This window comes from Oncorhynchus keta, chromosome 18 (assembly GCF_023373465.1).
Source record: "Oncorhynchus keta strain PuntledgeMale-10-30-2019 chromosome 18, Oket_V2, whole genome shotgun sequence".
Lineage (NCBI taxonomy): Eukaryota > Metazoa > Chordata > Actinopteri > Salmoniformes > Salmonidae > Oncorhynchus > Oncorhynchus keta.
Window position 1 is genome coordinate 2,353,405 of NC_068438.1, and position 144,179 is coordinate 2,497,583.

At 43.3% G+C, this 144,179-nt stretch overlaps 3 protein-coding genes and 1 long non-coding RNA gene across 54 annotated transcripts; 3 read left to right on the forward strand and 1 right to left on the reverse strand.

Annotated features, from left to right (window-relative positions):
* Positions 1 to 2,310: 2,310 nt before the first annotated feature.
* On the forward strand, positions 2,311 to 13,894 carry LOC118397041 (60S ribosomal protein L35a-like). Its single transcript, XM_035791447.2, has 5 exons — positions 2,311 to 2,418; positions 2,886 to 2,925; positions 9,857 to 10,009; positions 10,949 to 11,093; positions 13,827 to 13,894. The coding sequence occupies exons 2-5, from the start codon at positions 2,915 to 2,917 to the stop codon at positions 13,848 to 13,850; spliced, it is 333 nt and encodes a 110-aa protein (XP_035647340.1). The 5' UTR covers positions 2,311 to 2,418; positions 2,886 to 2,914; the 3' UTR covers positions 13,851 to 13,894.
* A 2,251-nt stretch (positions 13,895 to 16,145) lies between these two features.
* On the forward strand, positions 16,146 to 77,102 carry abcc5 (ATP-binding cassette, sub-family C (CFTR/MRP), member 5). Of its 50 annotated transcripts, none has more exons than XM_052467163.1 (33): positions 16,191 to 16,307; positions 17,116 to 17,187; positions 17,323 to 17,507; positions 30,501 to 30,646; positions 30,951 to 31,106; positions 31,443 to 31,587; positions 36,327 to 36,560; positions 36,935 to 37,108; positions 37,391 to 37,538; positions 39,783 to 39,931; positions 40,383 to 40,490; positions 43,317 to 43,619; positions 44,295 to 44,366; positions 45,079 to 45,203; positions 45,528 to 45,600; positions 53,372 to 53,575; positions 55,188 to 55,331; positions 57,134 to 57,230; positions 57,838 to 58,022; positions 60,058 to 60,204; positions 61,657 to 61,786; positions 64,391 to 64,673; positions 68,874 to 69,060; positions 71,124 to 71,213; positions 71,485 to 71,674; positions 71,906 to 72,065; positions 72,261 to 72,339; positions 72,565 to 72,678; positions 72,809 to 72,973; positions 73,343 to 75,327; positions 75,482 to 75,611; positions 76,120 to 76,167; positions 76,372 to 77,102. In XM_052467163.1, exons 3-30 carry the CDS (start codon positions 17,379 to 17,381, stop codon positions 73,442 to 73,444), a joined length of 4,239 nt encoding a protein of 1,412 aa, XP_052323123.1. In that variant the 5' UTR covers positions 16,191 to 16,307; positions 17,116 to 17,187; positions 17,323 to 17,378; the 3' UTR covers positions 73,445 to 75,327; positions 75,482 to 75,611; positions 76,120 to 76,167; positions 76,372 to 77,102. The 50 variants fall into 50 exon arrangements, with proteins under 50 accessions (XP_035647341.1, XP_052323123.1, XP_052323095.1 ...); XM_052467135.1 differs by having other exon boundaries at positions 73,343 to 74,415; positions 74,556 to 74,625; positions 74,674 to 75,327; positions 75,482 to 77,102; XM_052467137.1 differs by having other exon boundaries at positions 73,343 to 74,205; positions 74,346 to 74,437; positions 74,534 to 75,327; positions 75,482 to 77,102.
* A 6,226-nt stretch (positions 77,103 to 83,328) lies between these two features.
* LOC127908593 (uncharacterized) lies at positions 83,329 to 89,246 on the reverse strand. The gene is made up of 2 exons (XR_008067623.1): positions 87,592 to 89,246; positions 83,329 to 85,561 (listed from the first exon to the last, which is right to left on the reverse strand). It is a non-coding gene; the product is annotated as an uncharacterized LOC127908593 (long non-coding RNA).
* A 195-nt stretch (positions 89,247 to 89,441) lies between these two features.
* Positions 89,442 to 129,865, forward strand: rnpepl1 (arginyl aminopeptidase like 1). 2 transcript variants are annotated; one of them, XR_004828333.2, is made up of 12 exons: positions 89,442 to 90,339; positions 103,361 to 103,501; positions 107,462 to 107,613; positions 114,369 to 114,485; positions 115,257 to 115,492; positions 115,877 to 115,990; positions 117,480 to 117,592; positions 117,672 to 117,780; positions 117,941 to 118,165; positions 118,245 to 118,387; positions 118,524 to 119,014; positions 126,205 to 126,354. XR_004828333.2 is itself a non-coding variant. In XM_035791450.2 (11 exons), exons 1-11 carry the CDS (start codon positions 89,878 to 89,880, stop codon positions 126,496 to 126,498), a joined length of 2,106 nt encoding a protein of 701 aa, XP_035647343.1. In that variant the 5' UTR covers positions 89,445 to 89,877; the 3' UTR covers positions 126,499 to 129,865. The 2 variants fall into 2 exon arrangements, 1 of the variants encoding a protein (XP_035647343.1); XM_035791450.2 differs by lacking the exon at positions 118,524 to 119,014 and having other exon boundaries at positions 89,445 to 90,339; positions 126,205 to 129,865.
* The last annotated feature ends 14,314 nt before the right edge of the window (positions 129,866 to 144,179 follow it).

The window sequence follows — 144,179 nt, forward strand, 5'->3', positions numbered from 1 at the left end:
GTTTCCGTTATCCTGCAAACACCAGCTTCCGAGGGCATTATCTGTTTTATACAATATACATTAAAAGCTTTATTTTTATTAATTAATTCATACTATTTCATACTTTGACGTGACTGTAAGTTAGTCGTAGTTGGCTACCTAGCAAACAAAATATAGTCCCGACACAAATTTAGGGTTGCTACCCAAACTGGCTGGTCATTCCTGCTATCGGTTCGGTTGCTGGAGACGCGACCCTGTCGCTCAGTATCTATGAACGCGACCCAGTCGTTCGTTCTAAATGTTCCATACTGGCTGGCAACATTCTTATTGCTTGCTAGCTTGCCAACTATGGCTAACTTAGTCACGTAAAACAGTACAGCCAGAATGTTTAAGCTGTTTTCAAGTGACATTTATTTGGATGGTCTCGTCCTTCAGGGGAGCTACATTTGTGGAATAGATACCTGGAATGTGCTTTTAACCAATCAGCATTCAGGATTAGACCCACCTGCTGTATAATTAGTGTATAGAGCATAATTCAATTTCCCCCCCATTTTATCTTCAATGTTCAGCAATGTTCAGCAATGTTGCAAACTAGCTAGCATATGGAACAATTTTCTACAAAATGTTTCCTACCCGGTCGGTGACAGTGACGAACATGTACCACCAGACAGAAGACTTAATGGCTCTTCATGGTTAATCTGATGTCTGCATTGGCTGTGCAGCATTTACAGTGATATGGCCTCTGCGTTGTGCCAGTAACCGAAAGGTAGCTGGATCAAATCCCTGAGCTGACAATGTAAAAATCTGTCATTCTGCCCACGAATAAGGCAGTTAACCCACTGTTCCCCGGGCTCCGAAGACATGTATGTTGATCACAGAGTATCTCTGTGATTTAGAGGGGCTGGGTTACACATTTCAGTTGAAGGCATTCAGTTGTATAATTGACTTGGTATCCCCCTTTCCTTTCACCCAGAGGCGGCGCTCCTAGTGGCCGGGGACTTTAATGCAGAGAAACTTAAATCCGTTTTACCTAATTTATACCAGCATGTGCAAGCAGAGGGAAAATAACTCTGGACCACCTATACTCCACACACAGAGATTCGTACAAGATCTTCCTCACCCTCCATTTGGCAAATCTGACCATAATTATATCCTCCGGATTCCTGCTTACAAGCAAAAACTAAAGCAGGAAGCACAAGTGACTCGGCCAATAAGGAAGTGTTAAGATGACGCAGATGCTAAGCTACAGGATTGTTTTGCTAGCACAGACTGGAATATGTTCCAGGATTCTTCTGATGGCATTGAGGAGTACACCACATCAGTCACTGGGTTCATCAATCAGTGCATCGATGATGTCGTCCCGACAGTGACCATACACTCGTACCCCAACCAGAAGCCATGGATTACAGGAAACATCCGCACTGACCTAAAGGGCTGCTGCTTTCAAGGATTGGGACTCTAACCCGGACGCTTATAAGAAGTCCCGCTATGCCCTCAGACGAACCATCAAACAGGCAAAGCATCAATTCAGGACTAAGATTGAATCGTACTACACCGGCTCCGACGCAACATTCACAAGGCCGCAGGGTCAAACGGATTACCAGGACGTGTACTCGGAGCATGTGCTGACCAACTGGCAAGTGTCTTCACTGGCATTTTCAACATGTCCCTGACTGAGTCTGTATTACCAATATGTTTCAAGCAAACAACCATAGTCCCTGTGCCCAAAAACACTAAGGTAACCTGCCTAAAGGACCACCGACCCATAGCACTCACATCTGTAGCCATGAAGTGCTTTGAAAGGCTGGTCATAGCTCACATCAACACCATTATCCCAGAAACCCTAGACCCACTCATATTGAATTGTTACATTTATATGCACTTTGTTCATATACATATTTTTTTTATTACCTTAAATGCACATGTGTAATAGCATCCTTCTTTTTTTACATTTCTTTCAATTTGTGGGATGCTGCAATTTTGCAAATTGTTATGTATTTTTCTTTGATATGGTGCAATATTCTATTATGTTGTATTCATTTAGAATGGTTAGATTTATACGCACTTTGTTTATATACATGAAAAAGTTATACTTTAATGTTTAATAGCATTCTTTTTCATAACAAACCAATGCATTTTTAAATACATTGTGGTTAAGGTAGAGTATGTTTTAATTTAATTAGAATTGTTTAACTCCAATCATAGTCAAACTATCCCAAACTGTTTGACTTAAAAAAAAAACAATGTTTTGTATTTTTTCAAAGAGCCGTTTGAGAGCCAAGAGAGACGGCTCATTTTGGTGAGCTGAGCCGAACAAGCCGGCTCACTGAAAAGAGCCGGAATACCCATCACAATCATGCGCCTCTGTCGTCACCGACTACGTACATTTCCCAGCATTCCGTTCCGACTTCCTTTTCCTCCATTTTTCTTACGGTGCAGGTGAGAAATATAAAAAGTCAATTTTCTAAAATCGAAATGTCAACGTTATTAAGTATACTTTGGGCATAAATGTACGTCATTTTAACGATAAATATACTTACGCTTGTCATGTAGTCTGGTTTTTGAGTCCGAGAGGGTGTGATGACGAAGATATAACTTAGATAGTTTTACGAAACTAATGGGCAAGCGCCGGACTGCAGGGATGAGGTTAACGAAATGCATCTCTAGTTAGCCTAAGTATTTCAATGTTAATTAGGATACAAAAGTATTCCCTTATTTTGTGTGTTGGTGATTTAACGGACAAACACTACCACTGTGGCTAGTTAGCGACAGCCATTAGGACCCAATGAGATCTCGTCAATGTCCTAGTCTTTAACGTTTTTGTAGCTAGCTAACGTAAGCTATGTAGTGTTCTAAGTTATCACGTTCAGGTCGAGACCATACTACATTACATTTTTTCTCATTAGGTTTTTCCGTGCCTGGGAATAGACTCAAGATGCCAGGAAGGTGAGTAGCCAATGTTAGCCTACCACTAATGATACTGAGTTGTTTAGGTCTGACCCTATTTGGTTGATAGGCTGTTGGTCGACCGAGATTTCTTTAGTCGAGCATATTTTTCTATGGTGAGCAAGACCCCTGTCTGATTCTCGCCTGTCTCAGTGGACTAATGCATTGTGGGTGGCACAGGCCATCACCAAGATATGTGGTACTGAAATAGTATAGATTATGTAAAGAAGAATGGTGTAACACTAAATATTATTTTCTAACAAATAAGCTTACCCAAACCGGACGCTTGTGCCAAATTTGATTTTGTCCCCCCACACCAAATGCGATCACAATGCAAGTTGAAATATCAAAACGATCTCTGAACCAATTATATTAATTTGGGGACAGGTCGCGAAAACCATTCAATTTACGTCAGCTAATTTGTCTTGGGATATAAACGTTATTTTAAAATGAAATGCACAAAATCCTATACACTGACTATTAATCCACACATTAAACAGTCAACCGAATTATTTCTAGTCAAATCTCCTTCCAGGCATTTTCTTTTGGACATTATATGGCGATTGGCAACTAACTTTCATACGGTGTATTACCACCACTGACCTCCGTTCATCTTTCAGTCACCCACGTGGGTATAACCAATGAGGAGATGGCATGTGCGCAAATGCTTCTAAAAGCCAATGAGGAGATAAGAGGCAGGACTTGCAAGCGTGTTCTGCGCCACAAATAGAAGCAAGCTCTATTTTTGCGCCTGGTAGGGCAGACGCTCGCGAGCAGTGTGGGTGCAATGATTGAAAAAATGTTATTTTAATTTATTTTGCAACACTTGCACACGTAATTGTCTAAGACAATTGAGGACAGTGGAAACCCTAATTTATTTATGTCTATGATCAATAGCCTAATGCTTAACTAGGCAAGTCAGTTAACCTCTCTGGATATGTGGAGCGTCCCACCTGGCCAAAAGCCAGGGAAAATGCAGAGTGCCAAATTCAAATAAATGACTATAAAAATCTAACTTTCATTAAATCACACATGCAAGATAGCAAATTAAAGCTACACCTGTTGTGAAGCTAATAGCAGTGATGCCCAAACCAAGTAGCTCATGGATGTGCGTTTCAACAGTACTGTGTAATGCCGGTAGGGCAACATCTGAAAAATAGCGCCTACTTGCTAGTGTGTACCAGTGCTCGACCATTCGGCGAAAGCCAACCTCATCCTAGGCAGAGAACGGTTGATTGTCAAAGGCAATGATTTCCATTATCTTGGCATTAAAGGATTTCGCCTTTTGCGTTGTCTCGCTGAAATGTTCTTACTTTTTCAAATGACTGCTGCACTTGTTGACTGCTCGATCCACACAGCAGACATTTTTGGCTAGGTTAGGAATGCGGTGTTGCGCGTGTCGCGCTATATTTGTTGTGGCGTTATTAGGTCTACGTTATAGGTATGCACATCAGCTTTGACATTGGTTTTGCCCATCATCGTTAAACTGGACATCGGACCGATGTTGGCATTTTTAGCTAATATCGTCCGACTCTGATATGTTTACCGATATATCGTGCATCCCTTAAACAAATCTAAATATATTTGAGATTCTTTAAAGTAGCCACCCTTTACCTTTGACAGCTTTCCACACTCTTGGCATTCACTCTACCAGCTTCACCTGGAATGCAATTCCAACAGTCTTTAAGGAGTTCCCACATATGCTGAGCACTTGTTGGTTGCTTTTCCTAACCTCTGCAGTTCAACTCATCCCAAACCATCTCAGTTGGGCTGAGGTCGGGTGATTGTGGTGGCTAGATCATCTGATGCAGCACTCATCACCCCTTGGTCAAATAGTCCTTAAACAGCCTGGAGGTGTGTCTTGGGTCATTGTCCTGTTGAAAAAGAAATGATAGTGCCACTCAGCGTAAGCCAGGTGGGATGGCGTATCGCTACAGAATGATGTGGTAGCCATGCTGGTTAATTATACCTCTAATTCTAAATAATTCCATGACAGTTTCACCAGCAAAGCACCCCTATACTGTCATACCACCTCCATGCTTCACGGTGGGAACCACTCATGTGGAGAGAATCCGTTCACCTACTGTCTCAAAAGACATGCCGGTTAGAACCAAAAATCTCAAAATTGGACTCATCAGACAAAAGGACAGATTTCCACCAGTCTAATCAATCACATGTATTTATAAAGTTCTCTTTACATCAGCAGATGTCACAAAGTGCTATACAGAAACCCTGTCTAAAACCCCTAACAGCAAGCAATGCAGATGTAGAAAACTGGCTAGGGAAGTTCTTCCATAAGAGTACATGGCCACATAAGGCCAGATTGTTCTTCGTCATGTTCATAGCGGGCCAGCAGCATCATATAATAGTGGTAGACAGTCACTGTAAATAAGAATTTGTTCTTAACGGACTTGCCTAGTTAAATAAGAGAGGGTCTACCTCAGGAGTAAATGTCCATTGCTCATGTTTCTTGGCCCAAGCAAGTCTCTTCTTATTGGTGTCCTTTAGTAGTGGTTTCTTTGCAGCAATTTGACCATGAAGGCCTGATTCACGCAGTCTCGTCTGAACAGTTGATGTTGAGATGTGTCTTACTTGAACTCAGTGAAGCATTTGTTTGGGCTGCAATTTCTGAGGCTGGTAACTAATGAACTTAACCTCTGCAGCAGAGGTAACGCTGGGTCTTCCTTTCCTGTGGCGGTCCTCATGAGAGCCAGTTTCATCTTAGCGCTTGATGGTTTATGCGACTGCACTTGAAGAAACGTTCAGAGTTCTTGACATTTTCCGGATTGACTGACCTTCATGTCTTAAAGTAATGATGGACTGTCGTTTGTCTTTGCTTATTTGAGCTATGCTTACCATAATATGGACTTGGTCTTTCACCAGATAGGGTCATCTTCTGTATACCACCCCTACCTTGTCACAACACAACTGATTGGATCAAATGCATTACGAAGGAAAGTCTTAAAGTAATGATGGACTGTCGTTTGTCTTTGCTTATTTGAGCTATGCTTACCATAATATGGACTTGGTCTTTCACCAGATAGGGTCATCTTCTGTATACCACCCCTACCTTGTCACAACACAACTGATTGGATCAAATGCATTACGAAGGAAAGAAATTCCACAAATGAACTTTTAACTCGGCAGACCTGTTAATTGAAATGCATTCCAGGTGATTACCTCATGAAGCTGGTTGAGAGAATGCCGAGTGTGCAAAGCTGTCATCATGCCAAAGAGGTTATTTTGAAGAATCTCAAATATATAATATATTTTCATTTAACACTTTTTTTTGGTTACTACATGATTCTATATGTGTTATTATAGTGTTGATGTGTTCACTATTATTCTACCATGTAAAAAAAAATTGTGGAAATAAGAACCTTTGCATTAGTACGTGTCCAAACTATCTACAGAAATAAGATGGATCTTGCTTCTGTTGCCTGTTTGAGTGTTTAGTAGCCTACTGGTTCCGTGGCAAAAAGCCTAGGATAAAGTAATTTCACAGATTTGGCTGTTTAATCTTTGCTATGTTGTAATAAAGGCTTTGCGAAATTTCTTGTTACCCACATTACAACAGACTGGTATCCTAGTGGTTAGAGCATTGGGTCAGTAACCGAAAGGTTGCTGGACCAAATTCCTGAGCTGACAAGGTAAAACTCTGCCGTTCTGCCCACCCCTGTAGGCCGTCATTGTAAATAAGAATTTGTTCTTAACCGACATGACTAGTTTAACCTTCTTTTTTTTTTAATGTATTTCCACAACTAAGTCAAAAGTTTTTTTTTTTTTTTTTACTTTTTATTTAACTAGGCAAGTCAGTGGCACGCAGGTGTCCCATCTAGAGCTCTGGAAATGCAAATGCGCTACGCTAAATGCTAATAGTATTAGTTAAAACTCAAACGTTCATTAAAATACACATGCAGGGTATTGAATTAAAGCTACACTCGTTGTGAATCCAGGCAACAAGTCAGATTTTTAAAATGCTTTTCGGCGAAAGCATGAGAAGCTATTATCTGATAGCATGTAACACCACAAAAGACCCGCAGGGGACGTAAACAAAATAATTAGCATAGTCGTTGCTACACAAACCGCACAAATAAAATATGAAACATTTATTACCTTTGACAATCTTCTTTGTTGGCACTCCTAGATGTCCCATAATCACTATTGGGTCTTTTTTTCGATTAAATCGGTCCATATATAGCCTAGATATCGATCTATGAAGACTGATAAACGGGGAAAAAATAGCGTTTCATAACGTAACGTCATTTTTTTTAAATTCAAAAAGTCGACGATAAACTTTCACAAGACACTTCGAAATACTTTTGTAATGCAACTTTAGGTATTAGTACACGTTAATAAGCGATAAAATTAATCAGGAGGCGATGTCAATTCTATAGGTGTCTGTTTCGAAAAAATGTCTTGGAGAGAGCTCGACCAAAACATCTGGTCGGAGACCGGAGGGAATCGATTCCCTTGATTCGGTTAGACCCAAGAATCAATTGTGAATCAAATGACAAGACTCTAGAAAACGTGTGAAAGCTGTAGGCACTGCAACCTCGGCCTCATTTAATTCGATTCACTTTGAACAATTCCTTGAAGTCGCGGATGGATATTTTTTTCCATTTTCAGTGATGAGATATTCCTGCACATTTCGATGAAACACACGTTCTGTTATAGTCACAGCCGTGATTTAACCAGTTTTATAAACGTCTGAGTGTTTTCTATCCACACATACTAATCATATGCATATACTATATTCCTGGCCTGAGTAGCAGGGCGCTGAAATGTTGCGCGATTTTTAACAGAATGTTCGAAAAAGTAGAGGGTCGACTTAACAGGTTAACTGCCTGTTCAGGGGCAGAACGACAGATTTGTACTTTGTCAGCTCGGGGGTTTGAACTTGCAACCTTCCGTTACTAGTCCAACGCTCTAACCACTAGGCTACCCTGCCACCCCAAATGTCTAACACAGATCTGACTTCCCCTTTACCACCTGAGCAACCAGTAAACATTAGCTTGTTTGTTTCTCGTCCTCCGCATCCATTTTGCTGTCGACATTACTGTGTTATAACTAATTTAGTGATATCCCATAATTACAAAGTGAAAACAGGTTTTTAGAAATGTTTGCAAATTTATTAATAAAAAAATGTGCCTTGAGACTCTGTAGTGAGCTCACAGCAAAAAACAGCCATTAAGTCGAAGCAATTGTCCATAGAGTTCCGGACAGTTCCGGATTGTGTCGAGGCACAGATCTGGGGAAGAGTACCAAAAAATATTTGCAGCATATAAGGTCCCCAAGAACACAATGGCCTCCATTATTCTTAATTGGAAGAAGTTTAGAACCACCAAGACTCTTCCTAGAGCTGGCCGCCCAGCTAAACTGAGCAATCAGGGGAGAAGGGCCTTGGTCACGGAGGTGACCAAGAACCCGATTAGGCACTCTGACTGAGCTCCAGAGTTCGTCTGTGGAGATGGGAGAACCTTCCAGAAGGACAACCATTGTTGCAGCTCTCCACCAATTAGGCCTTTTATGGTAGAGTGGCCAGAAGGAAGCCACTCATCAGTAAAAGGCACATGACTGCCCGCTTGACGTTTGCCAAACGGCACCTAAAGGACTCTCAGATCATGAGAAACAAGATTCTCTGGTCTGATGAACCCAATATTGAACTCCTTGGCCTGAATGCCAAAAGTTACTTCTGGCGGCACCATCCTTACGGTAAAGCGTGGTGGCAGCAGCTGTGGGGCATGTTTTTCAGGGACTGGGAGACTTGTCGGGATCGAGAGAAAGATGAACAGAGCAAAGTACAGAGATCCTTGATGAAAACCTGCTCAGCCCTAGTCAGGGGTCCTAAGGTTCATCTTCCAACAGGACAATGCCCTTAACAACACAGCCAAGACAACGCTGGAGTGGCTTCAGGATGTCCTTGAGTGGCAAAGCTCGAGCCCGGACAGAACATGAACCTGATCGAACATCTCTGGAGAGACCTGAAAATAGCTGTGCAACGTCACTCCCCATCCAACCTGACAGCTTGAGAGGATCTGCAGAGAAGAATGGGAGAAACTCTCCAAATACAGTTGTGCCAAGCTTGTAGCGTCATACCCAAGAAGACTCAAGGCTGTAATCGCTGCCCAAGGTGCTTTACCAAAGTACTGAGTAAAAGGGTCGGAATACTTATGTAAATGTTATATTTCACATTTCTAAAAACCTGTTTTTGCTTTGTCGTTATGGGGAACAAAAGTGGAAAAGGGCAAGGGATCTGAATACTTTCCAAATGCACTGTAGGTCAAGCCCTATTGGTCACGTAAAGAGAGCAAGGATTGAGGCAATAAATAATATTTTTTGTAAACCAATTTAAGGATTTTGATAACCAAAGAAACAAACTAAATGGCTTATTGTTTTAGCTAAAGCATAGCCAGTGCAATATACACTTGCTGTGGTGTCTTTTTTTAGCTGCAGTAGGGAGGAGAATGAGACAACCTGCGCCAGTCACACAGGCACTCACCTTTTCTTTCTTTTTTAAGTGTGACCATTGGGCTTTTAAGTAATTTGTGTCCATTATCATTAATCAGTGTGCTTACACTAAGCTTGTCTGATGCTTTGTTTTTATTTTATTGAAACAGTGTCTGTGTATATATGTTGAAACATTTAGACCAATCGATTAGTCAAGAGCACAGGACAACGACTGTCGACCAAGATTTTTTTGTTGCTACTAGACATATTTGCGAGTCAGTACTTAGCTTAGTAAGGTAAATGTTTCAAGCTAGTTTATACTGAATTTTAAATGTTTGTTTAATTGTGAGTTGTTTGATTCTGCTGTGTGTTTAGGGCATATGGTTGACTGACTGCTGACTGGATTACTATGACTCCAGGATGTGGGACTGATGATACACCGGTTGAGTGCTCTGGTTTATGTATTCTTTTAATATTTCAGACTGTGGAGCAAGGCCATCTTTGCCGGGTACAAGCGCGGCCTAAGGAATCAGCGGGAGCACACCGCCCTGCTGAAGGTGGAGGGAGTGTACACGCGGGAGGAGGTTGACTTCTACCTAGGCAAGCGCTGTGCTTACGTCTACAAGGCCAAGAAGTAAGTTTTACATCTGTTTCATTGCGAATTTCAACTAAGGACACGGTAGTTTTTTAACAAAAAGACGGGCTTTTGCGTTTCCACCTCCATGGCCTGCCTCCAGTGCGTCACATGGCCTCAGTGGACCTGCTTTGACTTGGGGCTGCTGGTACTTTCAACTGGCATTTAAATCACTATGTACACAGTTTCCCAAAAATAACAGGACCCCAATAGAATTATAGAATACTGCTGTAGATTACTGAGAACAAGAGAAATCTCATTTTCTCAAATTGCAAATACAAGTTAACTTAGTTTTAAAGGGCACAACCTGTTCTTTAATAACAATTTGAGTAAATGTCACTAAATTGCTCACTTAAAATGTACCAAATATATTGTACTTGTAATATTTAAATGTAAATAATAATTATGTGACCAGAGGACGATATTCAGAAACTATTTAAAAACCCACACAAAGTAGGCTATTTGACTGCTATTCTTACTTCTGTAAAAATGCAAACAACTATTCAGAGACTATTTCAAAATGTAGATAACCTCAAATATATTTAGTATAGACAAGGCCTGGCACAATGTTGAAATAGTAGCCTACTTTGACAACTCAGTGAATATAACAAGTATTAGAGACCGATTTAAAGAGAAGATACAAAACACAACTGTTCAGAGACCAAAGACTTGTAGGACAAATACATATTTCACACTGTCACTTTGCATTCAGCGTACATGTCATGGAAGTTCTGGGAGCATGGCCCCACCCTGCAAATTGGCACTTAAGACTAGCCAAAGGAGGTTTCAACATATCTCACTCACTCTTTGACATGCGTCCACTCAGGATGCACATCACATACCCTCTAGCAAGCTCATTTTTAGTTAATTTGTTCTTGTTTTAATTTAGTTCCATGACACAAGACTGATTCTGCTCACTGTCTCCTTCAATCTCATCAGGAACACAGTGACTCCTGGTGGCAAGCCCAACAAGACGCGGGTAATCTGGGGCAAAGTCATGCGTGCTCATGGCAACAGTGGAATGGTGCGGGCCAAGTTCAGCAGTAACCTCCCAGCAAAGGCCATGGGACACAGAGTCAGAGTGGTGAGTGGTATCTTCCTCTGCTCTCCGCTGATGATTAGCGCAAGGTTTCTTCCAGACCCAGCAGACAGTCCAGTTTGTTCTAGCCCTGCACAGCCCTTTTTTTGCACTGTGCTGGGTTCGAGCAAAAACTAATACAGCTCAAAGGAAGTGCTGCGAGCCAACAGTGTAGAATAAACTACACAGCTAATCCGTAGACTTTTGATTACTTAATTCAGGTGTGCTTTTTGTAGGGCTTGAACAACAATGTCTAATATCAGAGGTACTTTAGGAATGAATTTAGATACTTTAACTTTTGTTAGTTCAAGGAACTACCATGTAATTCCAGATCCCCTCTTAAAAAATATTTTGTCAGGGGAAAAGGCCTTCTGTTCATTGGTTTAAACTTTGGATGAAAAGTATGTGACTTTGTATGCAACATCCATTACAAATAACTTGTCGAATGGCAACGTGCTTCATTTCCCAAATTTGGTTGGTTTGGCACGTTTGTTTTTTAACCACCTTTGAGCAGGCAAATCACTTTACTACACTTTACCTGCCCATAGTTGTTTAAAATCACATGATGCACTCTAGATGTCTTCGGTATCTCTCGATAATGTCATTGTAACTTGTTTTCTATCTTTTTGACTGAAAGATAGAATCCCACTGTTTCCTGCAGCTTATTAACCTGCCCAGTCTCGCTGCAGTCCGGTTCTGGGCTGCAGACAGTGGCCATGTCCGAATACCCATACCAGCGCAGGGCTCGACATGTTGAAAGAATATAGATTGAAGGCTAAATGCCAGTCATGTTTGAAAAATGTAAGGAGGGTTAATTATCATTAATGTCGAAAAGCTTGATTCATTCGACATACTCGAGGCATGGTTCATTTAGATCAAATGCTCATGACCAGAGACTGAAGTGTTTTCCTGCTAATTGCATTTTGGAACATTCTCGCACAGCCAATGTGTGCATTGTTAGGCTTAAAATATGAAGAAATTTAAACTTGATCAATAAAAGCCTCATTGCTTTTAACATTTTACATAGTTCTATGAATTTTGTATCTGTCGTTCCAGTCTATTTCCAAATGTTGTTTTTGTCCCAGGGACGACGGAACGCCGCTAATTTTGAGCTTGGAGGGAATTATTTTACGGAATTGTTTTAAGATGGTCATACTGTGGATCGTTTAGCTATTTGATTTTCAATTTTGGCACCCCTTTCGGTAGCCCAAAATGATTTGATAAAATATTGAATTTGGCTTTTACTACTGTAGTCTATAGAAATGCATTGAATAAAACATTCATAAATGGTTGAAGACAGTCAAAAAATAATCTTAGGAACAAGTTTGTTTCTGTCCTATATCTAGGAGATATAAGAAAGCTCAGGATTTTTTAAATGTCATTTATTTTCTTTACACTATTTAACAACCCTTTTTTGGTTGGGCACAAAACTACCTCAATACTTCCATTTATTATTATTTGAACTGTAACCTTAAAATGAGTCCCGTGACACTTGTGGGGGTCATAGAGCAAAACTGAGGACACCATTGTGTTTGTGAGTCTCCCATTTTCCATATAGTAGTCATAATAGTTTTGTAGGCCAAACTGTTCATACAGTATATGTTTTCGTGAAAATGCTTATTTTTTTAGGACTCCTCAGTCTGACAAACACTGCTTTTGCTCGGCTGCCTTCCACTGCAGATGTGGAAGGCTGCCATTGGCGGATGCGAATTGAGACACAGCCCGTTCAAAGAAACTTATCTCTAACAAATTTGTTAGTGTTTTTTTGATTGATGCACTGGTCCATCAATCGACTCTAGGGGTTTTAAAGGGGCAGTTGTTGTATTTTGAGCCAGGCTTGAATATGCAAATCCAATAAGCAGAGTGTAGCCTTCATTTTTGCCTGATTTCCTATGTGAAATAGTAGGAAATGGTACAAGTTAATTGTCAAGCCCTGTAGGGTACTAAATTGTGTGAGTATATATTTTTATTTTATTTAACTAGGCAGATTTTTAACTTGTCAGCTTGAGGATTTGATCTTGCAAACATTCGGTTACTAGTCCAATGCTCTAACCACTAGGCTATCTGCCGCCCCATATGCGCTGCTTATCGGCTGTTGTCAAAGCATGGGAGTTGGTAAAGACTAGTTAATTCTACTACATCAAACGCCAAAACGAGTATGCAGTTGAAGTGTATATAGTACGCTTGAATGGGTATTCGGACATGTCCAGTGACTGGTTGTGTATGAGTCCAGCTGGGAGATGCTGAGATAAAAATAAAGTTTTCAGATGTTGTGTTGGTGCTGTAGATCATACATTTTATGTTGAGAAAGGGTAGGATTTCCCTGAAAGGCACGTTGGTTTCCTTGAAATGTTTCATGGGCAGCGTTACACCGTGGGGCACTACTTATTATTGTTGTCGGGAGAAACAACGTACTACTGAAGCTACAAACGCTGTGGGAAACCCACTGCTGAAAAATAAAGGATCTGTTTTCCTTACAAAAGTTCAAGCAAAGATATCACTAACCTTTTCATTAGGTTTATTTAAATGCTACTTAATGGATTGTTTTTAGTGATAAGAATGATGTAGGCCCCATTTTAATACTTACCCTCTCCACCTTTCCTACATGACCACTACATATTGGGCAAGTGCTTGGAAAAACATCTGGAAGAGCCAATTTCCCACTCACTGTATTGCTGTGGTTTGTATTGATTTGGTGCCTATGAACTCCACTCACTGCTCTCTCTGCTTTTCTTTCAGATGCTGTACCCATCTCGTGTGTAATGTGCTGTTTTTGTGTACATACAATAAACAAGTCAGGTCCACAATTGGTGTTCTGTGTTCTCTTGGCAGTTGGGAGGGTGGGAATCCATCACTGGCCTCTACGGTAGCATGGCATGGGAGAGGGGTGAACACATGTTCGAATAATGTTATTTTCAGGGCTTTACAATATTTATTGTTTAGTTAACCTCTTCATTCTTTCTTGACCAGTCAAGTGTTTTTATACATAACCAAGTTACTGTTGTGCTTCCTGAATAGTGCTGGATTTTGAGGATTAAAACTCAAGAAAATTAAGATTGGACAAAGGTATAGGTCAATGTCTTTGTTGGTTTAATCAGGGGAAATAATTTTGCCTTGCTAATACATTTTTCATATGCACAGTTGGGTAACAGGGTCTCAATTCTAAACCTCAGGGATGGCTATTTCATAGTATTAGTTTAAAACCTCAAATGTTTTAACGCAGGACAGGGTATTCTTTGTGAACAGATCTAAATTCTGTTCCTCAGTGTTTCAAAGTCTGTATGGTGTCAAAAACATACAAAAATATATTGACAAAACACTGACGTCCAGGATTTGTTATGGGGGTGCCAAGTCTCCATAACTGAAACCTCTACTTTGCAATTGGCACCTGCACTTAATTATTTCAATGACACAACTAGCAACTTTTTTTTCTCCACTGCTTCATTGCTAAGCTTGGCACATAATTTAATTTAAATTTACTGTATTGTAATTCAGATGCGTTATAAAGGTATACATATGAAAATATTACAAGAGGAGCAAACCACTAACTCCAAATCAAACTAATGTTGTATTTTTGATGACAATTTTACTGAGATACAGTTAAAATACGCAAATCTGTAAATTGAAATGAATTTATTAGGCTCTTATCTATGGATTTCACATGACTGGGCAGGGGCGCAGCCATGGGTGGGCCTGGGAGGGCTTTGGCCCACCCACTTGAGACAGGCCCAGCAAATCAGAATGAGTTTTCCCCCACAAAAGGGTTTTATTACAGACCGAAACACTCCTCCAGTTTCATCAGCTGTCCCGGGTGGCTGGTCTGAAAACCCTGCAGGTGGAGGTCCTGGGCTGGTGTGGTTACATGTGGTCTGTGGATGTGAGGCCGGTTGGAGGTACTGCCAAATGTTCTAAAACGACATTGAATAAATGGCGTGGGTCATTTGTAGCATAGAAATGTGAGATTATGACTTCCTAATGCTAAATAGACTAGCTAAAGATTTAGTTCATAATGTATTGGGCTGAAACTAAGGTTTCAGTCAAATGGGATATATATTTAACAATTGCAGCCTACCTGTTTTTGATCGCTATCGACTATGATTTCAATAGGGAATTACTGCGGATCCCATAGAGCCAACCTGGTTTTAAGTGCGTTTCGTATTCTGTATGTAAATCCGAGACACTTAATTGGATATGGTTGCACAAGACCGGTGGTTCCTTAAACCAGAAATGAAAGGAAGATGGTTGGTCAGGGCATGTGTATAAGGTCTGGGTGGATGGGCGTGCGTATAATGCGAACATCTTGTAACCCAAAGGTTGAGAGTTCGAATCTCGTCACAAACAACTTTAGGATTTTATGCCATTAGCAACTTTAAAACTACTTTCTACTTTGCAATGACTTAGCATGTTAGGTTAAAGAGTACATGTTAGCTAACTCCTAAACGTACTCCTAGCCCAGCTAACGTCAGCCACCTAGCTAGAATTTGTAACATAAACGCTTAGCAAATTTTAACGTATAATACGAAATGGATGATGGACATCCACAAATCAATAAATACCATAACTGAACATATACTAAATGGAGTATCTCGGATTTACATACAGAACAATACGAAATGCTCTGAGGCCAGGTTGGGAGGACATAAGGTGAGTCAAAAGGAACACAATATAAATGGGCAACATGGCGAATATGACAAATACAACTTTTTTTAATCGATTTTAATGACAAATTGGCATACACTACTCGGTGTTTGTGAATTTACGCTCTTTTGCACTCAACGTTGATGCTGTTGACGGCGTCTTTCCGTGTGCCTTAAATTGTCAAAATAACGGCAAACTGCCTAAGTATGCAGCGCACAAGGACCCAATTTGTGCCAAGGAGATCAACCGATGGAAGTTAATTCGCAATCCCGGAATAGAAAAATAAACATTTGTTGAATGAATATTCTACTTCAATGTGCCAATGCAGCATCCAGACCACAGGGGCAGGATGATAGCAGAGCATAAATTACACCTACAATTTCTGTGCTCGCCATCAAGCGCACTTGGGAACTGTAGTCTCCTGGATTGTAGCCACCTCTTCCCGTAAATTATTAGGTATTTTTCTTGAACTACATTTCCGTTACAGTAACACAGCGACTGCATCAAAGAGCAGCAGCTTTATAAATAAATTGTTATTCTGTGGCCACTGATCGGGTTCTGCTGGCTGACAACGAGACGCAGGTATTTGTCAACGAGATTCTCATTTTATTCACTTAAAAAATATATATTTTTAGACGTACAAGATTGTATAATCGGTAGACTTCATATTTTATAGTGACATTTTGCATGCTTACGTTTTATAAAACCTAAACGTTTTGCGCATAGTCCTGAAAAGGTTGATTGTTAGTTCCGTCAATCGGGTTCTGCCAAAGCGGCCATACATAATTTGATGATTTTAGATATTTGAGGATGCTTCTTTTGCAACGATGCTCAGGTTGTACAGCTCAGTCCGAAGCGGTGTCGTATGTCACGGGGTTCGTGAAGAAATGGTTGTTTTCCCTTTTAGTTTTTGAGGTCGATTTAATAAATAGAGGACAAATTGAAGAATCGTGTGTTGACACTATGAAGTTGGCTTACATAATGTCCTCAAATGTATAAATTCAAATGGCCACATCGACATTATTGAATCCTCCGATTATGTCACGTATCCCCCCCACCCAAATACAAATAATAATCCGGAACTTCATGTACCCTTCTGTTTTTTGTAATATATGGGCAGGGAATCTGACACATGCGTAGCAAGAAAGCTTGGAAATAGACGAGCTTTTCAAAAATACCCCCCTAATCCATGTCGGAAATAGCTGGCCTAAAAACATTCGAGGATAACCCTTCTAGTTTGCATTTGGCCCCTCTGCAACATCTGTATATATTTGGGACAGTATCAGTGGTAACCGGTACAGCCTCTGCATCACCAGTTATATTGCTGTGCTATCGAAAAAAACATGAGCATTTCTGAGTCATCCATCTCCACTCGCTCACCCCATACCAGGCAGCCTAGAAGGCTCATGGATAGGATGGGATCATCGTTCCTGTCCTTAATTGGAAAATACCCTATTTGATGGTGAGGTGCTGACCATTTCATCAAAAACCTGGCAAATGCAACCAAGCAATCCAACTTAACATTGTTAATAACAATACTGATTGTCTAATTGTCCATGTTTTCCAAACACGACTCCCCTTGTTCCATATCAATTAGTTGAAAACAAAGCACAGAGTGGAAACGCCAGTCAGCTCCTATGTTGGTGAAAGAAGATGAAAGAGCATGATTTGGGAAAGGACTACCTGGTACCTGGGCCTGTGTACCGGGCCGTGCCGAGCAGAGACACTACTTTACCAGGCACAGAGGTCGCCCCATACCAGCTGGAGCTCGCCAAGATCCAGGTGAGTCTGTGTGGTGGTAGTTGAATGTATGTGATGCCCTGTTATCATAATGGCCAGGATGAATTAGATGTATCTTTCTCTGCACAACTTGTCACTCAGAATGGGTGTGTTTTGAGTAATTGCAATAAAATATTGAATACTTTGAAAAGCACATGCTATTTAACTTGTTTGTTTTCTGCATCCAAGTTTAAAGCACCCACTGTCTTGTTTGTGGCATAAGGGTAATGAGCCTGAAGTTGATGTAGTTGAGGTCCTGGGAGAGGTCTGTGGAATTGTGAATTCTTGCCATTATTCAAATATCCCAAGTGTTGGCGGTTGTCCTAGTCATAACGTAGTCTTTTCTCAAGCTTCGTTCTGTCACAACAATGCTGTGGCACCTTATATATATATATATATATATATTGCATTTCATTATGGCATGTCGTGAACTGTTATTCATCATCATCCTTTCTTTTAAATGTTAATTGTTTAGTGGGGACAGTGGCTGTTCTTGCCTCTTGGCGGGGTCGTTTTGATGATGATGGGGGGGGTGACCCCTTTTGGGAAAAACAAATGTCATCCTGACAAATGCACATGCGGAGTGGACCACCGTGATAAGGACCTGTGTTAGTTCCCCGTTAAAATGGAGGAACAGCTGTTTTGTCGCTCTAAGTGCTCAACCCTTTGTGTTTGTTCATTTTTATCACCCCCCACCCCCCTCCTCGTTCCCTGTCAGCATTAGTCAGCAGGATAGGAAAGGGGTTTCTCTTACGTTTTCATGGTAAATTGTACAAAGTATTTAATTCTGTTCCCTGTCCTTTTTTATCTCCATCTCTCTGTCCTCAACCACACTAGATCTCTCAACATACTCACCAGTATATTATTCGTTGTTCTCTATCTCTAGCAGCCCCTACATCCCCCTGCTGCCTGGCTTAAATTGTTTACATAATTTAGACCCTCCCACTTTACAGCCTCACTGGCAGTGGCAGCCAATAGCATGTTTGCTTCCTGTGATGCAGGGGACTACTAGGCACCCTATTGGCTGTGGCTTGGCTGAATGGCTATAATGGCTGTTTGTGCAATGTGAGAGTAGAAACGTGAGCTGTGGGTGATTGGGAAGGGGAGGGTACACGTGCAGAGAAGCGCTTTGATGAAACTGACACGCTATGTGCCACATTCATTCAGGCAGATTTAAATATAGATTTTCACAACAAGGTACAGTTTTTTTCATGACAGGGCATTACATCTGCACATCACTATGAGGTTATTTGAGGTTATTTAAGCTGGGCATGCCCCCTCTTTCTATATCCCCTCCTTGGCCTATGTTATCTGATTTAGAGGAGTAGATACTGGGTGGGTATTTCCTTGGCTTCCTCCACCGCTACAACGCAACATTCTTCAACCCTATTCCTGTTTTGTACCATGTGGTTTGAGATATTTGAATTCTTTTCCCAGTCACTATTGTAAAGTGTCTTGGGTCTTTTTCAAAGTGTTATATATATACTCACTACTGTTCAAAAGTTTGGGGTCATTTAGAAATGTCCTTGTTTTTGAATGAAGAGCAACTTTTTTTGTCCATGAAAATAACATCAAATTGATCAGAAATACAGTGTAGACATTGTTAATGTTGTAAATGACTATTGTAGCTGGAAACGGCTGAAATTTAATGGAATATCTACATAGGCGTACAGAGGCCCATTATCAGCAACCATCACTCCTGTGTTCCAACAGCACGTTGTGTAAGCTAATCCAAGTTTATAATTTTAAATGGCTAATTGATCATTAGAAGAAAACCCTTTTGCAATTATGTTAGCACAGCTGAAAACTTCTGATTAAAGAAGCAATAAAACTGGCCTCCTTTAGACAAGTTGAGTATCTGGAGCATCAGTAGTCTATTCTTGTTCTGAGAAATTAAGGCTATTCCATGCGAGAAATTGCCAAGAAACTGAAGATCTCGTACAATGCTGTGTACTACTCCCTTCACAGAACAGCACAAACTGGCTCTAACCAGAACTGAAAGAGGAGTGGGAGGCCCCGGTGCACAACTGAGCAAGAGTCTAATGTACTTGTCCTATCAAGTTTGAGAAACAGACGCCTCACAAAAGTCCTCAAATGGCAGCTTCATTAAATAGTACCCTCAAAACACCAGTCTCAACGTCAACAGTGAAGAGGTGACTCCGGGATGCTGGCCTTAGAGGCAGAGTTCCTCTGTTCAGTGTCTGCTTTTTGCCCATCTTAATGTTTATTTTTATTGGCCAGTCTGAGAGATGGCTGTTTCTTTGCAACTCTGCCTAGAAGGCCAGCATCCCGGAGTCACCTCTTCACTGTATATGTGTGTGTGTGTGTGTATATGTGTGTGTGTGTGTGTGTGTGTGTATATATACATATATGCACACTTTAACTGATTCACATAAAGATGGGGTGTATTTTTCACGCCCACCCATGTTCAATCTGAAAGCCACCACTCACCTATGCTAACTCACTACAAAATGGAGATTGCCTTGTTACAACAGGGTAGGGAGCTGAAGAACACCACGTTCTCTATTAATGAACTATTTCATCATGAAATAGTGGGGAGACGACGTGCCCTGTGCCCCACTTTCAAAAGGCTCCGAGCAGAGAAGCAGAATTATCGACCACTAGACGAACAATTGTACGTAAACAACCAAAAGTTCAAGGACTCAAAGACTACAACGTGGCTATGAATGGTAGCTAGCTCCTGCTGAAGCAGTACCCAATACACCTTTGCACCACATTACAGTTATGGATACATTTATGTATTTAAAACAATTATATATATATATATATATATATATATATACAGTTGAAGTCAGAAGTTTCATACACCTTAGCCAAATACTCAGTTTTTCACAATTCCTGACATTTAATACGAATAAAAATACTCTGTCTTAGGTCAGTTAAGATCACTACTTTAATTTAAGAATGTGAAATGTTAGAATAATAGTAGAGAATTATTTATTTCAGCTTTTATTTATTTAATCACATTCACAGTGGGTCAGAAGGTTACATATACTCAATTAGTATTTGGTAGCATTGCCTTAAAATGATTTAACTTGGGTCAAATGTTTTGGGTAGCCTTCCACAAGCTTCCCACAATAAGTTGGGTGAATTTTGGCCCATTCCTCCTGACAGAGCTGGTGTAACTGAGCTGGTGTCAGGTTTGTAGGCCTCCTTGCTCACACACGCTTTTTCAGTTCTGCCCACACATTTTCTATGGGATTGAGGTCAGGGCTTTGTGATGGCCACTCCAATACCTTGACTTTGTTATCCTTAAGCCATTTTTCCACAACTTTGTAAGTATGCTTGGGGTCATCGAAACTTAAATCAGTTCTACCAAATTTATATCAACATGTTAAATGTGCAACCAGAGGGAAAACCATTCTAGATCACCTGTTCGAGGACGTCATCCCCACAGTGACTGTACGTACATACCCCAACCAGAAGTCATGGATTACAGGCAGCATTCACACTGAGCTAAAGGGTAGAGCTTCTGCTTTCAAGGTGCGGGTCTCTAACCCGGAAGCTTACAAGAAATCCTGCTATGCCCTGCGACAAAGCGTCGATACAGGGCTAAGATTGAATTATACTACACCTGCTCTGACGCCAGTCTTATGTGGCAGGGCTTGCAAACTATTACAGACTACAAAGGGAAGCACAGCCATGAGCTGCCCAGTGACACGAGCCTACCAGATGAGCTAAATCACTGTTACTGTAATTTAATTATACCAATGTGTTTTCATTAATTGAATTCCCTTAATCTATTTCATGAGAATTTGTAAGATTCTTGTTTGCATAAAATAGACAGAGACCAGTCTTCTCAATAATAGGTAACATAATTTATTCTCGGAGCGCGCTGCCACGTTCCCACGAGCAACAGTTTATATACAATAACATGATGTCATTTCATTGCTTAACAGAATCCCCTCCTCTCGACCGGGACAAAGTGCGTTAATAGTTCATTCTAACTTACTAGCACACACACAGGTCACACAGCGTAACTGAATTAACTTTTGACCCATCAACATTATCGATCACCACTTAGCTGACAGTTCTAATAAACAGAGAACCTAGGAATGCACTCACAGCCTTATCTAAAACACCCCAGAGCTCAGTTTCGTCAGTTCAACCATAGGTTAACTACTTTATCTGTTTACTTAATCCACAAACCATTTCTTTCTTCCTAGTTGGAATGGTGTTCATTAACTTTAATTACTCGTTGTCTGTATCACACAATCCCTTCTTATGAACTTATATTGTTAATCAGATATAATAAAACAGAGTATAAGTTTACTTAGTTACAGTTCCATTTAAAATGATTTGTTAAGTCATTTAATCATAATTTTCCCAACAATCACTTCTATGCTCACTTTGAAGCAAGCAACACTGAGGCATGCATGAGAGTATCAGCTGTTCCGGATGACTGTGTGATCACGCTCTCCGTAGCTGATGTGAGTAAGACATTTAACCTCTTACCTCCACCCGACACGCAGGCGTCCCATCTAGACATCTGGAAATGCAAATGCGCTACGCTAAATGCTAATAGCACTCGTTAAAACTCAAACGTTCATTAAAACACACATGCAGGGTACTGAATTAAAGCTACACTCGTTGTGAATCCAGCCAACAAGTCAGATTTTTAAAATGCTTTTCGGCGAAAGCATGAGAAGCTATTATCTGATAGCATGCAACACCCCTAAAGACCCGCAGGGGATGTAAACAAAATAATAAGCATAGTCGGCGCTACACAAAATGCAGAAATAGAATATAAAACATTCATTACCTTTGACCATCTTCTTTGTTGGCACTCCTAGATGTCCCATAAACATCATTATTGGGTATTTTTTTTCGATTAAATCGCTCCATATATAGCCTAGATATCGATCTATGAAGACTGTGTGATCAAGGAAAAAAACAGCGTTTTATAACGCAATGTCATTTTTTTAAATTAAAAAAGTTGACGATAAACTTTCACAAAACACTTTGAAATACTTTTGTAATGCAACTTTAGGTATTAGTAAACGTTAATAATCGATCAAATTGATCACGAGGCCATGTATATTCTATAGCTGTACGTCTTGAAATAATGTCTGGATAAATCTCAACCAAAATATCCGGTCGGAGACCGGAAGAAATGGGCTGTCTTTTGTCCTTTTGACCAAGAAACAAATCCTAGGCAAATGACAAGACTGTTGACATCGTGTGGAAGCTGTAGGTATTGCAACCTCAGCTCCAGGTAATGTGGTTTCTATTCAACAATACATTCAATGGCGCATTGATATATTTTCCAGTTTTCAGTGATCAGATTTTCCTGCGCTTTTCGATGAAACGCACATTCTGTTATAGTCCCAGCCGTGATTTAACCAGTTTTAGAAACGTCTGAGTGTTTTCTATCCACAACATACTAATCATATGCATATACTATATTCCTGGCATGAGTAGCAGGGCGCTGAAATGTTGCGCGATTTTTAACTGAATGTTCGAAAAAGTAGGGGGTAGGATCAACAGGTTAAACAGGTCAACATCCACAAGGCCGCGGGGCCAGACGGATTACCAGGACGTGTGCTCCGGGCATGTGCTGACCAACTGGCAGGTGTCTTCACTGACATTTTCAACATGTCCCTGATTTGAGTCTCTAATACCAACATGTTTCAAGCAGACCACCATAGTTCCTGTGCCCAAGAACACAAAGGCAACCTGCCTAAATGACTACTGACCCGTAGCACTCACGTCCTTAGCCATTAAGTGTTTTGAAAGGCTGGTAATGGCTCACATCAACACCATTATACCAGAAACCCTAGACCCACTGCAATTTGCATACCGCCCAAACAGATCCACAGATGATGCAATCTCTATTGCACTTCACACTGCCCTTTCCCACCTGGACAAAAGGAATACTAATGTGAGAATGATATTTGTTGACTACAGCTCAGCGTTCAACACAATATTACCCTCAAAGCTCATCACTAAGCTAAGGATCCTGGGACTAAACACCTCCCTCTGCAACTGGATCCTGGACTTCCTGACGGGCCGCCCCCAGGTGGTGAGGGTAGGTAGCAACATCTTCAACACTGGAGCTCCCCAGGGGTGCGTACTCAGGCCCCTCCGTTACTCCCTGTTCACCCACGACTGCATGGCCAGGCACGACTCCAACACCATCAAGTTTGCAGACGACACAACAGTGGTAGGCCTGATCACCGACAGCGACGAGACAGCCTATAAGGAGGTGGTCAGAGACCTGGCCGGGTGGTGCCAGAATAACAACCTATCCCTCAACGTAACCAAGACTAAGGAGATGATTGTGGATGACAGAAAAAGGAGGACCGAGCAAGCCCCCATTCTCATCGACGGGGCTGTAGTGGAGCAGGTTGAGAGCTTCAAGTTCCTTGGTGTCCACATCAACAACAAACTAGAATGGTCCAAACACGCCAAGACAGTCGTGAAGAGGGCACGACAAAGTCTATTCCCCCTCAGGAAACTAAAAAGATTTGGTATGGGTCCTGAGATCCTCAAAAGGTTCTACAGCTGCAACATTGAGAGCATGGTTACATCACTGCCTGGTACGGCAATTGCTCAGCCTCTGACCGCAAGTCACTACAGAGGGTAGTGCGTATGGCCCAGTACATCACTGGGGCAAAACTGCATGCCATCCAGGACCTCTATACCAGGCGGTGTCAGAGGAAGGCCCTAAAAATTGTCAAAGACCACAACCACCCCAGTCATAGACTGTTCTCTCTGCTACCGCATGGCAAATGGTACCGGAGTGCCAATTCGCGTACAAAAAGGCTTTTTATTTTTATTACCCACAACAGTTTTTACCCACAAGCCATAAGACTCCTGAACAGGTAATCAAATGCCTACCCGGACTATTTTTGTGTGCCCCCCCAACCCCTCTTTTTACGCTACTCCTACTCTCTGTTCATCATATATGCATAGTCACTTTAACCATATCTACATGTACATACTACCTCAAATCAGCCTGACTAACCGGGGTCTGTATGTAGCCTCGCTACTTTTATAGCCTCTCTACTGTATATAGCCTGTCTTTTTACTGTTGTTTTATTTCTTTACTTACCTATTGTTCACCTAATGCCTTTTTTGCACTGTTGGTTAGAGCCTGGAATTAAGCATTTCACTGTAAGGTCTACACCTGTTGTATTCAGCGCACGTGACAAGTAAACTTTGATTTGATATGTGTATGTGTATATATACATGTGTATTTATGTATGTATATGTACAGTGGGGCAAAAAAGTATTTAGTCAGCCACCAATTGTGCAAGTTATCCCACTTAAAAAGATTAGAGAGGCCTGTAATTTTCCTCATAGGTACACTTCAAATATGACAGACAAAATGAGAAAAAAAATCCAGAAAATCACATTGTAGGATTTTTAAAGAATTTATTTGCAAATTATGGTGGAAAATAAATATTTGGTCACCTACAAACAAGCAAGATTTCTGGCTCTCACAGACCTGTAACTTCTTCTTTAAGAGGCTCCTCTGTCCTCCACTCGTTACCTGTATTAATGGCACCTGTTTGAACTTGTTATCAGTATAAAAGACACCTGTCCACAACCTCAAACAGTCACACTCCAAACTCCACTATGGCCAAGACCAAAGAGCTGTCAAAGGACACCAGAAAAAAAAATTGTAGACCTGCACCAGGCTGGGAAGACTGAATCTGCAATAGGTAAGCAGCTTGGTTTGAAGAAATCAACTGTGGGAGAAATTATTAGGAAATGGAAGACATACAAGACCACTGATAATCTCCATCGATCTGGGGCTCCACGCAAGATGTCACCCCGTGGGGTCAAAATGATCACAAGAACGGTGAGCAAAAATCCCAGAACCACACGGGGGGACCTAGTGAATGACCTGCAGAGAGCTGGGACCAAAGTAACAAAGCCTACCATCAGTAACACACTACGCCGTCAGGGACTCAAATCCTGCAGTGCCAGAATTGTCCCCCTGCTTAAGCCAGTCCAGGCCCGTCTGAAGTTTGCTAGAGAGCATTTGGATGATCCAGAAGAAGATTGGGAGAATGTCATATGGTCAGATGAAACCAAAATATAACTTTTTGGTAAAACCTCAACTCGTCGTGTTTGGAGGACAAAGATTGCTGAGTTGCATCCAAAGAACACCATACCTACTGTGAAGCATGGGGGTGGAAACATCATGCTTTGGGGCTGTTTTTCTGCAAAGGGACCAGGACGACTGATCCGTGTAAAGGAAAGAATGAATGGGGCCATGTATCGTGAGATTTTGAGTGAAAACCACCTTCCATCAGCAAGGGCATTGAAGATGAAACATGGCTGGGTCTTTCAGCATGACAATGATCCCAAACACACCGCCCGGGCAACAAAGGAGTGGCTTCGTAAGAAGCATTTCAAGGTCCTGGATAGAAAACCCCATAGAAAATCTTTGGAGGGAGTTGAAAGTCCGTGTTGCCCAGCAACAGCCCCAAAACATCACTGCTCTAGAGGAGATCTGCATGGAGGAATGGGCCAAAATACCAGCAACAGTGTGTGAAAAAAGACTTACAGAAAACGTTTGACCTCTGTCATTGCCAACAAAGGGTATATAACAAAGTATTGAGAAACTTTTGTTATTGACCAATAACAAAAATTTGCAAATTAATTAATTAAAAACCCTACAATGTGATTTTCTGGATTTTTCTCATTTTGTCTGTCGTAGTTGAAGTGTGCCTATGATGAAAATTACAGGCCTCATCTATTTAAGTGGGAGAACTTGCACAATTGGTGGCTGAGTAAATACTTCTTTGCCCCACTGTATGTATACGTGCCGTGGGGAGAACAAGTATTTGATACACTACTGATTTTGCAGGTTTTCCTACTTACAAAGCATGTAGAGGTCTAATTGTTTTAATCATAGGTACACTTCAACTGTGAGAGCTGGAATCTAAAACAAAAATCCAGAAAATCAAATTGTATGATTTTTAAGTAATTAATTAGCATTTTATTGCATGACATAAGTATTTGATCACCTACCAACCAGTAAGAATTCTGGCTCTCACAGACATGTTTGTTTTTCTTTAAGAAGCCCTCCTGTTCTCCACTCAATACCTGTATTAACGGCACCTGTTTGAACTCGTTACCTGTATAAAAGACACCTGTCCACACATTCAATCAAAAAGACTCCAACCTCTCCACAATGGCCAAGACCAGAGGGCTGTGTAAGGACATCAGGGATAAAATTGTAGACCTGCACAAGGCTGGGATGGGCTACAGGACAATAGGCAAGCAGCTTGGTGAGTAGGCAGCAACTGTTGGCACAATTATTAGAACATGGAAGAAGTTCAAGATGACGGTCAATCACCCTCGGTCTGGGGCTCCAAGCAAGATCTCACCTCGTGGGTCATCAATGATCATGGGGTTGGTGAGGGATCAGCCCAGAACTACACGGCAGGACCTGGTCAATGACCTGAAGAGAGCTGGAACGACAGTCTCAAATAAAACCATTAGTAACACACTACGCCGTCATGGTTTAAAATCCTGCAGCGCATGCAAAGTCCCCATGCTCAAGCCATCGCATGTCCAGGCCCGTCTGAAGTTTGCCAATGACCATCTGGATGATCCAGAGGAGGAGTGGGAAAAGGTCATGTGGTCTGATGAGACAAAAATAGAGCTTTTTGGTCTAAATTCCACTCGCTGTGTTTGGAGGAAGAAGAAGAATGAGTACAACCCCAAGAACACCATCCCGACCGTGAAGCATGGAGGTGGAAACATCATTATTTGGGGATGCTTTTCTGCAAAGGGGACAGGACGACTGCACGGTATTGAGGGGAGGATGGATGGGGCCATGTATCGCGAGATCTTGGCCAACAATCTCCTTCCCTCAGTAAGAGCATTGAAGATGGGTCGTGGCTGAGTCTTCCAGCATGACAACAACCCGAAACACACAGCCAGGGCAACTAAGGAGTGGCTCCGTAAGAAGCATCTCAAGGTGGCCTAGCCAATCTCCAGACCTGGACCCAATAGAAAATCTTTGGAGGGAGCTGAAAGTCCATATTGCCCAGCGACAGACCCGAAACCTGAATGATCTGGAGTAGGTCTGTATGGAGGAGTGGGCCAAAATCCCTGCTGCAGTGTGTGCAAACCTGGTCAAGAACTACAGGAAACGTATGATCTCTGTAATTGCAAACAAAGGTTTCTGTACCAAATATTAAGTTCTGCTTTTCTGATGTATCAAATACTTATGTCATGCAATAAAAATGCAAATTAATTACTTAAAAATCATACAATGTGTTTTTCTAGATTTTTGTTTTAGATTCCATCTCTCACAGTTGAAGTGTACCTATGATAAAAAAATTACAGACCTGTACATGCTTTGTAAGCATGTAAAAATACTTGTTCTCCCCACTGTATGTAGAGAGATCTCTCTCTGTGTCGATGCACCGCTGCTAAATGCATATAGGGGAAACACTGCCATGTATTAATATAATTTACTAATTAAAGGCATTTTCACACGACAGTAAAGGGAAACTCAAATCTAGCAAACAATCCATATTCTGCAATAATTTATCCTTAAAAATGACCTCTCTCTGATTTCTACCTCCCTCTGTTTCCCTCACTCCTCTGAGCAGTGTGAGCTGACATGTTTGCTGTCTCTCAGTCGTTCCCCAGGCCTCCTCTGTGACAGAATTACTCAATCAGGGCTGAGTCATAGCTCAGCTGGCGCAACAAATGACCCTTTTTGTCTTTGTCTTTGCTGGTTCAAAAAAAAGAAAGAAAAAAAAGAAGTTGTGCAAGTGTTACATACTGCCTCGTCACATGACATGTGTTTTAGTGATTGTGTGTGTGTTTTAGTGATTGTGTGTGTGTTTTTGAGACGTACGCTCCTCGTACGGCTGACTCCAGCATGGGTGCTCATTGTTCTCGTCCTGCTCTCCGCCTGAATGACCTCTGCATCTCTGCTTGGCTGCTTTTTGTGGCGGTTCTTACCCTGACTTGCTCACCAACGATGTCACATATTCAAAACTTGCACAACTCTCTGAGATGGGCTACCCCTGCTCTGTTCTGAGCTAGACAGGAAGAACTGGTCTCATATGGACCTTCATATAAGGACCTGGAGGCCACAAATAGTCTCCTGGGGCCTCATTTATCAAAGCTGCGTGCACACAAAAATGACTTTAAACCTTGCATGCGTCACTTTTCCTGCAAAGGTTGGTATTTATTCATATTGAACTTGACGGGGAAAGTGTGCGTCTCTCCATGCCCTGCTCCGACCACGCGTACGCAGAACTTCTAGTGGTTGAAGAATTGTATCGCAATCAAATATGGTTGTTTTTGGATAATGGAGGTGTTTGATGCACAGGAATTGTAATAATGGTAGGCTAATAAAACTATTAAAACGTCATGATAAAGCAGATGAATTTTCCAATGGTACGGAGGTCAGATTACATAGCCTAATATGTTAATTTGACTTTATCAGTTTAAATCATCACGACTGGTTTATTCCCGCTACCCAACAAATACAGTGAGCTACAAGAGTATTGAGAGGGTGACACATTTTTTAAATAGTTTTTGCTTTGTATTCCAGCACTTTGTATTTGAAATGATACAATGACCGAGGTTAAAGTACAGGCTGTCTGCTTTAATTTGAGGGTATTTGCCATCCATATTGTGTGAACCATTTAGAAATTACAGCACTTTAAAAAATATATATATATTTTTTTTTTACATAGTCCCCCATTTTAGGGGAGCGAAAGTTTTGGGACTAATTCACTAATGTGTGTATTAAAGTAGTCAAGTTTAGTATTTGGTCCCATATTCCTAGCATGCAATGTTTACATCAAGTTTGTGACTCTACAAACTTGTTGGATGCTTTTGCTATTTGTTTAAATTGTGTTTCAGATTATTTTGTGTCCAACAGAAATGAATGGTAAATAATGTATTGTCATTTTGGAAATAAGAACGTGTTTCTAAACACTTCTACATGAATTGTGATAAATGAGTGAAAGTTAGACTCACTAATATCGTACCCCAAGACATGCTAACATCTCACCATTACAATAACAGGGGAGGCTAGCTTTTTTGAGGGGGGGGGTGGGATATTTGTACATCTAACTTTTTAACTTATCATTATTCAGTCTTCATTCAGGATTATCAATAATCATGGTTACATGCACATTAATGTAGAAGTGTTGAAATGGTTTGGAGCAATTCCATTTACTTTTGATGCTTAAGTATATATAGATCCGTTTCGGACTGAAAACGGTGTCAATAAAGCGGTGAATTGGGAGCTTTAATTAGCAGTATATGGCCAATATACCATGGCTTAGGGCTGTTCATACCCACAACGCAACACGGAGGCCTTATTTCTAGTATAAATAGGTTACCAACGGAGTTAGAGCAGTAAAAATAAATGTTTTATCATACCTGTGTTTGTGGATGCACCGTGGCTCTCGTGTTTAATCTGCCGGGGGGCTTTTTTAAGGACAGCTCACATCAATACTAGAACCTAGTGCACTATTTTTGACTAGGGCTATGGTCAAAAGTAGGGGCACTATGTAGGGTTTAGGGTGCCATTTCGGATGCATGCTGCAATGTTCTGCTTTCTCTGCTCTCTAATGACCTAATACTTGATGACTGTCGACCAGTATTTTCCTCTCAAGTCATGTCTGAGTGAATTTATCAAATTTACTGTCATCAAACTAGGACTGATGCAACAAAAATAAATGAGTGCGTGCAAGTGTAAAGGATGGGGATTTGTAAACTCACTCCTGAGCCTGATGTATCCACTTGTTGCTAATTTGAATCCCTTTTGGTGGCGCAACTGGCTAAGGAAGTTTTAGGAGGTGGTCACATGTGTTTGGATGAAAAGGTCCCAGGCTCTAGTCTCAGTGGGAGAAAGTGGTATGGCTAGCACTGTAACATCCGCCACAAGCTAAATGCATCCAACTCTTGATAATTCAACATGTCAATGTTTTAAAATGTATCTGCTCTTATCGACAATACATTTATCTCAATCAATCCCAGGATGCTTTGGAGACGGCAGCAAGGGCAGAGGGCGGTTTGTCCCTGGAGGGTGGCGCTCCCTACATGAAAGAGCTGGAGGAGGAAGCAGTGCGGAGCAAATACCTACACAGCGTCGGCGTCCTCAAACCTATCCGCTCCACCAGCAAGTAAGCAAGCAGCACCACCACTGTTGGTACGGCCTGTAGTTGTTCTTTGTCAGGCCAAGTGGTCAGGAAAGACTGGGTCCTAGTTATAGGTGCTCTCTCACCTCAATTGAAATAGCCCTTTTTAAAATAATATTTGTCACACAGTTCTTTACAGTAACCCGGCCTAAACCACCAAAGAGCAAGCAGCAACGTGGTGGCAAGGGATAACTAAGCAGGAAATCTTGAGGGAGACTCCTCTTGCTGTACCAGTGTAGATGTTCCTCTCTCTAAATGATCTGTCCCCCACAACTCCACCCCCCCACAGGCACGAGCACCCAGTGGACAACGCGGGCCTCTTCTCCTTCATGACCTTCAACTGGCTGACCCCGTTGGCCGTGCACGCCCACCGCAAAGGCCAGCTACTGCTGGAGGACGTGTGGTCCGTGTCCCAGTTTGAGAGCTGCGAGGTTAACCACCGCAGGTCAGTACTGATCGCTGTATATACGGGGTCAAAAAGGTCACCCTTCCAAGGACAGTTTATTGAAAAATACCACGATTGTGCTTGGCCTGGGTCTCTGCCTCGGTCTTATTTCTCAACGTTATAACCGGTCTTGTTCTCGTTACACCTGAGTTTTGGTCTCAAGGTTTTCGAGATCTCGACAGTTCCAGTTTATGAACTGTGATAACCAGAATGTAGAGGAAGACCGAGACAAGGCTGAGACGGGATTTGTATCCATTTGTGGTGCCTGACTCCGGCACGACAGTTCCAGCCAGTGATTGTTGGTCGACTGTGGTTTGATCGCCTGTGTGTGCGCAGGTTGGCCGGGCTGTGGGAGGAGGAGCGCAGGGTGAAAGGGGACGAGGCCTCCCTGTGCGGTGTGGTCTGGGCCTTCTGTCGGACGCGCCTGCTTCTCACCATCCTCTGCCTCATGGTCACCCAGCTAGCCGGCTTCAGTGGCCCAGTAAGTAACACCATCTCACCCTCCCCTGGGGAGGCTTTTGTCGTTCAATAGCTCGCTCTTGCTCTCTCTCACTCTCGCTCTCTCAAATGTTATTAGCAGGGTGTGTCAATCCCCTGCCTCTGTCCCCTTCCCTCCATCAAGGCTGAGGCCTACAGGTGAGTGTGACATGTGTTAAGATTCTTCTGTCTCAATGTTAACCCTTTACACTCGTCGTGGGAATTGGCCTATATGGATGGGGCTCAATTGAAATGTTTCTTACAGAAATATGAAAAGCATAAGCATGGTAGCTATTGAAAGGGAAGAGTTTGGACCAAAGTTGAGTACACAATCTTTCACCTGACACCAGACTGAATCCAAATATGACACTGTTGATTTTATGTGCATTTAATATTTACTGTATTTTTCACCCATATTTGTTGATATCAAAGTCTGAAAAAACTCTGGTTACATTCAGTAACATGATAAGAATACACACATGACGCTTTGGATAAAAGCGTCTGCTAAATGGCATATATATTATTATATTAAGAATATTAATGGGAAAGTTGGGGAAGATGCAACATGACAAGGGTTTGAGCGAGGGGTCTAACTAGCGTTTCCAAGGGGCCACACACCTCTCCAAAGTGGGCAGTTCCTAGATGATTTCAATGCACTTTTATGACTCAAAGAATAGTATTTTTGAGCTTTCCTAAATGTGCCATTGATGACCTAGAGCAAGCACACTTATATTTATTTTGTTTGGAACACAAACCTGCATCCCTGCCATCACACAATTACTGTTGTTTACACAATCCGGGTCAGGTGGGCATCATTTGATAGCTTGTTCTGCTGGCAACATGACTAGCTAAGTTATAAAATAAGATCTTAGTGTTAGGCTTTCGCTAGGCAATTCAGAGAAACAGATGGTAATTTTAGTGTGTGTAGAAAGGAGTCAGGAGTGCATCCAGGTGTGTATTCTGCAGTGAATTTTCTCCACAATAGATAAACTTAGGCTCATTCTGTTCAGAACAACCCATGGTATGATGTCGCGTCACCTTGGAACTGCACGTCAAACATAGTCATCAAAACACTATATATGATATTGAAATGTGAAGTGCACATTTAGACTCACGGGTGTTTGGCTTGACAACAAAACGGTATTTATAATCCTCAGAGTCCTCTTAATTTACAGCATTCCCCTCACTCCGACAACTATTTTATTTGATCAAAAGTTGCGCAATTAGCGGGAGGGGTGGGGGCCAACTTCTTGTCGTGAGCGGTGCTCAAGTTCCGAGAGGCTGTCAGTCAAAACCCACACAGCGTTGGGAAGCTCCGACGTCATTTATAAACTGGGTGGTTCAAGGCCTGAATGTGAATGCTGATTGACTGACAGCCATGGTTTACGGTCTGATATACCACGGCTGTCAGCCAATCAGCATTCAGGGCTCGAACCACCCAGTTTATAAATGCCGTAAAGGTTATGACAAAACATTTATTTTTACTGCTCTAATTACATTGGTAACCAGTTAATAATAGGAAAAAGGCACCTCATGAGTTTGTGGTATATGGCCAATATACCACGGCTAAGGGCTGTGTCCAGTTACTGTACAGCCACTGCGTTCCAATTTAGGTGCTTAACAGTGTCCAACTCTGCCATTTTCAACCCGTATACGGTTATGAGTGTAAAGGGCTACACTGGGCTCTTAAAATTGCCTTACTGACGACTCATTCGAAACAAATGAACTGGATACTGGAGGAGAGTTATTGGGTAGGGTATTGTTTTTGTGTTTTTACCAGTCCCACTCAGTTTCTTTTTGATTCAATGGTGGCATCTTGGATCCATTGTGTGGCTTAAGGAGATGTTAAGGAAATGTTCTGGGTTATGGAAATTGTGAATCTTTGTTCTCTAGTTAACAACACCTAGTCAGAAACTGTACTCCTGTCTGTCACCATCTGGAGGGTCTATGTGAATAGATAGATGACACTTGTTGCAATTGTCCATCCTATAGCTGTTTTTTAATGTTATTCTGGTATTTGTAGGACTGTCCTAGATGAGAACAGGTGCTTTAGAGGGAAGGGTTGTGTTCATTAGGTACCAAATGGAAGAAAACAGAGAAACAGGGAGGGACTACCTGGACTTGCCCAATAAGAAATGCTAATTTTAGTTTTCTGTTGCAAAGCGCTTTCTGTTGCGTGTCCTAATGAACACGACCCAGGTGTTAGGGTTAATCAGTTCCATTTTTCCTAGGATAGCCTCTGTCATCCTCCTCTCTTCCACAGGGAACACAGTAAGCCGTCTCTACCTCTGTGCTGTGAAGGGTTGCTAAATTCTGAAACTGAATTTTCATGAAAACCTAGGAACTTTGGGAAAGTTTCAGGAATTATGCAACCCAACTACTGTCTCATCTGCTCTTACTACAGCAGCACAGCAACACACCTGTGTCTCTCACCCAGGTTAAATCAACCCAGCTAGCACAGAACGTTCCTGTAACGTTTCCTCGTGGTTCTCCTTTGGTAATTAGAAAAATAATTTGCCTACAACGTTTTGGTAACGTTATGTTGGCTCAGAAACCTTCCCACAACCTCGTTTTTTTTCCTTCCTAGAACGTAAACCAAAATTTGTTTGCTGGGAAGATAATATGGATGGGCAGTTAGGGGTGGGGTGAGGGCATGGCATACAAGTGTTTGTGCTCACTGCTCCCCCCATGCAAGGTGGCGTGTGACAGAGGCTGTTCTTCAGATTCCACAGGGTGTCCGTTTAAACCCCTCGGCGAGAAATAGAGAATGAAGCGGGCAGAGACCCTGGGGGAAGAAAGCTGGAGAGGTAAGGGCATGTTTCTCATGCAGGGATGGATCAAAGCTATCTTTCTCTGAAACGCTTTTGTCTCTCGCTCTCTCTTGCTCTCTCTCTTTCTCTTTTTCTCTCTCTTTCGCTCGCTCGCTCTCGCTCGCTCGCTCTTGCTCTCTCTCTCCCTCATATAAAAATGTATTCATAAAAATAGTTGATAGGTTACCACAATGCACTGTAAAATGCTGTTTGATGTTAACATTGTTTTTATTTTGATGTTTATTTCCAATGTCCAATGCTGTTTTTTTTTTATTGCTGATAAAAAATCTACTGTTAACCTGAAACATTCACCCAAATGATCAGTCAGACTTTCATATTAGTGTCCCGGTTTTCCCCTTAAATGTGAGGTGTTGTTGGACTGTTTAACCTCTCAGGCTAGGGGGGGGGGGGTGTGTGAAAAAAGTACTTAACTTGTATCAACAGACTCTACCTCTCACTAAAAGCCTTGTTGGCCTGGTCCGCTGTTGGAACACAATTCCTGTAGGATCAGTGCCAGTGAGGCTAGGGAAGAGGGGCTTCGGCCTTCCTCCTCTCTGGATCTTTGGACAATGACCTAAGGGGAGACGCAACTAAATATGAGATGTCACTTATCTCAACCCAGAGGACTAGAAACGTAAATAAATATAAAAAAAACTGAGGCTGAACCTTACAAAAGACTCTGTTGACCTGAACCTGTTCCTCTCATGTGAATTGCCATTTGTTACTCTTTCCTGTTGGATCTGATCAGCTAATTATTATTTTTACACGAGTGCTGTTTGTGCAATTAAAAAAAAATAGTTTACACGGTTTCTTTTTGCCTATTTCAATAAAACATGCATTTATCAACAATGTAGGTTTGCTGACACTCCCTGTTTGTGGACTCATTCACTTTACTGTGGAATTGATTGTTGGTCCATCGTATGTGTGTGCGAGATTCAACACTTTTCCCCCCTATTCGTTATGCTTTGTCGCTCTCCGTCTGTATAGTCTGCTGCCGTTAACTTCCAGACCTTTTAAGCATAACTGAATGGCCCCATACCCACTGTGACTGTAGGTATAATGTCTGAAGGTATCATAACTGAATGGCCCCATACCCGCTGTGACTGTAGGTATAATGTCTGAAGGTATCATAACTGAATGGCCCCATACCCCTGTGACTGTAGGTATAATGTCTGAAGGTATCATAACTGAATGGCCCCATACCCACTGTGACTGTAGGTATAATGTCTGAAGGTATCATAACTGAATGGCCCCATACCCGCTGTGACTGTAGGTATAATGTCTGAAGGTATCATAACTGAATGGCCCCATACCCGCTGTGACTGTAGGTATAATGTCTGAAGGTAATCATAACTGAATGGCCCCATACCCACTGTGACTGTAGGTATAATGTCTGAAGGTATCATAACTGAATGGCCCCATACCCGCTGTGACTGTAGGTATAATGTCTGAAGGTATCATAACTGAATGGCCCCATACCCGCTGTGACTGTAGGTATAATGTCTGAAGGTATCATAACTGAATGTTTGTATCCGCTTTTACATGATGATGCAAACAATAGGAAATGATATGCTGGAATGGGATTCTGTGTCTGTGCCAAAAAACAGCCGTGTCAAAATCTTTCACTGTTTCTCTCGTTCTCTTTTAAAGGATCTTATCAAAATCTTAGTAAAAGGACAACAGAGGTAAAGGGTGAGAGCTGAAACTAAAGGAAAATTGTATTCTATCTCAAATCAGTAGAGCCTCTTCAGATGATTATCGGTAGTCATGGCATGACGGCTTTAGCTAGTCTTGATTTAGTAGATGTCCATGATAATAGTGGTGGTTATGTAGATGTCTCTTGGACATGGTACTGCTGTCAGTCATGTGGCCTGTGCTCTCATCTTTCCCTCTCCTCATCCCCGTCCTCTCCTGCCCTCTCTTCTCCTGCTAGGCCTTTGTGGTGAAGCGGCTGTTGGAGTACACAGAGCAGGCGGAGCCCGACCTGCCCTACGGCCTGCTGCTGGTCGTGGGGCTGCTATGCACCGAGCTGGTCCGCTCCTGGTCACTGGCGCTCACCTGGGCCCTCAACTACCGCACAGGCACCCGCCTGCGGGGAGCCATCCTCACCATGGCCTTCCACAAGATCCTGCGGCTCCGCAGCATCCGAGACAAATCCATGGGACAGGTGAGATCACCAGACAGGGTTCACGCAAATGTTTTTTCTTTAAGAGAACTGGGCAGGTGAGATGGGGTGGGGGGGAAATGGGTGAGATAATGGTCAGCCTCACAATAATGCTAGCTCCCATTTAGACTAAGCCGTGTTTCGGGTTTTCAGATGTTGCTTATCGTTAGTGTGACTGAGAAAGTGCCAAGCACTCCTTTTATTGTATTTGAGACACACCTTTAATACAATGCTAGCAAGGACAAAACAGTCTGCTGTTGTTGCCAAAACACATGATTTGCAACACAGTACATGTTCATGCAGAGTAAGAGATAAAGATGGTGTAGTTCTGTACTGCTGTAAAGTGTCTCTCGCTTTCTCTGTTGCTCTCTCTGCAGTTGATCAACATGTGTTCTAATGACGGCCAGCGGATGTTTGAGGCGGCGGCTGTGGGCAGTCTGCTGGCAGGCGGGCCTCTTATTGCTGTGCTGGGGATGGGCTTCAACCTGGCTATCCTGGGGCCCACCTCCTTACTGGGCTCTGCAGTCTTTATCCTCTTCTACCCTGCTATGGTGAGCAGCCCACTTGCATACATACAGTACCAGTCAAACGTTTGGACACACCTACTCATTCCAGGGTTTTTCTTTATTTTTACTATTTTCTACGTTGTAGAATAATAGTGAAGACATCAAGTAGAAAATAGTAAAAAAATAAAGGGAAAACCCTTGAATGAGTAGGTGTGTCCAAACATTTGACTGGTCCTCTACATGCATGCAGACTTGGATATTAACAAACACAAAAACACACACACAGAACAGTGAAAAGACAACCTTTCTCTGTGTTCCCTGCTGCAGATGTTCAGTTCGAGGCTGACGGCCTACTTCAGGAGGAAGGGCGTGGCCGTGACGGACCGCCGGGTCCAGAAGATGAACGAGATACTCAACTACATCAAATTCATCAAGATGTATGCCTGGGTCAAGGCCTTCTCCCAGGATGTGCGCAGTAAGTGCCATGTGTGAGATTTAATTGAACAATTAGCTGGTTGATTAATTACTGACTGAATGACGAGTGGTATTCCATGTAAACTTTTTCGCAGAATATCAGATGTGATCTGGTGTTTTAATCTTGGGTCAATGTTCTTAGATAAAGACTAGTGACTGACGGACTGGCTGGCTGACTCATTGGGCGCATTCGAGCTGTTAAGTTTTGTGAAGTCTGTGCCCAACGTTGGTCACCGCCTTGCAAAGTTGCGTTGCATTATGGGGATAAACAATTAGCAAAATGTACCTCTCCTGTCGACTTCCATCTGTAGTCGTATGCATGGGATACGACCATTATTTTACTGACTGACTGATTTATTGTTTGACTGGCTTGCTGGCTCGTTGATGAGTGACTGACTGAGTCATTGTTTGATTGACTGACTAACTGATTCATTGATTGGCTGGCTGTCTTATTCATTGGCTGGCTGGTTGGATGACTGACGGACTCGTTGTTTGACTGACTGACCCGTTGTTTGACTGACTGACCCGTTGTTTGACTGACGGACCCGTTGTTTGACTGACGGACCCGTTGTTTGACTGACGGACCCGTTGTTTGACTGACGGACCCGTTGTTTGACTGACGGACCCGTTGTTTGACTGACGGACCCGTTGTTTGACTGACGGACCCGTTGTTTGACTGACGGACCCGTTGTTTGACTGACGGACCCGTTGTTTGACTGACGGACCCGTTGTTTGACTGACGGACCCGTTGTTTGACTGACGGACCCGTTATTTGCCCCTGACGGACCCGTTGTTTGACTGACGGACCCGTTGTTTGACTCAGACGGACCAGTGGGCGTTGTTTGACTGACGGACCCGTTGTTTGACTGTTCTCCACTCCATGTTGTTTGACTGACGGACCCGTTGTTTGACTCTGGACCCAGATTGACTCCCAAATGGACCCGTTGTTTGACTAGACTTGACCAGGGCGTTACTTTGGTGACTGACGGACCCGTTGTTTGACTAGACGGACCCAGTAGATCTGTTTGACTGCACGGACCCGTTGTTTGACTGACGGACCCGTTGTTTGACTGACGGACCCGTTGTTTGACTCCCACGGACAGCAACATTATGAACTGACGGACCCGTTGTTTGACTGGGACGGACCCGTTGCCAGTTGGACGGACCCGTTGTTTGACTGACGGATTTGTTGTTTGAATGACGGACCCGTTGTTTGACTGAAACAAATCATGGACCCGTTGATCTTTCTTCCCCTGCATTTACAGTGGTGACGGACCCGTTGTTTGACTGACGGACCCGTTGTTTGACTGTCGGACCCGTAGTTTGGACTGAGGTTCGGACCCGTTTTTTGACTTTGTCGGCTGTCCCGTTTGTTTGACTGTCTTGTTTGGACCCGTTGTTTGGACTGACTTGTTTGGACTCGTTGTTTGACTGACTGTCTCGTTGTTTGACTGACTGACTCGCTGTTTGTTTGACTGACTCGTTGTTTGACTGACTGACTCGTTGTTTGACTGACTGGACTCGTTGTTTGACTGTCTGTCTCGTTGTTTGACTGACTGACTGTCGTTGTTTGACTGACTGTCTCGTTGTTTGACTGACTGACTCGTTGTTTGACTGACTGTCTCGTTGTTTGACTGACTGTCTTGTTGTTTGACTGACTGTCTGTCGTTGTTTGACTGTCTTGTTTGACTCGTTGTTTGACTGACTGACTCGTTGTTTGGACTGACTGACTCGTTTGTTTGTCTTGACTGACTCGTTGTTTGACAGACTGACTCGTTGTTTGACAGACTGACTCGTTGTTTGACAGACTGTCTTGTTTCGTTGTTTGACAGACTGTCTTGTTCGTTGTTTGACAGACTGTCTTGTTCGTTGTTTGACAGACTGATTCGTTGTTTGACAGACTGACTCGTTGTTTGACAGACTGACTCGTTGTTTGACAGACTGATGTCGTTGTTTGACAGACTGACTCGTTGTTTGACAGACTGTTCGCCGTTGTTTGACAGACTGACTCGTTGTTTGACAGACTGACTCGTTGTTTGACAGACTGACTCGTTGTTTGACAGACTGACTCGTTGTTTGACAGACTGACTCGTTGTTTGACAGACTGCTCGTTGTTTGTCAGACTTGTTTGTCTGTCGTTGTTTGACAGACTGTCTCGTCTTGTTTGACAGACTGTCTTGTTTGTTCGCTGACAGACGGACTAACTCATTGATTGTCTGACTGACTGATATATTTGCCCCTGCAGGGATTCGAGAGGAGGAGCGCATCATCCTAGAGAGGACTGGCTACTTCCAGAGCATCACAGTGGGCGTGGCTCCCATCGTCGTGGTGATCGCCAGTGTTGCCACGTTCTCCACTCACATGTTGCTGGGCTACGACCTCACCGCCGCTCAGGTAGCTTCCAGGTCTCTGGTCCAACCCCAGATTGCCTCCCAAATGGCATCCTATTCCCTATTTAGTGCACTAGACTTGACCAGGGCTTTACTTTGGTGCACTAAATAGGGAATAAGGTACCGTTTGATTCTCCCTAGACACTCCAGTAGATCTGAGAGTATTGAAAGCAACACTCCAACCCTGCCAGTGAGAAGAAAGGCATGTTGAGGTGATGACCATATTGCTTGATACAGCCAACATTTTCACCTCCCAAGTACAGCAACATTATGAACAGGGGGGGGTTATGTTCTTTGGTAGTTGGGTTGTTGAACCCGTTAAGCCAGTAGGGGGAGGGGGAGTGTTCTCCAGGACAGGATTTGATGGATGATTTGAATGACAGAAGCTGGTCAACCAGGTCTCTGCACTACTGAAACAAATCATGGACGGTATTGGATCTTTCTTCCCCTCGCAGGCATTTACAGTGGTGACTGTTTTCAACGCCATGACCTTTGCCTTGAAGGTCACCCCTTTCTCTGTCAAGTCCCTGTCAGAAGCATCAGTAGCCATGGAGAGGTTCAAGGTAAGATCTCTCCCCTTTTCTTTCTTTGTCTGTCGCTGTCTTGTCTGTCGCTGTCTTGTTTGTCTGTCGCTGTCTTGTTTGTCTGTCGCTGTCTTGTTTGTCTGTCGCTGTCTTGTTTGGATGTCGCTGTCTTGTTTGGATGTCGCTGTCTTGTTTGGATGTCGCTGTCTTGTTTGGATGTCGCTGTCTGTTCGCCTGTCGCTGTCTGTTTGCCTGTCGCTGTCTGTTTGTCTGTCGCTGTCTATTCGTCTGTCGCTGTCTATTCGGCTGTCGCTGTCTGTTCGTCTGTCGCTGTCTTGTTTGTCTGTCGCTGTCTTGTTTGTCTGTCGCTGTCTATTCGTCTGTCGCTGTCTGTTTGTCTGTCGCTGTCTTGTTTGTCTGTCGCTGTCTTGTTTGTCTGTCGCTGTCTTGTTTGTTTGTCGCTGTCTTGTTTGTCTGTCGCTGTCTTGTTTGTCTGTCGCTGTCTTGTTTGTCTGTCGCTGTCTATTCGCCTGTCGCTGTCTATTCGCCTGTCGCTGTCTATTCGCCTGTCGCTGTCTATTCGCCTGTCGCTGTCTATTCGCCTGTCGCTGTCTGTTTGTCTGTTCTGTCGCTGTCTTGTTTGTCTGTCGCTGTCTATGTCGCTGTCTGTCGCTGTCTGTTTTCTGTCGCTGTCTTGTTTGTCTGTCGCTGTCTATTCGGCTGTCGCTGTCTATTTGTCTGTCGCTGTCTTGTTTGTCTGTCGCTGTCTTGTTTGGCTGTCGCTGTCTTGTTTGGCTGTCGCTGTCTATTCGTCTGTCGCTGTCTATTCGTCTGTCGCTGTCTATTCGTCTGTCGCTGTCTATTCGTCTGTCGCTGTCTTGTTTCTGTCGCTGTCTTGTTTGTCTGTCGCTGTCTATTCGGCTGTCGCTGTCTTGTTTGTCTGTCGCTGTCTTGTTTGTCTGTCGCTGTCTTGTTTGTCTGTCGCTGTCTATTCGGCTGTCGCTGTCTTGTTTGTCTGTCGCTGTCTTGTTTGGCTGTCGCTGTCTAGTTTGTCTGTCGCTGTCTTGTTTGGCTGTCGCTGTCTTTTTGTCTGTCGCTGTCTTGTTTGGCTGTCGCTGTCTTGTTTGGCTGTCGCTGTCTATTCGTCTGTCGCTGTCTTGTTTGTCTGTCGCTGTCTTGTTTGTCTGTCGCTGTCTTGTTTGTCTGTCGCTGTCTTGTTTGTCTCGCTGTCTTGTTTGTCGCTGTCTTGTTTGTCGCTGTCTATTCGTCTGTCGCTGTCTATTCGCCTGTCGCTGTCTATTCGCCTGTCGCTGTATTGTTTGCCTGTCGCTGTCTATTCGCCTGTCGCTGTCTATTCGCCTGTCGCTGTCTATTCTGCTGTCGCTGTCTATTCTGCTGTCGCTGTATTGTTTGTCAGTCACTGTCTTGTTTGTCTGTCGCTGTCTTGTTTCTGTCACTGTCTTGTTTTTCTGTCGCTGTCTATTCGGCTGTCTTGTTTGTCTGTCGCTGTCTATTCTGCTGTCACTCTATTTGTCTGCCACTGCCTGTTTGGCTGTCGCTGTCTTGTTTGGCTGTTGCTGTCTTGTTTGGCTGTCGCTGTCTATTCGGCTGTCGCTGTCTATTCGTCTGTCGCTGTCTATTCGTCTGTCGCTGTCTTGTTTCTGTCACTGTCTTGTTTGTCTGTCGCTGTCTATTCGGCTGTCACTGTCTTGTTTGTCTGTCGCTGTCTTGTTTCTGTCGCTGTCTTGTTTGTCTGTCGCTGTCTTGTTTGTCTGTCGCTGTCTTGTTTGTCTGTCGCTGTCTTGTTTGTCTGTCGCTGTCTTGTTTGTCTGTCGCTGTCTTGTTTGTCTGTCGCTGTCTTGTTTGTCTGTCGCTGTCTTGTTTGTCTGTCGCTGTCTTGTTTGTCTGTCGCTGTCTTGTTTGTCTGTCGCTGTCTTGTTTGTCTGTCGCTGTCTTGTTTGTCTGTCGCTGTCTTGTTTGTCTGTCGCTGTCTTGTTTCTGTCGCTGTCTTGTTTGGCTGTCGCTGTCTATTTTTCTGTCGCTGTCTTGTTTGTCTGTCGCTGTCTTGTTTGTCTGTCGCTGTCTATTCGGCTGTCGCTGTCTTGTTTGTCTGTCGCTGTCTTGTTTGTCTGTCGCTGTCTTGTTTGTCTGTCGCTGTCTTGTTTGTCTGTCGCTGTCTTGTTTGTCTGTCGCTGTCTTGTTTGTCTGTCGCTGTCTTGTTTGTCTGTCGCTGTCTTGTTTGTCTGTCGCTGTCTATTCTGCTGTCACTCTGTTTGTCTGCCACTGCCTGTTTGTCTGGCGCTGTCTGTTCATTTGGCTCTGTGTGGTATGTGAGTGTCTGTTGGTCTGGTTGGCTCTGTGGAATATAAGTGGCGTGTGTTTGAGTCTGGGTATGTTGGCAGGACAGTGTTTGTCCTGGACCAGGAAGGGGCTGTGTTTCTCCTAATCCCCCTCTCGATCCTCTGAGAAACACACACACACCCACATTAATTCATAATACACATTCACAGACACACAGCAATTTAGCACCTCCCTGAACTATGGGCAGGGGGCGATGCGGTGCCAAGCGGCTCTAGATGCAGTGGAAAGAAAGAGTTTTACATAAACCAAATAGATAGGTTTGAACTGCTTGAACCTTTACATCAATGACCTTGACATTGTCATCATGACTAGACTCCTACATGCATTTGAGCCTGTACTGTGTGTGTTTGTTCTGACACCTCTCTCCTCTCTCCCTGGCCTACTAAAGCCTGTACTGTGTGTGTGTGTTTGTTCTCGGACACCTCTCTCATCTCCCTGGCCTACCAGAGCCTGTACTGTGTGTGCTTGTTCTGACACCTCTCTCATCTCTCCCTGGCCTACCAGAGCCTGTTCCTGATGGCGGAGGTGGAGATGATCCGGGACAAGCCCCTGAACCCCCAGGTTGCCGTGGAGATGATGGGCGCCAGCTTAGCTTGGGAGACGGCGGGTCACAGTGCCCAGCCTACGCCCCGCGGCACCCCCTCTGTTGGCTCCACCCAGAGGCACGGGCGCCGGAGGCCCGCCCAGGAGGACGAGGCAGGGGAGCAGGCAGGGCGTCTGCTGAAGGTGGGGGAGATCCCTCCCATCCCCTCCGTCAGCCAGCGACTGCAGAGGACCCTGCACTGTGTGGACCTCACCGTTCGGCAGGTAGCTAACTAGCCGTGGGACGGGAGTGTATGGTTGTGAAAGGACAGATAACATTTCACGTACAGTAGTACACAGTGCACACATTCAGGGGTTTGAAGCAGGTGGTGGAGGTCAAAGAATATGGGATGCGTCCCATTTGCTACCCTATATAGTGCACTTCTTTTGACCAAGGCCCGTATAGTAGGTGGGGTATAGTGTGCCATTTGGGATGCATCCCATGTTCAGCAAAAAGTGAAATAAGACCGTGGTCTTTGTATCTATGTGTGGTTGAAAGGCCAATGGGCTGTACAGTTTGAAGAGTTATTGTGGTTAACTGACCAGGGAAAATTCAGGTCTCTATTTATAGGCTAAAACTAGGGGTAAGAAAACATCATAAACTTGAGTTAGTTTTATTGTGCACTGTGATTCATCTTTTCACTGCCAATGTGTACATTGTGTTAAGAACATGTTTTAAGTATCTCTATATTTCTGTTAATACGGCGCTATCACTCTGTCAAGAGTGCGCCTGCGCAGAAAGTTTGGTTGTCAATGGACCTAGCCTTGAGTGGGATGGCTACCTTGTAGTGTGTTCATACGGTATAGTACACTTTGTTAAACTGGAACCTTGTCGTTGTGTCATTTCGAGGTAACACATTGTACAACACAAATATCCACCATACTACCCTGTGTCTCCAGGGGAAGCTGACTGGGATCTGTGGAAGCGTGGGCAGTGGGAAGACCTCTCTGATCTCTGCCATCCTTGGACAGGTAAGATGCGTCTAATAGGCCTGCTACACTGGACGTGTCATTTTTGCAGAGCGTTTAGGCGCCCCTATTCATTCAAATGAAACCTGGCTGTAAGCAGGACAGTTCCGTGAGAGGCTCGAGCTGCTCAGCGTAAAATTGCGCTCCGGTTCTATGTTTAAGAATCCGACGGTGCAGCTCACGTCTGAGAGAACACGGCAAACGATAAACGTACTGTTTTAGCAACGGCCCCCTGTTGTAAGAAATATGGTGTAAACTCTTGTTGGCCCATGAGTACACCAATTTAATAACAGGCACACACTGCAGCCCCTGTGGCCCTCCCTTACTCTATAGACACCCTCTGACGAAGCTGGATGATGCCCTGGGGCATGTTGGAGAGGGTGCAACTTTACTGAACGTTATACGTAACTGTGTTATGTAGAGCACAAGATTGCCTTGTCCGGTAGACTGGGGAATTGTTGGCTCTATCGTTCACATTTCTATTTGTACGTTTCACTTCACTCAATACAACCCCCGGGTGTGAATGGTTTTAGGGTGAAGTTGCCCCTAGATGCTGATCTGGGGTCAGTTTTGCATTTGCCCCACTAATGATTAAGGTTCAAATTAGTGGAGTGGAAGCTGATCCTAGATCTGTACCTAGGGGCAAACTTCACCGCGGAGCAAGTGAGTGATTGGCGGATGACCTGTAGTGACCTGTGACCTTTATGACCTTTAGATGACCCTGCTGGAGGGCAAGGTGGCCGTGAACGGGGACTTTGCATATGTGGCCCAGCAGGCCTGGATCCTCAATGCCACGCTCAGGGACAACATCCTCTTTGGGAAAGAGTACGAGGAGGAAAGGTAACGGAACAGTTCTTTTTTTTTTGGGGGGTTCAAGTACATCTTTATTTCATTGAAGTAGGACAGTGAAGAGGAGACCAGAAAGCTCAGTGAGTTTGCGAGTCAAAAGGGCAGGAGGGTCGGATTCAAACCCATGCCTACACTGGTAGCCTAGGCTGCCTGCACATGGGTACTGGGCTCCACAGCACTAACCACTGGTGCACACAGGCCACAGGAATGATACTACTGTGAGAATCGATTGGATTCATGTACATAGTGATTTCTAAGGCGCTCCTCTACTACCCAATGTCGCTCTGAAGTATAATTCCACTGTGTATTTTCCAGGTTCCAGGCTGTTCTGAGTGCATGCTGTCTGAGACCTGACCTGGCTATCCTGCCCAACGCCGATCTGACTGAGGTGAGCATTATGAATTGTTTATCCACCATGGAAATACTACTTTGGGATTTATTTTGTCTAGATGAGAAAAAGTGTTATAGTCCGTACTAAGGCTGTTGTGGCGGTCATGACATTTTGTCACAGTAATTCATTGAATTAAATTAATATCAACACGTTTAGCATCTCCAGGCATTCAGGCCTCATACAAGCCACTAATGAGGGCCTTTTGGAACATCTATATATTTTTTTAAAAGTCTAATAAATCCATTTAATATAAACCATCACACTAAATCCATTATTTATTTTAGGCAGATCTAAAGAAACATGATATGAGGACAATGTGTTTTAGAAGAACAGAATATGAGTTGACTGTATGTTGTCTGGCTATGTGCCATGCTGTAGGCTAGTTAATTTAGCAGATAGGATATACTTATAAGTCCCGTGCCATTATTTTATATTATATGATTTTATAATAAGAAGAATATACTTGAACTCAGCTAAATAAAATAGAAAGGATATTTGTCCCATTCCGGGAGCGAGTAGGCATATGAAGTGGCTGTGTTGAGTGTAAAAGTGATCATTTGAAACAAGTCCTATATGCTAGATTTAGAGTTATTTGGCAACTTTAGTGAATGATACAAACCTTAGAATGACTTAGAAATCAAAATATATATATGGGTCTTTCTATAAACTAGGACACCATTGAGGATTTTCCTACACTGGACCACTTGTTACAACTGTTGATAAGTCATTGATAATAATCTGCAAATGTTTTTCATGTAATTACAATAAAATAGGGGGGTCATAGCTTTGTATATTCAATACAATTCACAAGTTGATTTAAAACCTATGTTTAAGCTTTTATCATGCTTGGTATCCTGATTTGTCCAAAGAGGCAACTGGCCTTCTAGGCAGAGTTACTCTGGCCAGTGTCTGTTCTTTTTCCCCATTTTAATCTTATATTTTTATTGGCCAGAGATATGGCTTTTTCTTTGCAACTCTGCCTAGAAGGCCGGTGTAGTGTCTTGGCTCTTATTACTTATTTATATAATAAGAAAGACTCTGAATACAAGAAATTGAACTGGAGCTTCACATTTACTAAAACGAGTTAGTAGCAGAATAACATAATAACAACACTGCGCATGACCACGGGTGATCCATCCTTAAAGGGGACATCAGTAATTAACAGAACATATCATTCCTTCTCTTATACAACCAGAGTTACTTTTACCAAACCACAACTGAAACATTTCACAGAACTTGTTGTAGTTATTTTGCATCTTTTGATTTGAACTTGAACAGTTAGTTTTTGTTTGTTTGTTTGTTTATAAGTCCAGTCTGTCTGGTGGACGGTGCCTTCGTTCTGGGCAGTGCCTCGGATTGTCTGGAGGCTCCTGAACATCCTCAGTGGGTGCTTGTTCCATTATAGCGTCTGCTATAGCAGCACCTTCATCAACACGTTCCCTTCTTTCAGCCTGGGGTCTCTCTACTGCCCCACCGTCCTCTACAGTTCCTTGTGTGTCACTCTCGGGAGCTCTCTGTGCCTGTTCTCTCTCGATTGTTGTGCTGTTTTCTGTGGAATGCATTTGGTTAATGTGACGCCGCCACATCATGTCTGGGCTCACTTGAACCTGGTAAGTTCTGGGTCCCGTTTGTGTGTGTACGGTCCCTCTTGCCCATTTCCCTCTTCTGTAGTCTCGCAACATCACTTCCTGTTCTGTTTGGAGATGGCGCTCCCGGCCACCGGAGAGCATCTTGGCCTCATGATGTCCAGCTGTGTGCGGAGAGGCCTCCCAAACATCAGTGCGGCTGGGCTTTCATTAGTCGCGGGGTGTTTCGGTAGGAGTCCAGGAACTTGGCCAGTTTTGTTTGCAAAGTCCCTTCGTCTCATTTTGCTGCTCGGAGTCCTTGCTTTAGGGTTTGCACAAAGCTTTCTGCCAGCCCATTGGTGGCAGGGTGGTACGGAGCTGAGGTTGAGTGTTTGATTCCATTTACTGACATGAATCTTGTAAACTCGTCACTTACAAAAGCTTATGCGTTGTCACTTACCAGCTGCAGCGGCAATCCGAAGTGTGCAAACGTTGTTCTGAGACACTCTATCGTCTGAGCTGAGGTGCAGGAGTCAGTGCAAAACACCTCTGGCCAGTTGGAATGGGCATCAACTATAACCAGAAACATGTGCTTTTCAAAGGGACCAGCGTAGTCCACATGAATTCTCTGCCATGGCTCTGCGGGCCATTCCCATGGGTGGACTGGGACAGGACATGTGGAGGGTTCCAAACTTCACCATGTTTTCTATCTGTTGATCCAGACCTGGCCACCAGAAGTGGCTCCTCGCGAGCAGCTTCATTTTGACAATTTCAACATGACCTTCATGTAGTTGCTGCAAAACCTGATGTTGGCATTTCTGGGGTATCATGACTCTCATTCCCCACATCAAACATCCTTGGTACGTTGTAATTTAGTTTCTCCGCTGGAAATACGGAGTCAGCTCCTTTCTGCCAGTAGCTGACCATCCTGACATGGTGTAGGTGTACACTTTTGACAAGTGTACAGTTTGATAACTGTGCTTGTGACCGGTAGTGCCTCGAGCTGAGCGGTATGGAAAATGTCCACTGCATCCACACTCCTTTGTCTTTCTCTTGTACACGCCGGTCTGGATAATCCATCTGCATTTCCGTGGAGGGACGACGGCTTAAACTCAATGTCATACATACGACTGGCAAGGAACAAGGCGTATCGCTGTAACCTGGCTGCTGTCAATGCCGGAATGCTGTTCTTTGGACTGAAAATGGAAAGCAACGGCTGGTGATCCGTAACCAGTGTGAAACGCTTGCCATACACAGTGGGGCAAAAAAGTATTTAGTCAGCCACCAATTGTGCAAGTTCTCCCACTTAAAAAGATGAGAGAGGCCTGTAATTTTCATCATAGGTATACTTCAACTATGACAGACAAAATGAGATAAACAAATCCAGAAAATCACATTTTAGGATTTTTTATTAATCTATTTGCAAATTATGGTGGAAAATAAGTAGCGCGCATCCAACCCGGAAGCCAGCCACACCAATGTGTCGGAGGAAACACCGGCGACCTTGGTTAGTGCACTGCGCCTGGCCCGCCACAGGAGTCGCTAGTGCATGATGAGGATATCCCTACCGGCCAAACCCTCCCTAACCCAGACGACGCTAGGCCAATTGTGCTTCGCCCCACGGACCTCCCGGTCGCGGCCGACTGCGACAGAGCCTGGGCGCGAACCCAGAGTCTCTGGTGGCACAGCTAGTGGTGCGATGCAGTGTCCTGGACCACTGCGCCACCCGGGAGGCCAACTTCCTCTCTTTCTATGAGCTCCATCTGCATTTGTGATGCACACTGCAGGTAATCATCCTCGTCGCCATTGTAGTGTCTTAGCTCTTATTACTTATTTATATAATAAGAAAGACTGAATAAGAATAAGAAATTTAACTGGAGCTTCACATTTTCTAGAAGGAGTTAGTACCAGAATAACATAGAACAACACTGCGCATGACGAAGTGTTTCTTCCTTAAAGGGGACATCAGTCATTAACAGAACATAACAGCCGGCATCCCGGAGTCGCCTCTTCACTATTGACGTTGATACTGGTGTTTTGTGGGTACTATTTAATGAAGCTGACAGTTGAGGACTTGTGAGGAATCTGTTTCTCAAACTAGACACTAATGTACTTGTCCTCTTGCTCAGTTGTGCACCAGGGCCTCCCACTCCTCTTTCTGTTCTGGTTAGGGCCAGTTTGTGCTGTTCTGTGAAGGGAGTAGTACACAGCATGTGTACGAGAGCTTCAGTTTCTTGGCAATTTCTCGCATGGAATAGCCTTAATTTCTCAGAACAAGAATAGACTACTGAGTTTCAGAAGAAAGGTCTTTGTTTCTGGCCATTCTGAGCATGTAATCGTACCCACAAATGCTGATGCTCCAGATACTCAACTTGTCTAAATGAGGCCAGTTTTATTGCTTCTTTAATCAGAAGTTTTCAGCTGTGCTAACATAATTGCAAAAGGGTTTTCTAATGATCAATTAGCCTTTTTAAAATGATAAACTTGGATTAGCTAACACAAGGTGCCATTGGAACAGAGGAGTGATGATTGCTGATAATGGGCCTCTGTATGCCTATTTAGATATGGACACGTGGATTTTTACTGCGGTCATGACTCATGTGGCTGGTGTGGAGGTAATCCTGTCACCGCAACAGCCCTAGTCCGTACTTAGAAATGTCACAAAGTGTTGTTTTTCACTGCATCAGGATAGCATACACATACGTTTTGGCTTAACAGTGTTCAGTGTGTAGGTTCAACATTTAAACAGCATTTATATGGAACACAATTGAGCAACAGGTGCTTCAATCAAGGTAGTTGCCAGTCAGGGATGTTGGCTGTACTCAATATTGTTTTTAAAGGATGTAATATTATCTTCAACTGGAGCACCTTCATAAGGGCGGAGTGGGACAAGAATCTGGCCCTGACATTTTATCCACAACAGCCCACATCACTGCACGCGCTGCCAACTCACCCCCATACACACACCCATTCCCCACACATATAACCTACACTCAGACCCAAGACAACCCTACTTGAGCAGGCAGCAAACACAAAACACACACACATCTATGTTGACTCCACACTCTTTCACACTCTTCCCATATGCTGCTGCCACTCTGTTCATTATATATCCTCATTGCCTAGTCACTTTTACCCCTACCTACATGTACATATTACCTCAACTACCTCGTACACCTGCACATTGACTCGGTACCACAACTCCTTGTATATAGCCTCCTTATTGTTCTTTAATTGTGTTACTATTTCCTTTTTTATACTGAACAAAAATATAAATGCAACTTGCAACAATTTCAAAGATTAGACTGAGTTACAGTTCATACAAGAAAATCAACCAATTGAAATGAATGAATTAGGCTCTAAACTATGGATTCCACATGACTGGGAATACAGATATGCATCTGTTGTTCACAGATACCTTTAACAAAAAGGTAGGGGCATGGATCCCGTGGTGGAAAAAGTACCCTATTGTCAAAAGTAAAGATACCTTAATAGAAAATTACTCCAGTAAAAGTGAAAGTCACCCAGTAAAATACTACCTGGGTAAAAGTCTAAAAGAATTTGGTTTTAAATATACTTAAGTATCAAAAGTAAATGGAATCGCTCAAATGTACTTAGGTTAATAAGTATCAAAAGTACAAATCAAATCAAGTACAAATCAAAAGTATAAATAATTTCAAATTCCTTCTATTAAGCAAAGCAGATGGCCACAATTTCTATTTATTTATTTATTTATTTATTTACGGATATCCAGGGGCACGCTCCAACTCGGACATAATTTACAAATGAAGAATATGTTTAGTGAGTCTGCTAGAACAGAGGCAGTTGGGATGACCAGGGATGGTCTCTTGATAAGTGTGTGAATTAGACCATTTTCCTATCCTGATAAGCCATAATTCCATAATTCCTGTCCTGACACTTTTGGGTGTCTGGGGAAAATGTATGGAGTAAAAAGTACATGCGTCACCGCATTCCTGAAGAAAATGAAGAGTAAAAGTTGTCAAAAATATTAATAGTTAAGTCAAGTACAAATTACCCCAAAAAACTACGTAAGTAGTACTTTCAAGTATTTTTACTTAAGTACTTTACACCACTGCATGGATCAGAAAACGAGTTGTCTGGTGTGACCAAGATGTGTCGAGCTCATGCAGTGTGACATCTCCTTCACATAGTTGATCAGGCTGTTGTTGATTGTGGAATGGTGTCCCACTCCTCTTCTCCTCGCTGTAAGAAGTTGCTAGATATTGTTGGGAATTGTAACACGCTGTCATACACTTCGATCCAGAGCATCCCTAACATGCCTAATGGATGACATGTCTTGAGTACGCAGGCCATGGAAGAACTGTGCCGTTTTCACCTTCTAGGAATTCTGTACAGATCGTTGCGACATGGACAAACAGCCTCAGTGTCTCGTCACCGTATCTCTGTGCATTCAAATTGCTATTGATAAAATGCATTTGTGTTCGTTGTTCATAGCTTATGCCTGCCCATACCATAACCCCACCTCCACCATGGGGCACTCTGATCATAATGTTGACATCATCAAACCGCTTGACCACACGACGGTTCTGAGGTCAGTTATACTTACTGCCAAATTCTCTAAGATGATGTTGAAGGCGGCTTATGGTAGAGAAATTAACATCCAATTCTCTGCCAACAGCTCTGGTGTAAATTCCTGCAGTCAGCATGCCAATTGCACACTCCCTTAAAACATCTGTGGCATTTGCACATTTTAGAGTGGCCTTTTATTGTCCCCAGCACAAAGTGCACCTGTGTAATGATCATGCTGTTTAATCAGCTTCTTGAAATGCAACACCTGTCAAGTGGCTGGATTATCTTGGCATGGGAGCAATGCTCACTAACAGGGATGTAAACAAATTTGTGCACAACATTTTAGCAAAATTGGCCTTTTTGTGCGTATGGAACATTTCTGGGATATTTAATTTCAGCTCATGAAACATGGGACCATTGTTTGGAAAGGCCTCTTAAGTAAGCATTTCATGGTGAAGTATACACCTGTTGTATTTGGCGCACGTAAGAAATAACATTTTTAATTGACTTGACTACATCTTTATGTGCACTAACTATCATAGGCTAGGTAGGGGTTCATCACCCAAGGAAGTGAAAACTCAAAACATTAACTAGATAGCTAACTTCTAAATAATACCCACTGCTGGTCGTAGTCATGCGTTCATCCATCATTACATTCGTGGTCCTAAAAAACTTTGCAGTTGAAGGCTATTACCCATGGCACCTACAGGTCTATGCCCTCACAATGGCCGTTGTTTCTTGTGAGCGCCGCTCCGTATCTCAAAGCCATATCAAATATCTTAGTTGTAAAATAGTAGCTGTTGAGAAAAATATGTATCTACAGCAGGCACCAGCAAAACAGGCACAAGGGCAGGGCACCATCTTCCATTACAGCAATCATGTGTGACCAAATCATGGTTTTAGCTGCCCAAACAATAGTACATTTTGAGTGACATGTAGAATGTGCTTTTTCTAAGTTCATTAGGCACCCTTTCTGTTTTTTTTTACGGTCCATGATCTTGGCTGTCTAACCGATTACAGTCGGAGCAGGTATTTTTGCTGATGCCATGTTTGACTTTGAAAATAGACTTTGTGTGAGCTCAGCCTATCAGAAGAACGGAACGGCCCATCTTGGTAGGTGGGCTGGGTGTTGCCTACTGATCAGCCAAATGCTCATTATAGATTAGTATAACAGAGATTTGAGCAACAAATTGGAAAAAATATCTTGATACACTGCTTGCTTAACCCGGAAGCCAGCCGCACCAATGTGTCGTAGCAAACACCATACAACTGGCGACTGAGGTCTGTGTGCAAGGAGTCGCTAGAGTGCGATGGGACAAGTACATCCCAGCCGGGAAAATCCTCCCCTAACCCAGACGACGCTGGGCCAATTGTGCGCCGCCTCATGGGTCCCCCGGTCACGGCCGGCTGCGACACAGCCCGGGATCGAAGCCGGATCTGTAGTGATGCTTCTAGTACTGCAATGCAGTGCCTTAGACTGCTGCGCCACTCGGCAGGCGGTGTTTGTCCATTTTTAACCAGCCTACCCAACTGAAAAATGCCCCAGCCCATCTGGCATTTTCCTTCAAATGCCAGTTGGCCAATCCACCCCTGCACCTTCATATGTGTTGTTATTATATTAACCGATCAATGAGTCCGTTATGTCTCCTCAGATCGGAGAGCGTGGCGCCAACCTTAGTGGCGGGCAACGCCAGCGGATCAGCCTGGCGCGTGCCCTGTACAGTGACCGAGCCATCTACATCCTGGACGACCCGCTCAGTGCACTGGATGCCCACGTGGGCAACCACATCTTCAACAACGCCATCAAGAAGCAGCTCCGCCACAAGACCATCGTCTTCGTCACTCACCAGCTGCAGGTGAATACATAATACATTTCATATTGTTTGCAAAGCACTACATAAGATATACAGTGGGGAGAACAAGTATTTGATACACTGCCGATTTTGAAAATCCAGAAAATCTAATTGTATGATTTTTTAAGTAATTAATTTGCATTTTATTGCATGACATAAGTATTTGATCACCTACCAACCAGTAAGAATTCTGGCTCTCACAAACCTGTTACTTTTTCTTTAAGAATCCCTCCTGTTCTCCACTCATTACCTGTATTAACTGCACTTGTTTGAACTCGTTACCTGTATAAAAGACACCTGTCCACACACTCAATCAAACAGACTCCAACCTCTCCACAATGGCCAAGACCAGAGAGCTGTGTAAGGACATCAGGGATAAAATTGGAGACCTGCACAAGGCTGGGATGGGCTACAGGACAATAGGCAAGTAGCTTGGTGAGAAGGCAACAACTGTTGGCGCAAATATTAGAAAATGGAAGAAGTTCAAGATGACGGTCAATCACCCTCGGTCTGGGGCTCCATGCAAGATCTCACCTCGTGGGGCATCAATGATCATGGGGTTGGTGAGGGATCAGTCCAGAACTACACGGCAGGACCTGGTCAATGACCTGAAGAGAGCTGGGACCACAGTCTCAAAGAAAACCATTAGTAATATACTACGCCGTCATGGATTAAAATCCTGCAGCGCACGCAAGATCCCCCTGCTCAAGCCAGCGCATGTCCAGGCCCATCTGAAGTTTGCCAATGACCATCTGGATGATCCAGAGGAGGAGTGGGAGAAGGTCATGTGGTCTGATGAGACAAAAATAGAGCTTTTTGGTCTAAACTCCAATCGCCGTGTTTGGAGGAAGAAGAAGGATGAGTACAACCCCAAGAACACCATCCCGACCGTGAAGTTTGGGGATGTTTTTCTGCAAAGGGGACAGGATGACTGCACCTTAAGGGGAGGATGGATGGGGCCATGTATCGCAAGATCTTGACCAACAACCTCCTTCCCACAGTAAGAGCATTGAAGATGGGTCGTGGCTGAGTCTTCCAGCATGACAACGACCCGAAACACACAGCCAGGGCAACTAAGGAGTGGCTCCGTAAGAAGAATCTCAAGGTCCTGGAGTGGCCTAGCCAGTCTCCAGACCTGAACCCAATGGAAAATCTTTGGAGGGAGCTGAAAGTCCTTATTGCCCAGCGACAGCCCTGAAACCTGAAGGATCTGGAGAAGGTCTGTATGGAGGAGTGGGCCAAAATCCCTGCTGCAGTGTGTGCAAACCTGGTCAAGAACTACAGGAAACGTATGATCTCTGTAATTGCCAACAAAGGTTTCTGTACCAAATATTAAGTTCTGCTTTTCTGATGTATTAATTACTTATGTCATGCAATAAAATGCAAATGAATTACTTAAAAATCATACAATGTGATTTTCTGTATTTTTGTTTTAGATTCCTTCTCTCACAGTTGAAGTGTACCTATGATAAAAATGACAGACCTCTACATGCACTTGTTCTCCCCACTGTATGTATATATTTGCTTGTTAGGACTTCTCTCATGGATAGGTTGGGCCCCACCTTCACTTATGACTTTCAGGGTGGGAGAATTAAATCTCTGTGTGTATGTATAGTACCTGGTGGACTGCGATGACGTCATCTTCATGAGGGAGGGCAGCATCACGGAGCAAGGCAGCCACGAGGACCTGATGCGTCTCAATAGAGACTACGCAGCCATGTTCAACAACCTACAGCTGGGAGAGACGCCCTTCGTGGAGGTGAGAGGGACAGACTGTGTGTGTGTGTGTGTGTGTGTGTGTGTGTGTGTGTGTGTGTGTGTGTGTGTGTGTGTGTGTGTGTGTGTGTGTGTGTGTGTGTGTGTGTGCATAGACTGTTATGCTTAAGAAAATGTCCACCACAGATGTCTTGTTTAAATTTAGTTTGCATATGTCATGTATACTGCTCAAAAAATAAAGGGAACACTTAAACAACACAATGTAACTCCAAGTCAATCACACTTCTGTGAAATCAACTGTCCACTTAGGAAGCAACACTGATTGACAATACATTTCACATGCTGTTGTGCAAATGGAATAGACAACAGGTGGAAATTGTAGGCAATTAGCAAGACACCCCAATAAAGGAGAGGTTCTGCAGGTGGTGACCCCAGACCACGTCTCAGTTCCTATGCTTCCTGGCTGATGTTTTGGTCACTTTTGAATGCTGGCGGTGCTTTCACTCTAGTGGTAGCATGAGACGGAGTCTACAACCCACACAAGTGGCTCAGGTAGTGCAGCTCATCCAGGATGGCACATCAATGCGAGATGTGGCAAGAAGGTTTACTGTCAGCGTAGTGTCCAGAGCATGGAGGTGCTACCAGGAGACAGGCCAGTACATCAGGAGACGTGGAGGAGGCCGTAGGAGGGCAACAACCCAGCAGCAGGACCGCTACCTCCGCCTTTGTGCAAGGAGGAGCACTGCCAGAGCCCTGCAAAATGACCTCCAGCAGGCCACAAATGTGTCTGCTCAAACGGTCAGAAACAGACTCCATGAGGGTGGTTTGAGGGCCCGACGTCCACAGGTTAGGGTTATGCTTACAGCCCAACACTGTGCAGGACGTTTGGCATTTGCCAGAGAACACCAAGATCGGCAAATTCGCCACTGGCGCCCTGTGCTCTTCAGATGAAAGCAGGTTCACACTGAGCACATGACAGACGTGACAGTCTGGAGACGCCATGGAGAACGTTCTGCTGCCTGCAACATCCTCCAGCATGACCGGTTTGGCGGTGGGTCAGTCATGGTGTGGGGTGGCATTTCTTTGGGGGGCCGCACAGCCCTCCATGTGCTCGCCAGAGGTAGCCTGACTGCCATTAGGTACCGAGATGAGATCCTCAGACCCCTTGTGAGAGCATATGCTGGTGCGGTTGGCCCTGGGTTCCTCCTAATGCAAGACAATGCTAGACCTCATGTGGCTGGAGTGTGTCAGCAGTTCCTGCAAGAGGAAGGCATTGATGCTATGGACTGGCCCGCCCTTTCCCTAGACCTAAATTCAATTGAGCACATCTGGGACATCATGTCTCGCTCAATCCACCAACACCACGTAGCACCACAGACTGTCCAGGAGTTGGCGGATGCTTTAGTCCAGGTCTGGGAGGAGATCCCTCAGGAAACCATCTGCCACCTCATCAGGAGCATGCCCAGGCGTTGCAGGGAGGTCATACAGGCACGTGGATGCCACACACACTACTGAGCCTCATTTTGACTTGTTTTAAGGACATTACATAAAAGTTTGATCAGCCTGTAGTGTGGTTTTCAAATTTAATTTTGAGTGTGACTCCAAATCCAGACCTCCATGGGTTGATACATTTGATTTCCATTGATAATTTGTGTGATTTTGTTGTCAGCACATTCAACTGTGTAAAGAAAAAAGTATTTAATAAGAATATTTCATTCATTCAGATCTAGGATGTATTATTTTAGTGTTCCCTTAATTTTTTTGAGCAGTGTATATTGAGTGTGGTCAGTATTGTGGTTGAATTGTGGTTCATGTTACTTGTAACATGTCATTGTTCCTCAAAAGGTGCCAACTAACAAGTCTGGGAACTCCTTAAAGAAACCCCCAGAGAACACAAAGTCTGGATCTGTAAAGAAGGACAAGCCTGTTAGCAAAGACAACGGTACGGAACCATTGTACTAGCCCCAGAGTGTGTGCGTTCATATGTGTGCATGCATGCAGACTACTGCTGTGTGTGTGCTCGTGCTTCAGGGATGTGTGGGGCTGTATCTCAAATGTTTTATTTTGGCTTCTTGTCCTCAGCTTCTTTCCCTTAGTCATAACCACAAAGTACTTGATGAATGAGAGCCATGTGGTGGAATGCTATCCATCCTTTATACCTTCTAGTGCTTTAGTAGAAAAGGAGACTGTTAAGGAGTATTGAGACAGGACAATGCATTATGTCTGCAAAACCGTCCTCACAAAGCCACGAGCAAAGTTGACCAAAATAACCATCACACTTCTAATACACAAGACAGCATTTAATACACAACTTGTTTCTTTATGTAAATAATTGTTGTCCTGTCATGGACATATGAGTGAAATTCATAATTCTTTCCACAATTAGTACCGGTATTAACGCTTTTCCCCAGAGTTCAGTGCTATTCTGTCAATTAGAAGATGTCACCCACCATAACCTCGCCCCCAGCTGCAAGGTGGACGGAAGTGTCTGGGAACGAGATTCCACCCAGCGCAACCTCTCTTACTCAACCTCCCTCCTTGTCCCCCAGGCCAGCTGATGCAGGTGGAGGAGCGTGGACGGGGCTCAGTTCCCTGGTCTGTGTACGGCGTCTACATCCAGGCCTCAGGTGGAGCGCTGGCTTTCCTCCTAATCCTGGCCCTCTTCGTCCTCAACGTGGGCAGCACGGCCTTCAGCAACTGGTGGCTTAGCTACTGGATCAAGCAGGGCAGCGGGGTGAGTGGCATTGGGTGGCAGGGTTTGCATCGAGTGGCAGGGTTGGGGGAGGGTCATTGTAATTTCAGTGTAGTTGTCGATTCTGGAAGAGAATTAGATTTGAGAGTAGAAAATCTGACTGGAAAGTGAATGGCACTTTTGAATTTCAATGAATCCATTTTATATACTCTGGGCATTGATTTGAGTTGGAACATTTAAAAAACACAAGTGATGATTTGGAAAATCAACTTTATTGTTCACAACGGTGTTGCCTTTGATCCGTCCGTTTTAAATCAATATGGAGATATGATAGTGATGTGAAACCCAATGCCGATGGTTGTGGGTCAATTCCTTTTCTATTCAGTCAACTTAGGAGATTCCAATTCCTTTTTAAGAATTGGAAAGTGCCATTCTCTTTCGAGGTAGAATTTGTGTTGACAAATCCATCTTCGAGAGAGAGCCTGATTACTTACCGAGATTAGTTTTTTAGACTTTGTTTAGGCCTAAACCTTTTGGGGGGGTAAGTTGAACATTCTGGAAAACTACCAGAAAAGTACAAACTGAACTTGTCTTTGTTAGAAACTGTAACAACAATAACTCAGAAGTAGTAGTCGTTAAACTCCCCAACACAATTAACTGACAGTTCTCTCACACTAGTGTTGTGTGTGAGTGAGATATGGACAAGCTACTCAACTAATCAGTGGTGAGAGCAGGTGTAAGGGGAGCGGTATACTTAAATATTGAATGTGTAAATTTGACCTTGATCATTGACTGTGTGTACGCGGTGTTGCTGGGGGGTTAGGTTTAGTATATTCTTATCTGTGTACACCACCAGTCAAAAGTTTGTACACCTACTCAGTCCAGGGTATTTTTTCATTTTTGATATTTTCTACATTGTAGAATAATAATGAAGACATCAAAACTATGAAATAACACATGGAATCATGTAGTAACCAAAAAAGTGTGAAACAAATCTAAATATATTTGAGATTCTTCAAAGTAGCCACCCTTTGCCTTGATGACAGCTTTGCACACTCTTGGCATTCTCAACCAGCTTCACCTGAAATGCTTTTCCACATATGAGTTCCCACATATGCTGAGCGGTTGTTGGCTGCTTTTCCTTCACTCTGCGGTCCAACTCATCCCAAACCATCTCATTTGGGTTGACGTCGGGTGATTATGGAGGCCAGGTCATCTGATGCAGCACTCCATCACTCTCTGAGGAGACAGACTGTTTACCTTGCCCTTTGAACTGAATAACAGCTCGCTGGATGGGCAACTTAAGGGTCAGTAGACAAACTGCTCTTCCAAGGACTTCCCAAGGCCTCTACCAGAGCCGCTCCCCCATGCATTCACCTGCCAGAGAGAGAGGCTGTTAGAACCATTCATTTGTTTCATATAATGCTTTTCCAGATGCTCCTCTAACCATTTGTCATTCAGTGCTTTTAGGGGTTAGGGGCCTTTCAAAGGCACAACAGCAGAAGATACCTGGGGTCAGAAGCCATTAGCCTGGGCCTCCCAAGTGGTGCAGCATTCTAAGGCACTGCATTGTGGTGGTAGAGGCGTCACTACAGACCCGGGTTCGATCCTGGGCTGTGCCGCAGCCGGCCGTGACCAGGAGACCCATTAAGCGCTGCACAATTGGCCCAGTGTCGTCCGGGTTAGGGGAGGGTTTGGCCGGCCGAGATGTCCTTGTCCCATTGCGCAATCCCTGGGCGCATGCACACTGACATGGTCGGCTGTCTTCCAGATTAAGCGAGCAGTGTGTCAAGAAGCAGTGTGACTTGGCAGGGTTGTGTTTTGGAGGACGCATGGCTCTTGACCTCCGCCTCTCCCGAGTCCATATGGGAGTTGCAGCGATGGGACAAGACCGTAACTACCAATTGGTGTCACGAAATTGGGGAGAAAAACGGGGTAAAAAGTAACCAAAAAAAGCCTGCTTGTCGCCAGGTCAACTCCCACCTTTATTGATTGACCTGGGATTTGAACCATCAACCACCCCCCAGAATACTCCCTCATCTGAGTATTGAATATGCTGTCCTGTGTGTGTGTGTAGAATACCACAGTGTTGGTGGGGAACAGTTCGGTGGTGAGTGAAAGCATGAGGGACAACCCCCTGATGCAGCACTACGCTGGAGTCTACGCCTCGTCTATGGGTGTCATGCTGCTGCTCAAACTTCTGCGCGGCATCATATTTGTCAAGGTAAAGGATCAGATAAGCATTTCACTGTGAGGTGAATGTGACAAATCAAATTTGATGTGGTTTTGTTGTGCTTGTTATGTCTGGTATTGTGTGTTTGTGTTAACCCCAGAGAGATTACTCCAAAGGACTGATGGATGAATCTTAGTGAACTAAACTACTTAACTAAAAAAAATAATGTATAAAGTACACTTATCAAAAATATAAATGCAACATCAAAGATTTTATTGAGTCACAGTTCATTTAAGGAAATCAGTCAATTTAAATAAATTCATTAGGCACTTATCACCTATAGATTTCACATGACTGGGCATAATATGCATCTGTTGTTGTTTTTTTAAAGGTAGGGGCATGGATCAGAAAACCAGTCAGTATCTGGTGTGACCACCATTTGCCTCATGCAGCATATCCTTCACATAGAGTTGATCAGGCTGTTGATTATGGTCTGTGGAATGTTGTCCCACTCTTCAATGGCTGTGCGAAGTTTCTGGATTTTAACGGGAACTGGAACACACTACTGTACACTTTGATCCAGAGCATCCCAGACATGTTCATTTTGTGACATGTCAGGTCAGTATGCAGGCCAAGAACGGGGATATTTTCAGCTTCCAGGAATTGTGTACAGATTCTTGCGACACAGGGCCGTGTATTATCATGCTTTATGCCTGCTCATGAAACATGATGTGATGGAGGATGAATGGCACAACAATGGGCCTCAGGATCTCGTCACGGTATCTCTGCATTCAAACTGCCATTGATGAAATGCAATGATGTTCATCGTCTGTAGCTTATGCCTGCTCATGCCATAACCCCACCATGGGACACTCTGTTCACAACGTTGACATCAGCAAACCGCTTGCCTACATGACACCATACACGTGATCTGCGGTTCTGAGGACGGTTGGACGTACTGCCAATTTCTCTAAAATGACGAAGGCGTCTTATGGTAGAGAAATTAACATTATCTGGCAACAGCTCTGGTGGAAATTCCTGCAGTTAGCATACCAATTGCACACTCCCTCAAAACATGAGACATCTGTGACATTGGGTTGTGTGACAAAACTGCACATTTTAGAGTGTTCATTTATTGTCCCAAGCACAAGGTACACCTTTGTAATCAGCTTCTTGATATGCCACACCTGTAAGGTGGATGGATTGTCTTGGCAAATAATACATTCTCACAAACAGGGATATTTATTTTACCTTTATTTAATGTAATGTAAACAATTTTGTGCACAACATTTGAGAGAAATATACTTTTTGTGTGTATGGAACATTTCTAGAATCTTTTATTTCAGCTCATGAAACATGAGACCAACACTTTACATGCTACGTTTCTATTTCTGTTCAGTGGAGTATGGTCACATCTGTCTAAAACATTTGAGCTATGTGATATAGAAAAAGTGTTGCTTTAAAAATCCCAAAATGGAATGACTACTATTATTGTACCCTCAGGGCACTTTGCAAGCTTCGTCCAGGCTGCACGAGGAGCTCTTCAGGAAGATTCTCCGCAGCCCCATGAAGTTCTTTGACACCACGCCCACTGGACGGATCCTCAACCTCTTCTCTAAAGACATGGACGAGGGTATGGACCACCTGGAGCAGTCCTCTGACACGGACTTGGGTTGTGTACATTAGGCATCAAACGTTAGAAAACCGACAAACAGGGAGGGACCACCAGGAGCAGTCCTCTGACACGTACCTGGGTTGTGTTCATTAGGCATCAAATGGAAGACAACCGACAAACAGGGAGGGACTGGCTGGAGGTCGCTCATTTTGATTTTCCGTTATAAAATGTTTCAAATTGCTTTCTGGCGCATGCCCTAATGAACACAAACCTATTGTACTGTACGAATCTACAAACCCGCAAATGAAAAAGGATAACAATAAAAGGGACAGTTTGATATTTTGGCAATGAAGCCCTCCCCAATACCTCCCCAGAGTCAGATTAAGTTGCGGATACCATTTTTGTCAATGCGTCCAGTATGAAGGAAGTTTCTCAAAACAATGCTAACTGGTGTTAGCGCAGTGACTGGAAGTCTACAGCAAGATTTTTTCAATCGGAGGCACTGCAGGGGGTCCGAAAAAAAACATGTTGACACATGAATATTACAACCCACTTAAAAAATGCATAATATACAGTACTGTTCAAAAGTTTGGGGTCACTTAGAAATGTCCTTGATTTTGAAAGAAAAGCAAATTTTTTTATGTCCATTAAAATAACATCAAATTGATCAGAAATACAATGTAGACATTGTTAATGTTGTAATTGACTAGTGTAGCTGGAAACGGCTTATTTAAAAAAAAAAATGGAATATCTACGTAGGCGTACAGAGGCCCATTATCAGCAACCATCACTCCTGTGTTCCAATGGCACGTTGTGTTAGCTAATCCAAGTTTATCATTTTAAAAAGGCTAATTGATCATTAGAAAACCCTTTTGCAATTATGTTAGCACAGCTGGAAATGTGTGCTGATTTTTAAAAAAGCAATTAAACTGGCCTTCTTTAGACTAGTTGAGTATCTGGAGCATCAGCATTTGTAGGTTTGATTACAGGCTCAAAATGTCCAGAAACAAAACTTTCTTCTGAAACTCGTCAGTATTTTTGTTCTGAGAAATGAAGGCAATTCCATGTGAAAAATTGCCAAGAAACTGAAGATCTCGTACAATACTGTGTACTACTCCCTTCACAGAATAGCACAAACTCTAACCAGAATAGAAAGAGGAGTGGGAGGCCCCGTTGCACAACTGAGCAAGAGGACAAGTACATTAGTGTCTAGTTTCATAAACAGATGCCTCACAAGTCCTCAACTGGCTACTTCATTAAATAGTACCCGCAAAACACCAGCCTCAATGTTAACAGTGAAGAGGTGACTCCGGAATGCTGAGACTAGTGTTTTGCGTGTACTATTTAATGAAGCTGCCAGTTGAGGACTTGTGAGGCGTCTTTCTCAAACTAGACATTCTTGTCCTCTTGCTCAGTTGTGCACCGGGGCCTCCCACCCCTTTTTGTACCCAATTTCGTGATATTGAATTGGTAGTTAGTCTTGTTCCATCGCTGCAACACCCTATGGACTCGGAAGAGGCGAAGGGGTAGAGCGTCCGCCGAAACATGACCCTGCCAAGCCACATTGCTTCTTTATGCACTGCTTGCTTAACCCGGAAGCCATCCACACCAATGTGTCGGAAGGAACACCATCTCGTGGGTCTCCCAGTCACGACTGGCTGTGACACAGCCTGGGATCAAACCCGGGTGTGTAGTGACTCCTCCTTAGAACGCTGCGACACTCCAGCGGCCTGCCTAGGTCTACTTCTATGCGTAATTAGGTGCATGTCCTTACTCAAGTTTGATTGGAGCGCTCCAAACCAAAGACAATGAATAAATGGACAACTTGTAAATGGAACGAAATAAACAAACCATTTGCTCACGAGTGTAGCCTAGGTTGTGTGCTCTGCAAACAACGTGTCCACTCCAATGATGACAAGACTGTAATAATAATATATTGAAATTACCGCAACAAACATTGTAGATTAGAAATGATGGGATGTAACTGTGAATGGACTACTGGTGTGCCATCCCCTCGGCCTCAGCAATGGATTAGTCCACTGAGACAGGCGTGAATCAGACAGGTGTCTCGTGTGCCATATATACAGTGGGGCAAAAAAGTATTTAGTCAGCCACCAATTGTGCAAGTTCTCCCACATAAAAAGATGAGAGGCCTGTAATTTTCATCATAGGTACACTTCAAATATGACAGACAAAATGAGAGAAAAAAAATCCAGAAATCACATTGTAGGATTTTTCATTAATTTATTTGCAAATTATGGTGGAAAGTAATTTGCACTAATTCTAATTGGCAACTTCCTTCAAACTGCATGGCAGAGACATAAAAATGTTATCCAGAAGTTCATCTGACTCTGGGGAAGTAGATAAAGGTCTTCATTCCCATAATCCCAAACTATCACTTTAACATGAAGCTGCTATTGTACTTGTGCATTACACTAAATACACAATGTATATGAACAGATTGTTCCTTACAGAGCAATTTCCTAATGACTTTGTAACAGTAATGATAGTAATGAAGTTGAGTGTTTTTAGTGATTACATAAGTGGAATAAGTAACAGTCACTGACTGAACCATCTGTCGTCTTGTCTTTTCTCTCTCTCCCCCCTCTTCCTCCCTCCCAGTGGACACGCGGCTGCCGTTCCAGGCGGAGATGTTCATTCAGAACGTCATCCTGGTCTTCTTCTGCCTGGGCGTGATCGGCAGCATCTTCCCCTGGTTCCTAGTGGCTGTGGGCCCCCTGGTGCTGCTCTTCACCGTGCTCCACATGGTGTCGCGCGTGTTCATCCGCGAGCTCAAGCGCCTGGATAATGTCACCCAGTCGCCCTTCATCTCTCACATCACCTCCAGCATCCAGGGCCTCTCCACCATCCACGCCTACAACAGGGGCCACGAGTTCCTGGACAGGTGAGCTGTCGAGGTATAGGGTGAAGTTGCCTCTAGACACTAATCTTGGATCAGTTTCACATTTTTTTCCACTAATTGTTAAAGGGATAGTTTGGGATTTTGGCAATGAAGCCCTTTATCTACAGTACTTTGCCAGAGTCAGATGATGTGGATACCATTTTTATTTATCTGCGTCCAGTATGAATAAAGTTGGAGGTAGTTTCAAGAGCCAATGCTAACTAGCTTAGCTCAAAGACTGGAAGTCTTTGGGTACAGCTAGTATTGCTAACGCTAATGCTAGTTCACATTGGGTTGCAAAACTAAGTAACTCTATACCAGAGATACCAAGTCACATGACTTGGACTCTGATACTACTCGAGTCACACATTTTGGGACTTGAAACTTTGACTTTGCGAAAAGATAAAGCACTTGCCACTCAACTTTGACTTGAGCATCTATGACTCGTGACTTAACTTGAGCTGTATGATTCGAGACTCGGGAGACTTGTTTAGATTTCCCCATCCCAAAATGGCATCCTCTTGCAGCACCTTCTGTTATTAGCCAACCAATCTCCACAGACTTCAACGCGGCTCCTGTGGGCAGGGGGGGGCTACAACAACACTCGACTCTAATTGGAGATTTTTAGCTAAAGTGAGGTAACGTTCTCGAACTTGCAAGCTTGAAATGGGTCACCCCTATCATTAATGTCTGAAGTGGATAGCAAGTTCAGATTTTTGTTTTTAACATTATGTATCATGCATCGTGTATCAAATCAAGCTTTATTTATTCAGCACATTTCAGACATGGTAATTTCCAATAAAGTTGCATTCATCAAGGACTCGTCAAGTCAATTAGTCTTCAGCACAAGGGAGGAGGTTTGGGTGCAAAAGAGAATGTGAAGCATTCACCCAAGAAACTCAATGTTCTATCCTAGGTATTGTGCAGGCAGGCAGGCAGGCAGGCAGGCAGGCAGGCAGGCAGGCAGGCAGGCAGGCAGGCAGGCAGGCAGGCAGGCAGGCAGGCAGGCAGGCAGGCAGGCAGGCAGGCAGGCAGGCAGGCAGGCAGGCAGGCAGGCAGGCAGGCAGGCAGGCAGGCAGGCAGGCAGGCAGGCAGGCAGGCAGGCAGGCAGGCAGGCAGGCAGGCAGGCAGGCAGGCAGGCAGGCAGGCAGGCAGGCAGGCAGGCAGGCAGGCAGGCAGGCAGGCAGGCAGGCAGGCAGGCAGGCAGGCAGGCAGGCAGGCAAAAATAATTTAAAAAAACATGGCAGGAGGCAGGCCCAGGCAGGCAAATGTGGTTTCTCAGGCTGACAATTGAGATTGACAAACAGGCATGGCATAAAGGCAGGCAGGCAGGCAGGCAAGCAGGATAAGAGGCAAGGCAGGCAGGCAGGCATTTCAAATGGCAGAAATGTTCGATGTCAGGCGTTTGGAGTGAGGGGGACTAGGCAGGCAGGCTGCAGTGAGGCAGGCAGGCAGGTGACCCCACAAATGGAACTCTCCACTGAGCACCACAGGATTTAATCAAATGGCAGAAATGTTGATGTCAGTGAGGGGGACTACTGCTGGGGACTACTGCTGCAGTGAACGTGTTGGAACTCTACACTAGCACCACTTTAACAGAGGTGTTTGGAGTGAGGGGGACTACTGCTGCAGTGAACGTGTTGGAACTCTACACTAGCACCACTTTAACAGAGGTGTTTGGAGTGAGGGGGACTACTGCTGCAGTGAACGTGTTGGAACTCTACACTAGCACCACTTTAACAGAGGTGTTTGGAGTGAGGGGGACTACTGCTGCAGTGAACGTGTTTGAACTCTACACTAGCACCACTTTAACAGAGGTGTTTGGAGGTGTTTGGAGTGAGGGGGACTACTGCTGCAGTGAACGTGTTGGAACTCTACACTAGCACCACTTTAACAGAGGCGTTTGGGGGTGTTTGGAGTGAGGGGGACTACTGCTGCAGGGAACGTGTTGGAACTCTACACTAGCACCACTTTAACAGAGGTGTTTGGGGGTGTTTGGAGTGAGGGGGACTACTGCTGCAGTGAACGTGTTGGAACTCTACACTAGCACCACTTTAACAGAGGTGTTTGGAGTGAGGGGGACTACTGCTGCAGTGAACGTGTTTGAACTCTACACTAGCACCACTTTAACAGAGGTGTTTGGGGGTGTTTGGAGTGAGGGGGACTACTGCTGCAGGGAACGTGTTGGAACTCTACACTAGCACCACTTTAACAGAGGTGTTTGGAGGTGTTTGGAGTGAGGGGGACTACTGCTGCAGTGAACGTGTTTGAACTCTACACTAGCACCACTTTAACAGAGGCGTTTGGGGGTGTTTGGAGTGAGGGGGACTACTGCTGCAGGGAACGTGTTTGAACTCTACACTAGCACCACTTTAACAGAGGTGTTTGGAGGTGTTTGGAGTGAGGGGGACTACTGCTGCAGGGAACGTGTTGGAACTCTACACTAGCACCACTTTAACAGAGGTGTTTGGAGGTGTTTGGAGTGAGGGGGACTACTGCTGCAGGGAACGTGTTGGAACTCCAGACTGAGGCAGGTGACAGCAGTGCTCCCATTACAACTACCTCAAGTTTTCGGATGCTTGAAGAGGAGGAGCATAAGGAATTCATATTTTCTTTCAGTGTACTGAAAGAGTTGGGCAACTTTCTTCAGCCTTTTGCAGAAACCACAGACATTACCCAAGCACAGAAGTTGTCACAATCAGTGACCTGGTTCGAAGTCTCCAAGCATCACTGAACAGGAGATTTCTTTGAATCTTCATCCATGTCAAGATGACAGCTGTGCTAGATCCATCCTTTACACTGAATTTGCTGGCTGGAACAACACGTTCTGGTGGGATGATGGAATTAAGGACAAGGTGACTGAAATGGTGAAAGGTGCGTGTCTTTTTATCATAAAAACAGTCAAAGTTTACCAATATAATTAATACTTAACTTAATTAATTTAATTTAAACAGTATTTTAATATAAATGGTAAACTACTAAAAATAGTAAGTCTAACCATTTTTGTTTGTCTTTAATTTTTAAAAAAAATGTAATTCTGCAAGAGGCTTCAGAGACGAAGGAACCTGTGGATCCAACCACCACTGAGGAGGAGGGACTGTTGTCTGGGAGAGGAGGGCTGTTTTCAGCATATCGCTAAAGACAAAGGAGAGAACTGTGCGGCCTCTCCAGCATCTCAGTGGCCACTCCAGCATCTGTCACTAACTTGACATTTGCGAAGCACAGAACAACCTCTGGGCTGTTCAGAAACACAATTCTTCCACTGTTCTGAGTGGCGATGAGGGTCTTGGCAGTTCCTGCATTAGTTGCTCCTGTGGAGCGTGTGTTCAACCATACTGCGGCCCTTTCGCTCACAAACGGATGATTGACTCTTGGGCAATTTCATATTTTTCAAAAGCAATGCATTGTCAGAGAGAGAGGAAATGAATGATGATAATGTAGCATAAAAGTCCTTAGAGGACATGCAATGGCTGCTCTGAAGGTTGCAGTCACAATACAACTTTTTGGATCTTTTGTTGTTGAAAACTAAGACTAAAATGATTGCCATTGGTGCCATTTGTATTGCCTTTCTATCAGTAATAGTAATTATTTAAAAAATTATAACAAACAAACATGAAAAATTATATAACAAACATGATCTTTGACTCAAGTTTGTCATATAGTGTACTAGTAGTATAAGAAAAACAGGAAATAAAACAATTGCATTGAAATTAGCATAAAACACTTGAGTGCAGAGACATAAAAATGGTGTCCACGAGATAATCTGACTCGGGGGAGAAGTTGATGGTTAGTGTGGGGTGAGTGGAAGCTGATCCTAGATCTGTACTGGAAAACATGCTCCACCGAACCCCTCAGATCAGTCTCGTTAAAGATGCACTATGGAAGTTTAGTCTGTAATTGTTTACGTCATATGTTCGCCTGAATGTTGCCTGTTTTTCATATATGTCATATCAATCTGTTTATTATCTCGTGAAATCACACACCCTCAGTTCGAGGCAAACCAATATGCCTTTGTTCATGAGTATGGGGAGGCTTTACCCTTTCTGTACAGTGGGGTCATTATTGTGTCTTCTGTCAGTTTAGGGCATCAGTTTTGGCTCAAGAGCACCCCCAGAGACAAAGTTCCACACAGCACATAGTATCTTAGTTCCTTGATGACTTTTTCTCAAGGTTCCCGTCTGTCTGTCTGGTTGTGGCCTCCAGGTATCAGGAGCTCCTGGATCAGAACCAGGCTCCCTTCTACCTGTTCAGCTGTGCCATGCGCTGGCTGGCCGTGCGGCTGGACGTCATCAGTGTGGCTCTGATCAGCATCACCGCGCTCATGATCGTCCTCATGCATGGCCAGATCCCTCCGGCCTACGCCGGCCTGGCCATCTCCTACGCCGTGCAGGTCAGTGCTTCTCCTATTTCCAAATCTGTCACTACGGGAGGGGGTAATCTTAACTTTCACTTAAATTAGTTAGATGCTAGCTATCTAAAACTCAATGGGGAATGATGGGGGCATCCATACAATTTTCCCAATTTCATGGCCAAATCAACTGAAATAATGTTCGGTTTGACGTTACTTAAAGGTGATTTGGTCTTTTTTTCCCCCTATTCTTTTTTACGTTGCACTGATGCCCTTATCACTAAGCAATGCATAGGTTGTACGTTCAATTCATGCAGTGATCACATTTACATACAGTATGCAGTACATTCAAAGTACTGTAAATGGTTTAGGGTAAAAGTGTCTGCTTAAGTAAAAGTATAAGTATAAAAAAAAAGTAATAAAATAAAAAAAGTTTTAAAAAAGTATAAAATACATGCTTTTCTCTTACAACCACAGCTCTCCTCTGCCTTTTCCCCTCACTTTTCTCTTCATTTAGCAGTATTACTCTCCTAGTCTTTCTCCTTTACTCTCGGTTACTTCCTCTATCTTCTCCTCTGTTTCTGTCACTTTTCTCTTCACTTAGCAGTATTACTCTCCCTTTCCCCTTTACTCTGTTACTTCCTCTGTCTCCTCTGTTTCTGTCACTTTTCTCTTCACTTAGCAGTATTACTCTCCCTTTCCCCTTTACTCTCTGTTACTTCCTCTGTCTCCTCTGTTTCTGTCACTTTTCTCTTCACTTAGCAGTATTACTCTCCTAGTCTTTCTCCTTTACTCTCTGTTACTTCCTGTCTTCTCTGTTTCTGTCACTTTTCTCTTCACTTAGCAGTATTACTCTCCTAGTCGTTCTCCTTTACTCTCTGTTACCTCCTCTGTTTCTGTCACTTTTCTCTTCACTTAGCAGTATTACTCTCCTAGTCGTTCTCCTTTACTCTCTGTTACCTCCTCTGTTTCTGTCACTTTTCTCTTCACTTAGCAGTATTACTCTCCTAGTCTTTCTCCTTTACTCTCTGTTACTTCCTGTCTTCTCTGTTTCTGTCACTTTTCTCTTCACTTAGCAGTATTACTCTCCTAGTCGTTCTCCTTTACTCTCTGTTACCTCCTCTGTTTCTGTCACTTTTCTCTTCACTTAGCAGTATTACTCTCCTAGTCGTTCTCCTTTACTCTCTGTTACCTCCTCTGTTTCTGTCACTTTTCTCTTCACTTAGCAGTATTACTCTCCTAGTCGTTCTCCTTTACTCTCTGTTACCTCCTCTGTTTCTGTCACTTTTCTCTTCACTTAGCAGTATTACTCTCCTAGTCTTTCTCCTTTACTCTCTGTTACTTCCTGTCTTCTCTGTTTCTGTCACTTTTCTCTTCACTTAGCAGTATTACTCTCCTAGTCGTTCTCCTTTACTCTCTGTTACCTTCTCTGTTTCTGTCACTTTTCTCTTCACTTAGCAGTATTACTCTCCTAGTCTTTCTCCTTTACTCTCTGTTACTTCCTGTCTTCTCTGTTTCTGTCACTTTTCTCTTCACTTAGCAGTATTACTCTCCTAGTTTTTCCCCTTTACTCTCTGTTACTTCCTGTCTTCTCCTCTGTTTCTGCCACTTTTCTCTTCACTTAGCAGTATTACTCTCCTAGTTTACTCTCTTACCTCCTCTGTTTCTGTCACTTTTCTCTTCACTTAGCAGTATTACTCTCCTAGTCGTTCTCCTTTACTCTCTGTTACTTCCTGTCTTCTCTGTTTCTGTCACTTTTCTCTTCACTTAGCAGTATTACTCTCCTAGTTTTTCCCCTTTACTCTCTGTTACTTCCTGTCTTCTCCTCTGTTTCTGCCACTTTTCTCTTAGCAGTATTACTCTCCTAGTCTTTCTCCTTTACTCTCTGTTACTTCCTGTCTTCTCTGTTTCTGTCACTCCACTTTCCCTTTCATTCCTCACTCATCTTTCCCTTGATTGGTTGTTATATATCTAAACAGAGCTGCGTAGATCCATTATATTATACGTACTTGGTTAAAAGAGGAGTACATGGTTACAGTAGTAGAGATGACATTAATGCGTTTAATTTGATAAATGTCTTCTCCCTCTCCCCCTTCTTCTCTCAGCTCACAGGGCTGTTCCAGTTCACAGTCAGACTAGCCTCTGAAACTGAGGCTCGCTTCACTTCTGTGGAGAGGATTCACCACTACATTGAGGTTACTGCACTACTAATACATGGCACTGCACTCTCACTGCATATGTTGCCTCACGACCACTGTGACCTACAGCGTGTTTTCATCATTCTCAAACTAGGAAACTCGAAGAAGATACATCTTATAGCCGAGGCCTAGAGTTTCAGAGTTATTTTAAACTTTGTTTTTAAAGCCTTTTGGGCCGCACTGTATACATTTGAAAGGTGCTAAAGAATTGAAGTGCAGTATTATTATTATTATGAACCCTAAAGCGGTCTCCTCTGCCTTCCCCCAGTCTCTAGCGCTGGAGGCCCCGGCCCGCATCAAGAACAAGGCGCCCCCGCCAGACTGGCCCCAGGAGGGAGAGGTGGTGTTTGACAAGACTGAGATGAGGTACAGAGACAACTTGCCGCTTGTTCTCAAGAAGGTGTCCTGCACCATCCGTCCCAAGGAGAAGATTGGCATAGTGGGCCGGACGGGCTCAGGTCAGTGGAAACAGTCAGTGAAACATCTCTCGAAGCCGTGCGCTGTTTGATCATGTATCTGAAAATTCTACTTATCCATAATATGATCTTGTGTTATATATATCCAGGACCGAGGTCAATTTCACTTCATTCCTATTGAAACCTACATTTCAAATTTAGCTCCGTATTTGTTTTATGGCTGGTGAATGTTACATAATTGTACAGTGTATGTCCCCCCTGCTCTGTCCACAGGGAAGTCTTCTCTGGGCGTAGCTCTGTTCCGTCTGGTGGAGCCCTGTGGCGGCTCCATCAAGATGGACGGCATCAACATCTGTGACATCGGCCTGGCCGACCTCCGCAGCAAGCTGTCCATTATCCCTCAGGAGCCTGTGTTGTTCAGCGGCACAGTCAGGTGGGCACGCCACTCAAACGCTCGCTGTACTATTGTGACAGTAAATGAACACGGTCACTCGCCTGATGGTCCCAGATGTGGTTTTGCTGAGTTGCCACGAGGGATTTTCCCTTTAGTCCCATCTACTGATCAATGTAATCTGGTGACTGTCGATGCATTGTCTTGAAGTTGTCCTTGTCCTGTATCCACCCCCAGGTCAAACCTGGACCCCTTTAAACAATACGCCGAGGAGCTGATCTGGGACGCTCTGGAGCGGACACACATGAAGGAGTGTGTGAGTATCCGGAACTCGGTTGTCCAGAGTAAGAGACTACACGAGAGAGTATGATCATACTAGATGACTGGTTTTTAGAAAGATGCTTGTGTGCCAGCAGGTGGGGTGGAGTTATAGGCACAGAGGCTCAGAAGGGAAGAGGTAACACAGGACTGAGAAATTAGATCCATGTTGAATTTCCTGTCTTTGATTCAGTACTCTCTCCCTCTCTGTCCATCCCTCCAGGTGTCTCAGCTGCCCCTGAAGCTGGAGTCAGAGGTGGTGGAGAACGGAGAGAACTTCTCCATGGGAGAGAGACAGCTGCTCTGTGTTGCTAGAGTCCTGCTCAGACAGTGCAAGGTACCCTACAAAATGGGAATTGAGAGAATTGTAATTTTCATGTGTGTTGACGTCCCAATAGTTTTCTGGGTAGTCAACCTTGTGGGTAGAAGGAGAACTTTAAGTCCTCTATGACCCCTCCCCCTCTCAGGTTTTGATCTTGGACGAGGCAACGGCAGCGATGGACTCGGAGACGGATTCTCTGATCCAGGAGACAATCCGCAATGCCTTTCAGGACTGCACCACCCTGACCATAGCCCACCGGCTGCACACCGTACTCAACTGTGACCGCATCATGGTGCTCAACCAGGGACAGGTACACACAACACAAGCTCATCTACTGTACACTCACGCGCCTAGTACTATTTGTGTAGCAGAACTAGCTAGCTAGTGAGTCCAGAAGCTGTGTTGCCCTGTAGCTCAACCTTAGCATGGTTTTAGTAGGGCAGGAAGCTGCTTTGTGGTCGCAAAGTTGTTTCAAACAAGGGTTCGAATCTCGGGTCGGTCATACGGAGACGGACTATGAGGTTGCATACATTCACATTTCCTGTCTCTACAACAGGCTAATGGGCTTGGAAGGCTTTTAGGTCTTACTAAATCAACATGCATGTAGTGATACCCCACATTTATGCTCCAAGGAATCCCTAAAGCCTTGTTTTGTTTTGTTTTTCTCCATTTCTTTTAGGTGGTGGAGTTTGACGAGCCGGCCAACCTGCTGGCCAATGAGAACTCTCGATTCTGTTCCATGCTGGCTGCCGTGGAGAACAAGATCTCTGTGAAAGGCTAAAATGAGTACAGGAGGCACAGATGTGCCCTGGAGACGAGGAGAGGGGAGGACGCTCCCAAAGGGGTCCAGCCATCTGACCTCTTCCTCTGCGTACCCACCCTGAGCTTACCGCTCAGCCTGTGGAGGAGTGCAGCATCAGACCATGGAATTAGAATATTCTACGGTTGCATCAGGTCCTTGGTATAAGGCAAGGGCTGCCCTGAGGAGATGCTTGCTCAGAAGCCATTTCAGCTGGAATGGTCAGGGAACCACTGATACTGTACTGTCTTTAGTAATATATAAGAAATAAAGCTTTACATGTAGCTATATTCATAGCATAACTGGTCTGTTTTATAGGATATATCTATATATACATATATGTACAGTGGTAAAATATGCTTTATTTTCTACTGACTCTATGTACAACGTAGTTGTATGAAATGTATTATTGTATATTCACTCGTGTTTTACCATCATTGCTGTCTAACTTTGCTGTTTATTTTTTTTGCGGCTTGAAACATCTGTAATCCTTTCTCTTGTGACTTGAACCCACGAGCCCTTAAACCCTGGACCCTGACACAAGTGGTGGATCTGTGGGGCCTAGTGGGATATAAGACTCTAGGAGAGAAATGGTGCTGCTTGTCCTCAGTGTTTTCACTGGGCAATCAAAAGGACGTGCTTAAAGGTAGAAATAACCCTGCTCAAAGGTAGAGGGTATCACCCCTTCTTAAAGGTAGAAATAACCCTGCTTTAAAGGTAGAGGGTATCACCCCTGCTTAAAGGTAGAAATACCCCTTCTTAAAGGTAGAAATAACACTGCTTAAAGGTAGAGGGTATCTCCCCTTCTTAAAGGTAGAAATAACCCTGCTTAAAGGTAGAAATAACACTGCTTAAAGGTAGAGGGTATCACCCCTTCTTAAAGGTAGAAATACCCCTTCTTAAAGGGAGAAATAACACTGCTTAAAGGTAGAGGGTATCACCCCTTCTTAAAGGTAGAAATACCCCTTCTTAAAGGTAGAGGGTATCACCCCTTCTTAAAGGTAGAAATAACACTTCTTAAAGGTAGAGGGTATCACCCCTTCTTAAAGGTAGAAATAACCCTTCTTAAAGGGAGAAATAACACTGCTTAAAGGTAGAAATACCCCTTCTTAAAGGGAGAAATAACACTGCTTAAAGGTAGAGGGTATCACCCCTTCTTAAAGGTAGAAATACCCCTTCTTAAAGGTAGAGGGTACCACCTCTTCTTAAAGGTAGAAATACCCCTTCTTAAAGGGAGAAATAACACTGCTTAAAGGTAGAGGGTATCACCCCTTCTTAAAGGTAGAAATACCCCTTCTTAAAGGTAGAAATACCCCTTCTTAAAGGTAGAAATAACACTTCTTAAAGGTAGAGGGTATCACCCCTTCTTAAAGGTAGAAATACCCCTTCTTAAAGGTAGAGGGTATCACCCCTTCTTAAAGGTAGAAATACCCCTTCTTAAAGGTAGAGGGTATCACCCCTTCTTAAAGGTAGAAATACCCCTTCTTAAAGGTAGAGGGTACCACCCCTTCTTAAAGGTAGAGGGTATCACCCCTTCTTAAAGGTAGAAATACCCCTTCTTAAAGGTAGAGGGTACCACCCCTTCTTAAAGGTAGAAATACCCCTTCTTAAAGGTAGAGGGTACCACCCCTTCTTAAAGGTAGAGGGTATCACCCCTTCTTAAAGGTAGAGGGTATCACCCCTTCTTAAAGGTAGAAATACCCCTTCTTAAAGGTAGAGGGTACCACCCCTTCTTAAAGGTAGAAATACCCCTTATTAAAGGTAGAGGGTATCACCCCTTCTTAAAGGTAGAGGGTATCACCCCTTCTTAAAGGTAGAGGGTATCACCCCTTCTTAAAGGTAGAGGGTATCACCCCTTCTTAAAGGTAGAGGGTATCACCCCTTCTTAAAGGTAGAGGGTATCACCCTTCTTAAAGGTAGAGGGTATCACCCCTTCTTAAAGGTAGAGGGTATCACCCTTCTTAAAGGTAGAGGGTATCACCCCTTCTTAAAGGTAGAGGGGTATCACCCTTCTTAAAGGTAGAGGGTATCACCCCTTCTTAAAGGTAGAGGGTATCACCCCTTCTTAAAGGTAGAGGGTATCACCCCTTCTTAAAGGTAGAGGGTATCACCCCTTCTTAAAGGTAGAGGGTATCACCCCTTCTTAAAGGTAGAGGGTACCACCCCTTCTTAAAGGTAGAAATACCCCTTATTAAAGGTAGAGGGTACCACCCCTTCTTAAAGGTAGAGGGTATCACCCCTTCTTAAAGGTAGAGGGTATCACCTCTTCTTAAAGGTAGAAATAACCCTGCTTAAAGGTAGAGGGTATCACCTCTTCTTAAAGGTAGAAATCACCTCTTCTTAAAGGTAGAAATAACCCTGCTTAAAGGTAGAGGGTACCACCTCTTCTTAAAGGTAGAAATAACCCTGCTTAAAGGTAGAGGGTATCACCTCTTCTTAAAGGTAGAAATAACCCTGCTTAAAGGTAGAGGGTATCACCTCTTCTTAAAGGTAGAAATAACCCTGCTTAAAGGTAGAGGGTACCACCTCTTCTTAAAGGTAGAAATAACCCTGCTTAAAGGTAGAGGGTATCACCTCTTCTTAAAGGTAGAAATCACCTCTTCTTAAAGGTAGAAATAACCCTGCTTAAAGGTAGAGGGTACCACCCCTTCTTAAAGGTAGAAATACCCCTTATTAAAGGTAGAGGGTACCACCCCTTCTTAAAGGTAGAAATACCCCTTATTAAAGGTAGAGGGTATCACCCCTTCTTAAAGGTAGAGGGTATCACCCCTTCTTAAAGGTAGAGGGTATCACCCCTTCTTAAAGGTAGAGGGTATCACCCCTTCTTAAAGGTAGAGGGTATCACCCCTTCTTAAAGGTAGAGGGTATCACCCCTTCTTAAAGGTAGAGGGTATCACCCCTTCTTAAAGGTAGAGGGTATCACCCCTTCTTAAAGGTAGAGGGTATCACCTCTTCTTAAAGGTAGAAATAACCCTGCTTAAAGGTAGAAATACCCCTTCTTAAAGGTAGAAATAACCCTGCTTAAAGGTAGAGGGTATCACCCCTTCTTAAAGGCCTTGTATGTCTGCAACCTAGTCCCTCTTAACTCTCTTTCTACTGACTTGTTATTATCATGATTCTTTTGACTGCTGTTAACTTCAGTTTGTTGTTACTGTTTGTCACAGCCCTTTTGCACTGATGGGGAAGCTACAGGGGGTCTCCATCTGCTGTTGGGGAGGTCCTGCGACTGTTCTTTATTATTATTATTATTATTATTATGGTGACATAAAAGATGCCTGTTGAGCACAAGGTCTTTGTGATTTGAACAAGATTTCATTCTCTTTGCCCTGACCCAGTGAATCTTTTATGTGTGTGTTGTCAATCTGCTCATTGACACTGTTTGGACCAGAACCACACAGATTATAACACTCCTGCACTGGGTGTAGTAGGGAACCTCTATCCTGTCTTTGCAGTATTGAGGTGATGCTCATACTGTAACTACAAATAACCTCGGCAAGCCTTGCAGAATGTGTGTCGTTCTGTCATTTCTATTACTTTTTATAGCCTTAGCATGACTTCATTATTGCCTTGTTAACAGGGTAGGATGAAGTGGAAAAGGATCGCTTTGAAATATTCTGTCAATAAAACTATTTTAGGTTTACCTGTGTGTTCTTTGTCAGTGTTGTTGATGGGTGAGGGAGAAAATTATCATTCTTTTGGGGGGGGGTTAATAAGTGGCAGCAACATGCTGAATTGGGAGTACAATTTACATTTGAATATTGACATTTGTAATACTTAAACACATAATATGTGGGAGAGGGGTGGTTAGGCTATGCTTGATGAAGGGAGAACATAAGATCTACAATAAGAGGTGAAGCCAGGTCCTGCCAGATTGAATACTGGCCTACCCAATCAGGGGGTCTGAAAATATATATATATTGACACAGTAAAAGTTCAAAGTTTGGACACACCAAGTTTTTTTTCTTTCTTTTTACTAGTGAAAACATCAACTATAACATAACACATATGGAATCATGTGGTAACCAAAAATGTGTGAAAAAAAATCTAAATTATTTGATATTATTCAAAATAGCAACCCTTTGCCTTGATGACAGCTTTGCACACTCTTGGCATTCTCTCAACCAGCTTCATGAGGTAGTCACCTGGAATGCATTTCAATTAACAGATGTGCCTTGTTAAAAGTACATTTCTGGATTTTCTTTCCTTAATGCATTTGAGCCAATCAGTTGTGTTGTGACAAGGTAGGGGTGGTATACAGAAGATGACCCTATTTGGTGAAAGACCAAGTCCATATTATGGCAAGAACAGCTCAAATAAGCAAAGAGAAATTACTTTAAGACAGTTCATCTGGAAAATGTCAAGAACTTTGAACGTTTCTTCAAGTACAGTTGCAAATACCCTCAAGCGCTATGATGAAACTGGCTCTCATGAGGACCGCCACAGGAAAGGAAGACCCAGAGTTACCTCTTCTGCAGAGAATACCATCATTGGAGTTAATTGCACCACAGATTACAGCCCAAATAAATGCTTCAGAGTTCAACAGACACATCTCAACATCAACTGTTCAGAGGAGACCGAGTGAATCCGGTGTTCATGGTCGAATTTCTAAAAAGAAACCACTACTTAAGGACACTAATAAGAAGAGACTTGCTTGGGCCAAGAAACATGAGCAATGGACATTAGAGCGGTGAAAATCTGTCCTTTTCTGTGAGTACAAATTTGAGATTTTTGGTTCCAACCACCGTGTCTTTCTGAGACGCAGAGTAGGTTCGTGGATGATTTCCGCATGTGTGGTTCCCACCGTGAAGCACAGAGGAGAATGTGTGATGGTGTGGGGGTGCTTTGCTGGTGACACTGATTTATTTAGAATTCAAGGCACACTTAACCAGCATGGCTCCTGTATCACAGCATTCTGCAGAGATACGCCATCCCATCTGGTTTGTGATTAGAGAGACTATTATTTGTTTTTCAACAGGACAATGACACAACACACCTCCAGGCTGTGTAAGGGCTATTTCACCAAGAAGGAGAGTGATGGAGTGCTGCGTCAGATGACCTGGCCACCACAATCACTTGACCTCAACCCAACAAGTGCTCCGCATATATGGGAACTCCTTCAAGACTGTTGGAATAGCATTCCTCATGAAGCTAGTTGAGAGAATGCCAAGAGTTTGCAAGCTGTCATCAAGGCAAAGTGTGTCTACTTTGAGGAATCTGAAATATAAAATATATTTTGATTTGTTTTAACACTTTTTTTTAGTTACTACATGATTCCATATGTGTTATTTCATTGTTTTGATGTCTTCACTATTCTACAATGTAAAAATAAAGAAAAACCCTTGAATGAGTAGGTGTGTCCAAACTTTTGACTAGTACTGTATATATACTTGATTTGTTGGTTTTATTGTCTACTGGCTAATAAGAACGATTAAATGCAGAAAAAGATTACTGGGATATAATGGGTTACATCGCAGTCGGGAAGCAAATATGAAATGGCTGATTGCAGCTGTCAGTGATTAGCATCTAAAATATCCCTAGGCACAGTGGCGACCCGTCATTCACCTTTGTAGGGGTTGCCTGTTTTGCATGTTATATTGACAATAAGTGTCACACATCAGTTTGTAAACCATGTCAAAAATAAAAAAAATGTTACAAAGAGTTAATAAAGCCACATAGTAACTTGGTCTCTTTTTTGCTTAAGGCAGCTCCAAAATGCAGGTGTTTCAGCCTAGCTCAGTGCTTTCTGTGGTGTTGGGGCAGCCAACGGTAATGTTCTCTAGTTGCGCCGTGATTGGGCATGTTCTCTATTTGCGCCATGATTGGCTCAGTGTTCTGTCACTCATGGGGACACTATGTCACTGCCAAGACAATGGCATCAGAGGAGATGGCTGCCCTTTTACGGACTCCTAACCAATTGTGCGATTGTGAGTGTTTTTTTGCGTTATTTGTAACTTATTTTGTACATAATGTTTCTGCCACCATCTCTTATGACCGAATAGCTGCTGGATATCAGGACAACGATTACTGACCTCGTACTGGACAAAGATTTTTTCTTTAACGAGTCGGACACGAAGGATTTACTTCAGACACCTGACAAGGCCCAAATCCCCATCATTCGCTTGAGAAAGAGACGGAGATATCGGGGACGTAGGTCATGTTGCCTTGTAAGGATCTGATGGCGAGTGGGTAATCTGCCTCTACAATCAGTCCTATTAGCCAACGTACAATCATTGGATAATAAAATAGACAAACCACGATCACTTATATCCTACCAATGGGACATGAAAAACGGTAATATCTTATGTTTCACAGAGTCGTGGCTGAACGACGACACAGATAACATATAGCTAGAGGGGATTACGCTGCATTGGCAAAATAGAACAGCTGTCTCCGGTAAGACAAGGGGTGTCTGTATTTGTATATTTATAAACACTAACTGGTGCACAAAATCTAATATTAAGGAAGTCTTGAGGATTTGCTCACTTGAGGTACAGTATATCTCATTATAAGCTGTAGACCACACTATTTACCATGAGAGTTTTCATCTATATTTTTCGCAGCTGTCTATTTACGAACACAAACCGATGCTGGCACTAAGACAACACTCAATGAGCTGTATACGGCCATAAGCAAACAGGAAAACGCTCATCCAGAGGTGGCGCTCCTAGTGGCCGGGGACTTTAATGCAGGGAAAATTTAATCTGTTTTACCTCATTTATACCAGCATTTTAATGTGCAACCAAAGGGAAATAAACTCTGGGCCACTTTTACTCCACACACAGAGACACGTACAAAACTCTTCCTCTTCCTCCATTTGGCAAATCTGTCCATAATTATATCCTCCTGATTCCCACTTACAAGCAAAAACTAAAGCAGGAAGCACCAGTGACTAGGTCAATAAAGAAGTGGTCAGGTGACATAGATGCTAAACTACAGGACTGTTTTGCTAGCACAAACTGGAGTATGATCCAGGATTCTTCCGATGGCATTGAGGAGTACACCACATCAGTCACTGGCTTCATCAATAAGTGCATTGATGATGTCGTCCCCACAGTGACCGTACGTACATACCCCAACCAGAAGCCATGGATTACAGGCAACATCCGCACTGAGCTAAAGGGTAGAGCTGCCGGTTTCAAGGAGCGGGACTCTAACCCGGACGATTATAAGAAATCACGCTATGCTCTCCAACGAACCATCAACCAGGCAAAGCGTCAATACAGGATTAAGATTGAATCGTACTACACCGGCTCCGACACTCGTCGGATGTAGCAGGGCTCGCAAACTATTACAGACTAAAAGGGAAGCCGCGAGCTGCCCAGTGACACAAGCCTACCAGACGAGATAAATGCTCGCTTCAAGGCAAGCAATACTGAAGCATACATGAGAGAGAGCATCAGCTGTTCCGGATGACACACCGCACCACCCTCTGGAGGGCCCTGAGGTTGTGGGCGGTGCAGTTGCCGTACCAGGTGGTGATACAGACCAACAGAACTTCCTGATTGTGGACTACAGGAAAAGGAGGACAGAGCAGGCCCCCATTCTCATTGACGGGCTGTAGTGGAGCAGGTTGAGAACTTCAAGTTCATTGGTGTCCACATCAACAACAAACTATCATGGTCCAAACACACCAATACAGTTGTGAAGAGGGCACGACAAAGCCTAGTCCCCCTCAAGAGACTGAAAAGGTTTGGCATGGGTCTTCAGATCCTCAAAAGTTCTACAGCTGCACCATCGAGAGTATTCTGACTGGTTGCATCACACCCTGGTATGGCACCTGCTCGGGCTCTGACCGTAAGGCACTACAGAGGGGAGTGGGTATGGCCCAGTACATCACAGGGCCAGGCTTTCTGCCATCCAGGACCTCTATACCAGGCGGTGTCAGAGGAAGGACTTATAAGTTGTCAAAGACTCCAGCCACCCTAGTCATAGACGTCTAGGAGACCTCTGTGTGTGTATTAACACCTGTTTTGAGTGTTGTGCCCTTCAGACACTATTAAAAGGCGGAAACTGCCTACATTCATACATACTCCTCGTGTCTGGGCCCCACCTGGCTATCTGAGGTTCTGAGAATACGACTGGTTTTCTGAGAACACAAGGCTGCCGCAGACCTGATGAAAACAGCCACCTGTCAGAAGATGCTTGGACTCGTTCACCTTGTTATGACCCTATACTTGTGATGAAAGGTCAAGTTTTGGTCAAACCCACTTCTGAGCTTTTAATTGCTGACAAGATGGTTGCTGCAGTCAGGGGGAGGTTAGATTTATTAAAATATTGTTGCCAGAGAAAATCACGCAAGGAGGACTGGGAGAGGCTATATGAGTTACAGGATGTCTTAGACATTTTGCAGAACCTGGGGAGAACTATCATATACTGTACTCTGTACCAACTTCTGCTTATAATTGTATTTCTAAAGGATCATTTTAATACTTAAACAAAGATTCTGTGTTTCATTTCCATTACTAACATATGTTTGATAATTATATAGACCTGATCATTTGTTGAAGAAATTGACCAACAACCCCCAAGCCATAAGACAACTGAACATCTAATCAAATTGCTACCCCAGACTATTTGCATTGCCCCCACCTTTTACACCAAAGTCACTTTAATAACTCTACCTACATGTACATATTACCTCAACTAACCGGTGCCCCCGCACATTGACTCTGTACCGGTACCCCCTGTATATAGGCTATTGTTATTTTACTGCTGCTCTTTAATTACTTGTTTTTTTTTTATTTCTAATTCTTATTCATATTTTTTTAAACTGCATTGTTGGTTAGGGTTACCATTGTTGGTTACCTGTTGTATTTGACGCATGTGACTAACATTTGATTTGAGAATAGCATGAAATGTGTTTATAAAAGGCAAAAAAATGTCATCTAGCTGGGGCTGAGCTGCTTCCCCAAACATGAAAGTCATCTATGATATCGTAGCCTATTTCATTATGTTTGTTTACTGTTGGACTCGGACGGTCGGCCTGTTGCAAATAAAAACACTAAAAACACACCAGTGCCTAAGGACATATCACTAAGCCTACACTACTGCTAATAACGGGCTTCTCAAGGGGCATTTCTGGTGTTTCTTGGTCACATTTATCCTGTGTTATGTGTTAAATTATGCTATTTGATTGCAAAAATGTTCACGTAAATATGTCAGGGTATTTTGGCTGGAAAATGTTGGCCCGGTCACTTTTACTTATGCCCAGCCATACAGTAATTTATGCCTATGCCGCTGTTTACAGACAGGTCAGTGACCTGGTAGTGTGGTGCCAGGACAAAAACCTCTCCCTCAACATCAGTAAGAGCAAGGAGCTGATCGTGGACTCCAGGAAACAAGCATGCCCCATCCACATCGACGGGGCTGCAGTGGAGCAGGGCGAGAGCTTCAAGTTTCTCGAAGGGCTTCAAATGGTCCACACGCACAGTCATGAAGGCGCGACAGCGCCTCTTTCTCCTCAAAACATTCTACAGCTGCACCATTGTTAGCATCTTGACTGGCTGCATCACTACTTGGTATGGCAACTGCCCCGTCCTTGATCGTATAACGATACAGAGGGTGATGATGCACACTCACACAGACTCTCCAATACACAGACATTTGCTCACACACACACATAACTACTGACAACACAAATGCACACACACAATCAATATAATATATACATCAATATTCAATCAAATTCCCGAGTTGATTTGAAACCTATGTTTATCCCATTATGATGGTTGGTGTCTTGAGGGATTTCTCCAAAATCACATGACATAAAACATTACTTCTCTGTCCTTGCATTTATGTCAGTGTAAGATGTCGTATCATATATCAAGCATTAATCAGTTAAATAAGACATTGAACAGAATCCTGGATCTAGCTGACGGACAGGTTTTTGTTTAGAGATCTCAGAAATGCAGTGTAACTAGATAACATTCTGTCTCATGTTACAGGGTGAAAAAAAGTTAATGGGCACACAAATCCAAAATAATAAATGCGATTTCAAAATTGAATGCTTCTAACCAAAAGAGTCAAATCAAATCCTATTTGTCACATGTGCCGAATACAAGCTTACAGTGAAGATTTTTTTTAAAGTATTTACTAAAATAAACTGAAGTAAAAAATAAATCAAATTAAAAATAACAAAAAATTAAGGAGCAACAACAAAATAACAGCAGTGAGGCTATCTACAGGGGCTACCGGTACAGAGTCAATGTGTGGAGGCACTGGTTAGTCGAGGTACTTGAGGTAATATATACATTTGGGTCGAGGTAAAGTGACTATGGATAGGTAAAGTGACTATGCATTGGTAAAGTGACTATGCATAGGTAAAGTGACTATGGACCTAGACTTGGCGCTCCGGTGCTGCTTGCCGTGCGGTAGCAGAGATAACAGTCTATAACTAGGGTGGCTGGAGTCTTTGGCAATTTTTTGGGCCTTCCTCTGACACCGCCTGGTATCGAGGTCCTGAATGGCAGGAAGCTTGGCCCCACTCACCTTACCGTGATGCTTAAAAGATAAAATGATACCGTCATATCTGTGGTTCTTCAATAACGATGCATAATACTTGCACATTTGGTGTCCAGCTGATTGGTTACGCCATATTTTCACACATCATCATCTGATCCATCGAGGAATTTTCCTAAATCAAGTGGTGAACAGCTGTTGTGATAGTGCACGCAATGCAACAAAAGCCCAAGTGCTGGAAGAAATATTTTGCGAGGAATTTGGTGCCTCAGTCATTATGCCGGCGAAGACAGTTGTGCCTGTATCCAGGTTTGATATATACTGAACAAAAATATAAACGCAACATGCAACAATTTCAACAATTGAAGTTCATATCAGTCACATCAGTCAATTGAAATAAATTCATTAGGCCCTAATCTATGGATTTCACATGACCGTGCAGAGGTGCAGCCATGGATGGGTATAGGTAGGCCCACCCACTTGGGAGGTCCTGGGCTGGCGTGGTTACACATGATCTGCGGTGTTGAGGCCAGTTGGATGTACTGCCAACTCTGTTGGCATTGTGTTGTGTGACAAAACTGCTTAAGTGGCCTTTTATTGTCCCAAGCACAAGATACACATGTATAGTGATCATGCTGTTTAATCAGCTTCTTGAGATTTAATTGTATTTATTTATTTCAGCTTTATTTAACCAGGTAGGCAAGTTGAGAACAAGTTCTCATTTACAATTGCGACCTGGCCAAGATAAAGCAAAGCAGTTTGACACGAACAACAACACAGAGTTACACATGAGTCTGGAAGGAGAGTTTACAGTCTAACCAGACACCTAGGTATTTGTAGTTGTCCACATATTCTAAGACAGAACCTTCCAGAGTAGTGATGTTGGATGGGCGGGCAGGTGCAGGCAGCGATCGGTTGAAGAGCATGCATATAGTTTTACTTGAATTTAAGAGCAATTGGAGGCCACGGAAGGAGAGTTGATTGCCACACCTGTCAGGTGGCTAGATCTTGGAAAATGAGAAATGCTCACAAACAGGGATGTAAAAGAAATTGTGCACAAAACTTGAGATAAATATCAAGCAAATGTATTTATATAGCCCTTCTTATATCAGCGAATGTCACTAAGTGCTGTATAGAAACCAAGCCTAAAATCCCAAACAGCAAGCAATGCAGATATAGAAGCATGGTGGCTTGGAAAATTGGAAAATCTCCCTAGAAAGGCCAGAAACCTAGGAAGAAACATAGAGAGGAACCAGGCTATGAGGGGTGGCCAGTCCTTTTCTGACTGTGCCGGGTGGAGATTATAACAGAACATGACGTTCAAATGTTCATAGATGACCAGCAGGGTCAAATAATAATAATCACAGTGGTTGTAGAGGGTGCAACAGGTCAGTGCCTCAGGATTAAATGTCAGTTGGCTTTTCATAGCCAATTATTCAGAGTATCTCTACCGCTTCTGCTGTCTCTAGAGAGTTGAAAACAGCAGATCTGGGACAGGTAGCACGTACAGTGAACAGGTCAGGGTTCCATAGCCGCAGGCAGAACAGTTGAAACTGGAGCAGCAGCATGGCCAGGTGGACTGGGGACAGCAAGGAGTCATCACGCCAGGTAGTCCTGAGGCATGGTCCTAGGACTCAGATCCTCCGAGAGAGAGAAAGAAAGTGAGAAAGAGAGAGCATACTTAAATTCACACAGGACATCGGATAAGATACCCTGTGCTCTGACCTCTTTCTCCCCTCTCTCTCCAGATGAAATCTCGCGTCTTGTGACGGCCGGCCGCCCAACAACCTGCACGCTCGACCCTATCCCCTCCTCTCTTCTCCAGACCATTTCCGGAGACCTTCTCCCTTACCTCACCTCGCTCATCAACTCATCCCTGACCGCTGGATACGTCCCTTCCGTCTTCAAAAGAGCGAGAGTTGCACCCCTTCTGAAAAAACCTACACTCGATCCCTCCGATGTCAACAACTACAGACCAGTATCCCTTCTTTCTTTTCTCTCCAAAACTCTTGAACGTGCCGTCCTTGGCCAGCTCTCCCGCTATCTCTCTCAGAATGACCTTCTTGATCCAAATCAGTCAGGTTTCAAGACTAGTCATTCAACTGAGACTGCTCTTCTCTGTATCACGGAGGTGCTCCGCACTGCTAAAGCTAACTCTCTCTCCTCTGCTCTCATCCTTCTAGACCTATCGGCTGCCTTCGATACTGTGAACCATCAGATCCTCCTCTCCACCCTCTCCGAGTTGGGCATCTCCGGCGCGGCCCACGCTTGGATTGCGTCCTACCTGACAGGTCGCTCCTACCAGGTGGCGTGGCGAGAATCTGTCTCCTCACCACGCGCTCTCACCACTGGTGTCCCCAGGGCTCTGTTCTAGGCCCTCTCCTATTCTCGCTATACACCAAGTCACTTGGCTCTGTCATAACCTCACATGGTCTCTCCTATCATTGCTATGCAGACGACACACAATTAATCTTCTCCTTTCCCCCTTCTGATGACCAGGTGGCGAATCGCATCTCTGCATGTCTGGCAGACATATCAGTGTGGATGACGGATCACCACCTCAAGCTGAACCTCGGCAAGACGGAGCTGCTCTTCCTCCCGGGGAAGGACTGCCCGTTCCATGATCTCGCCATCACGGTTGACAACTCCATTGTGTCCTCCTCCCAGAGCGCTAAGAACCTTGGCGTGATCCTGGACAACACCCTGTCGTTCTCAACTAACATCAAGGCGGTGGCCCGTTCCTGTAGGTTCATGCTCTACAACATCCGCAGAGTACGACCCTGCCTCACACAGGAAGCGGCGCAGGTCCTAATCCAGGCACTTGTCATCTCCCGTCTGGATTACTGCAACTCGCTGTTGGCTGGGCTCCCTGCCTGTGCCATTAAACCCCTACAACTCATCCAGAACGCCGCAGCCCGTCTGGTGTTCAACCTTCCCAAGTTCTCTCACGTCACCCCGCTCCTCCGCTCTCTCCACTGGCTTCCAGTTGAAGCTCGCATCCGCTACAAGACCATGGTGCTTGCCTACGGAGCTGTGAGGGGAACGGCACCTCAGTACCTCCAGGCTCTGATCAGGCCCTACACCCAAACAAGGGCACTGCGTTCATCCACCTCTGGCCTGCTCGCCTCCCTACCACTGAGGAAGTACAGTTCCCGCTCAGCCCAGTCAAAACTGTTCGCTGCTCTGGCTCCCCAATGGTGGAACACACTCCCTCACGACGCCAGGACAGCGGAGTCAATCACCACCTTCCGGAGACACCTGAAACCCCACCTCTTTAAGGAATACCTAGGATAGGATAAAGTAATCCTTCTCACCCCCCCCCCTTAAAAGATTTAGATGCACTATTGTAAAGTGGCTGTTCCACTGGATGTCATAAGGTGAATGCACCAATTTGTAAGTCGCTCTGGATAAGAGCGTCTGCTAAATGACTTAAATGTAAAATGTAAATAAGAGGAGAAATTCTCCAGATATAACAGACTGACCCTAGCCCCCCGACACATAAACTATTGCAGCATAAATACTGGAGGCTGAGACAGGAGGGGTCAGGAGACACTGTGGCCCCAACTGACGATACCCCCGGACAGGGCCAAACAGGCAGGATATAACCCCACCCACTTTGCCAAAGCACAGTCCCCACACCACTAGAGGGATATCTTCAACCATCAACTTACCATCCTGAGTCAAGGCCGAGTATAGCCCACGAAGATCTCCCCCACGGCACGAACCCAAGGGGTGGTGCCAACCCAGACAGGAAGATCACTTCAGTGACTCAACCCACTCAAGTGACGCACCCCTCCTAGGGATGTCGTGGAAGAGCACCAGTTAGCCAGTGACTCAGCCGCTGTAATAGGGTCAGAGGCAGAGAATCCCAGTGGAGAGAGGGGAACCAGCCAGGCAGAGACAGCAAGGGTGGTTCGTTGCTCCAGTGCCTTTCCATTCACCTTCACACTCCTGGGCCAGACTACACTCAATCATAGGACCTACTGAAGAGATGAGTCTTCAGTAAAGACTGGTACCGGTTGAGGCCGAGTCTGCATCTCTCACATGGATAGGCAGACCATTCCATAAAAATTGAGCTCTATAGGAGAAAGCCCTGCCTCCAGCTGTTTGCTTAGAAATTCTAGGGACAATAAGGAGGCTTGCATCTTGTGACCGTAGCGTACGTGTAGGTATGTACGGCAGGACCAAATCGGAAAGATAGGTAAGAGCAAGCCCATGTAATGCTTTGTAGGTTTGCAGTAAAACCTTGAAATCAGCCCTTGCCTTAACAGGAAGCCAGTGTAGGGAGGCTAGCACTGGAATAATATGATCAAATTATTTGTCTCTAGTCAAGATTCTAGCAGCTGTGTTTAGCACTAAATGAAGTTTATTTAGTGCTTTATCAGGGTAGCCGGAAAGTAGAGCATTGCAGTAGTCTAACATAGAAGTGACAAAAGCATGGATACATTTTTCTGCATAAGTTTTGTCCAAAAAAGTTTCTGATTTTTGCAATGTTATGTAGATGGAAAAAAGCTGTCCTTGAAATAGTCTTGATATGTTCGTCAAAAGAGAGATCAGGGTCCAGAGTAACGCCGAGGTCCTTCACAGTTGTATTTGAGACGAATGTTCAACCATCAAGATTGATTGTCAGATTCAACAGAAGAACTCTTTGTTTCTTGGGACCAAGAACTAGCATCTCCGTTTAAAAGTAGAATACGCTTTTTGTGCGCATGGAAAATGTCTGGGATCTTTTTTTCAGCTCATGAAAAATGGGACCAAACTTTCCATGTTGCGTTTATATTTTTGTTCAGTGTAATTTATCAATAGGGTCCATGTGACATTTTAGCTATTGTAATTAGCTGGGACGCCCGAACGGGGTCTCACATTTCATCACAGCTACAGTTGCAATGTCGATACAACAACCTCCATATGTTGTTTGCCCTGAAAATGTTGAAAGATGGGCTTGAATGTGGATCGTGGAAAAACTGGGGCATCATCTGGTTGACGTTTCGTCGTCATGCGCACCGCGGCATCCCCTCCATCGTCCTCCTGTAGAATTCCGGTCGGGAACCCCCCTCCCCCCGCGTGCCCCCTGCAAACCGCTGAGCGCAAGCCAAGGACACCAACAACATATCCAGGGCAACGAGGAAACAATTACGAATAAAGGTTATCCATTGTAACTACTCTCATGGGATGGTGGTTTCCGGCTTTGCAAACGGATACCCATCGATACAAAGTATCACATTTACACTATGGCTGTCTACCTTTCTCTGCCATGAGTGTGAAATATGTATCAGTTTCCTGCATAATGCATGTCACTCACTGGTGCAACGCCAATTTGATTTCCATTCATTGACTATTCGCTCCGTGGAATATGCGTTTTGTTAACGTCGAGTTAGAGCTGATGCTAAGGCTAATTAGGCTACATGTTGCTATAGGCTATGTTTAGGCTACCTTGCTGAGTCCACTCTCGTCTCTGTAGCGCCCCCCTACATTCTACAGCTCTAAAACTTTCCTGTCTCAAATATTTCCTCCCTCTTTTTTTTTTTTACTTCCTGTTTTCTACGGGAGTCACATAGCCCAAGCTCCTTTCATTTCAACTGTATGTTCACCCTTTTCTTTTTCTTTATTCGCGCTACATTGTTTCTCACAAGTCTGTCTAACCGGCTCCCAGATTCTTCTCTCTTTGCGCAAGTCGAGGACTTGGAAATGCACAACTCGTTCAACTTTGGTCCCGATGGTTTTGACATATTTTTGATGTCCTTCTTCTCTACTGTTTTTTGTTGGTAATGTCACTCTGGAAGTAGTTGCTCAACCAAAGCCCCTCTTCTACAAAGTAACATGTCGGCAGCTAGCTCATTGGCTATGTGGCAGCTACTCTGGAGCTGACATATCCAGCTAATTTGCACATTTTATACGCTTCAACTACGGTTGTTGTTCCTTTTTGCGCGTTCATTTATTCCTCACGGGAAGTTATAATGGCCCAATTCCAGCGTCCGACACTGTGTTGCTGCCGCAAAGTGCTCACAGTGCCTAGCAAGTCGTGTGAGGGCGGCCAAGGTCTGGGTCAGTGTCGCCTCGTCGACATCGCCTCTGCGTCCAACTTCCACTGCTTCAAGCTTCGCCACTTCCATCTCGACCTCCGCCTCAACTTTGCCGTAAAGGAGATCACTGGGTGGCAAGTCCTGGAACTTGTGGCTATCCAACCAGGAGTGCAGACTTTGGTTCTGGACACTCACCCATCCTTGCTAATTCAATCCATAGACTGCAAGGTGCCTGGCACCACCGGTGCCCAGGACATTTCCCCGTCGCTCATCTACCGGGTAGACCCATTCACAGACTATGGATCTTCGCTGAATATCAGCCTCCCAGCCTACGCGATACGGCCGCATCGGGCTTTCCAGATCACCGTTCGCTACACAACAACAGACGGTCCTGCGGTAAGGTCACTTTAAAGGTTCAGGCTACTGCACAGTCTGGAGCGCACAGTTCAAATTAACTTAGGATCATTTTTAAACTCTCCATTGTTAACGTAGTAAGGCGTACTAAGTAAGCAATAGATGTAATTGTATTTTCTAAAACAATTTAATGAGTATGCTTCATTGTCATATGTTAAAGGCGCCCACCAGAGGGCAATGCCGCCCCTATTTCAACGTCATGTTTGCCCTAGAACGGAAATGCTTGTTTTGGTTCGACTTCCAAAGAATGACGTAGGCTACTTATACATATTCACGAATTGGGGTGGGGAAAGAACATCATGGTCATTTCCACGTGGAGTGGAGAAACGTCAACAAATAGGGAACTGACAGCTTAGCTAGCTATCTTCCTAAACGTATCTAGCTAGCCAATATTGTCTAATGTTTTTGTTTTTTGTTTTTAAAAATGTTTACTACACCGTATTAAAAAGATTAGCCATCTGGCTAGGCTGGTTCTGGAGCTGGATTTGTCATAAGCATTTAGGGAAAACTTTGCCATAGATGGAAACCAAACCAGTATATTTAGCTTTGCCATTTATTGTTATCTTCAAAGTATCGACATTGTAATGGACAAGGCGCAACCTTTGGTAGGTAGGCTGCTGGCAGGCTTTTCTGCAGTACAGCAAAGTCAGCCCGTGTCCAGGGTTCTCAAATGGGAAGTGAAATGATAGGCAAACAATAACTTTTCTCATGATACACTTTGCAAAGTACGTGAAAACACCTTTATTTTGAAAACAAAATAAATAAAGAGGTTCCTTTTAATATTATTTTTGCGGGTACCTGTTCATTATAGAAGAGAGGCCTATCATTTCACACTTTGGTTTAGTTGCACCAATCAGAGCAGTGAGGCATGCCTTTAGTGGTCAAAACCATTCCCTAGCTGAAGGCAGAACAGTTGAAAATGGAGCAGCAGCACACCCAGGTGGACTGGGGACAGCCGGGAGTCATCAGGCCAGGTAGTCCTGAGGCATGATCCTAGGGCTCAGGTCCTCCGGGAGGAGACAGAGAGAATTAGAGGGAGCATACTTAAATTCACACAGGACACCTGATGAGACAGGAGAATTACACCAGATATAACAGCCTGACCCTAGCCCTCCGGCAAATAGACTATTGCAGCATAGATACTGGAGACTGGGACCAGGGGTGGGTCGGGGGACACTGGCCCCGTCCGACGATACCCCCGGACAGGGCCAACCAGGCAGGATATAACCCCACCCACTTTGCCAAAGCACAAGCCCCCACACCACTAGCACTAGAGGGATATCAACAGACCACAAACTTACTACCCTGAGACAAGGCTGAGTAAAGCCCACCCTGATCTCCTCCACTGCACGAGCCCAAGGGGGGGGGGGCAAAACCGGACAGGAAGATCATGTCTGTGACTCAGCCCACTCAAGTGACGCACCCCTCCGGCATGGAAGAGCACTAGTAAGCCAGTGAGTGACTCAGCAGGCCAGGCTTAGACAGCAAGGGTACTTCGTCGCTCCAGTGCCTTGCTGTTCACCTTGCACCCCTGGGCCAGACTACACTCAATCATAGGACCTACTAAAGAGATGAGTCTTCAGTAAAGACTTAATGGTTGAGACCGAGTCTGCGTCTTTCACATGGATAAGCAGACCATTCCAGACATTTGGAGCTCTATAGGAGAAAGCCCTGCCTCCAGCTGTTTGCTTAGAAATGTTTTGCTTCTGGTCAGGATTCTAGCAGCCGTGTTTAGCACTAATTGAATTTTTTTTGTGCTTTATCTGGGTAGCCGAAGAGTAGAGCATTGCAGTAGTCTAATCTAGAAGTGACAAAAGCATGGATTTGCTTTTCTCTATCATTTTTGGACAAAAAGTTTCGAATTATTTGCAATGTTACGAAATTTGAAAAGATCTGTCAATGAAATATTGATATGTTCGTCAATAGAGAAATCATTGTCCAGAGTAACACAGAGGACCTTCACAGTTTTTTTGAGATGACTGTACAACCATCAAGATTAATTGTCCTATCCAACAGCAGATCTCTCTTGTTTCTTGGGACCTAGAAATAGCATCTCTGTTTAAACTCGGACAAAACAGATACTATTTCCAGGTCCCACGAAACAAAGAGATCTGCTGTTGGATCTGACAATTAATCTTGATTAGGGATGCACCGATATAACATTTTTGTCTTAAACCGATATATCCAATATTTTCCTTGCCAAAAAAACACATACTGATGTTTACAGTTTTAGCGGCCTTTTAAGCATTCGAGTACAGTTAAATCAGCGTTAAACTAGACATTGGGCCCATGCTGACGTTGGCATTTTCAGCTAATATCGGCCAATTCTGATATGCTTATCGATATATCGTGCATCCCTAATCTTGATGGTTGTACAGTTCTCTCAAACAATGAATTATTGAATTCAATTGTTATGCAACATTGTGGGTAATCACTGGGGATCGTCTTTCAGTAAAAAAAGTGAATGTCTGCTTGTGGTACATTTATTATGTTATATTACACCAATTTGCCCAATGTGGACAGTTACTACATTACACAAGCTCACATTTTTACCACATAAAATGTTGTGGAATTACACAATATTTTGCTTCTTTATAAAAGTTTATAGTCATCACAAGTATATTGAATTGATTGCTTTAAACAGATTCATACAGTTGAAGTCGGGTAGTTTACATACATCTTAGCCAAATACATTTAAACTCAGTTTTTCACAATTCCTGACATTTAATCCTAGTAAAAATTCCCTTTCTTAGGTCAGATAGGATCACCACTTTATTTTAATAATGTGAAATGTCTGAATAATAGTAGGGAGAATTATTTATTTCAGTTTATTTTCTTTCATCACATTCCCAGTGGGTCAGAAGTTTACATCCACTCAATTAGTATTTGGTAGGATTGCCTTTAAATTGTTTAACTTGGGTCAAACGTTTAGGGTAGCCTTCCAGAAGCTTCCCACAATAAGTTGGGTGAATTTTGGCCCATTCCTCCTGACAGAGCTGGTGTAACTGAATCAGGTTTGTTGGCCTTCTTGCTCACACACGCTTTGTCAGTTCTGCCCACAAATGTTATATGGGATTGAGGTCAGGGCTTTGTGATGGCCACTCCAATATCTTGACTTTGTTGTCATTAAGCAATTTTGCCACAACTTTGGAAGTATGCTTGGGGTCATTGTCCATTTGGAAGACCCATTTGCGACCAAGCTTTAACTTCCTGACAAGAGGTCGCCCGATTATGATTTTTCAATACCAATACCGATTATTGGAGGACCAAAAAAGCAGATACCGATTAATTGGGCAATTTTTTAAAATTTTTATTATTTCTTTTTTTTACATTTGTAATAATGACAATTACAACAATACTAAATGAGCACTTATTTTAACTTAATATAATACATCAATAAAATCAATTTAGCCTCAAGTAAATAATGAAACATGTTCAATTTGGTTTAAATAATGCAAAACAAAATGTTGGAGAAGAAAGTAAAAGTGCAATATGTGCTATGTAAGAAAGCTAGCGTTTCAGTTCATTGCTCAGAACATGAGAACATATGAAAGCTGGTGGTTCCTTTTAACATGATTCTTCAATATTCCCAGGTAAGAAGTTTTAGGTTGTAGTTATTATTGGAATTCTAGGACTATTTCCCTCTATACCATTTGTATTTCATTAACCTTTGACTATATGATGTTCTTATAGGCACGTTAGTATTGCCAGTGTAACAGTATAGCTTCCGTCCCTCTCCTGGCTCGAACCAGCAACACAACGACAACAGCCACCCTCGAAGCAGCGTTACCCATGCAGAGCAAGGGGAACAACGACTAGAAGGCTCAGAGCGAGCAATGTTTGAAACGCTATTAACGCGCGCTAACTAGCTAGCCATTTCACTTCGGTTACACCAGCCTCATCTCGGGAGTTGATAGGCTTGAAGTCATAAACAGTGCAATGCTTGACGCACAACGAAGAGCTGCTGGCAAAACGCACGAAAGTGCTGTTTGAATGAATGTTTACACGCCTGCTTCTGCCTACCACCGCTCAGTCAGATACTTAGATACTTATATATATATATATGCCATTTAGCAGACGCTTTTATCCAAAGCGACTTACAGTCATTACAGTACATTCTACGTATGGGTGGTCCCGGGGATCGAACCCACTACCCTGGCGTTACAAGCGCCATGCTCTACCAACTGAGCTACAGACTTGTATGCACTTATGCTCAGTCAGATTATATGCAATGCAGGACAGGCTAGATAATATCTAGTAATATCATCAACCATGTGTAGTTAACTAGTGATTATGATTAATAGTTTTTTATAACATAAGTTTAATGCTAGCTAGCAACTTACCTTGGCTTACTGCATTCGCATAACAGGCAGTCTCCTTGTGGAGTGCAACGAGAGAGAGGCAGGTCGTTATTGCATTGGACTAGTTAACTGTAAGGTTGCAAGATTTCTCCAAAAAGTATGATCTTTGTCCCCATGTGCAGTTGCAAACCGTAGTCTGGCTTTTTTAAGGTGGTTTTGGAGCAGTGGCTTCTTCCTTGCTGAGCAACCTTTCAGGTTATGTTGATATAGGACTCGTTTTACTGTGGATATAGATACTTTTGTACCTGTTTCCTCCAGAATCTTCACAAGGTCCTTTGCTGTTGTTCTGGGATTGATTTGCACTTTTTGCACCAAAGTACATACATCTCTAGGAGACAGAACGTTTCTACATGCGTAGTCCCATGGTGTTTATACTAGCGTACTATTGTTTGTACAGATGAACGTGGTACCTTCAGGCGTTTGGAAATTGCTCCCAAGGATGAACCAGACTTGTGGAGGTCGAAAAGCACAGTTAACTTAGTGTATGTAAACGTCTGACCCACTGGAATTGTGATACAGTGAATTATAAGTTAAATAATATGTCTGTAAACAATTGTTGGGAAAAAAATGACTTGTCATGCACGCAGTAGATGTCCTAACCGACTTGCGAAAACTATTGTTTGTTAACAAGAAATGGGTGGAGTGGTTGAAAAATGAGTTTTAATGACTCCAACCTAAGTGTATGTAAACTTCCCACTTCAACTGTATATTTGGCTTGGTACTGTTGATTTTGTATGCATCTGTCCGTCGCAGGACTATGAACGCCGTTATAATTTGAATGCTTGAAATGGCACAGAAAACTTTGGGCACTCTCTGTGTTCCGGAGTTCTAAATTGAGCAGCTGCTGAAAAATGAGCTCCTGTATATATTGAGATTTAAATGGTTTTTTAGAGTGAAGTACATCGAAAAAATCAAGAGAAAACTGCAAGACTCAATAGAAGACAAAACAAGGAACAAACCAAAAAAGACAGGCTTTTGAAAAATTAACTATTTTTCATAAAATTGTACAGTTATCTTAGCTAGCTGAATTGCTAGCAGAATTGTTTACTTGTTGCTAAGCAGTTGCTAGGGACTCTCCTGGAAGAAGCTAGCTAGCTTACAAAGAATAACAACAAACAATATCTAGTTAACAGAAGAAAGGAAGACAAAATAAGGACAAAAGAAGGACAGAAGAAAAAGGAAAAGAAAGAGGACAACAAAGTGAAACAGTCAGCACTTCTATTGCAACTTCGTATTTCGTCGTCCTAACATAGTCTACACTGCTATCTGCCCAGCAGCTAGCCAGCTAGCAAACGTCCACCGTCTACCGAATAGCAGCACTGTAGAAACTATTACACTCAACTGAACGACTTGATTAGTGTAGTGTTAGCTAGCTACATAGTTGTCTTTGCTGTCTTCGTATCCAAGATAATTGTGTAGTTTAGCGCGTGTAGTCTTAGAGTGATTATCTTAATTTACCGAGGTTAGCTAGCCAGCTATTTGTCGTCCTTAACATAGGAGACACTGCTAGCTAGCCAACAGCTAGCCAACGTCTACTGAATAGAACTTCCGCACTCAACAACCCGGTCGCATTCCGCTTCGCTCCACAGGTAGTATCACATTTTCATTTCATTTCATTTCATTACAGCACAACGGTTTGATTTGTTTGATCGTAGCTAGCTACATAGCTAGCTACATAGCCGTCTGTGTATCAAAGATAATTGTGTAGTCTAGAGCGATTTTCTAGGTTAGCTAGCCAGCTATTGTCGTTCTTTTAACGCAACGTAACGTAATCAACACTGCTAGCTAGCTAGCTAGCCCCCGAATAGCAGCACTGTAGAAACTATTACACTCAACGGAACGACTTGATTAGTGTAGTGTCAACAACGCAGCCACTGCCAGCTAGTCTACAAAGTCAACAACGCAGCCACTGCCAGCTAGCCTACTTCAGCAGTACTGTATCATTTTAATCATTTTAGTCAATAAGATTCTTGCTACGTAAGCTTAACTTTCTGAACATTCGAGACGTGTAGTCCACTTGTCATTGCAATCTCCTTGCATTAGCGTAGCCTCTTCTGTAGCCTGTCAACTATGTGTCTGTCTATCCCTGTTATCTCCTCTCTGCACAGACCATACAAACGCTCCGCACCGCGTGGCCGCGGCCACCCTAATCTGGTGGTCCCAGCGCGCACGACCCACGTGGAGTTCCAGGTCTCCGGTAGCCTCTGGAACTGCCGATCTGCGGCCAACAAGGCAGAGTTCATCTCAGCCTATGCCTCCCTCCAGTCCCTCGACTTCTTGGCACTGACGGAAACATGGATCACCACAGATAACACTGCTACTCCTTCTGCTCTCTCTTCGTCCGCCCACGTGTTCTCGCACACCCCGAGAGCTTCTGGTCAGCGGGGTGGTGGCACCGGGATCCTCATCTCTCCCAAGTGGTCATTCTCTCTTTCTCCCCTACCCATCTGTCTATCGCCTCCTTTGAATTTCATGCTGTCACGGTTACCAGCCCTTTCAAGCTTAACATCCTTATCATTTATCGCCCTCCAGGTCCCCTCGGAGAGTTCATCAATGAGCTTGATGTCTTGATAAGCTCCTTTCCTGAGGACGGCTCACCTCTCACAGTTCTGGGCGACTTTAACCTCCCCACGTCTACCTTTGACTCATTCCTCTCTGCCTCCTTCTTTCCACTCCTTTCCTCTTTTGACCTCACCCTCTCACCTTCCCCCTACTCACAAGGCAGGCAATACGCTCGACCTCATCTTTACTAGATGCTGTTCTTCCACTAACCTCATTGCAACTCCCCTCCAAGTCTCCGACCACTACCTTGTATCCTTTTCCCTCTCGCTCTCATCCAACACTTCCCACACTGCCCCTACTCGGATGGTATCGCGCCGTCCCAACCTTCGCTCTCTCTCCCCCGCTACTCTCTCCTCTTCCATCCTATCATCTCTTCCCTCTGCTCAAACCTTCTCCAACCTATCTCCTGATTCTGCCTCCTCAACCCTCCTCTCCTCCCTTTCTGCATCCTTTGACTCTCTATGTCCCCTATCTTCCAGGCCGGCTCGGTCCTCCCCTCCCGCTCCGTGGCTCGACGACTCATTGCGAGCTCACAGAACAGGGCTCCGGGCAGCCGAGCGGAAATGGAGGAAAACTCGCCTCCCTGCGGACCTGGCATCCTTTCGCTCCCTCCTCTCTACATTTTCCTCCTCTGTCTCTGCTGCTAAAGCCACTTTCTACCACTCTAAATTCCAAGCATCTGCCTCTAACCCTAGGAAGCTCTTTGTCACCTTCTCCTCCCTCCTGAATCCTCCTCCCCCCTCCCTCTCTGCAGATGACTTCGTCAACCATTTTGAAAAGAAGGTCGACGACATCCGATCCTCGTTTGCTAAGTCAAAAGACACCGCTGGTTCTGCTCACACTGCCCTACCCTGTGCTCTGACCTCTTTCTCCCTCTCTCTCCAGATGAAATCTCGCGTCTTGTGACGGCCGGCCGCCCAACAACCTGCCCGCTCGACCCTATCCCCTCCTCGCTTCTCCAGACCATTTCCGGAGACCTTCTCCCTTACCTCACCTCGCTCATCAACTCATCCCTGACCGCTGGCTACGTCCCTTCCGTCTTCAAGAGAGCGAGAGTTGCACCCCTTCTGAAAAACCTACACTCGATCCCTCCGATGTCAACAACTACAGACCAGTATCCCTTCTTTCTTTTCTCTCCAAAACTCTTGAACGTGCCGTCCTTGGCCAGCTCTCCCGCTATCTCTCTCAGAATGACCTTCTTGATCCAAATCAGTCAGGTTTCAAGACTAGTCATTCAACTGAGACTGCTCTTCTCTGTATCACGGAGGCGCTCCGCACCGCTAAAGCTAACTCTCTCTCCTCTGCTCTCATCCTTCTAGACCTATCGGCTGCCTTCGATACTGTGAACCATCAGATCCTCCTCTCCACCCTCTCCGAGTTGGGCATCTCCGGCGCGGCCCACGCTTGATTGCGTCCTACCTGACAGGTCGCTCCTACCAGGTGGCGTGGCGAGAATCTGTCTCCTCACCACGCGCTCTCACCACTGGTGTCCCCCAGGGCTCTGTTCTAGGCCCTCTCCTATTCTCGCTATACACCAAGTCACTTGGCTCTGTCATAACCTCACATGGTCTCTCCTATCATTGCTATGCAGACGACACACAATTAATCTTCTCCTTTCCTCCTTCTGATGACCAGGTGGTGAATCGCATCTCTGCATGTCTGGCAGACATATCAGTGTGGATGACGGATCACCACCTCAAGCTGAACCTCGGCAAGACGGAGCTGCTCTTCCTCCCGGGAAGGACTGCCCGTTCCATGATCTCGCCATCACGGTTGACAACTCCATTGTGTCCTCCTCCCAGAGCGCTAAGAACCTTGGCGTGATCCTGGACAACACCCTGTCGTTCTCAACTAACATCAAGGCGGTGGCCCGTTCCTGTAGGTTCATGCTCTACAACATCCGCAGAGTACGACCCTGCCTCACACAGGAAGCGGCGCAGGTCCTAATCCAGGCACTTGTCATCTCCCGTCTGGATTACTGCAACTCGCTGTTGGCTGGGCTCCCTGCCTGTGCCATTAAACCCCTACAACTCATCCAGAACGCCGCAGCCCGTCTGGTGTTCAACCTTCCCAAGTTCTCTCACGTCACCCCGCTCCTCCGCTCTCTCCACTGGCTTCCAGTTGAAGCTCGCATCCGCTACAAGACCATGGTGCTTGCCTACGGAGCTGTGAGGGGAACGGCACCTCAGTACCTCCAGGCTCTGATCAGGCCCTACACCCAAACAAGGGCACTGCGTTCATCCACCTCTGGCCTGCTCGCCTCCCTACCACTGAGGAAGTACAGTTCCCGCTCAGCCCAGTCAAAACTGTTCGCTGCTCTGGCTCCCCAATGGTGGAACACACTCCCTCACGACGCCAGGACAGCGGAGTCAATCACCACCTTCCGGAGACACCTGAAACCCCACCTCTTTAAGGAATACCTAGGATAGGATAAAGTAATCCTTCTCACCCCCCTTAAAAGATTTAGATGCACTATTGTAAAGTGGCTGTTCCACTGGATGTCATAAGGTGAATGCACCAATTTGTAAGTCGCTCTGGATAAGAGCGTCTGCTAAATGACTTAAATGTAAATGTAAATGTATAAAAGCCGATAGCCGCACGCCAATACACCGATTTGAGGGTCAATCTATCACCTGAATAACAGCCAGCCCTAGTCAGTGTTGATATCCGGTGCCGGGTCGTAATTCGTTGAAGTTAAGTAACAAAGCAACTGACTTGTTTCTGGCCCGTTTCGGCAGCCTCCCAGAATCTCCATCTGACTGTTCAACAAATTCTCTTCTAACCAGTGATGTAAAAATGAGTGTTAATGAGTGGTAATCACTTCCATGGATATCATATTGAAATCAATGTAACAGGAGGCAAAGGTTTTGGGTGTATGTTCCACCGGCGGGCCACCCATTAGGGGCGGTGCCCCACTTGTGATTGGTCACCAAATATTTGTCATAAAAAATTAGCAGTCTAATCCATTTGCTTTTGTCTTGTTTGTTAGTTTTTGTTCTAAATGTCGATATTTTCTCGCACATCCCTCTCCTTTTCCTGCCTGACTCCCTCCTTCCCTTTTGAAACGGCCTATGTGGCATCGATATGAGTCAGACATTTATTCTAGCGCCCGGGAGGCCCGGTTCTGAAATGAATGCAATCACTTTTCACCCGAGTCAAACTCCTCCCACCGGGGTAACCTGGGCCAGATAAATGAATCTCCTCATCGGATGGGGCGCTGTTATTTCATCGCCACCAGACCGTTCAAATCAAAGGATCACAGCCGTTTGAGACTGAAAAGCGAGTTTACCGGTAGCTAGACCATAGACTGCTGGTTATGTATCTGGTTATGCATATTTTGAGAATCATTATCACTATCATCGCTAGCACCGTCACCGGCCTCAATCTAATCCAATCTGGAGCCAGTCTGTCTCCATCTGTGCAGCATAGAATTAGCTTCCAAACGCAGCTCAAGAAATAACGTAATCATGTTTATAATTGAGGGACGATAACCGTCGTTGACCCTGTTTTTCTGTTTGACCAAGTGCACAGTTGGGTGCCAAACTGATCCCCTGGTCATGAACGGATGCCGGGACCTACCAAAAGGAGCAAAGTTGGGTATCATAACATGTCCAGCAATGTGATTGGAATGGTTTAGGGACCTCCAAAAAAAAAGATTTCATCCACTGTTCACTTGCTATTTTCACAGCTTGTCAGGCAAGACCTCAGAATAAAAGTGTGTCATGTGACACAAGTACCCTTGTGACACCTCTGTTGTTGCCAGTCTCCCTTGACTCTTATGAAAAGGACGTGCCATCATGAGGCCTCTAAAAGTGACAGGAGATACTGCCCTGATGTCACAGGCGGCTTCATAAACAACAACAGGTTATGTGATCATTCCTATAGCTTGATAAACTAGTAAGCTAGTTCCCCAGCCAAGAATAAACAACCAGTCGAGTCATTTTGGTAGTGGAGTGCATTAGCAAAAGGTGCTATCCTTTCTTTAGAACAAAATACTTGGCTGTCTATTACATCACCCCGTTACAGGCCCTTGCAGTCAACACCACCTCATGAGATTGCCTGCTGCAGTGGTTCGAGAGATTTCCAGTTACAGCTGAAGACAAGCAAGTGGGCCCTCATCAGCATCATGCTGCCATGCCCTCGCTGGGAGCTTTCTTATGAATGGAACAGTCAGCCACATGTTTGCAACAGCACCCTTCACCTTTCAGCGGCAACAGCTTTTATAGGCTTATTATTTGTACAAATACACAAAGTAACCCACTAAATTACTTTGATACATTTGATAAAGCAATTGTGAAATGTAATTTATGTAAACTGACTTAGATGCATATAATGTCCAGGGCATAACCTAGCCTGGTGGAACCAGCCTGATCACCATATAATGTCCAGGGTATAACCAAGCCTGTTGGGAACCAGCCTGGTTACTGTGTTCACCACATAATGTCCAGGGTATAACCTAGCCTGGTGGAACCAGCCTGATCACCATATAATGTCCAGGGTATAACCTCGCCTGATGGAACCAGCCTGATCACTGTGTTCACCATATAATATCCAGGGTATAACCTAGCCTGGTGGAACCAGCCTGATCACTGTGTTCACCATATAATGTCCAGGGTATAACCTAGCCTGGCACCACCCTGATCACTGTGTTCACCATATAATGTCCAGGGTATAACATAGCCTGATGGAACCAGCCTGATCGCTGTGTTCACCATTCTATCAGACTTCACATTTTATTATATCTGAAGTGAAATAGAAAGGTGAACGCAGCCATCAGGTTGGTTCTCCCAGGCTACTCATAACCACCATTTCTAATGTAATCGGTGCTCTGTGTGTGTTTGTGTGTTACCGACCAGTATCTTTGAGGGAGCTGATCTTTGCTCCTATGCCCATCAATAGCGCTCTGTCAAAGACCTCACCTCAATGGGGAGAACAGAATTAGGAAGGTTTAGTCTGACCTGTTCAAACTCCAACATAGTACCTGTTTGTGTGTCAGATATCACCTATCCCTTACTGCCATTGGTAATAGAACAGTGTATGTGTTCACAGAAACATGTATGGAGCCAGCACATGGAGACTTGCAAGCTGATGCGATGAAGTCCAGACGGGCTTGATCCTGATGTGTATGAACGGAGAGAAAACTGGCACTCGGCATAAACATTTTACTAGACACAACATTAACTTGCATTGTCTTTTTTTATTTTATTATTGAATTGGTTGATATCAGTCAATATGGGGAGGGAGAAACCTTGTGTATTGTGCACTAGGATCAGGGAACTCCGGTTGTATATGGGACACCATACAGGAAGGTATGACCACTCTGACAAGTTTGCCACGGTAGCCCCATTACCACCTGACAAAATGCAGATAGACAACAGTATCTGTATCCGCTGGGTTATGACATTGAAATATGAAAGGTGCACATTGTTATATTAGTAGAACACTGATTCTATGGTATTATGTAAAGGGTTGTTAATTCTACAGGGACCTGTTACGACATTTGAAAGTTATCGAAACACTTAGTTTCGAATCACTACATAAATTCAGCAGTCACATTCTCATATTACTCTGTTGGCTACTCATATTCAATGGTTCCTCCAGCATCACACCATACATCAGTCTGTAGTTGTTGAACTCAACGTGCAGGAGGTTTGTTTGTTGTGAATGAGTGTGGGGAAACTGGCCACCAGAATGGTTGTGCGCCATGTCTATCATGTTAAACACCTATCAACGATTGTGAGATCTTGCATGCTTCTGCAGTGTAGTCAGCCTAGAACCCATCATTTACCATTTTCTTAATGTCGTGTGCAATGCCTCTTTTTAAAGGGACAGTTCACTCTAAAATCTGAAGTGGTCTAATGTTGATACATGTCAATGTTGCATAGCATCTGCTGCATTGAGCTACATGCCAAATGAAATGGAAAGATAGGCTTGTAGTCTAATTTCCTGATTTAATTCGGAGAATATACAAAGCTTGTAATTTGGACATTTCAACGTTCGACCAAACAGTACACTCTCGAAGTCAATATCACTTTAAGTTGAACACATGTATGTTTCTGATTGGTTCCTGGGCCCTCTAGATCTGGTGGCTGGACGCAGAGCTGACGTGTGGTCAGACTCGCCCGCTAGTCTTCACTCAGGGCCACTCTGTCTGCAACCGATCCTTCTTTCCCTGCTTCGACACACCCGCCGTCAAGAGCACCTACACCGCTACTGTCAGGGTGAGTGTCAACTGTCACACCTCTAGTGCTGGTTTCCAGAGAAACCTGACCCTAATTGTTTTGATATTGACATAACATAAGCCTTTGTGTTGAAAATGTGAATGTAATACACCTCGGCCGTCAAGAGCACCTACACCGCTACTGTCAGGGCAAGTCACCTCTCAAACCTGGGTTGTGTTGATGTGGATGTTGTTTATTTAACCTTTATTTTATCAGGAGCTGAACCAAGGTCTCTTTTACAGATGAGCCCTGAATTACGGAAATGACTGAAAATACACACATCAAAATATAAATACAAAATGCAGGCAGAAAGAGAACAACAGTCATAAAACACATTCATCATAAGGTCCTCAATTAGCTTTCTGAATTGCCCGAGAGGCACCGGAATATCACATTTAAAAACATTTTGAGGATTGTTCCAAAAGTAAGGTCCACGAAAACTAAAAGCTGATTTACCACCTCCGTAGAGACCAAAAGGTCTCATCCCTGAGACCAGGTGTGGTAACTCCTTATGTCTAAAGTTTAGTAATGATGCTAGGAACAGTGGGACTATTTGTAAAAGGGCTTTATACATGAAAACATAGCAATGTATTTATGTACGTGACATCAAAGAGGGCCAACCAACTTTCTGGTAGAGAATGCAGTGACGAGTACTTAAACTGTCACCTGTAATAAAGCACAGTGCTCTATGATAAACTGCATCTAACGGCTTTAATGAAGTGGCAGTTGAGTTCATATAGATGACGTCGCAATACTCTAGGACCGATGGGAACGTCGACTGAATAATCTGCTTTCTATTATTTAGCGAGAGGCAGGGCCTGTTTCTATAGAAGAAGCACATTTTTATTCTCAGCTTCTTAAAAGACAGCTTTTAATCTATCCAGAGGCCCAGATATTTGTACGCAGGGAGATGGTCAATATGGACACCATCCAAAGTACATACAGTTCCTTGCGAAAGTATTCGGCCTCCTTGAACTTTGCGACCTTTTGCCACATTTCAGGCTTCAAACATAAAGATATAAAACTATTTTTTTTGTGAAGAATCAACAACAAGTGAGACACAATCATGAAGTGGAACGACATTTATTGGATATTTCAAACTTTTTTAACAAATCAAAAACTGAACAATTGGGCGTGCAAAATTATTCAGCCCCCTTAAGTTAATACTTTGTAGCACCACCTTTTGCTGCGATTACAGCTGTAAGTCACTTGGGGTATGTCTCTATCAGTTTTGCACATCGAGAGACTGAACATTTTTCCCATTCCTCCTTGCAAAACAGCTCGAGCTCAGTGAGGTTGGATGGAGAGCATTTGTGAACAGCAGTTTTCAGTTCTTTCCACAGATTCTCGATTGGATTCAGGTCTGGACACAGTGCAGGTGCATTTATACGGAGACTTGATTACACACAGGTGGATTGTATTTATCATCATTAGTCATTTAGGTCAACATTGGATCATTCAGAGATCCTCTATGAACTTCTGGAGAGAGTTTGCTGCACTGAAAGTAAAGGGGCTGAATAATTTTGCACGCCCAATTGTTCAGTTTTTGATTTGTTAAAAAAGTTTGAAATATCCAATAAATGTCGTTCCACTTCATGATTGTGTCCCACTTGTTGTTGATTCTTCACAAAAAATACAGTTTTATATCTTTATGTTTGAAGCCTGAAATGTGGCAAAAGGTCGCAAAGTTCAAGGGGGCCGAATACTTTCGCAAGGCACTGTATGCTTCAATCATCAGAATGATTTGTATGCGCTGTAGAGAACAACATGTACTTAGTTTTACCTGTATTCAGTACTAATTTACGGTCATTTCTATAATACAATGAAGGCAGACTATAGTTCTGATAGAGCCTGGTAAACCGTGGGGGCAATAGCATACACAACAGTATCATCGGTATCAAATTGTGTTGGTCACATACACGTGTTTAGCAGATGTTATTGCGGGTGAAGCAAAGTACTTGTGTTTCTAGCGCCAACAGTGCAGTAATATCTAACAAGTAATATCTAAATTTTCCACAACAATACACACAAAGCTAAAGGAATGGAATCGGCATACAAGTGCAGGTACATTGTTTTTTACAGACAAGTTGATATTGTTCATGTAAAAAGTACAGGACCCAGAATTGACCCCTGCGGGACACCTTTTGTGATATCCAGGAAACCTGATTTAATGCCGTAAGTAGATATACATTGAGTTCTATCTGTCAAGTAATTTTTAAACCAGTTACATACAGTCTGTTCTAGGCCATTTAAGGAAAGCCTCAATTAGCGGTGAGGGATCAACCGTATAGAGGGCAGCACAATGTTTATTTTATCCATACAGTTAAAACTAAAACCACATTTAAAACTAGGGATGCAACAGAGATAGTGCTACAATCTGGTCTAAACTCAACTGATGTACATTTAGAATACATTTCAAAGATAAGAAAGATCTTAGCTGAGAATTAATCAAAGATTCTAATATTTTAGCGGGGCAAGAAAGTTTAGAAATAGGTCGATAATTATTAGGTCACAGGGGTCAGAACCTTTTGTGAAGGGGGAGTACATTGTCTGAAAGATTATAGTCAGTTAACTTTGCTTTGGCCCAGGCCTGATTTCTCCTCTGAATGAGCACAGGTAATTCCAAAGAAAACCAAAGGTTCAATCTATCTTTGACTCTGAATTGTTTAAAAGGGGCATGTTTATCTTCCAGAGTAATAAATATGGAGGATATATTTTCTAGAACCAACTCAGTGTCAGGAATACAGGAGACCGTGACTAAATCAGAGTAGAACATGTAAAATCTTTTAAAAATGTCTCTTCTTAATTAAATGAGGATTAGTATGTTGCTGTTTCGTATCTAATACCATACTATGGGACAATGATCACTGAGATTATATGAAAATACTCCACTAGACAAATATTTATGGAGGTTACATAAATATTGATTGTGATTGCCAACAAGGGTTTTCCACCAAGTACTAAGTCATGTTTTGCAGTAGGGGTCAAATACTTATTTCCCTCATTAAAATGTAAATCAATTTATAACATTTTTGACATGCGTTTTTCTGGATTTTTTGTTGTTATTCTGTCTCTCACTGTTCAGATAAACCTACCATTAAAATGATAGACTGGTCATTTCTTTGTCAGTGGGCAAATGTACAAAATCAGCAGGGGATCAAATACTTTTTTTCCTCACTGTATGTTCAGAGATGACCTATCAGATATAAGAATTTGTTGGTGGGCCACTGGGGTGGTCAATCACCTTTTTTCTTTTACCACAACATCACTGGTAAGAAAACCCTGGCTCGGTGATATCAGCTTTGCATTGCTCTGTTGATCTGTCTCTGTCTACCTGTCTTTCTCTACGTTTTTCATTCTCATTCACCCCACTGTTTTTTGATTAAATGTAAATAATTGTTTTTGTGGTGTTTCAAACTGTAGCGTTAATTCTGTCATTTGTAGTTTATTACATTTTTGCTGATAATTTTGTATTTGTTGTATTGTTGTCCTCAGGAGAATTGAGACACTGGTCTCAATGGGTTTCCCGAAATAAGTCAAAGTTGAATAAATAAAGAAATCATACTGTAAATCTCACTTGGCATTTTAATATAATTCCCAATGCTAATCTCTTGTTATAATCTCCCTTTCACCCCGTTAATCTCACTTTGTTGTAATCTTAATCTGGTTTATTTGCTCCCACCCTCTGTCTTGGTTTCTCTCCATTTTAATCTGTTTTGTCTAAATAAAATGGCTTTTATAGAATTACACCACTGTTTCTTTCATCTCACCCTGCTTTCCACAATCGACATCTCACTTTCCCTTCTGTTGTCTCGTTAGCACCCATTTTCCTGAAACTCCTGCTTTAACGTAATCTCCCTTTGTCAAAATGAGCTTCATAATATGTTTCTGTGCGAGCGTGTGTACGTTCATGTCTGTGTGTGTACGTACATGTCTGTGAGCCTGTTTGTGTGTGTACAGGTGCCGGAAGGTGTGACAGTGTTGATGAGTGCCTCCCGTAGTGCCTACTCCAAGCAGGACAGGGTGTTCCAGTTCTCCATGGAGTACCCCGTCCCAGCCTACCTGGTGGCACTGGTGGCAGGAGACCTGCAGCACGTCGACATCGGCCCCAGGTCAGTGGGAGTGACCTGACCGAGGTCCAGTACATGAATATTAAGCAGTATTTCCCATCCCTTCACTGATTTGAAAGGAAATGACTGGCATATATCGTGGACACTCCAACTAGCCAATGCCTCCAACCAATCCAATGCTTTAAGATTTGTGAGAAGTAGTGAATGAGGAGTGTCGACTTCAGGAGAAAGATACTGTATTAGAGATATTATTGTGATGTAACCTTTTGTCATGAATGTGTCAAACTCCAGACCTTGAGGCCTGCAGTTACTGTTGGTTGTCATTCCTCCCTTACCTTTTAATTGATAAATGAAGTAATTGATTAGCAAGGAAGTCCACACACCACTGTTTCCTAGGTGTAAATCGGACACCAATATGAAGGAAAGAACAACATCCAGCTGACACTGTGGCACTCTAGGACTTGAGTTTGATGCCCCTATACCGGTGCTATGCTTCTGCATATTATCATGTGTCAATGTCCAGACCGTCACATATTTGCAATAGTGACCAAATCAGCAGCATCACATGATATTTTCACATGCAAGGGGCCGATTCCACGCCAGCGTGGACAGTAAATATTTTTGGTGTGTCAGATTGTTCTGGCAATTCTCACACAAAAACTTAATTGGGAGGAAGGATGTTCAATGTGCTTTTTACATCTGTATCACAAACTATTTTTCAAAAATCATGATGTAAGTGGCATTTTAGACCTATACATGCCCTCCTGTAAGACCCTATGATGTGTGAACCGTACAGACAACATCTAGTCATTATACTGTAAGACCCTATGATGTGTGAACCGTACATGATACAGACAACATCTAGTCATTCTACTGTAAGTCTCTGATCTGTGAACTATACATGATACAGACAACATCTTGTAGTCATTATACTGTAAGACCCTATGATGTGTGAATCGTACATGATACAGACAACATCTTGTAGTCATTATACTGTAAGACCCTATGATGTGGGAATCGTACTTGATACAGACAACATCTAGTCATTATCCTGTAAGACCCTATGATGTGTGAACCGTACATGATACAGACAACATCTAGTCATTATCCTGTAAGACCCTATGATGTGTGAACCGTACATGATACAGACAACATCTTGGAGTCATTATCCTGTAAGACCCTATGATGTGTGAACCTTACATGATACAGACAACATCTTGTAGTCATTATCCTGTAAGACCCTATGATGTGTGAACCTTGCATGATACAGACAACATCTTGTAGTCATTATACTATAAGACCCTATGATGTGGGAACCGTACTTGATACAGACATCTTGGAGTCATTATACTGTAAGACCCTATGATGTGGGAATCGTACTTGATACAGACAACATCTAGTCATTATCCTGTAAGACCCTATGATGTGTGAACCGTACATGATACAGACAACATCTAGTCATTATCCTGTAAGACCCTATGATGTGTGAACCGTACATGATACAGACAACATCTAGTCATTATCCTGTAAGACCCTATGATGTGTGAACCGTACATGATACAGACAACATCTTGTAGTCATTATCCTGTAAGACCCTATGATGTGGGAACCGTACTTGATACAGACATCTTGGAGTCATTATACTGTAAGACCCTATGATGTGTGAACCGTACATGATACAGACAACATCTAGTCATTATCCTGTAAGACCCTATGATGTGTGAACCGTACATGATACAGACAACATCTAGTCATTATCCTGTAAGACCCTATGATGTGGGAACCGTACTTGATACAGACATCTTGGAGTCATTATACTGTAAGACCCTATGATGTGGGAATCGTACTTGATACAGACAACATCTAGTCATTATCCTGTAAGACCCTATGATGTGTGAACCGTACATGATACAGACAACATCTTGTAGTCATTATACTGTAAGACCCTATGACCTGTGAACCGTACATGATACAGACAACATCTAGTCATTATCCTGTAAGACCCTATGATGTGTGAACCGTACATGATACAGACAACATCTTGTAGTCATTATCCTGTAAGACCCTATGATGTGTGAACCGTACATGATACAGACAACATCTTGGAGTCATTATCCTGTAAGACCCTATGATGTGTGAACCGTACACGATACAGACAACATTTAGTCATTATACTGTAAGACTCTATGATCTGTGAACCGTACATGATACAGACAACATCTAGTCATTATCCTGTAAGACCCTATGATGTGTGAACCGTACATGATACAGACAACATCTTGTAGTCATTATCCTGTAAGACCCTATGATGTGTGAACCGTACATGATACAGACAACATCTTGGAGTCATTATCCTGTAAGACCCTATGATGTGTGAACCGTACACGATACAGACAACATCTTGTAGTCATTATACTGTAAGACCCTATGATGTGTGAACCGTACATGATACAGACAACATCTTGTAGTCATTATACTGTAAGACCCTATGATGTGTGAACCGTACATGATACAGACAACATCTTGTAGTCATTATACTGTAAGACCCTATGATGTGTGAACCGTACATGATACAGACAACATCTTGTAGTCATTATACTGTAAGACCCTATGATGTGTGAACCGTACATGATACAGACAACATCTTGTCGTCATTATACTGTAAGACCCTATGATGTGTGAATCGTACATGATACAGACAACATCTTGTAGTCATTATACTGTAAGACCCTATGATGTGTGAACCGTACATGATACAGACAACATCTTGTAGTCATTATACTGTAAGACCCTATGATGTGTGAACCTTACATGATACAGACAACATCTTGTAGTCATTATACTGTAAGACCCTATGATGTGTGAACCGTACATGATACAGACAACATCTTGTAGTCATTATACTGTAAGACCCTATGATGTGTGAACCGTACATGATACAGACAACATCTTGTAGTCATTATACTGTAAGACCCTATGATGTGTGAACCGTACATGATACAGACAACATTTAGTCATTATACTGTAAGACCCTATGATGTGTGAACCGTACATGATACAGACAACATTTAGTCATTATACTGTAAGACCCTATGATGTGTGAACCTTACATGATACAGACAACATCTTGTAGTCATTATACTGTAAGACCCTATGATGTGTGAACCGTACATGATACAGACAACATCTTGTAGTCATTATACTGTAAGACCCTATGATGTGTGAACCTTGCATGATACAGACAACATCTAGTAGTCATTATCCTGTAAGACCCTATGATGTGTGAACCTTACATGATACAGACAACATCTTGTAGTCATTATCCTGTAAGACCCTATGATGTGTGAACCTTACATGATACAGACAACATCTTGTAGTCATTATACTGTAAGACCCTATGATGTGTGAACCGTACATGATACAGACAACATTTAGTCATTATACTGTAAGACCCTATGATGTGTGAACCGTACATGATACAGACAACATCTAGTCATTATCCTGTAAGACCCTATGATGTGTGAACCGTACATGATACAGACAACATCTTGGAGTCATTATCCTGTAAGACCCTATGATCTGTGAACTATACATGATACAGACAACATCTTGGAGTCATTATACTGTAAGACCCTATGATGTGTGAACCGTACATGATACAGACAACATCTTGTAGTCATTATACTGTAAGACCCTATGATGTGTGAACCGTACATGATACAGACAACATTTAGTCATTATACTGTAAGACCCTATGATCTGTGAACCGTACATGATACAGACAACATCTTGGAGTCATTATCCTGTAAGACCCTATGATGTGTGAACCGTACATGATACAGACAACATCTTGGAGTCATTATACTGTAAGACCCTATGATGTGTGAACCGTACATGATACAGACAACATCTTGTAGTCATTATACTGTAAGACCCTATGATGTGTGAACCGTACATGATACAGACAACATCTTGTAGTCATTATACTGTAAGACCCTATGATGTGTGAACCGTACATGATACAGACAACATCTTGTAGTCATTATACTGTAAGACCCTATGATGTGTGAACCGTACATGATACAGACAACATCTTAGTCATTATACTGTAAGACCCTATGATGTGTGAACCGTACATGATACAGACAACATCTTGTAGTCATTATACTGTAAGACCCTATGATGTGTGAACCGTACATGATACAGACAACATCTTGTAGTCATTATACTGTAAGACCCTATGATGTGTGAACCGTACATGATACAGACAACATCTTGTAGTCATTATACTGTAAGACCCTATGATGTGTGAACCGTACATGATACAGACAACATCTTGTCGTCATTATACTGTAAGACCCTATGATGTGTGAACCGTACATGATACAGACAACATCTTGTAGTCATTATACTGTAAGACCCTATGATGTGTGAACCGTACTTGATACAGACAACATCTTGTAGTCATTATACTGTAAGACCCTATGATGTGTGAACCGTACATGATACAGACAACATTTAGTCATTATACTGTAAGACCCTATGATGTATGAGCCGTACATGATACAGACAACATCTTGTAGTCATTATACTGTAAGACCCTATGATGTGTGAACCGTACATGATACAGACAACATCTTGTAGTCATTATACTGTAAGACCCTATGATGTGTGAACCGTACATGATACAGACAACATTTAGTCATTATACTGTAAGACCCTATGATGTGTGAACCGTACATGATACAGACAACATCTAGTCATTATACTGTAAGACCCTATGATGTGTGAACCGTACATGATACAGACAACATTTAGTCATTATACTGTAAGACCCTATGATGTGTGAACCGTACATGATACAGACAACATCTAGTCATTATACTGTAAGACCCTATGATGTGTGAACCGTACATGATACAGACAACATCTAGTCATTATACTGTAAGACCCTATGATGTGTGAACCGTACATGATACAGACAACATCTTGTAGTCATTATACTGTAAGACCCTATGATGTGTGAACCGTACATGATACAGACAACATTTAGTCATTATACTGTAAGACTCTATGATCTGTGAACCGTACATGATACAGACAACATCTTGGTGTCATTATACTGTAAGACCCTATGATGTGTGAACCGTACATGATACAGACATCTTGGAGTCATTATACTGTAAGACCCTATGATGTGTGAACCGTACATGATACAGACAACATCTTGGAGTCATTATACTGTAAGACCCTATGATGTGTGAACCGTACATGATACAGACAACATCTTGTAGTCATTATACTGTAAGACCCTATGATGTGTGAACCGTACATGATACAGACAACATCTTGTAGTCATTATACTGTAAGACCCTATGATCTGTGAACCGTACATGATACAGACAACATCTAGTCATTATACTGTAAGACCCTATGATGTGTGAACCGTACATGATACAGACAACATCTTGTAGTCATTATACTGTAAGACCCTATGATGTGTGAACCGTACATGATACAGACAACATTTAGTCATTATACTGTAAGACCCTATGATGTGTGAACCGTACATGATACAGACAACATCTAGTCATTATACTGTAAGACCCTATGATGTGTGAACCGTACATGATACAGACAACATTTAGTCATTATACTGTAAGACCCTATGATGTGTGAACCGTACATGATACAGACAACATCTAGTCATTATACTGTAAGACCCTATGATGTGTGAACCGTACATGATACAGACAACATCTAGTCATTATACTGTAAGACCCTATGATGTGTGAACCGTACATGATACAGACAACATCTTGTAGTCATTATACTGTAAGACCCTATGATGTGTGAACCGTACATGATACAGACAACATTTAGTCATTATACTGTAAGACTCTATGATCTGTGAACCGTACATGATACAGACAACATCTTGGTGTCATTATACTGTAAGACCCTATGATGTGTGAACCGTACATGATACAGACATCTTGGAGTCATTATACTGTAAGACCCTATGATGTGGGAACCGTACATGATACAGACAACATCTTGGAGTCATTATACTGTAAGACCCTATGATGTGTGAACCGTACATGATACAGACAACATCTTGGTGTCATTATACTGTAAGACCCTATGATGTGTGAACCGTACATGATACAGACATCTTGGAGTCATTATACTGTAAGACCCTATGATGTGGGAACCGTACATGATACAGACAACATCTTGTAGTCATTATACTGTAAGACCCTATGATGTGTGAACCGTACATGATACAGACAACATCTAGTCATTATACTGTAAGACCCTATGATGTGTGAACCGTACATGATACAGACAACATCTTGGAGTCATTATACTGTAAGACCCTATGATGTGTGAACCGTACATGATACAGACAACATCTTGGAGTCATTATGCTGCTTATAGTGTGCTCTAAAATATGGAGAATGTCTCGATCCTGAAATGTCACAAATGTATTCAACTTAAAAAAAAAAAAAAGGAATATCTCAATTACCCGTCTTGATCTTGTTCATTTTTAGACATATTGTTTAAAACTATGAACCTACAAGTACATCACATTTCCAGAGTGGGCTGGTGTGGAATCACCCACATAGCATGTTTATTATCTTATCTATAGGGGAAATGTTTCACCTCACTAGGAACCAAATGGAAGCAAACGACTCGAAACTGGGAGGGACCTACTTATAAGAAACATTTTTGTTGTAAATGTTTTTGCTATGGTTTGCACTAATGAATACATCCCTGCTATCTTCCTCTGGCAGGAGCCGGGTGTGGGCAGAGCCGTGTGTACTGACCTGTGCTGTGAGCAAGCTAGGGGGTAGCGTGGAGCGTTGGCTGAATGTGGCCGAGGACCTCTTCGGACCCTATGTGTGGGGAAGGTTAGAGCAATACATTTATTTTTGCCTCGCACAAAGAATCTCAACATCAAATATAGAACAATGCATGAAGGGTACAGGTCGAGTTTTTTGTGACATACTTATGCGTAACACACACTTCAGCTACTCTATCCCTTAGGTCTGGGTAAGTTGCAGTGTCTATGTTTGTCCATGGCCTCTGTAGTATTTTGGTCGATTTGGTTTAGCTAGCCATACCAATTAATAATATAGAGTACAGACAGAACACACACAATCCCCAAAATACACTTAGAGTAAGTGCCAAATTCACATGGCTAGACAGTCTTCAGATTTAAATTGTACAGTGTTCGCAGTTACAGATACAAATTCTCCATATCTACAATTTTACATGAATTGTTAACTTTACAGGGCTTTTAAGTCATGCTAGGGAGATGGAAGATGGAGCTGAAACCATACAAAACATGCTATAAAAGAGAACAAACCAGAAAACTTTCCCACTCAGTCAATTGAGGAGGTACACTTCCTGTCTACTCATACATTGAAAAAAGTTATGTTATGTCCTAATGAGAGTTGTATAATTCATGAATTGAATTTCAATGCACTTATCGGCCTGTGTCCCAAATGGCACCGTGTTCCCTATCTGGTGCACTACTTTCACCCTATTCCTTATATAGTGCACTTCGTTTGACATCAATAGTATTGCACTACATAAGGAATAGTGTGTAATATTGGAAGCAGTCCTGAATTAACCACACGACAACCCTCGTATCATTCCGCCACCCTGGTCACACACAGGTACGACATAGTGTTCCTGCCTCCGTCGTTCCCCATCGTGGCCATGGAGAACCCCTGCCTCACCTTCATCATCTCCTCCATCCTGGAGAGCCGGGAGTTCCTGCTGATCGACGTCATCCACGAGATTGCCCATGGCTGGTTCGGCAACGCGGTCACCAACGCCACCTGGGAAGAGATGTGGCTGAGCGAGGGACTGGCCACCTACGCACAGAGACGCATCACTACCGAGGCCTACGGTGTGTATACATACGCACGCTCACGCACGCTCACACACACACCTAGGCACAAAAGCATATATACATTTTAAAAAAGTTTACCTTTTTATTTAAGTTAAGAACACATTCTTATTTAAAATGATGACCTACCGGGAAACAGTGGGTTAACTGCCTTGTTCAGGCGCAGAACGACAGATGTTTCCCATGTCATCTCGGGGATTCGATCCAGCAACCTTTCAGTTACTGGCCCAATGTTCTAACCACTAGGCTACCTGCCGCCCCACATGGTGCATATGGTGTGTATATACAGCATACACACCTAAGTACAGAGGTGTATCACTACCGACAGACACACACACAAACAAACATGCCAACAGCTAATCCCTCATCCCTGTGTTTCCCAAGGTGAGGCCTTCACCTGTCTGGAAACGGTGTTCCGTCTAGACGCCCTGCATAGACAGATGCGTCTCCTAGGAGACAACAACCCTGTCAGCAAGCTGCAGGTCAAATTTGAGCCAGGTAGGGGTGATACAGTGGGGAGAACAAGTATTTCATACACTGCCGATTTTGCAGGTTTTCCTACTTACAAAGCATGTAGAGGTCTGTAATTTTTTATCATAGGTACACTTCAACTGTGAGAGACGGAATCTAAAACACAAATCCAGAAAAACACATCGTATAATTATTAAGTAATTCATTTGCATTTTATTGCATGACATAAGTATTTGATCACCTACCAACCAGTAAGAATTCCGGCTCTCAAAGACCTGTTAGTTTTTCTTTAAGAAGCCCTCCTGTTCTCCACTCATTACCTGTATTAACTGCACCTGTTTGAACTCGTTACCTGTATAAAAGACACCTGTCCACACACTCAATCAAACAGACTCCAACCTCTCCACAATGGCCAAGACCAGAGAGCTGTGTAAGGACATCAGGGATAAGATTGTAGACCTGCACAAGGCTGGGATGGGCTACCGGACAATAGGTAAGCAGCTTGGTGAGAAGGCAGCAACTGTTGGCGCAATTATTAGAAAATGGAAGAACTTCAAGATGACGGTCAATCACCCTCGGTCTGGGGCTCCATGCAGGATCTCACCTCGTGGGGCATCAATGATCATGAGAAAGGTGAGCGATCCACCCAGAACTACACAGCAGGACCTGGTCAATGACCTGAAGAGAGCTGGGACCACAGTCTCAAAGAAAACCATTAGTAACACACTACGCCGTCATGGATTAAAATCCTGCAGCCCACGCAAGGTCCCCCTCCTCAAGCCAGTGCATGTCCAGGCCCGTCTGAAGTTTGCCAATGACCATCTGGATGATCCAGAGGAGGAGTGGGAGAAGGTCATGTGGTCTGATGAGACAAAAATAGAGCTTTTTGGTCTAAACTCTACTCACTGTGTTTGGAGGAAGAAGAAGGATGAGTACAACCCCAAGAACACCATCCAGACCTGGACCCAATAGAAAATCTTTGGAGGGAGCTGAAAGTCCATATTGCCCAGCGTAAGCCCCGAAACCTGAAGGATCTGGAGAAGGTCCGTATGGAGGAGTGGGCCAAAATCCCTGCTGCAGTGTGTGCAAACCTGGTCAAGAACTACAGGAAACGTATGATCTCTGTAATTGCAAACAAAGGTTTCTGTACCAAATATTAAGTTCTCCTTTCCTGATGTATCAAATACTTATGTCATGCAATAAAATGCTAATTAATTACTTAAAAATCGTACAATGTTATTTTCTGGATTTTTGTTTTAGATTCCGTCTCTCACAGTTGAAGTGTATCTATGCTAAAACTTACAGACCTCTACATGCTTTGTAAGTAGGAAACACTGCCGATTTCGCAGGTTATCAAATACTTGTTCTCCCCACTGTTGGTGGATAAACGCACGCGCACACACAAATAGTCTGTGTAATTGTGCTTCACAAATAAAATGTTAGTTTTTAAATGAGGACAACTCTGTTTCCTTGTCTTTCATTTTCTCCCGGTCATCTGTTTCTTGTCTTCCCTTAGGTATTAATCCCAGTAGTCTGATGAACTTGTTCACTTATGAGAAAGGCTTTTGCTTCGTCTCGTACCTTTCTCAACTCTGCGGCAATGTCAAGCGCTTCGACAGCTTCCTGAGGGTAAGCGCATGAACACACAGATACACACACACACACACAGACACACCACATCACTTGAAAGTGTGTCATGTTCTCTCAGGCCTACATAGAGCAGTTTAAGTTCAGCAGTGTTGTGGCCCAGGACCTGCTCGATTTCTTCTTGTGCTTCTTCCCGGAGCTGAAGGAGAGCTGTGTGGCACAGAGAGAGGGTGAGTCTGTCACTCACATTACCAGTTCATGGGAAAAGGACATTTTCTTCCACCAAACTTGTCCAAGTGCTGGATAGCATTGTCAAATTATTCTCTGTTTTTGTGTGAACCCACAGAACTGAAAATGTATATACTTGTTCCTCTCTCTTCTCCCTCTCAGGGTTGGAGTTTGAGCGGTGGCTGAACGCTTGTGGCCCCCCTCTGTGCGAACCGGACCTCTCGGCCGGGGTGGTTCTGACCGGTCCCGTCCAGAGTCTGTGTGACCTGTGGGCCAGCGAACCCCCGGACCCTGAGGCCATTGCAAACTTTAACCTCTCCTCTTGGAGCACCTTCCAGACCGTTCTCTTCCTGGACAGACTGTTGGACCGCTCGCCCCTCTCACACGGTAGGTACCAGACCATCGTGTTACTGTATCATCAAGCTACCCCAGAGAGTGATGGGATGCTTGTTTGTGTGTGTGTCAGAGGTTATGGGTCAGTTGTCACGCTGCTACTCGGCCCAGCTGGATGAGATGAACGCTGAGGTGCGGATCCGCTGGCTGCAGATCGTGGTGCGGAACAGCTTCTACCCGGACCTGCCCCGCATCCGCGGCTTCCTGCACAAACACGTGAGTGGTGACTGAACCAGGCGGAGGGGGCACGCCCCAAATGGCACCCTATTCCAATTTTTACAAATTGACCGACGTCGGTTCAATTATTTGAATTCTATTTCATTCTGTTTTTTCCTGTGAGCTCAATGTGCAGTTTCTGTAGAGAGAAATCTGAACAAATTCCAAACTGAGCGATGCTGCTGGCAGCGGAATCCAATACAGCAGGGGGTTCTTACCACAATGCAACTCAAACACAAACGCTATGGATATCCCAATGGCCCATCTAATCCCTGATTGTCTGCGACTGGATTTACAAACCCAAATGCAAATGTGCAAAACGCGGGGGAATCAGACAAAGACTTAAAAAAATTGAAGAACAAACTTCCCTTACCCACCACCTTGCTGATTAATGCCCAGTCACTGAGGGGGAAAGCGGATGAGCTGTCAGCGAATTTGCACTTCCAACACGAATATCGGGAGGCCTGTTTGCTGGCGTTTACTGAGACTTGGCTGGATGACAGAGTCCCGTACAGAGAAGAGGAGTTCACTCTGGTCAGAGCGGACCGTGATCTGACAGTCACAGGGAAACTTCACGACGGGGGCCTCTGCCTGCTTGTCAGGGACCAGTGGTGTAAATGGATCCTGGTAAGAGAGACACTCTGTACCCCCGTCATTGAACTGCTGTCTGTGTCACTGCGACCTTACTCTCTGCCCCCGTGAGTTCCCCCAATTGTTTGTTACTGTTGTGTACATTCAATCTAAAGCTAATATAACAAAGGCATCAGAGATTATTTATAATCTGTCACTGAAACTGGAATCCATCTCCCCCGACGCACCCACATTTATTTTAGGGGATTTTAACAACTGTACCTTGCACAAAGTCCTGCGCACATACCACCAGTATATGAAATGTCACACTGGGAAAAATATAACTCTTGATTTGTGCTATGGGACAATACCAAATGCGTTCTCTGCCACCACCAGACCTCCCCTGGAGACATCAGACCACAATGTGGTCTACCTCAGGCCAACCTACTGTCGGCTCCTGGAGAGGGAGAAACCCACAGTTAAAACTGTCCAGATCTGGAATGACAACAGTATCACTTGTCTCCAGGGGTGTTTTGACTGTACTATGTGGGAGGTAGTTGGTCTCCAGGGTGTTTTGACTGTACTATGTGGGAGGTATTTGGTCTCCAGGGGTGTTTGGACTATACTATGTGGGAGGTATTTGGTCTCCAGGGGTGTTTGGACTGTAATATTTGAGAGGTATTTGAGGACAGCAGCTCTGATCTTGATGAACTCACAGATGTTGTTTCAGACTATGTGAACTTCTGTGTTGAGTCAGTTGTGCCTCCTAAAACCTGCAAAATCTTCCTTAACAATAAGCCTTGGGTATCAAAACATCTAAAATCACTACTTAATAGGAAGAAGGCAGTTTATGCTGAGGGTGATAGACAGGCTTTAAGAGATGTACAACGTGAGATCAAAAGACGGATAGTGGCGGACAAAGAGGCACACAAGCAAAGGGTGGAGAGGACCCTCCTCAGGAAACGCAAGGGTGGCCTGGCAAGGGATTAAATCCATGGCTATAGTGCCCCCCCATATAGGCAGGGGAAAAACCAGTGCTGACCTTGGGGGATATGAGGGCCAGAACATGGCTAATCAACTGAATGTTTTCTCACGATTTGAATCAGACAACTTTGTGTCGGAGATAGAAAAAAACAAATGGAAGCATCATTACAAACGTTTGAGAGAGTTGTTGTTTAACAGTCTGATGATGTTTTAAAGTTGTTCAGGGGATGTAACACATACAAAAGCCCAGGCCCAGATAAAATAAGTGGACATGTGTTAAAGCACCGTGCTGAACAACTGGCTTGTGTTTTTACAGACATTTTCCAATCATCACTTGACCAGCAACACGTGCCAGTATTGTGGAAAAACTCAATTATACCCATTCCTAAAGCACCTAATCCCTCTGTGCTGAATGACTACCGCCTTGTCGCCTTGACATCCTTAGTAATGAAATGCCTTGAGAAACTTATGAAAAGTCATATTCTCAGCATCACCCAGAAGCTTCTCGACCCATTTCAGTTTGCCTATCAGCCTAGCAGAGGAGTTGATGATGCCATTCTTACCCTCCTTAACATGGTCTATAGACATCTAGAGCCAAATCCCATGTCTGGGTTCTGTTTGTTGACTTTTCTTCTGCCTTCAACACAATCCAGCCTTACATTCTGGCACAGAGACTCATTCGGGACTTCTCCTTAGATGGGGGGCTGGTTTTGTGGCTGTTGGACTCAAAAAGCTGGGATCTTTTAATGTAGACTGTACTATACCGGCTCTGTTTTACAAATCTTTCATTGAGAGTATTTTCACTTTTTGTATTGTTTGTTGGTTTGGCAATGCCACTGTCAGCTAGATAAATATGAAGGATTATTACCACAGCAAGCAAAGTACTTTGAGTCAAACGGACAGGCCTGGATGAGATCTTTAAGGTCAGGGCCCTCCGTAAGGCTCATAAAATAATTTTAGACCCAAGCCACCCCCTGTAGCTGGACTTTAAACTACTCCCCTGTATAGGGCACCCCTCAGCAGGAAAAACAGAACTAGACAACCATTGGTGCCAGGTGTGATATCCCTCATAAATAGCTTGGGCTAATGTTCCTATCGACCAGGAGGCTAGTCCCTTTAAAAGTTATATTTCTTTATTATAATTATTATTTAAAAAAACATTTTGGTATGTAACTGTTATGAAAGTTGTATTGTCAATTTTGTTTTGTATTTAAACGCCACTTTAAATGTGTACATGACACTGCAACAAAATTTCCCCATAGGGACAATAAAGTCAGTAAAGTAGTAGGGAGTTGTAGTTTCCAACAGCCAATATTCTACATATACTATAAACGATTAGTGCCTGGTTCGCATTCGGCCTTCCAATTCACCCCAAAGGTGTTCAATGGAGTTGAGGTCAGGGCTCTTTGTAGGCCAGTCAAGTTCTTCTACACCAATCTCGACAGACCATTTCTGTATAGACCTCGCTTTGTGCACAGGGGCATTGTCATGCTGAAACAGGTAAGGGACTTCCCCAAACTATTGCCACAAAGTTGGAAGGAAATAATCTTCTAGAATGTCATTGTATGCTGTAGTGTTAAGATTTCCCTTCACTGGAACTAAGGGGCTTAGCCAGAACTAAGTCCCCTCATTTGAAGGGGTGTCCACAGTTTAGCGCAGTAAAGGTAATTAACTACAATGACCATAATCCATTCAAGATCTGTAATTCATTCAATAAGGTAGAATCTGCAGCTAGATTTTTGTCAGTCAACTAATAGGGCTCCCGAGTGGTGCAGCAGTCTAAGGCACTGCATCTCAGTGCTAGAGATGTCACTACAGACCCTGGTTCGATCCCGGGCGCTATCACAACCGGCCGCGATCGGGAGTCCCATAGGGCAGCGCACAATTGGCCCAATGTCGTCTGGGTTAGGGGAGGGTTTGGCCGGGGTAGGCCATCACTGTAAAATAAGAATTTGTTCTTAACTGACTTGCCTAGTTAAATAAAAAAACAGGCAGGACCAAGCTCGGTCCTGGGGCCTCCCAGGGGTGCACGTTATAGTTTATGCACAAGCACAGCTGATTCAAATAATCAAAGCTTGATGATATGTTGATTATTTGAATCAGCTGTGTAGTGCTAAGGCAAAAACCAAAACATGCACCCCTGGGAGGCCCCAGGACCGAGTTTGATCCTGCCTTACATGCATTCTTCCACTCACTCTATTATTGTGCAATTACTGATTTACTATGTAACAACATGTTAATACCGATTTTTTTTTTTTTTTTTTTTTTTTTTTTTTTTTTTCTTCACCTAGTCATCTCGGGGATTCGAACCAACGACCCTTCGGTTACTGGTCCTTGTCCAACCCTCTTAACCTCTAGGCTACCTGCCGCCCCAAATTAAATAAATGTAATGAGAGTATTAAAGGGGAGGGATGGGGATTGAGGGAACATGTAAACTAATGTTTTCTAGAAGATAGATTGACTTAGATTCCACTAGTCTCCATTCAGAAATACCTTTTGGAGTAAATGTAGCATTTATTTATTAAAATGTAACTTAAATGTATTACAACAACACACATAGAAGGCACTTCATTTTCATTTGATCATTTTCTTAAAAATTGCAAGCTGTGTAACCCAGGCCATTCACTCCAGTTCTAGGAAGTCAAAGCAGTGAAATTACCACCATCATGCAGGCTGTGGACACTTAAGTATTTCTTTGTATGAGTGTTAATGGGTGACAAAAAAACAGTGGTGATTTCTCAGTTGCGCATTACAAAAGAGCTACACAGAGGCATCAGGAACAGTGGGGGTTTTACCTGCTACACTGCACATGTAACTTTCGGCTAACGCAAGACAATTGTTCTCGAGCTGCACCTCAATCTTTAAAATAGAACCAGAGTGTAATTCTGAACTGAGCAGCGTGAGGCTCTCATAGAGCCAGCATGCTTACGTACAGGGAATTATTTTTATTTATTTTTTAAATTTTATTTAACCTTTTTAACCATGTACGCCAGTTGAGAACAAGTTCTCATTTACAACTGAGACCTGGCCAAGATAAAGCAAAGCAGTGCGACAAAAACAAAGACACAGAGTTACACATGTAATAAACAAACGTACAGTCAATAACACAATAGAAAATATGTATATTGTGCAGTGTGTGCAAATTTAAGTAAGGAGGTAAAGCAATAAATAGGCCAATAGTGGCGAAGTAATTACAATTTAGCAATTTACACTGGAGTGATAGATGTGCAGATGAGGATGTGCAAGTAGAAATATTGGTGTGCAAAAGTGAAGAAAAACAAAAACAAATATGGGGATGAGTTACAGTTGAAGTCGGCAGTTTACATACACCTTAGTCAAGTACATTTAAACTCAGTTTTTCACAATTCCTGACATTTGATTCTAGTGAAAATTTGCTGTCTTAGGTCAGTTAGAATCACCTTTTTATTTTAAGAATGTGAAATGTCAGAATGCTTTATTTCAGCCTTTATTTCTTTCATCACATTCCCAGTGGGTCAGAAGTTTACATCCACTCAATTAGTATTTGGTAGCATTGCCTTTAAATTGTTTCACTTGGGTCAAACGTTTAGGGTAGCCTTCCACAAGCTTCCCACAATAAGTTAGGTGAATTTTGGCCCATTCCTCCTGACAGAGCTGGTGTAACTGAGTCAGGTTTGTAGGCCTCCTTGCTCGCACACGCTTTTTCAGTTCTTTCTGCCCCCATTTTCTATGGGATTAAGGTCAGGGCCACTCCAATACCTTGACTTTGTTGTCCTTAAGCTATTTTGCCACAACTTTGGAAGTATGCTCGGGTCATTGTCCATTTGGAAGACCCATTTGTGACCAAACTTGAACTTCCTGACTGATGTCTTGAGATGTTGCTTCAATATATCCACGTAATTTTCCTCCTCATGATGCCATCTATTTTGTGAAGTGCACCAGTCCCTCCTACAGCAAAGCACCCCCACAACATGATGCTGCCACCCCCGTGCTTCACGGTTGGGGTAATGTTCTTCGGCTTGCAAGCCCTCCCCCTTTGTCCTCCAAACATAACGATAGTCATTATGGCCAAACAGTTCTATTTTTGTTTCATCAGACCAGAGGACATTTCTCCAAAAAGTACGATCTTTTTCCACATGTGCAGTTGCAAACGGTAGTCTGGCTTTTTTATGGCGGTTTTGGAGTAGTGGCTTCTTCCTTGCTGAGTGCCTTTCAGGTTATGTTGATATAGGACTTGTTTTTACTGTGGATATAGATACTTTTGTACCTGTTTCCTCCAGCATCTTCACAAGGTCCTTTGCTGCTGTTCTGGGATTGATTTGCACTTTTCGCACCAAAGTACGTTCATCTCTAGGAGACAGAACGCGTCTCCTTCCTGAGTGGTATGACGGCTGAGTGGTCCCATGGTGGTATACTTGCGTATTGTTTGTACAGATGAATGTGGCACCTTCAGTTGTTTCAGAAGCTTCTAAAGCCATGACATCATTGTCTGGAATTTTCCAAGCTGTTTAAAGGCACAGTCAACTTAGTGTATGTAAACTTCTGACCCACTGGAATTGTGATACATTCAATTTTAATTCAATAATCTGTCCTAACCGACTTGCCAAAACTATAGTTTGTTAACAAGAAATTTGTGGAGTGGTTGAAAAAAACGTTTTAATTACTCCAACCTAAGTGTATGTAAACTTCCGACTTCAACTGTAGGTAGTTGGGCGATTTTACAGTTGGACTACGTACAGCTGCAGTGATCGGTAAGCTGCTCTGACAGCTGACACTTAAAGTTAGTGAGGGAGGTATAAGTCTTCAACTTGCTCTGGAGACCAGTGAGCTGAGATAAGGCGGAGCTTTACCTAGCAAAGACTTATAGATGACCTGGAGCCAGTGGGTTTGGCGACGTATATGTGGTGAGGATCAGCCAACAAGAGCATACAGGTCACAGTGGTGGGTAGTATATGGGACTTTGGTGTCAAAATGGATGGCACTGTGATAGACTGTGCATCCAATTTGCTAAGTAGAGTGTTGGAGGCTGTTTTGTAAATTACATTGCCGAAGTCGAGGATCGGTAGGATAGTCAATCAGTTTTACGAGGGTATGTTTGGCAGCATGAGTGAAGGAGGCTTTGTTTTGAAATAGGAGTCCGATTCTAGATTTAACTTTGGATTGGAGATGCTTAATGTGAGTCTGGAAGGAGAGTTTACAGTCTAACCAGACACCTAGGTATTTATAGTTGTCCACATATTCTTAGTCAGAACCGTCCAGAGTAGTGATGCTTTTTGGGCGAGCGGGTACGGGCAGCAAATGGTTGAAGAGCATGCATTTAGTTTGACTAGCATGTAAGAGCAGTTGGAAGCCACTAAAGGAGTGTTGTATGGCGTTGAAGCCTGTCTGGAGGTTAGCTAACACAGTGTCCAAAGAAGTCTCAGAGGTATACAGAAGGGTGTCATCTGCATAGAGGTGGATCAAATAATCACCCGCAGCAAGAGCGACATCATTTGATGTATACAGAGAAAAGAGTTGGCCCGAGAATTGAACCCTGTGGCACCCCCATAGAGACTGCCGGGGGTTCGGACAACAGGCCCTCTGATTTGACACACTGAACTCTATCAGACAACTAGTTGGTGAACCAGGCAGGGCAGTCATTAGAGAAACCAAGGCTGTTGAGACGGCCAATAAGAATGTGGTGATTGACAGAGTCGAAAGCCTTGGCCAGGTCGATGAATACGGCTGCACAGAACTTTCTTTTATCGATGGCGTGGCTGAGGTGCACCCATGACCAGCTCGGAAACCAGATTGCATAGCGGAGAATGTACAGTGGGATTCGAAATGGTCGGTGATGTTTGTTCACTTGGCTTTCGAAGACTTCAGAAAGGCAGGGCAGGAATTATTGAAATAATAGGGGCGTCTCACACTCTGTAAAAGTTAGGAGTCTCGTGGAGCGGCCAAATGGCGTCTTCCCTCAGCTGTTAACGATCTCTATGAGTTTGCTGGACTGTGTATAATGACACTGTGCGTATTGATATTATTTACGTTGTATGTCTATTATTTCTTTCTTTAAGCACATCTGTGTCAGCTTTTTGCAGATGCATGGGAATAATTTGATAATATCTTGCCAATATCTTATAAAAATATGTCTTCAAGCTTACGTGTCGACCTCTAGGCAGCAAAGCTTTTATGTCACTTTTTACCTACCTGTAAGTGCCAAAGACAAATGACATTTTGTTTTAAATGTAACGCACAGCAATACAATTGAAACCTTATCTGGTATTTTTTTTTTATCTCATCAGACGTCGAGGATGTACACAGTCCCGTTGTACGAGGACCTTTGTTCCGGGGTGATGAAGTGCTTTGCAGCTGAGGTGTTCTACCAGACACAGGCCCGCCTCCACCCCAACCTCCGACGGACACTCCAGCAGATCCTGTTCCAGACCAGCGCCTTATCCACTCCCACAGGCTCTGTCCCCTCCCTACTACACCCCACCCCCTCGTCACCCAGTCCCACCCCCAGGGACCAACTGGGGCCCGCCGACCCCCCCACGACTGGTACTATCGCACTACGTGACGTCAACGTGTCCGCCTGAGTGGCCGGTAGAAGAGAAGAGAGACATACATACACTGTGGGAGAGGGGGGTGGCATGTTGAAAAAGGTGAAGAACTGTAAGTCTTGAAATGACTGCAGTTTCAGCCAGACATCATCTGTGCTTGACTGAGACTGACAGTGAGTGACGAAGGTCCACCGGGTTCATACACATGCACACACAGTTACACACTAATGCACACTGTGTATGTACAGTGCATTCGGAAAGTATTCAGACACCTTGACTTTTTCCACCTTTTGTTACGTTACAGCCTTATTCCAAAATTCATTCAATTGTTTTTTTCTCTCATCTATCTACACACAATACCCCATAATGACAAAGCAAAAACAGTTTAGACATTTTTGCAAATATAAAAACATAAGTATTCAGACCCTTTTACTCAGTACTTCGTTGAAGCACCGTTGGCAGTGATAACAGCATCGAGTCTTCTTGGGTATGGCGCTACAAGCTTGACGCCTGTATTTGGCTAGTTTCTCCTGTTCTTCTCTGGAGATCCTCTCAAGCTCTGTGATGTTGGATGGGGAGCGTTGCTGAACAGTTATTTTCAGAACTCTCCAGAGATGTTAGATCGGGATCAAGTCCGTGGTCTGGATGGGCCACTCAAGGACATTCAGACACTTGTCCCCGAAGCCACTCCTGTGTTGTTTTGGCTGTGTGCTTGTCGTTGTCCTGTTGGAAATTGAACCGTCGCCCCAGTCTGAGGTTCTGAGCTCTCTGGAGAAGGTTTTCATTAAGAATCTCTCTGTACTTGGCTCCGTTCATCTTTCCCTTGATCCTGACTAGTCTCCCAGTCCCTGCCACTGAAAAACATCACACACAGCATGATGCTGCCACCACCGTGCTTTAGTGTAGCGATGATGCCAGGTTTCCTCCAGATATGTCGCTTGGCATTCAGGCAAATAGTTAAATTTTGGTTTCATCAGACCAAAGAATCCAAGCTGGCTGTCATGTGCCTTTTTAATGAGTAGCTTTTGTCTGGCCACTCTACCATAAATGCCTTATTGGTGGAGTGCTGCAGATATGGTTGTCCTTCTGGAAGATTCTCCCATCTCCACAGAGGAACTCTGGAGCTCTATCAGAGTAGCCATTGGGTTCTTGGTCACCTCCCTGACCAAGGCCCTTTTCTCCCGATTGCTCAGTTTGGCCGGGCAGCCAGCTCTAGAAAGACTCTTAGTGGTTCCCAAATTCTTCCATTTAAGAATGATGGAGTCCACTGTGTTCTTGGAGACCTTTCAATGCTGTAGATATTTGTTGGTACCCATCCCCAGATCTGTGCATTGTCATAATCCTGTCTCTGAGCTCTACGGACAATTCCTTCAACTTCATGGCTTGGTTTTTGCTCTGACATGCACTTGTCACCTGTGGGACCTTATATAGACTGGTGTGCCTTTCCAATCAATTGAATTTACAACAGGTGGACTCCAAGTTGTAGAAACATCTCAAGGATGATCAATGTAAACAGGATGCACCTGAGCTCAATTTTGAGTCTCATAGCAAAGGGTCTGAATAAGGGATTTCTGTTTTTTTTTTTTTTTTTGGGGGGTTTAAAAATCCCCAAAATCTGTTTTCGCTTTATCATTATTGTGTGTAGATTGATGAAGAAAACATTTTATTTAATACATTTTAGATTTAAGGCTGTAACGTAACAAAATGTGGAAAAAAATCAAGGGGTCTGAATACTTTCTGAATGCACTGTATATGCGTATTTATATGTTGAGTCTGATTTTTGTAAGCTAACCATTTGAAACCTCTCTGGGAAGGACAATGTTGTGTGTGTGTGTGCGTGCGTGCGTGCGCATGCACTTCATGAATGGAGGTAACCATCTATTGACTGTTTGCACACATGTTGTGTGTCATGCTTAGCGCTGGGATTATGGCTTCATGAGCCTGCAGCTTGTGCCCTAGACTAATTTACAGGGAGAGTGAGCCACCAAATGTCCCTCTGCCCGTAGTCTGAGAGAGGAGAGCCCTGCTGTCCCCAAATGGCACTCTATTCCCTACATATTGCACTCCTTTTGATCAGACTGCATAGGGCAGTGGTTCTCAAACCCCTTCTGGGACCCCTAGACATCTCACAAATTAGTTGTGGCCCTGAACTAGCTCACCTGATTGACATAGTCAAGGGCTTGATGGTTAGTTGACAAGCTAAGAGTCAGGTGAGCTAGGTGTGGAATAGATCTAATGCATAGAATGGCTGGGGGTCCCTGCGGAGAGGCTTGAGAACCGCTACCATAGATGGGGCTATGGTCAAAAGTAGTACCCTGTGGAACCCAGGGCCCATAGCATTTGGGACGCAAGCCTCTGTTTGCTACATTCAACGCTACACACTTTAATCCTACCTTTTAATAATTACAATTGATTATTTCCACATTTGGAATATCCAACAGGAAGGCTTTATCCAGCAATAGATGTGGAATATCCCCTGCTCACTCTCTTCCCTTTACACCTGGGCTGTGTCTCAGTAGTCTAAACAGCCTTCCTCGCCTCGTCTCCTTGCCCTCATCTGCACTTATCTGAAAGAATTGAACATTTACTGAAATGAAAGTCCAGTCTGCTAAATGATGGAGTGTGCTTCTTTGACAACTTTGCTTTTACCCATCAACTCCCTTAAGTAGGGAAGGTTGGTAAGGCCTACTACTTTACACTATTGAGACGCAGCCCCCACAGTGCAAAACCCTCTCCCATAGGGCTGTCGTGAGAAGGGAGAGGGTAAGGCCACACGTGCCTTCAAACTGGAGCTCTGCTTATTCATCTGGGTCACGTTCAGTCCTGTAACGTGCATCCACCTACCCAGGTGGCGTGCAACTTTACAGGACCTTCAGATAGGAATTTATTGAACAGACGTGTTTCTTTGTCCTGAAGACTAGGGAATCGTTGTCAGCTATATAGAACGTGGCACCCTCCTGAATGCAACCCTTGTCAACAGTGTCTGCCTTCTGGACTTCTCTCGTTCAGGCTTGACTGACATTTCCAAAGCTGCAGATCATTTTGATTCTGTGATTGACTAAAGAGAGGGGTGGGGTGTGTATGTCAGTGACGTTATTAATGAATACCTGGGCTGAAATGTTAACCATGATTTTTGTACACGTTTTGTTTTAATGTTTCCTCCCAACATTATTATTTATGAAGTGTGAACGGGCTGTACCTCTCAGCATAGAAATGTGAGGGGCAGAATGTTTGTTTTGATGATAACATGAGATTACATTGTTAAACAGTGGCAGTCTTCAGCTATCCTCCGATGCCTTACTTAATGTACAGTATTGTTACTGTACAACACAGAGGGGATAGACTAGCAGGTTTGTCTCCAATGTTTTACAAGTAATAAAAAAGCCTTGAGACTCAACATTGACGTTTGCCTCTAGACTGGTGGTTTTTAAAACCAACTGCCTTGACATTGTGAGTGAAAAGGAAAAGGTGTCGACTCAGGTTATTTAGGCCTGTTAGTCCACAAGAGGACGCACTGATGGGTTTTATCCTATAGGCCTCGTGTTGGCATCTGTATGGCACTTGGGCCCAGTTTCCCAAAAGCATCTTTGCCTTAAATTCATTGTTAGAACCTTCGTAGGAGCATCGTTAAATCTTCGAGCTGTTTCCTAAAACCGTTGTTAGTAAAGTTGCACTTAAATAAAGGGGGCATATAAGCAGACAATGAAAGCTCTTACAATGTTTGATGATTATATTTCTCTAAAACAGGCTTTAGGCTACATGTGCACCACCAAGTCAGAACAGTAGGCTAAATTAAGAGGGGTAAATAGACCAAATTATTAAGGTGAGGCACATGGGCTACTAACAGCTTACTACACAACATACACTTAGAATGACTTTCTTAGCTACAGTATACATATCTCCCTGGCATATTACATCATTTATGCAGCAGGATACAATACATTTTGGACTGTGCTGTGCTCACTTGAACAGGATGTTGGGGCAGCGGTCCTTGTGGGCAAATTTTGTCATCAAAGTCTGGCATTCTCTAGATAAACATGCAACACCATGGGTCAGAAAAATTGGAATACATTGGCCATTCTGTCAATCCAGCATGACTTCAGTGAGATCAAGACAACTTGCAACTTGAAAAAAAACCACGGTTGAATCATGACGTCAGTGTTCTTCAGGTCGGAGCTCTAGAAAAACAACAACTAATTAAATCCAGGCAAACAGTAGTTATCATAACATATCATAGACTGGCTGGTCAGTTGGTTTGCTAAGACAATGTTAAGTCGTCATAGGTTGATCAGGTGGCAGTGTGACCTTTCCTCGAGTTCTGCGAGCAAAACCGGAGGAAGCAGTGGTCTAAAATGTCCAACTTAACATTGGCCTGTTTTTATAACCATGAAGATGGAGCATTGCTTACCAGCATGAGAGAGCAGTTAAAACAACTCAATCTATTGCCTGGCCTACTGGGTGAGGTTGAGGCCTTAGTTTGTCTCGTGCTCCATAAATTACATGTAAACAACCAAATGTTCAAGGACTCGAAGATTACAACGTGGCTGATAGCTACCTCCTGTTGAAGTAGTCCCCGATACATATTTGCACCGCATTACACAGTACAAATATATATTTTTTATTTTTTTATTTTTTTACCCCAATATGTTTTTGCATGAACTAGGTTAATATTATTATTTTAATATAAATGTTGTACATTCATGCAGTATGGAACCGTGGACTTAAAATAAGGTTTGGTTTATGGTAATGTAGAATGGATATGATGAATTTATCCTTTTTCTATTCAGGCAATATGGAACTATGGACGATATGGACGTAATATCAGGTTTTGATTTAGGGGAAGGCGAAGATGGGTTAGGCTGACCTTTTTTTACTTTGATTTTTTAATCATTTGATTTGAAGAATGTACATTAGAAATACCAAGTTTCTTTTTTTTTTTTTTTTTTTTAATATGATATGGCCTAATTGTAGAGGTCAGGTATAGTACGACTTAAAAGCTGTTATATAGTGCAGCCCTTGTTCGCCGATGTGAATCGTTGTTTAAAGATAAAACGTAATAAATATGAATAGATGTATTATAGGGTTAAATTATTATATCATTAAAAACCTGCATAGGTTCTCTATTGGAATAGGCCTATATGATCCTAAAATAATTGGTGTTATTAGCTTTTACATTAAAAAAATTATTCTCAATCTTAAAAATGTATATGATTATTATTCTGATACACACAGGCAAATGGATGGATTCTCAACAGGGTTGTTGTCTCTAGTGTGTTAGTTAATGGTAGAACTGATACAATAACTGGCTTATGGAAGAACTTCTCTTAGCGAGAGAAAGGTATATTATATATTTCTATATAAGCTAGTTATGCTACCTTTTTATATTCTTTATCCTGATGATATAGGCCTAGGTGTAAAACAACCGAGCTTGATAGAGCAACGACCCTGGAATAAAAAAAAACTAAATGTGCATGGGTGGAGGGTTGGTTTTACAGGGGGTTGGTTTTCCAGGTTTAATTGCTCTGGATTGTCAGTACTTGCAGGTGTTCTTGGTTGTCGTGCCATGACTGTGTTGGAGTCGATTGTGAGTTGAACTTGGGTATGCCCTTCCATGAAGGGGTGCCCGGGTTTGGCTTGCAGTCGGCTCTGGCACAGCCATGGCACAATACAACAGGAATACAATAGGATATAATGTGATGCCTGAGACACATTTTTACTTTCAGTCATTAGCGGCCGTTAGAATATTTTTTCCTTCCTTCTTCCTTTTTTTGGTCGGAATTACAACAGGATATAATGAGGACTACATGACATATATTTTGCATGTAATGGACATTTAAAAAAAAAAAAGGACTGGTCTTGCGATATATTTAGGTTGTTTTGTCTTCATTTTATCCAAAAATGTTCAAATTGAATCCAATGAAGTGAGCAGGCTGGCTGACATGCTTACAGCCAATCAGATCCAATGAACTGAGCAGGCTGGGCTGACATGCTTACAGCCAATCAGATCCAATGAACTGAGCAGGCTGGGCTGACATGCTTATAGCCTTGCTAGGACTTTATAGATATGAGCATGCATTTATAATATTGTACTGTTATTATTTATATTAATAGGATCAATCAGTGGAACCATAACAAAAAATCTGAATGTTTTCCATGTTATTTGGTTAGTTGTCTTTAAGCAGCGTCAGATATTTATGTTATCATGGGACTGCTCATATTTCCCTCTGGCCACCGCCAATTGTCTGCCAAGGGTTTGCCTTAGGACGCAAATGTGCGTCAATAGTCAGGGAAATGGTCTGATGGTCTTAGTGACAATAGACCTAGATATGGGGGAAGTTTTAGTGGGTGGAATATTAGGACAATTGGAGGTTTACACAGTTGCAGCTACAGTATCTTTAACAGTGCAAATGATTATGGTACAGCTATATGGACACTTAATCATCATGGTGCTTTTTAATGGTAAGTTTACAAACATTGGTTGTGGTAAGTATAATTGACACTTGGCTATTGTTATGGTAAGTGGGGAAATAAGTATAGCAAGTTATAATTGTAATGGCTTAGCAGATCATAAAAACAGAAGATACATTTTTACCTGGCTAAAAGAGAAAGAATATAATATCTATTGTTTACAGGAAACTCATTCTACAAATATAGATGAGGTTGGGTGGAAAAAGGACTCGGAGGGAGAAATATGTTTTTGTCATGTGCAAAAAGAGGTGATTTATACTAATTAATACAAATTTTGATCCGACTGTGGAAACGGATTCACAAGGAAGATTGATTATTTTAAATATGCTATTGGACCAAAAACAGGTCTGTCTAATTCATCTATATGGGTCAAATAATGATTCAGTAAGGTAAATGGTTAATATTCATCTATGCATGTGATGTCATCTAGTAACATCCCTATGATATTGATGTGTACAAGTCCATACCATACTCCTTTCATACCTCTTCATACACTTAAAAAAAAATATATATATATAATCATCTATTGAGCTCACAAGCAACGTATGAATTTATTATTATGGTGGGAGATGATAATGCGGTTTTAAGCACCTCAATGGATCGTAAAGGAAATCAACACTACACACTATCACCCTCAAGTACTGAAGGAGATCACAAAGATCATGGATACATTAGAACTAGTGGATATATTTAGGCTGAAAAATCCTGACCAAGTGAGATATACATGGAGAAGGCTTAATCAAGCTTGCCATCTTGAATACTTCCTGTCTTGTTCTTGCTGGCATCAAGTCAAAGTATTAGTAGGAAACCGAATGCGATCTGACCACAATCTAATTGGCCTCCATATAATGCTTACAGAATTCCCACGTGGATGGGGATATTGGAAATTTAAAAGCCTATTGGATGACAATTTGTTCTTAACTAAGACAATTTATAATTGACTTTTTTTGGTACAACATAGGTACAGCAGATCCCCTTATTGTATGGGACACTTTCAAATGTACTTTTAGAGGCCATTCAATACAATACTCATTATTAAAACAAAAGCAGTTTAAGTCAAGAGGTTAGACTAATAGAGGAAATGGAGGAAGAAACAGCATAGGTAGATGTAATGGAAACTGTACTATAGAGACACAAAATAGGTTAGAGGAAAACAAAAAGTATTGGAGGTAATTATTCAAGAATGATCAAGTGTAATGTATTACAAAAATAAAGTGAATTGGATGTAAAATGGTGAAAATGCACAACGTTTCTTGATTCTTCAACATCGAAATTCTACCAAAAATAATTTACAGAAACTCATTACAAATGGAGTTATCCATGATTCACCAAATTATATTTTGAAAGAGGAAGCAAAATATTTTAAGCGTATGTTTTCTTTTCAGTCTCCATTTCAACTGAATGATGTTAACTGTGTGGATTTCTTTCCTAATAATAATAACACATTTACAGAAAGACCTGTGTGAAGGCCAACTTACAGAAGAGGAACATTTTGAGGCAATAAAATCTATTCCGCCTGGAAAAACACCAGGGCTTGACGGTATACCAGTAGATGTATATCAGACTTTTTTTGATGTACTCAAAGATCCATTATTAGCATGTTTCAATTACTCTTATACAAATGGTAGACATTCAGGTACGCAACAAGAAGGTCTGATTTCATTACTACTAAAACAGGGTCCACTGGGTAAATATAAAGATCCAGTCCATTTAAAAAAAAAATGGAGGCCTCCAACACATCAATGTTGTGATGCGAAAATCCTGGCGAGGTTTTACCAGATATTGTTCATCCTGTTCAGACAGGATTTTTACATGGACAATATATTGGAGATAATGTACGACAATTACTTGAAACAATTGAACATTATGAAACATTGAAGACACCAGGCCTGGTCTTCTTAGCAGATTTTGAAAAGGTGTTTGACGTATGACTAGAATTTATATATAAATGACTGGTTTACTTTAATATTGGTGAATTGCTTATACAATGGGTTAAAGTTATGTACAGAAACCACATATGTAAAATAGTAAATAATGGTTACTTAGAAAGTATTGAGCTTTTAAGAGTGTGAAGTGAAACAAGGCTATCCGTTGTCTCCATATCTATTTACTATGACCATTTAAAATGCTAGCTATTAGAATTAGATCTTTGATAATAATAATAATAATATATGCCATTTAGCAGACGCTTTTATCCAAAGCGACTTACAGTCATGTGTGCATGATTGAGAGAATGCCAAGAGTGTGCAAAGCTGTCATCAAGGGGAAGGGTGGCTATTTGAAGAATCTCAAATATAAAATATATTTTGATTTGTTAACACTTCATTTGATTACTACATTATTCTATGTGTTATTTCACAGTTTTGATGTCTTAACTATTATTTTTGAAAAGCAAAGAAAAACCATTTAAAAGAAAAATCCTTGAATGAGTAGGTGTTCTAAAACTTTTGACCGGTAGTGTATTTCTACTTCACCATCCACCCATTTTATAGGTAAACTACAAGGTTGTGTAAACATTTTTTTTACAATCCAATACGTAACATGGTACACTTGTCTTAATTAGGTTTTAATCCAAAGAGGCTAGATAAAGATCTTCAATGAGACTGTGCAGGGATCCAGATTGCGGACTGAAGAAAAAACTATAATCATCAGCATACATGGACACTTTTTTTTATCCCCAGGATTTCTAACCCCTTGATGTTCTTGTTGGATCTAATTTTAATAGCGAGCATTTAAATGGCCATAATAAATACATTTGAAGTCGTAAGTTTACATACACTTAGGTTGGAGTCATTAAAACTTATTTTTCTACCACTCCACACATTTCTTGTTAACAAATTATAGTTTGTACATGACAAGTAATTTTTCCAACAATTGTTTACGGACAGATTATTTCACTTATAATTCACTGTATCACAATTCCAGTGGGTCAGAAGTTTACATACACTAAGTTGACTGTGCCTTTTAAACAGCTTGGAAAATTCCAGAAAATGATGTCATGGCTTTAGAAGCTTCTGATAGACTAATTGACATAATTTTAGTCAATTGGAGGTGTACCCGTGGATGTATTTCAAGGCCTACCTTCAAACTCAGTGCCTCTTTGCTTGACATCATGGGAAAATCAAAAGAAATCAGCCAAGACCTCAGAAAAAAATTGTAGACCTCCACAAGTCTGGATCATACTTGGGAGCAATTTTCAAATGCCTGAAGGTACCACATTCATCTGTACTAACAATAGTACGCAAGTATAAACACCATGGACCACGCAGCCGTCATACCACTCAGGAAGGAGACTCATTCTGTCTCCTAGAGATGAACGTACTTTGGTGCGAAAAGTGCAAATCAATCCCAGAACAACAGCAAAGGACCTTGTGAAGATGCCGGAGGAAACAGGTACAAAAGTATCTATATCCACAGTAAAACCAGTCCTATATCGACATAAATTGAAAGGCCGACATGTTGAATGCACTGAGCTGTCTGAACTACTGGCATACAGCTCAGGCACCCATACATAACACACAAGACATGCCACCAGAGGTCTCTTCACAGTCAGAACAGACTATGGGAGGCGCACAGTACTACATAATACCATGACTACAATGAACTTTATTCCACATCAAGTTAGTCATGCAAGCAGTAAAATTTGATTTTAAAAAACAGAAACACCTTTTTGGAACAGCAGGGACTGTGAAGCAACACAAACAAACACACGATAACATACGCACTATACACACACGTACACATGGATTTTGTATTGTTGATATGCTGTTGGAAAAGTAGAGGCCTGAGGGCAAACACCTAATGTGTTATGAATTAATTGTAATGTTTTAAAATTGTATAACTGCCTTAATTTTGCTGGAAGAGTAGCTGCCAAGGCAGCAGCTAATGGGGATACATCATAAATACAAATATTATTGAGAGTTCAGGCAATGTCAGACCAATCCAATAGAGCCTGTTGATGGCCATATTGGAAAATGTGTACCTTATGGATAAACCAGCAATAGCTAGGCATCATTGTTTAGACATTTCCCAGCTTTATGTAAAGTTTGCACTCATTATGAAGGCATTTTGCGAAAATGGGTTACCTGTACTTCTTTGCTCAATGTTATCCATTCCTATGGGATTTCATATAGAATGCAATGTAAGGGGCGGGTTTCACATGACATTTCTTGATGTTAACAATTTATGGAATCATATCATTTTTATCTGTGAATGTGAGTTTTAATGTAATGTGAAACGACTTCACAATTCAGACAGTTTTTTGACTTATTTTTACCACTATTCTGGTAATATTTTGCTAAATAAATATAACTGACATACTTGGGCCATTGTAACACACATTTTAAGCAATTGTTGGTCTTATTACACCAATTATTTATTCAGTTATGGTCATGCAAAATTAATGCAGTTTATCCCCATTTAATAAGTTAATGGCAGCCATCCTGAAAATAGGCTGCTGGGACTGGTTATAGGCAAAATCTACGAAAAAAAACTTTCCCAGTGGGTCCCTTGTTCTGTGTGAAATTTGGTGTAGTTATCATGTAGGGTACCATGTGATAATAGAGTCCATCCCAATACTGCCCATTCTGTCTCGATGTACCCCAAAATGCATACATGTATTACCTTTGAACCCCTCAAGGTGAGCCCATAGATGTCATTACGAATTAATTTGATTCATACCTTAATTGGTGTTGTATTATGAAGTTAACAATACTGTATATATATGACCTTAGTATGAGAAGATGTCATGTCAATCCTGTTGGCCCAACTAATTGTATAGGCGTCATAACATATAATACAGTGATAACCACATTTTAGCTACCTTCGATAAGTGGTAATCATACCAAAATATCATTCACATACATGGACCTTAATAAAAATTAACATTATACTTTTTAAAATTTTACCTTTATTTAACTAGGCAAGTAAGTTAATAACACATTTTCATTTTCAATGACCCTCGTGGGTTAACTGCCTTGTTCAGGTGTGGAATGACAGAGATTTACCTTGTCAGCTAGGGGATTCGATCTTGCAACTTTTCGGTTACTAGTCCAATGCTCTAACCACTGGGCTACCTTCTGCCACAAAGTGGACAAATGTGTGCCTCTGGCCCATGGACTATTATGCCCACCAAAAAATATAATTCCTTTCTCACTACTAGATTTTATATCATATCCAGTATCCCTGCATATGTTGACACAGAGCACTTTTGATACTGCCATTTATTATCGGAGGAATAGGAGGAGGTTGCTCATGGATGCTGATCTGGTAAATTTTTTGCATTCCCCTTAACGATCAACTTCTTTTCAATTTTTGTCTAAAATGACATACACAAATCGAACTGCCTGTAGCTCATTCTCTGAAGCAAGAATATGCATTTTCTTGGCACCATGTAAATGTGAAAGTAATGTAGGAGAATATAACACATTAGATCTGATAAAAGATAATACAAAGAAAAACAAAAACGTTTTTTTGTATTTTTTTGGTACCATCTTTGAAATGCAAGAGAAAGGCCATCATGTATTATTCCAGCGCAGTTGCAATTTAGATATTGGCCACTAGAAGGAAGCAGTGTATGTGCAAAGGTTTAATCTGATCCAATGAACCATTGCATTTCTGTTCAAAATGTTGTATGAAGACTGCCCAAATGTGCCTAATTTGTTTATTAGTAACTTCATGTTTGTAATGGTTTTCTTCATCTGAACGAGAGGCGGACCAAAGCGCAGCGTGGTTGTTTTGATTCATGCTTTAATAAATCACTACACATGAACAAACTAACAAAAACAAGAAATGTGAAAACTCAAAACAGTCCTATCTGGTGCACACACAGAGACAGGAACAATCACCCACAAACACACAGTGAAACCCAGGCTACCTAAGTATGATTCTCAATCAGAGACAACCAATGACACCTGCCTCTGATTGAGAACCATACTAGGCCGAAACATAGAAATTCCCAAAACCTAGAAAAACAAACAGACTGCCCACCCAACTCACGCCCTGACCATACTAACTAAATACAAAACACAGGAAATAAAGGTCAGAACGTGACAGTACCCCCAAAGGTGCGGACTCCGGCCGCAAAACCTTGACCTATAGGGGAGGGTCTGGGTGGGCGTCTGTCCGCGGTGGCGGTTCTGGCGCGGGACGCGGACCCCACTTCACAATTGTCTTGGTCCGCCTTATTGTCCGCCTCCGTGGCTTTCTCACCATGGCCACCCTTATCAATGACCCCACTGGACAGAGGGGCAGCTCTGGGCAGAGGGGGACTGGCGCCTCTGGGCAGAGGGGGACTGGCGCCTCTGGGCAGAGGGGGACTGGCGCCTCTGGGCAGAGGGGGACTGGCGCCTCTGGGCAGAGGGGGACTGGCGCCTCTGGGCAGAGGGGGACTGGCGCCTCTGGGCAGAGGGGGACTGGCGCCTCTGGGCAGAGGGGGACTGGCGCCTCTGGGCTGAGGGGCTCTGGCGCCTCTGGGCTGAGGGGCTCTGGCGTCTCTGGGCTGAGGGGCTCCGGCAGCGGCGCCGGACAGGCGGGATGCTCCGGCAGCGGCGCCGGACAGGCGGGACGCTCCGGCAGCGGCGCCGGACAGGCGGGAGCACCTGCAGGGAGGAGATTTCCGGCAGCGGCGCCGGACAGGCGGGAGCACCTGCAGGGAGGAGACTGAGAGACAGCCTGGTGCGTGGGGCTGCCACAGGAACCACCAGGCTGGGGAGACCTTCAGGAGGCTTGGTGTTAGGAGGAGCCTGAAAGACCGGGCTGTGGGGGAGCACTGGAGCGCAACCTTGGCACCACTTCCCCAGGCTGGACAACTAAGCCCGGACCCTCCAGAGTGCAGGCACAGGTTGAACCGGGCTGTGGGTAAGCACGGGAGATCTAGTGCTTACTACACGCACCTCTCCCCTAGGCTCCACTCCCACAGTTCGGTACGAGCGGAGCGCAGGCAGAGGACGCACTGCACCCTCCCAGCGCCCGGAGACACAGCACGCAGAGCCGGCGCAGGATAACCTGGACCAAGACTGCGTACCGGCGACCAGACCCGCTGAGCAGGCACCATATGCCCTGGCTCAATGCCCACACTCGCATGGCACTTTCGGGGGGCTGCCCGATAGCGCACCGGGCTATGGACACGCACTGGCGACACTGTGCGCTTAACCGCATAACACGGTGCCTGACCAGTAATGCGTTTTTCATAAGCACGAGGAGTGAGCTCAGGTCTGCTACCTGGCTTAGTACCACACCTCGTGTGCCCCCCAAAAAATTTTTTGGGGCTGCCTCTCGTACCTGTCGCACTGCCGTGCTGGCTTCGCCAACCTCATTCTCCTGTAACCTTCCTTGCATTGCTCCATCGAATCCCAGGCGGGCTCCGGCACTCTCCCTGGGTCGACCGCCCACCTATCTATCTCCTCCCAAGTTGTGTAGTCCAGATTCTGCTCTGATGCTGGCCACTGTTGTTGCTGCTGCTGCTGCTGTCTTCGCTGTCCTTTACCACGCCGCTTGGTCCGATTTTGGTGGGTGATTCTGTAATGGTTTTCTTCATCTGAACGAGAGGCGGACCAAAGCGCAGCATGGTTGTTTTGATTCATGCTTTAATAAATCACTACACATGAACAAACTAACAAAAACAAGAAATGTGAAAACTCAAAACAGTCCTATCTGGTGCACACACAGAGACAGGAACAATCACCCACAAACACACAGTGAAACCCAGGCTACCTAAGTATGATTCTCAATCAGAGACAACCAATGACACCTGCCTCTGATTGAGAACCATACTAGGCCGAAACATAGAAATTCCCAAAACCTAGAAAAACAAACATAGACTGCCCACCCAACTCACGCCCTGACCATACTAACTAAATACAAAACACAGGAAATAAAGGTCAGAACGTGACCATGTTCAAAACTGTGCACTCTTCTCAAACAATAGCATGGTATTATTTCACTGTAATAACTACTGTAATTTGGACACGGCAGTTAGATTAATAAGAATTGAAGCTTTCTGCCAATATCAGATATGTCTGTTCTGGGAAATGTTCTTGCTACTTATACCCACATGCTAATCGCATTACCTTACGTTAGCTCAACCGTCCCGCAGGGGACCCACCAATCCTGAAGAAGTTTTAAAGGATGTTGGGAGAGGAAGCTCATCCTAGATCTGTGCCTAAGGGCAGGATTTGAATAATGGGTGGCCATACGTGTTATTTTGATGTTGAAGGTCCAGTCCACTGTTTTTAGGGCACCTGACCCCAAAGAGTCAATGGATGAACCTCAAAGGCTTTTCCTTGATTCCTTGCATCCTCTCTCCTTGCCTCCTTATCAAAATGTCAAAGGGGGGCGAGGTCTTCTACTCCAATGCTCTGTAGACGTCACTCTGACACTATGAAGTAGGCGAAGAGAGAGGTTGTGAGAAATCAAAGAGAAGTGATTCTGAACCTTGAGCAGAGCCATACTGAGGTGGCCTGGTTACACAACCACCATAGTTGAACCATGCTGGAAAGAAAATATCGCACCCAGCACAGTTTGGTTCAGGTCGGCACATTGTGTGAAAAGGTAATTATGTACTGTATGACATCATTGATTATATTCATTGATTAGTATTGATATTGTTATTAGGACACACCATAGCAAAACATTTTGCTTACAAAAAACTTGTGTTTTGAAAAAGAACTTGTCTTTCTTATTGGACAGGTCCAGCTACTCCCTTCCTATTTCAGTCCGTTTTCTTCCATTTGGTGCCTACTGAATACTACCCGGTTGACCTCTCCTCTCTTCTGCTTGTCTGGCGTCCTCCTCAGGTGGTAGGTTGAATGGTCACATGTGTCCAGAGCAGGAGCCGTGGCGACCGGAGCTGGCGAGCTACTAGAGCTCGTCAACGCTGATGAGTTCTGAGCTGGAGACGACAAGCTTCTTCGACTCTGAAGACGGTGATGCATCCAGTCGGTGAGCACCACACACAAACACTGATGAATCGATAAAATGTGTCTTTTAATTATCTCAGTAAGGGGACTAAATTTCCCCAAACTTGGCAAATCAACTACATCCACGATAAATGAAAAAAAATCATGTTGGGTTGTATTTGGAGTGGAACATCCCTTTAACACGTAGAGATCACCTCGAGGTTGTTCATTGCTGCCAATGTTGGTTGCAATAGACCCCGAAGGGTTAGAGCCAAGAGGAAGTGGTAGGGAGGTGATTGACTACTCATTCATGCATACTCACACTCACATACCTGTACCCAAGACACAAAAAAACGTGTCCTCTCACATGAAAAAATGGACTACGTTGCGCATCCACTTGATGCATACACTCTACGTGATTGCTACCAATTCTTATTAAAGCTCCCACAAATCATATGCTCTAGAAAATCCACACTAAATACTGTTGCTTTTCTCTTTCAGCTCAATGGCCACATTTATGTTTGGCTCAAATGTATAGAGTCACATGAGGCCATTTAAACACTGGCAGATGAATGTGCGTTGTGGGTCATGTCACCTTTGTAATGTCATCACCCACAGGTTCAGTGGTTCCATGGAGCAGAGCACGTCGTCGAGGCTCGTGAGACGATATTTGCGGCGACGTCGGAAACCCAAAGCGCCACGGATGGAGAGGGTAAGACACACACAGACCACACAGATGCCAGTTTGCTTTGTGTTCAGTGGTCCTTGTGCGTGTCCTCACCTCTATCTCTTTCAGTCATTCCTCTACTCCTCCCTCTCCTCCTGTCCAGTCGTCCTCTTTCAGCAGCGTCACAGATTCCACCATGTCACTGAACATCACCACTGTCACTTTAAATATGTGTGAGTAGTACAGTTAGCCTATATCTGTGTAATGTATATAACTTTACGTCCATATGATATTTTATATATATTTAGTGACTTATGCCTTGACTTAAAGATTCAGAGATCACACACTGGGCACAGACGTCAGCTTAACGTCTAATTTTGATTTACATTTGAGCTGTCAACTACCATGAATTTAACCTGAAATCAACAACACATTTCACCATGGATTTAGGTTAAAAGTTGGGTAAAAAAGACAATGCCCTTCCCACATTGTGTCAACGTCATCACATTGTTTCCACGTCATTCAACCCCAAAAAACAATGTTGTTTCCAGCAGTAGATTAGAACTCCTTCTCTGAGAAGCTTTGTGAATACGAGACCAGAGTCCAGACTCCCTTTTTGAAGAGGGATTCATATTTCTCATTCACTCTGTTGGCGAAGGTATCCTTTTTTTGTTCAACACTCTTTCTTTCTCTTGTCGTTACTTTTCCTTCCTCCTCTCCTCCTTCTCCCTCCATGCAGAGAAGTATAACTTCCTGGGCATCAGTATTGTGGGTCAGAGTAACGAGAAAGGAGATGGAGGAATCTACATCGGCTCTATCATGGAGGGAGGGGCAGTGGCCGCCGACGGACGCATCGAGCCTGGAGACATGCTGCTGCAGGTGTGTGTTAAGAGTGTGTATGTTTAACAGTGGTGGAAAAAGTACCCAATTGTCATACTTGAGTAAAAGAAAAGACACCTTAACAGAAAATGACTTAAGTCAAATTAAGTCAACCAGTAAAATACTACTTAAGTATCACAACTAAATGCAATTGATCAAATATATTGAAGTATTAAAGTATAAATCATTTCAAAATCCTCATTATGCAAACCAGACGGCACAATGTTGTTGTTTTTTAAATTATGGACAGCAGGGGAACACTCCAACACTCAGACATAATTTACAGAAAGCCAGGGGTACACTCCAGCACTCAGACATAATTTACAGATAGCCAGGGGAACACTCCAACATTCAGACATAATTTACAGATAGCCAGGGGTACACTCCAACACCCCGACATAATTTACAGATAGCCAGGGGAACACTCCAACATTCAGACATCATTTACAGATAGCCAGGGGTACACTCCAACACTCAGACATAATTTACAGAAAGCCAGGGGTACACTCCAACATTCAGACATAATTTACAGATAGCCAGGGGAACACTCCAACATTCAGACATAATTTACAGATAGCCAGGGGTACACTCCAACACAGACATAATTTACACATAGCCAGGGAACACTCCAACATTCAGACATAATTTACAGATAGCCAGGGAACACTCCAACACTCAGACATACTTTACCGATAGCCATGGGGTACACTCCAACATTCAGACATCATTTACATCTAGCCAGGGGTATACTCCAACACTCAGACATCATTTACAGATAGCCAGGGGAACACTCCAACATTCAGACA

Coding starts and splice junctions, on each gene's coding strand:
- abcc5 (XM_035791448.2), top strand. CDS start 17,379: ATGAAAGAGCATGATTTGGGAAAGGACTACCTGGTACCTGGGCCTGTG. Junction 30,647..30,950: donor CCTATCCGCTCCACCAGCAA/GTAAGCAAGCAG, acceptor ACCCCCCCACAG/GCACGAGCACCCAGTGGACA. Junction 61,787..64,390: donor CTCTAAAGACATGGACGAGG/GTATGGACCACC, acceptor CCTCCCTCCCAG/TGGACACGCGGCTGCCGTTC.
- LOC118397041 (XM_035791447.2), top strand. Junction 10,010..10,948: donor TACGTCTACAAGGCCAAGAA/GTAAGTTTTACA, acceptor CAATCTCATCAG/GAACACAGTGACTCCTGGTG. Junction 11,094..13,826: donor TGGGACACAGAGTCAGAGTG/GTGAGTGGTATC, acceptor CTTTTCTTTCAG/ATGCTGTACCCATCTCGTGT.
- rnpepl1 (XM_035791450.2), top strand. CDS start 89,878: ATGGCCCAATTCCAGCGTCCGACACTGTGTTGCTGCCGCAAAGTGCTC. Junction 90,340..103,360: donor CAACAACAGACGGTCCTGCG/GTAAGGTCACTT, acceptor TGGGCCCTCTAG/ATCTGGTGGCTGGACGCAGA. Junction 115,991..117,479: donor GCAGGTCAAATTTGAGCCAG/GTAGGGGTGATA, acceptor GTCTTCCCTTAG/GTATTAATCCCAGTAGTCTG.